General features: G+C 36.5%; 1 protein-coding gene across 1 annotated transcript; it reads left to right on the forward strand.

The window, feature by feature from the left end:
- Nucleotides 1–13,401: 13,401 nt before the first annotated feature.
- Nucleotides 13,402–74,014, forward strand: LOC111921551 (cycloartenol Synthase). Its single transcript, XM_023917127.3, has 19 exons — nucleotides 13,402–13,493; nucleotides 13,576–13,784; nucleotides 16,899–17,087; nucleotides 17,306–17,395; nucleotides 17,545–17,739; nucleotides 17,996–18,080; nucleotides 22,970–23,136; nucleotides 35,467–35,655; nucleotides 35,773–35,886; nucleotides 35,981–36,103; nucleotides 36,203–36,325; nucleotides 36,417–36,515; nucleotides 36,697–36,753; nucleotides 36,935–36,981; nucleotides 37,071–37,214; nucleotides 37,391–37,568; nucleotides 37,668–37,748; nucleotides 46,880–46,963; nucleotides 73,563–74,014. The coding sequence occupies exons 2-19, from the start codon at nucleotides 13,587–13,589 to the stop codon at nucleotides 73,677–73,679; spliced, it is 2,280 nt and encodes a 759-aa protein (XP_023772895.1). The 5' UTR covers nucleotides 13,402–13,493; nucleotides 13,576–13,586; the 3' UTR covers nucleotides 73,680–74,014.
- Nucleotides 74,015–144,179: the final 70,165 nt, after the last annotated feature.

Genomic DNA, 144,179 nt, shown 5'->3' on the forward strand with positions numbered 1-144,179 from the left:
ATCGGACCAGGTCCCACAAGGCATACCCATCGAAACTCGAACACACTTTCCCTTCCCTTACGGTGATAGACCACCGTCTCGAACCGGACACCGGCTATACCCTCTGAGAATCACACTCAACAATCAAGAATTACCCATGAAGCATCACTGCCCCAAATATCAACAATCACTCGACCCATAAGGCTAGAAAGCCATGAACCATCGGATCCCCGATCCGAATCCCACTCTATCCATTCCGTGATGACGGAAAGACCCATTCTCAATCTCAGAGCAACTACCATGAGTTCTCCTCTTGCAATCACATATGCATGTTGAACTTGCTCCAGCACCCTCAGGTTGGGAAAACCCGATACACTGATGATATCCTCCAACATCCCCTAGGATGAACCACTAGCACATATCCAATACCCTGATCAGAATCAAGCTGGGAGTCCCAGACTCCCTCTCTGCATCCATCCTGAGACTCTTGGCTCTACACCCGCAGAATCCCTTCCGCGTCCTCAGCAGACATCCCATCATGATGTCATTACATACCACTGTCACAGACACAGTGCTCAACCACCATACTCTAAATCATCCATTCTCACTACTACTTTCACTTCCATGAACCAACACTTCCCCCCCCCCCCCCCGGGGGTTACATACCTTTATCTTCCCTTACCCAGGGAAATTGCCAACCTTGCCACTACTCCATGTATCGCACATGCTCTGGATCTGCTCGCAAGGACTCTCGGGTCCATGCGCTACCTCTCCCCAGCAAATGAGGGTCCGACCCCTCCTCCCATACAACAGCTCAAAGGGTGGCATACCAATGCACTAATGATGGGTGTTGATATAGGATAACTCAACCAAGGATAAATACGTGCCGCAACTCCCTCCGAAATCTAATACACATGCCCGAAGCATGTCTTCGAGCGTCTGAATCGTTCGCTCGCTCTGAAGTGTCCTCAGACATCATCATGATAAGCTCTAGTTCATTTCTCATATCCCTCTTCGAGACTAAGCACCATGTCAGCTTTTGACTCCACAGTTGAGCCTCCAAAGGTCACCCATATCATGATCCAAATATCCCACTAACTTCTTCCCCGTGACCACTATCCCGGCCCAGTGACACGCGAGTCACGAAATTCTCTTTTCCTCATGCGATTAAAAATACAATCCAACCGAAAATCGTCTCAACTCTGATCTTTGGTTTCTGTTGCGCATATCCCTTGCGCATCTCGCTGCATCTCCCGACAAAGACGGAGACCCCAGTCTCGCCCCCGGTTCAACACCTAGGCTCCAAAACTCAATACTAGGGCTACTCAATCCCAAAACTCTTCCACATCATACACTGATCGGAGAACATTCCATCATCACATTCTCTTGCCATCTAGTGAGTACTACGGCTCCCCGCAGTATCACGACACCCTCTGACTAGTGAGTACTACGGCTCCCCGCAGTATCACAACACCCTCTGACTAGTTAGTACTACGGCTCCCCGCAGTATCACAACACCCTCTGACTAGTGAGTACTACGGCTCTCCGTAGTATCACAACACCCTCTGACTAGTGAGTACTACGGCTCCCCGCAGTATCACAACACCCTCTGACTAGTGAGTACTACGGCTCCCCGCAGTATCCCAACACCCTCTGACTAGTGAGTACTACGACTCCCCGCAGTATGGCAACACCCTCTGACTAGTGAGTACTACGGCTCCCCGCAGTATCACAACACCCTCTGACCCCACTAGCTCATGCTCCGCAGACTATCATAGGCAGCTACCCATACTCGGCTCGAATATGCATCACAGACTCTGAAGACAATCGACATATCAAATGCCCACCCTTGCGAAGATCCACTTCCTTAAATAATCTCCCTGGATGCCCATACTCGAAGGGTTCCCACTAGATCCATAGATACCTGATATACCACAAGTAACCCCAAAATAAAGATATCATACCTGGATACCTCGGAATATCCCAACAGAATCATCACAAGATCCTGCCACAACCACTGATCTCCTGCCCCCAAGCATCATATAGATACAATAATACATTTTTCCCAAAATGCAAATTCGATGTATCCAATTTCTCAATTGGAATACGAGAAAACGCTAGCGCTACGAAATACACTGATAATTCTCCGAAACCCTTTTTCCCACCGCTCAAAATCAAAGCAAGGATACACATACCGACCCGGGAGTTGGCTGCCCAATCATTCTCTAACAACACTGACCATTACCAGGTTCCTGACCATTAAACACCTGCCGTGGAGACATTCATCCTTCTCAAACAAGTACTTCCCGCAGATCTCTATACTCCACTTATAACTGCTCTTGGCAAATCTTTGCTTTCTTACATACGGTACCCGGTTCTCCCCCACTCAGGGTTCGAACCATCACCAATTAGCACACAACCAACCCACAACTATTTTCACCAGCAAAATCACACCTGCCCCTGGAAAGTGCTACACAACGCCTGATAATCCCCTTTAAGGAAATCAATCGACCTCATATACTCTGAACCTCTGATGGACTCCTCAAGAACTTCTCGACACCAATTAGCACACAACCAACCCACAACTATTTTCACCAGCAAAATCACACCTGCCCCTGGAAAGTGCTACACAACGCCTGATAATCCCCTTTAAGGAAATCAATCGACCTCATATACTCTGAACCTCTGATGGACTCCTCAAGAACTTCTCGACACGACTTCCCCTATTCGTTCCAAATCTCGTACCAATCTAGCACCAATCAACTCAACTGCTCAATAACATCCCTGGCTCATAGACTGAACCACAAAACCATCGTACCCCTCACCTCAACTCATCAACCAACGCTCCAACACCAGGTTCATCCCAAGAACAGAGACCCATTCCCATACTCAATACCCAACATAGATAAAAACTCTATGCACTGCTAAACTCGACTGAACTCCCCACTGATACCACTACAATACATCCTACTATACTCAAATAGGTGTAATGTGGTCCTTGACTATCTCAGTCCCAACTGACTATCTGATCATGATAAATCACTGCCTCGCGGCACACATGCTACCTGATACTCTGGTGGGAAATCATCAGCAATGACGACCTGCAGGGTTTTACCCCCAAACCCAAAACTTAAACATCATGCTTCTCATATTTTGCACACGAACATAATCAGTACCACCCAGATCATAGAAGGTGACATCTCCTTTATCGACTGATCGCTCAACTCAGATCGAAATTCTCCCTTCTCACTGACTCCTTACTAAAATACTCTGAGAGGCTCTCGATCTCCCTCTCAAGGGACGCCTCTTCGAACTCAAACATGACCGGATAGCCGGAGAACCACAAGCATCATTCCTTACGAACCATGGTACTCATTCCATGACATCTCTTCTCAATATGCTCCGGCGTACGGTACTCGAACCGTAACATCACTCCTTAGTCCGCTCCGATGTATGGTACCCGAACCATAGTAGCACTTATGAATCCGCTCCAATGTATGGTACTCGAACCATAACATCACTCCTCAATCCGCTCCGATGTATGGTACTCGAACCATAACATCACTCCTCAATCCGCTCCGATGTATGGTACTCGAACCATAACATCACTCCTCAATCCGTTCCGATGTATGGTACTCGAACCATAACATCACTCCTCAATCCGCTCCGATGTATGGTACTCGAACCATAACATCACTCCTCAATCCGCTCCGATGTATGGTACTCGAACCATAACATCACTCCTCAATCCGATCCGATTTATGGTACTCGAACCATAACATCAATCATCAATCCGCTCCGATGTATGGTACTCGAACCATAACATCACTCCTCAATCCGCTCCGATGTATGGTACTCTAACCATAACATCACTCCTCAATCCGCTCCGATGTATGGTACTCGAACCATAACATCAATCATCAATCCGCTCCGATGTATGGTACTCGAACCATAACACCACTCATCAATCCGCTCCTTAGAACCTTCAGAATACTCCCTGTATCAAGTATGGGTCCTCTGCTTTCAGTATTATGGGCCCATACTACCTGCCACATCTACCCATACTTTCCACACGGACCATCCCAGAGCTCCTAAGTAGCTGCTCGACCTGCTCTTTCACCAATCCCATCGCGCGTGCTCGCTCCCCTGCGAAATTCTCTACCCTACCAGCGCACTTATCTGGCTAAGGTTACTCCTTAGGCTCTTCCTTGGTCCTCCTACTTCTTTGCTATCAGCTGCTGAAGAGCTCCTAATGATGCCAGCCATTTACCTCCTGAATATCGTCATATTCACTTGATAGCTGACTCCCATCATCGAGAGTTCCACAAAGCACAAAGCAAGCAGCATTCGAGCATCGAAGAATACATAGAACTCACTCTCGATGATAACTCCACTTTCTCGGCTCATCCTCGAAAGTACCACCGAACTCTGTAACTCTACCCCTCATGGGTTCTAACTGGATACTCTCACTCATCACATACTCAAAAGCATAACACATATAACAACAAGTCCTAGGCTAAGGCATCACAAATCAGGCCACTCTAGTCCTAAGATATGAAATACCTAGCTTGTCTCTAGCATGCAATAATATCTCATAAAGTGCATCATAAATATCTCATAACACAAAAGTAAGAGTATTTTGGGAAATCACCGTTCGGGCTCTGGCTGATTGTACACACTGCTCTTTCTCGCTTTCTCTTTGAACTCTTATTCACTAATAGAAATTCATTTCTTTTGAAAACTTTTCTTACTTCCTCAGCTTGAGTCCAGATTTACCCGAAGGCGCATCCGAATCCCTCAAACCAAGGCTCTGATACCAACTTGTAACGCCGAAAATTTCAAACAATTTTTCATTTATAAATAGTCGTTTAATTCTTAGAAATACTTGTTTAAAATCTCATTCATAATCGAATTACAAAACATGACTCCATTTTCACTTGTATAGAAAACCAGGATCCTCAAAACATGACACTTTCTCTGGTGTGTACAATCGAGCCGGTGCCGTCCCGTGATCCTGAAAGAAACCTGCAACACATACATAAAACAAAACACTGTAAGCACGAAGCTTAGTGAGTTCCCCAAAATACCACACATAACACATATTAGCCACTCGAGGCTATAACTCTGTGGGTCCGTGGACCCTGCTCTGTGAACCCTCTGGTTCTAACTCTGTGAACCTTCCGGTTCTAACTCTAGGAACCCTCCGGTTCCAACTCTAAAAACATGCACAGCATAAATCACATAGAAATAATGCAGTACAACACATAACATACATAGCATACAAATACTCTATCACATAACTCTGGTTACCTACTCAAGGTAAAGTATAGTGAGAAGACTCATCTGGCAAGCAGAAAGCAGATATCCCCACACTTGAATCTCGAACTCGCCACCGCCTAACACGTAAGGCATATACTCTCATGAATATAACTCTCGAGACTAGAATCAACCCTCTCATGGCACCCTCTTAAGGGTAAAAGACTATTTTACCCCTCTCTTGGCCCAAAGGCCACATCGCTGACCAAGCCCTAAAAGTCAACGGTCAACTCATGGTCAAAGTCAAAGTCCTCAGTCAAAGTCAACCCTCCTGGTTGACCCTGCTCGCCGAGTCAACCCGTCGACTCGTCGAGTTCCCATGCTCAGAACTTCCCCAGTCTGCGACTGTCACAACTAGAAATTTTGTGTCTTGTAATCTATACACTCAAGTTAATGTGAATCAAAAACTTAAGAACATGGTTGACACCTACTATTATGACATCAAAAACTTCAATCAAATACATCATACAAGTACTACAAATAGTCATCAAACAATTGGAGACCCTAGAAGTCCTTGTTTAAGATCATTTTGGACTAGGACTTCCTTATTGGATCCAAATGGACCAATAAGCTTCCAATTAGACTATCATGGGCTTAGAACCCTAATTGGGCTCTAATTGGACCCACACTAATTTATTTCAACATTTTGGGCCATGTTGGGCCTAGAATGAAATGAATTAAAGCTTTGATCCATGAATACCCTAAACTAGTCCAACAAAAATGGAAAAATCATACTACATTCTTTTAGGTATAAAACACACCCTAACTAACTCTAATTTTGGGCTTAGGGGAAAAAGCCCAAATTTTTCCTTTTCCCTTCCAAACTCTCGGCCCAAGGCCCAAACCCAAGGAAAGATGAAGAGTTGACTTTGCCATTGCCACCTCATTATTATCTTTTGGATATCCATGCAACATATCACATATACCCATGCATACATCATCTCAAAGATCACTTCTTCCTTCCTCTCTCTCACTCTCGGCCATATGCAAACACACACACACCACAAAAATCTCTTCCAAACTCTCTAAGTCTTGAAGAACAATCCTCCCTCCTTCTTCAAAATTTTCGTGAATCAAGAAGCTTCACAAGGAGAATCCATCACCAAAAATCATCATCTAAGGTAAGTTGATGACTAATCCATGATCTAGATATTTCATTCCATCAAAAACCCCTTCTAAATCTATTCCAACTTGTGATCATGCACCTTAGAAGTCACCAAACTCGAGATCTTCATCAAGGGGTGCTAGGGCCAAAAATCACCAAACTTTCTTCCATATTTTCTTCAAAAACGAAAGCTTCAAACAAGGTGAGCTTCATACCCCCTATTTTCTGTTTTTATGAGTTTTGTGGGGGGGGGGGGAATACAAGTGAAAATGTAGATCTATATGTGTTTTGTATGCCTTGTATGATTTCCATGCTTATATGTGTGTTGTTGTGTGTTATAATGTTGGATCTAGCCATAAAACCCCTCAAAACCGAGATATACTTCATGTTAAATGATTCTAGCATAAAATATATTTCTACATACAAAGTGTTCCTAGAAAAATAGCTAAATGGCTTAGTAACATTTCCTTTGGGCTAAAAACACAATTTTTGGACCTAAAATGTGAAAAATACAAAGTTAAGGGCCCAAATTGACACATCACGAATTCTGATGGATGAGGTGTGTTAAAACAGTTTCAATAAAACAATTTCTGGAAATATACTCATTTGGAGGATTAAAAACATAAATTTCAAGCTTAATGGGCTAAAAATAACATTTTCGGCCCAATAGGGCCCATTAGGCGAAATTTTCTGTTTTGGAGGGCCAAAACTGTGTTTTTCTGTAAAACAGTGGACTATAAGTGTTCCAAGTCCTTTTCAAAGGTTTAAAATGCTTTTTAAATTTAAAAAGGACCAAAGTTGCAAAAATTTTACAATTTGGGCCAAAATTGTCAAAGTTGCGAAAAAGAAGGGCTATTACCGAGAAAACTACAATTTCAGGGACTAAAACTGTTTTCATTGAAAAATATGCTGAAAAATATCAATTTCAATAATTTTTGGTGTTAAAATGTCAAGAAAAATGATTTAAGGATCAAACCGGAAAGTTATTTAATTCAAGGGGTTGAAAAAGTAAATTTTACAAACAATGAGGGGCTGAAAACAGAAAACTTCCAAGGCTAATTCAATACACGCAATTTGCTCAAATAATGGCACCACGACTATCGACGAAATACAATACACAACAATACCAAAAGTCGTTGTTAAACGAATTGGTTCGGTCTCGAACCAATAAAATCCGAAACTACTAACATGACGACACTACGATTTATACAAGTAACGTTTGGGAATTCAATATACATGCGAGTGTACACAGACGTCTACGCACCATCTTTGGGCGCCAAAAGTGTAAAATCTTGTTTATTGGGCCTAGCTAGCCCAATGACCTGATCTTAAGGCCCGAAGACCTCTATCTTACGAAGTGTTGGGTTTTACCGATCTAACACAACGTAAAAGGACTTTCAATGGCTTGTATACTACTGGTCCCCAAGGGTCCTTTGGTATTGCTAGTAAAGTCGACATTTCATGCGAGGCGGGTCCGGGACCCCTCGTACATTTTTTTTTATCCCCAACCGGTTAATGGAGTCATCGAGGTCTTCGTGCCCTCTTTCTCTTCGGATGTGGGACTACACATAGTCAAGGCGGTTGGATAACGTGATTAGTACGGACGACGCCTACGGGATCGTTAGTATAGCTATAAACTGGTCGTTTGTGTAATGCGTGTTTGTAGCAATTAATCATGCTCAAAAATAATCCAACGTCGCTTGGGACTGACACTACACGCTATGCAATGGTTTCAATGTAACTTCATGGAATTCAAGGAATTAGGAAAACATCGGGTTTTCCTAGGGTTTTTCAATACATACAGATTCGAAATGCATACAACTTTAATGAACAATTTTTTTTACAAGTATAGAAACAAACAAGCATACCTATGGATCTTCACAAACGTTTTCAAAAGCTTTTCTTTTCAGAAAATATCGGATTTTCTGGTGGTTCTCAAACGATACGAAACATTGTTTTTTTTCAAATACCGCTTATGAACTCACCAACATTTCACATGTTGACGTTTTTCAAAATACTTGTATTCTCAGGGAACCAGTGAATCAAAGGAAATCATATTCAGTGATGGCTTGCAGTTTATTTATGTACGAATCGAACAATTTATTTTTGGGAATGTAATGTTTAAACAATGTATTTCATGTAAACTCTACTGGTTGTACTATATTAATGCATGGTGATGAATGTTGTTACGTTTCATATATATTCAATGTTATGGTATTCAATTGAGTCACGACAGCCCCCGAACGTTTCCGCCGCCTGGTTCGGGGGTGTGACAGCGACCTAACTCGCCGAGTCACCCCGCGACTCGCCGAGTCCAACAACTTTGAGTCCACTCGCACACAACTCATCGAGTCATCCTTTGACTCACCGATTCTCGACTCAACCAGAAAATATTGGGACTCTTCGACAAGACTCGCCGAGTCCAAGAACAGACTCGCCGAGTCTAAGGCTATCATCAACCTACTCGTCGAGTTGTTCATACAACTCGCCGAGTTTCAGACCATCTTCATCCGACTCGCCGAGTTGTTCTTCCAACTCGTCGAGTCCCAGCTCATCTTCAAGCAACTCGTCGAGTTCACCCATGTGACTCGCCGAGTACCATCGGTCTGAATCCACACAGAAGCATTCCAGACCATGCAATTGATCCAAAACATAGATCTAGCCTCCTACAACTCATCCATCACGTAAAGTGGCAAACTTTACGTGAATCCCAAGAGATCTATGCATTTTGCACATTGGGCTAGGGTTTGGGACATGATGGCTCCACAAAACATTCCAACACAGGGACTTTCATGCTCTCTGATCCTTCTCCATACCAGATCTGAGGTAGCAACCTCAGATCTAACCTCTAGACTCCAATTACATCCATAGACAAGCTCCCACAAACCCCAAAATGAAGAAACAACATAACACCAGCCCAAGAACAAGATATTACCTCCAAGGAACGCCCCAACTTCAATGAAACTCGAATCCAAGCAAAGCCCCTTGCTCCAAGCCTTCAAACTCCCAAAATTCTTCAACAAACACCTCCTTCAAGCTCCCAAATGAGATATGATCTCTCACACACGAAGGCTAAGGGTTTCTGGACTTGAGGATGAATAAAGAGGATGAGAGTGGGCTGTTATGTTCTTTATATAGGGCTCAACCCCGGGAATTAGGGTTTTCTTCACTCAACGCCTATTCGCTGAGTCCTCCTTACTGACTCGCCGAGTCGGCTACTTAACACGCGACCCAGTCGCGACTCTACTCGTCGAGTCCAACCATGGACTCGCCGAGTCACTCTTTCCCAACTTACTCTTTTAGCCCTTCTACTCTACTCTTGATATTTCGGGATGTTATAGACACATTAATCATTTTATCCGAATATTAGCAATCATGCATGAATGAATATATATTTGTAGTCCTATATGAAACCGGTAATAATCTTGAATTAATAGATGAATTAATTTATATTCATAAATTAATAAAACACAATTAAAGAAACATCACATAAATGAAAACATCTAAATATGAATTGCTTCAATCATTAATGAATATACATTTAATCTTATGAATACATTTAAATACACATTTATTCACTAATGAATACACATTTAGTCATACATGAATAGAAAACACTGTTAATAGACAAATAATTTCTAATATGGTATCGACTTTGGCTTCCTCGGTTAAAGAGATTGACTCGTTGTGGATCTCCGATGGGTCACAGAGGCGTTGTAGTCTGGCGATGATTTTTCTCAGACCGCCTTAATCTTTTGTGTCACCCGACTTCCCTTTTTCCATATCATTCTTTCTATGTGTATATTTTTGTCTGATCAAGCTATTGTATTTGTATCAACATAAAAACCCAATATTTATAAATGAATAAGACATGAGTGAAAAAAATAAATAATGTAATATAATAAGTCAGACTATGATATTCATTGTTCATAAATGAATAAGGTGTTAGTTAAAAAAAAAGAGCTTAACGTCTTAAGCCAATTTTACTTCTTCGTTGATGAATAGATCAATGAACAAATTCATGTCTTGTATTTTGACCCAATAAACAAACCTTGTGTTCGTAATCTGGTTTGATAGCAGCAAACGGTGTTCGTAATCTGATTGCAGGAAACTATAAAAAAAACTGAACTTTAAGGGGGACAATGAATCCAAAATCTAAAGCAAACGGTGACGATCGGAACTTACAGTGATAGTACGATGGTGGTAGTCGGAAGTTCATCAACAGCGGCGGCAGTGGAGTTGTTGGCGATGGCATTGGGCTGCTCCGGCGGCTTCTTACTACTTTGTCATTGCTTCTAACCAACGAGAATGACGATAGGAAGGGAAGGGCATCATTTATCGGCGGTGATCAAGGGTGTTTGGCCTTGCTCCGATCAACAGAAAAAGAAAAAAGAGAGAGGGTGGGGTTGTGGCGGTTTCACGGTGGCGAAGTGGTAACCTTGCCCGACAGTAAACCAGAGGTGAAAGGTGGGGGAATTGCTGCTCTCCTGGTACGCCGAAATTTCTATTTAATTAGATTAGGGTTTTTTAGTTAAGTAGAGAGAGAGAGAGAGAGAGAGAGAGAGAGAGAGAGAAATTATAGGAATTTCTATTTAATTAAATTATATGGATTTCCTATTGTACCCTTCTTGCCATTTCAAAGTTACATATTTAGCACATCAGTTTTATAAATGTTCATAAATGGTCCAATTAATAATAGCCATAGATCTAATTATTTACAAGATTGTGATCTGTTCTCGTGTTCTCAACCTTTTAAGTGTTCTCATTTCATCATACTCCTATATATATATATATATATATATATATATATATATATATATATATATATATATATATATATATATATATATATATATATATATATATATATATATATATATATATAGGGCTTGGTTATTTTGTTTCTTACATTTATTATGTGCTAAAATGCACCAATAGAAATTTAGTAAATTAAATAATTATTTAATCAAATAAATATAGATATTAAATGATTTTCATAATTATATGTATATTAAATGATATCCATAATTATGATTCTCTTTTTATGGAAACTAATTAAATCCGCAATTAATGTCATCAATAACATTTCTTTCAGAATGAATTCACGTCTAGGTTTTATATATGAGTTATATTTTGTCTCAGAGTTCATTCACTTAAAATACAATAAAATTTCATGAAATATGAAGAACAAAAGTGTATTTTACTAAAATGCACTCTCATTCTGCTGGAATACACTCTCATTCTTGTAGATATAAATTTATTCTGAAAGAATATTATTGTTGACATTAATGACAAATTTAATTTGTTTCCATAAAAATGAGTTATAAGTATGGATAACATTTAATATACATATAATTAATACTAAATTCCTATTGGTACATTTTAGCACACAATAGATGTAAGAAATATTTGAACCTATCTCTCTCTCTCTCTCTCTCTCTCTCTCTCTCTCTATATATATATATATATATATATATATATATATATATATATATATATATATATATATATATATATATATAATGTCTTTTATGTTTACGTATCTTCGTTTGGAACTTTTTACCGTTATTATTTTTTGTTAAAATATATAAGTGTATTTGTTTACATATTTTTCAACTTTGTGTTAATTTTTAATTTGAATTTTTATTATGTTTGAGATTAATATTTAGCGATAAATAATTTATGTTTCTAAAAAACCAAAGATGCTTATTAACAACTTAACTTAACAATAACCATATTTTACTTTTGCTCGTACAAAAATTAATTATATTATAGAAAATATAAAACAGTTAAAGAATAATAAATAAAATATTAAATTAATTAAACAAAACTAAAACACTAAAATTAAATATGGATATTAAAAAAAATTGATTTTTTTATTCTTTTATTTTAGAACCGGCAAATATTATTATTATTATAAAATTAAAAAACAAAGACCGCCTAGCAAGATACTAGGCGGGACAAGAAGAACTTACAATACATTGTTTATAATTTTACGGACATCGAAGTGGACATATAGTTCATTCTACCCACCTATAATGACATATAGTTCTCCTATGTATACCAAGGTCTTGACTTTGTCCACTACCAACATAGGATTGGAATGAATGTTTTTGAACACCCAATCACATCGTGATTTCCATAACAACCATATTGTGTCATAGCAAACACTGATGAGATTGTTTCTCCTTTTTGGACATCGTCCCCAGTCATCGCCAAGAAGCACCGGATCATAAGGTGTCCAACATCTTCATCGTGTTGTAAGCATTGTGGGCATAATGTATTTGGGATTTGAACTCCTCTTCTCATTAGTGCATCATTGGTCGGACGATACATTTTTTTTGAAACGACGAACTAACTAATCTACTCTTAAATAATTACCTATGTCTCCACCAAGATTTGAACCTCTGACCTCTCATATGAAATGATCACTCCATACCGTTAAGCCATTGACCATTTGGTTAATTATTTTTACCTAAAATGTAATAATTAAGGGGTATTATAAAAAATAATAAGGTATGAATAATACCACCCGTTTGTATTCGTTAGTTGAGAAATGAAAAGAGAATACGTTTATTGTATTTTCTTGTTAAAGTAAAACCCCAAGGAAATAACTTTACTTTTGTATTTCGTCAAATTGGAAAAAATAGTAAAATTTAGGGGGTTTGTTTATTTAATTATATTTGGTTCATCAAAAAAAAATGTGACGAAACAAAAGAAAAGGGTTTAGTTTAAATGTTTTTGGAAGGATTAATAAATTAAATTTAAAAACACATTCGATATTTTTTCCTGCTCCAAACCTAAAATATTGAATACCCCTAAATCAATTATCTTATTCTTCGGAGGTTTTATTAAGACTTCTTAAAGAAAAAGAATTTAAAGGCATTTTTGTAAACCATAGGGGCTAATCTTGCAGTATTTTAATTATTCAAGAACTTTTTTAAAATTAAATCTTTTATAAGGATATGCCACAGGTAGCTGCGGTTCCTATATTTTACACATTGTAACGGGGGTTTGCAGCCTTATTGCACGTAGTGGCTTTTCTAACACGTGGAATTAGTCGAATCCTGATCTTGCATTGTTATTCGAAAAGGTAATAAGTTGTGCATTTATTTTTTCTGTATTGTTCTGTTAGTGAAACTGAAATTGTGATGTTATTTTTATGATTTTGGTAGTGAAGTAAACAATGTGGAAACTGAAGATCGCAGAGGGAGGGAGTCCATGGCTGCGTACGACAAACGATCACGTTGGCCGACAATTTTGGGAGTTTGATCCTACGCTGGGGTCCCCTGAGGAGCTGGCCGATATCGAGAAAGCTCGACAGACATTTCATGAAAATCGATTCAAGAAAAAACACAGCTCAGATCTGCTTATGCGCATTCAGGTACTACACTTTTAATTAATTTACACCACGCATGTTTACAGGAGCCGGATAAACGGTTAAAACTTACAACATTTAATTTGTTGTTATAAACAAGATATTTTTCTAGTTGCTCTGCATGCAAATTTTACTGTGTTTATTGGAAATTTCAAATTCACATAGAAAATAGGGTGTTGTTGGAGACACTCCAGTCTATTAAACACCTATTTAAAGTGCCTATTTAAAATCATAATTAGTTAATCATTTGTATTAATAAAATATTTTGGTTACATTGTTTTCCGAAAAAATAATTTTCTATATTTCTTTTCTTTCTCTCTTTATATATATATATATATATATATATATATATATATATATATATATATATATATATATATATATATATATACCCTGAAATGGTTTTTTCAAACTAATGTGTTTTAAACTAATAACTTCAAGTTTTAAAAAATGATTTGTTACTTGTTATATAGATGAATTCAAAACACAACATAAAATGAAAAGCAACAGAAGTTAAGATCTAAATACCTATAAAATAATAAAATTAAATAGGAAACTTTATTTTACATATAAATAATAATAAATATAATAATATATCATTTACTAATAGATCAAACATGTGGGTTTTGATCGAGCGGGACCAGCAACAAAAAAAATTATACGTATCTATTACCGGTAAACGTTATTAAAACATATGGGTTTTGACATATTTTTAAATAGGAGAAGAAGTAATATCTTTAAAATAAATCTACAAAACTAAGTTGCCGGGTGGATTATAGAAAGAAAAAAGGAAAAGGGAAGCATGGCTTTTTTCTTCACTCATGCTTGTTTTTAATAAAAGCTAACATGCCTATAGTAAAAGTCAAAACTAGCTAGGCCTATAGTTAAAAGTAAAAACTAGTTAAAATAGGATGGAGTGAAGTAGATTGGAGTGTAAGTTAAAAGTCAAACCTAGTTAAAATAGGATGGAGTGGAGTAGATTGGAGTGTAGATATAAAAAACCAAAATAAAAGTATCTGTTTTATATAGATAAAACATATCTCCAAGTCAAGTTGGTACTTCTTTTTTTTTTTTTTTTATGTATATAATAATACAAAAAATGTCTCAAACCAAAGCATCAAAACCAATTTTTGGGAGAAAAATCGACCTGTTCCTTAAGTCTTTTATTACCAAGTATTTGGGTAATCGAGTTTTGAATGTCAAAATTATTGGCAGTGTTATTTCTTTAATCTCTTGATTTGAAAGTAAAGAAGTGGAACTGAGTTAAAAAGTTGGGAGAAGTTGAAATTTTGTAGAAGCAGCAATGCCAGCGGATCGGTAGCAATGTTTTAGGAAACAAATTTTTAGTTGAACCGGTCTACCGATTCGACTATCTCTTCAATCAAGAATTTTTTTTATGTTTGATGGTGGTGTGTGGGCCTTTGAAATTGCATATACTCCAAAAAATATTCAAGTTGCTTTAATGCTTTGGGAATGAGCTGGTTTTTAACCGATTAACTGAAATCCAACTATATAAATTCAATAAACTGGTTTAAATAGTTTTATCGGCTGTGTCACACCGGTTCAACCCGGTTCTTAAAGTAACCATTCAGTTCGATCTGGTTTAAAAATTGACATAAAACCGGCCATTATTCAACCGCTCTTGTCTACGGTTTTTGGTTTGGGCTGCCGGTTCAAACCCATTTTTAAAATATTGGTCGGTGGTCACTTATTCATGTTTAATATATAAGCTATGCTATGCATGCAAATGTATAAGTCATATGGATAGCTGAATCACAAGTCATATGAATGGCTGAATTGAATAATTTTTATTTATACACTATGCTCTATATTAAAACTACATTTCATTCTATTTTAATTTGACTTCACTAGTTTTTATTGGTTATCTTTGAAATAGAAATGTATTGTTTTCGCTACAAACTATACTCTTTTACATCTTTATTTGTTTCTTTTTGTATCTTTTTAATAATTACATAATCGTTACTTAATACTTTTAAATAATAATTAATTGTATTTTTTAATAAATTATTTAAAAATAAATTTAGTATTATATATGTTTTTTTATTTTAAAATGAGTTAAATAAGTGATTTAAAAAAAAAAATTAATTTATCAAGAACCCTATTGCATCAATTTATCCGATTTAGTAGATAAACATGTAATGAGTTGAATATCTTATTAAAAAATAAAATATAGAAACCATATAAATTAAACGTCCTTTTGATAACCCTTTCAACATAATTTATATATTAGAATAAAATTCTATGTAAACATTAAAATTTAAAATTATAACAATAAAAAGTCTATTGAAAGTAAACATCAATTTATCTTTTAAATCTCAATTATAAAAACAATATGACAAACAATAAAAATAAGGCATATATCTTAAAGAAGAGAAAAACAGAAAAATAAAAAAGAAGAATAGAAGGCATCAAACGTGGATTTGCAACAAAAAAAAAAAAGCCTTGTATTTCTTGTTTTTATAACAGTAAAAAGTAATAGAACCTAAACTATAAAATGAGATATATTTGAAAAATAGATGGGGAGATAAATACCTAAAGTCTAAATAGATGGGGAGATAAATACCTAAAGTCTTTCTCGGTAGTGTTGAATGTTCTATTGTATCCTTTGTCATCTAATAGACTAATACTATTTCCTATTTTCTTTTTGTTGTTAAATTCATAGTTTGCAAAAAAAGAACTGACCACCCTCTGTATTCCCACCAAAAGTCAACATAAAAAAATGATAAATATTTTTTTTATCGTTTTTGTAATTAAATTCGTTGTTTTAAGCCTTTTATTACTAAATATTTGGGCAATCGAAATTTGAGTGTCAAAATTATTGGCAGTCATGATTCTTTAATCCCGTGATTTGGAAAGCAAAGAAGCGGAATTGAGTTAGAAAGTTAAGAGAAGTTGGAAATGTTGTATAAGCTATATATGCTATGCATGCAAATGTACAAGTCATAGCTAGTCTGATGGCAGAACCACCGATCTTGAAATGCCTTTATCAAATCAAATGGCGAAATTACCAGGATTCCTAGCTTTCGTTTTCTGTCATTCGAATGCATCCTTTGTCATCTAATACTATTTACTATTTTGTTTTTGTTTTTAAATTCATAGTTTGCAAAGGAGAACTCAGAGTCCTCTGTATTCCCACCAAAAGTCGACATAAAAAATGATGAAGATATTACGGAGGATAAAGTTACAAATGTATTAAGAAGAGCTATTGGTTTCCATTCAACCCTCCAGGCAGATGATGGACATTGGCCAGGAGACATAGGGGGCCCTATGTTTTTATTGCCTGGTTTGGTGAGTCTTATCTTTCCCCCGCAAAAGTTTTAGTATTTCTTCTATGGTTTCTTGAGTTTTCCATCCGTCTACTAGAAATTTCTTTTATTTTAGCTTTCTAGAAAATGCAGCTCGATCTCAGAATGGGACCCTTGAGTTTTATCTGTATATATAGGTTACCTTATTTAAGAGATGAACAACCCATGTAAATGCTGACAACAAGTTAATCTATGTATCAGGTCATTACCCTAACAATTACAGGGGAATTGAATGCAGTCTTATCCAAAGAACATAAACAGGAGATCTGCCGCTACATTTACAATCATCAGGCATGCATAACATAATTCTTTTCTATATATTTCAATAACATACAACTGTAGTTCCTTCTTATTTGCAATAAACCTAGCTACCTTAAGGATTATTTATCTTGTATGTTTTCAAGAGTCATTGAGAATCTAATAGAATATCATAAATGCAGAATAGAGATGGTGGATGGGGTCTACACATCGAGGGTCATAGCACTATGTTTGGCAGTGCCTTAAACTATGTTACCTTGAGATTGTTGGGTGAAGGATGTAATGATGGAGAAGGGGCAATGGAGAAGGGACGCAAGTGGATTTTGGACCATGGTGGTGCCACTTTAATAACATCTTGGGGAAAGTTTTGGCTTTCAGTATAGCAACTTGCCCTTCATCTTGTTCATATTTCTTTGTTACCTATATATATTCGTCATGTTGCTAATAATATATGAGAAATTAAATATCCTTTTACTTTTGTTCCTACAAATCATCCTACCCAATTAAATGATGACATGTGTCATATTAATGTATTAAAATATCATTAAATGATACACATGTCACTATTCAATTGGGTAGGAAGATTTATAGGAAGAAATAGTAGGAGGATATTTAATTTCTCATAATATATAGGTACTTGGGGTATTTGAGTGGTCTGGAAATAATCCGTTACCCCCTGAGATGTGGGTCCTTCCATATTTCTTTCCCGTGCATCCAGGTGCGTGTCTCATATTTATTATGATGATGCAAATGCATGCATTACAGTTTTTAGCCAAAACTATCAGCCGAGATTATCTTATCATCACAACAATATTATATTTCCTAGTATTCTGGGATATTAGTTAGTGAATTTTTTGTACATATCCCATACCGAAAAATAGTGTATCACAGCCTGTATATATACTTGTATTATTAATGAAATACGCACATATTCATTATAATTATTAGCATGGTATCAGAGACCATAATCCTATGAAACCCTTCTCAACCGCCGATCTTCTCCTCTTTCTTTCTTCTATCAGATCTTCTTCTTCAATGGATCCCAAAAATCATCCTGCCATCACTGTTACAAACATCATAAACTTCATTCCATTCACTATCGGAATGCAAAAATGGTCAATACACTTCATGGGTTAAGTTATTCAAAATTCACTGTTGCGCCTTCCAAGTTGGAAATCACATCGACTCGCAAGTCAAACTACCGCCATCTGCTCCAACTTACTCACCAGCTACCAAGGCAGAGAAGACCAATGTAACTTCTGAATCTGAAATCTGGTCTCGTCTAGATGCTAGTGTTCTTCAATGGATCTACAATACCATCTCCAATGCTCTTCTTCACACTATCCTAAAACCTAACACTACCACCTCACAAGCTTGGTAAGCTCTCGAAAACGGATCTACAGTACCATCTCCAATGATCTTCTTCACACTATCCTAAAACCTAAAACTACCGCCTCATTGGCTATGCAAGCTCTCGAAAACATCTTTCAAGATAATCAAAGTTCAAGGGTTGTCTATCTTGACAACAAGTTCGTCTCGACCCATCTTGGTCATCATCCCAACATCTCCTCCTACTGCCAAGCTATGGAGATATTGGCGAATTAACTTGCCAACGTGGGAAACCCATTGTCAAATCAAAGACTTGTTTTACAATTGATTGTTGATCTCAATGAAAGTTACGAAGGTGTTGCCATGCTCATACAAAAAACCACTCCTCTTCTTGATTTCTATGAAGTCCGATCCAAACTAATCATGGAAGAATCTCGTAAAGCTCATCAAGCTACCACCGCTGCAACATCACCTAACATCGGAGCCCACACCACCGGTTTAACAGCCTCCACGACACCTACGGACCCCAACAACATCGACAACAACAGCAGATTCAAGCAACAACAATCTGATTTTACCACTTCTCATGGACGGGGTCGTGGTAGAGGAGCTCATGGTCGGGGTAGATCGAACAACAACATGGGGTGAGGTTTCATCAACAGTTTGCATCAACCTCAATACACTTCTGGTACACGCTCCTATCAACCATGTACTACACCACCTCCTTGGTCATTCCAAAACTACTCACTGTGGGCCTATCCACAATGTCTTTATCCTACACAACAACTTTGCAATCCTAGACCTTCATCTAATGGACCTGGTATTCTGGGAAGCTGAACCAACAGGCCTATGCTACCTCTGACTCTAGCTACATGCCAACAAATTTGGAGCAGGCTTTCAACATGATGTTGCTACACCCACCTGATACAAATCAGGATGTCGACACCGGTACTTCCAACATGACAAATAATTAAGGTAACTTCACGTCTTATCAAAATAATCACGCTTTTCGGAAGGTGATTGTCGGTAATGGTCCTACTATTCCAATCCAAGGTACCAGACATCAAATTATGCCTTACCCTTTCCCCCTTTAATTCTCAAAAATGTTATTCATACTCCTCATGTTATCAAAAGTCTTTTATCTGTTCATCGGTTTACCACTGACAGTAATCTTTCTGTGGAATTTGAACCTTTCAGTTTTGATGTGAAGGATTTTCAGACACGGACACCAATTTTTCGATGCAATAGTTCTGGCCACCTTTATCCCATCACACTTTAATCATAATCCCAAGTTACAAAACCCTCAACTATTTCTGAAATAACCAAGGATTTATGGCACCATTGGCTTGGACATCTGGGATCCGATATTTTATCTTCTTTAAAGTCTAGTTTGAATTTTAGCTCTAACTCTAAAACATCATCTCCTGTTTGTTCCTCTTGTGTGTTTGGAAAACAATCTAAATTTCCTTTTTATGCTTCAAACTCTATCACACATTTACCTTTTGATATAATTCACACTGATTTGTGGACATCACCTATGCTAAGTTCTAGTGGTCATCGATATTATCTCTTAATTTTAGATGACAAAATTAATTTCTTATGGACATACCCACTTGCATACAAACCTCAAGTCGATTCCACTTTCATTTAACTTTTCACAGCCATCAAAACCCAATTTCATTTTACAATAAAAACAATAAAGTGTGATAATGGTCGCGAGTATAACAATCATAAATTTCATCATTGTTATTCTCAAAATGACACCATGTTTTGATTCTCTTGTCCACACACCTCTCTGCAAAATGGAAAAGTGGAAAGAAAAATTTGTTCCATCAATAATGTGGTGTGGATTCTTCTCGCTCACTCCACGGTGCCATTAAATTTTTGGCACCATGCCCTTCAATATGCCACTTATCTCCTAAAAATTCTTCCAAGTAATCTCTTACATAAACTCACACATATTCACCTTCTATATAATCTTCAACCCATATATTCTCATTTACACACTTTCAGCTGTCTTTGCTATCCCCTGACTTCTTCTACTACTATACACAAATTAAATAAATGGTCATCACCTTGTGTTTTCGTGGGTCACCCACCCAACCATCGGGGTTATAAAAGCTATGACATAAAAATCCGTACCATCATCCTTTACTGCCACATAATTTTTTCTGAAACAATATTCCCATTCTCAAAATTGCCATCTTCACCATCAATCCCTTCCACTCAAACCAATACCGAATCAGACCCTCATCCTTCTTTATGGTCTACTTCTGACCCATCACGAACACTACTCACACGCCATCTCCAAAAACCTCCCATCTAGTTCACCTATGCTCGCCGTTCCAACCGGGCTCCACCTCCACCTCCTATAACGCAGGAACCAACGCCCCCTCCCTCATGTTGCAAACTACCTCAAATCGAACCATACATACCATGAGGATGTCCGACATCTCTAAACCAAAACAATCTTTCCTTTTTCATACATCATCGTCTATCTTACCTTTACCTAAAACTCGAGGCTCTCAAAAATCCGGATTAGAATACAGCCATGAACAATGAATTACAAGCCCTTGTTAACAATAACACATGGAAGTTAGTCCTAAAAACTCCAAATATGAATGTGGTACGGAGTATGTGGATTTATCACCACAAAACTAAGTCTGACGGTTCTTTAGAGCGATATAAAGCATGTTTGGTTTGTGATGGTAGGTCTCAAAAGGAAGGAGTCGTGTGTGGAGAAGCATTTAGTCCCGTGGTGAAGCCAACAACAATCCGCATCGTTTTTTCCATCGCTTTTTCAAATGCAAGGCGAATTCACCAGCTTGACGTGAAAAACACATTTTTACATGGGCACCTACACAAAACTGTGTTCATGCATCACCCCCAGGGATTTTGAGATCTCTCCTATTTGGACCATGTTTGCTTACTCAAGAAATCTTTATGGTCTCAAACAAGCTCCCTAGGCTTTGTACCAACGGTTCGTTGATTACGTATTCACCTTAGGAACCAACGGTTCGTTGATTACGTGTTCACCTTAGGAATCAAACACAACAAATATGATCATTCTCTGTTCGTCTATAAGAATGAGTCACATACGAACTTCATACTTCTAAATGTAGATGACATCTTGCTCGTTCCTTGGGATTCATGCAACTATTAGCCAAGGAATTTGCAATGAATGATCTTGGTCCTCTAAGCTACTTCCTTGGGATTTCAGTCACACAAAGCAACGATTCCATTCATCTCCCACAACAAAAATATGCCATCAAATTATTACAAAGAGCCCCCATGAGTTCCTATCATCCATCATCCACACCAGTTGACATAAAATCCAAGTTGAGCAACAATGATGGAACTCTTCTCTCCAATGGAGGCACTCACCACAATCATCTATCTGGTGCACCCGAATACCTTATGTTGTTCAAGAAATTTTCATGGATATGCATGGTCCTCGAACAACCCACTTTAGCACTCTTAAAAGGATCTTGCGCTACATAAAGGGTACAATCCATCACGAACTGCACCTTACCAGATCACCCATACGCCCCATTATCGCATACATAGATGCTGAATGGGCAAGGTGACCGGACACAAGACGATCGACGTTAGGATATGCTATCTAAATGGGAAATAATCTTGCCTCCTGGACATCAAAGTGACAACCAACTCTTTCTAGATCAAGTGTCGAGACGGAGTATCGAGGCGTTGTTAATGTGTATCCAAAACATGTTGGCTAAGGAATCTACTATTTGAACTTCATTTGCCTCAAAATAAAGCCACATTTGTCTACTATGAGAAATTTAGTGCAATATACCTATCCTGCAATCCTGTTCAACATCAAAGAACAAAACACATCGAGCTTGATATCCACTTTGTTCGGGAAAAACTTGATCATGGTCAAATCCATGTTTTTCACATTCCCTCATGCTATCAGGTCGCAAAAATCTTCACCAAAGATCTATCTACGGTGCTATTTGATGACTTCAAAAGCATTCTCAATTTCCATGCTCCTCCCAATTCGAGTGTAGGGGTATATTAATTGAGATTATCTTATCATCACAACAAGATTATCTTTCTTAGTATTATGAGATATTAGTTAGTGAAGATTTTGTATATATCCCATATAAAAAATAGTGTATGACAGCTTGTATATATACTTGTATTATCAATGAAATACACATAGATTCATTATAATTATTAGCAATAAATACTAATTTCTTCACTACCAGATGAAAATTAATCACTATGTGGCTAAAACCTACCTTGGTCTTTCAGGTAAGATGTGGTCTCATTGCCGGATGGTGTACCTTCCTATGTCATACTTATATGGGAAGAGGTTTGTTGGACCTATCACATCTACCATTCTAGCCTTGAGAGAGGAGTTATTTATTGTCCCCTATCACAATATAGATTGGAATAATGCGCGCAACCTTTGTGCCAAGGTTTGTATTCACTTTCCATTCATATATTATGTTTACATTTCACGTAGATATCATGTCTTATGAACGCTTTGATATTTGGTATATATTACCACATACCAATTTTCTCTATCTTTCTAATACTATATAATACAAATATAAAGAGCGACATGCATTCTACTCAACACAAGAAGTCTAGAAATCTAGAATCTTATCATCATTTTCTTTTATTTGTTTTTAATGGTAATGAAACATATTTATCTTTTCCCTTTTATTTGTTTTGTCTTTCCAATGAAAATTATACCGATGAAAACATGTTTTGATGATGCCTTTAAGTTTGAGAAACAAGAATATGAGTTATTCCTTTTATTAGTCTAGTTGGTTGTTTTTGAAAGAACGGGACGATGGGTAGTTGAAATAAAAAACTGGTTATTTCTTTATCCAAACAATTGAATCAGTTGATTGTCTGGAAATATCAACTGGTTGTTTATCTTTGTCAATCTTGACATCAAGCTTCTCATAAACCATATTTAGATCGGAGTATACGTCATTAAATAATAGAAACTTTGCATGTTCTCCTATATGTATGAAGGGACTTGATAAAACACGAAAATAGTCTATTTTTTTGTATTAAACAAAAGCTGAAAACCAACATTGTTGTTTTATGTACCAAATTTTCACATGACCACCTTCGTGATAACCGCTCATGACCACTTTCATGATATCTATCAACAACCACTTTTAGGACACATGTATCGACCATTTTGAAATTTTAGTTCACAACCACATTCATGAACCTCAACACATCGGTTGTAGGCTCATGGTTAGAGTTGTTCTTTGATCATCACATAAAAATACACACACACAGACACATACACACACAAACATATATATATATATATATATATATATATATATATATATATATATATATATATATGTGTGTGTGTGTGTGTGAGAGAGAGAGAGAGAGTGTGTGTGTGTGTGTGTGTGTATATATAGGGATAGGTTAATGTGTTTCTTACATTTATTATGTACTAGAGTGCACCAATAGGAATTTAGTAAAATTAAATAATTATTTAATTTAATAAAGATAGATATTAAATGATTTCCATAACTGTATGTATATTAAATGATATCCACAATTTAAATTCACCTTCTATGGAAACTAATTAAATTCGTCATTAATGTCAGTAAGAACATTCTTTTTGAATGAATTCACATCTACATTTTATATATGGGAAATGATATTTCCACTTGATAAATTGATTCATCCACTTGAAATGTATGTTTTCCAAACTTGTACGATAGTTGCAAAGGTGTTGTACCTCATGTGGATGGATCAAATTATTAAGTGGAAATAACACTTTGGATTCATGTTTTGTTTCAGGGCACACTCACTTAAATACAATAAAGTTGCATAAAATATAAAGAATGAGAGTGTATTCTACTAGAATACACTTTTATTCTGCTAGAATACAATGTCATTCTTTTAGATACGAATTAATTCTGAAAGAATATTTTTCCTGACATTAATGACGAATTTAATTAGTTTCCATGAAAAAGTAATTATAATCATGGATATCATTTAATATACATATAATTATGAAAATCATTTAGTATCCATCTTTATTTGATTAAATAATAATTTAGTTTTTACTAAATTCTTATTGGTGCATTCTAGCATACAATTGATGTGAGAAACATTTGAACCTACCTCTTTCTCTCTCTCTTTCTCTCTCTGTCTCTCTTTCTCTCTATCTCTCTCTCTCTCTCTCTCTATATATATATATATATATATATATATATATATATATATATATATATATATATATAGACGCACACACGAACACACACACACACACACACACACACATATATATATATATATATATATATATATATATATATATATATATATATACCAATAAAAAAGCAAGACTCAACTAGTCTAACCGGTCATACAATAATAACATAGCATTAGACAAGCATCCTATATATAGCAGATCCAAATAATGACACATTTTATATAGTAAGAAACCTTACTTGAATCTAGAATAATGCTCCACACTAGTCTAGGAATAAAAATGGCTAGCATGAACCACCTAATAACCAAATAGAGGCCAAACCTTTGTCTGATACTCAAATCCATAAAAGTATAATTATAAGTCAAACTAATCAAGAAGTTAACGGTCAACGGGTAAAAGTCAACGTTAATCGGACATACATGCTGGGAAGAATACTTGAACACGTCACGTCCGCAACACGAGAAAATAGTCGGGCCTCAACCATTTTGTGAGGCACCAATCTTTTCAGTCAGTGGCTAAATCTTTCTAGAAACCTTCTAAGGTGGTTATTAATGGATAAAGTTTCAAAATGTGTCCACATGCAAGCCTCTGACTTACCAAACATCAACCCTAGATCTGAATCAATTCTAAAAATGTAGAAAACTTCTTACATGGATAAAAAAGAATTAAACAAGCATTCTGCTTAGCACAATGAGCCCAGAAACCTACCATAACATCACAACAACTCGTAATTTTCGAAACTCCAAGTGAAACATACCAAAGGGATCAAATGATGCTTAAAACCTAGATCTAGAAGAATTTAACCATAAAGCTTGAGGCTTGATTACTTGCAGAGGATTTGAAGATGATAAAGAGGTAGGATACCACTTAATATTGCTTCCTCTTACACCAAACAAAGATTTCTTCTTCCAGATTGCACACCAAAATGCAAAAAATATCAACAAGGATAAAAGGAGGCTAGTCTAGGGTTTTCTTGAGAGGATGGAGGCCAATAAGAATAAAACCCTAAAAATTATAGCCCTTAAATAGTTTCGAAGTCCAAAGACCTAGGTTTAAGCTATTCGTGGCATCTTGTGTTGTATACTTCATTTAAACACGCATAGCGTCCACGTGTCACTCACATGCCCACGTCCACGTGGAACTCACGCACCCGCGTGCAACACATGCATACGTCATGTTACACAATACTTCTCATTTTCTTTTATCCATAAAATACATAAACTTTCAATTGATATTCATTTGGAAAACATGCATTACATCTTGTGTAAGATCCTAAAAATCCATGGAAAAAAATTTCATTTTCAAAACATTAATTCGTATAACATTCTACTCCCAAAATCATTCATTATGAACAATAGTATTTAAACATCAGAGTAAAAATCGCGACTAATCAAATGCAGAATAAACTCTAGGGGATTCTATGCAATCATGTCCTGCTATACCTTTTCGAACTAGAAGTACCTGAAACCATAAACATGAAATCGTAAGCTAAAGCTTAGTAAGTTCCCTAAAATACCACATACCAAACAGACAATCGGGCCAAGCCCTGGGGTATATTCCAACCCAATATTCAGTCATGGGCCTAGCCCTGGGGCCCTGCCCTGAGGTCTCTTTCAATCCATTCATACAATAATAGGCCCAACCCTGGGGACTCTTTCAACCAATTCATATAATAATGGGCCCAACCCTGATATTTATTTCAACCCATTCAAATAAACATGCAAGAGTCACAAAGACAGTTAACATCCTACATACACAATTTAGTGGGCCAACATTGGTGCCTTCGACTCATAAGCACAATGAGAAGACTCATTTATATCCAAAATAACCAAAACACATACAACGATGCTGCTACGGGGCTCCTCACACTAAACATATCCATAATCATCCCTAATCAATAATTAGGGTAATAACTCAAAATCAAAGGTCCAACTCTTATTATATCATATAAAGAGGGTGAAAGACCTTTTTACCCTTCTCATATCTGACCCAAAAATCCATGGTCCAAAACCCAACTGACCCAAGGCCCAAAAATGGCCCATAACCACTTCTTAGTGAGTACGCCCCACCTACCTCCCTAGTACGCATGACGTATTATGAGCTAAAGCACAAACCATAATATGACGTCTTAATGCCTTAAGAAAAAACGTCTAACTTCCAGATCTAATTCTAAAAGATGTCTTAAGTCATAAAGTTCATGAATTTATGGCTTTGCATGGATTAATGGTGCCTAACCAAATTCCTAGATTCACTACTGCACCAAAAGACCACAAACTCATGCATGGAAGAATTATACTCATCGAGATCCGATTTTTATGCTACATGAACCATAGATCTAACAAGAAATGACACCCTTAAGCTATGGAGTAGCTTTTACTCACAAGAATCAAAACCATGGGATCAAAACATGAAAATTATAACCTAAACAAGATCTATATAAAAGAGCCTTCAAGATTGAAGCTTTATACTTCCAAAAGAACAATCAAGGTGGAAAAGGTCTAGATCTACAAGCTCCAAGGAAACCAACACTTCTCTAATGAGATCCTCGTTCTCCAAGATTCACCAAGAACACTCCAAATCACTCAAGAACTCAAGGATCTCACAAATAGGGCTATGGTATCGAATTTAGGGTTAGAGAGGATGGAGGCTGAAGGTAAGCAGGGTTTGAAATAAAGTAAGGTCTTTAAATAGGGTCTAAGACCCAAATATTATGGCTTGCTTCTACTTTGCGTATGCCTAACGTACTCCTAGAGAATACCAGGGTGAACCTCCACGATCAACTAGACCAAGTACGATCAACGTATTGGCTAACCCCTTTCCCATCCAAAATTTTGAAGGCCATAACTTATGTGTACCAATTCTTATTTCAACGTTCTTTATATGCTAGGAAAGGTAATGAGAAAACCTATAATTCCATCTAAAATCTATCGACTCAAAACCTTCTAAACTTGAATCCTTAATTCATTAAAGGCCTAAAGCATCACTTTTACCATTATACCCTTGGGCTCCAAAATACAAACTGAAAGCTTGGCTCGCACAACTTATATAAAACCCATTCCTGAATGGGCCAAGAACCCAAACCCTTTGAAGTCCAGAACCCTATCTTATTCCATTAATTCCCATAGTTCTTAAAAAATTGGAAGCTTCTCGAAACCGGATGTTACATCTTGGCCAACGGACGGTAAAACAACATTGTTAAGGGTTAGTTGCTAAAGTAGTTCAGTTATGTTGATATCCAAAGCTGACGCGAACCTGGTGAAGAGGTTCTGCTAATATGTATAGATATAAATATCTTCAGTCTGAAGTTGTTGGTCCAATCATCCTTGATATGTCGATCATTGGTCTAAGGTTGGTCTATTGACCTTGATTAGGTGGACAACAGAAATGAGTTGAATAAAATAAACATTATTGTTTTCATTCATGAGTAGATGTATTTAGAAGCATAAGATTTCAAGCATTTGAAATTCAAAGTTAAATGTATCTTGTGTTTGTTCTTCGAATATAATCTTTGAATATTCACTCACATGAAGACAATTCATGGATATGATATTATGTTCTTCATGAAGTAAGAGATAAAAAGTTTGGGTTTGGTTAGGATAGGTTAGGTTCAGAATTGTAGAAGGGTAAGGGTGTGAGTGAAGTGAAGTCAAATGTAGGGTTGAATTCTTGGGGTAGTGAGTTAAGGGTGAAGGTTGGTTTAACGAGAAGCGAGTGGTCAAGGAGTTAATAAAGGGGTGGTCGGCGGATGAAGTGTAGGGTATGGGATTATCTGAAGCAAAGGATAGGAGGTGAGTGCTTCACATTAGATAGAAGGATAAGGGGTGGTAAGATAGAAGGTATGATAGGAGAAGGAGGGTCGAACGAAAAAATGTATTTGGTTTGATTTTATCAGGAAAAAAGGTTAAGGCCGAAGTGGGTGACATAGGTAAGTGTTGTAAGAAAACGGGTATAAAATTGGATTTTGGGGTCGTTCATATGTGATGAAGGTAAGGGGTAGGTTAAATAAATTTAGGGATTCAATTGGTGGGTGTTGTTGGCTATGGTACCGAAAGTGAATGAAATGAGAAAATTTGGATCTTGGGGGTTAAAGGATGAAAATTTGCATGGGGTAGGTCCGGTTGTGAGTGTGTGTCAACTAGAAAGCTTGTACGTGGACTTATATAAGGGATAATGCAATTACATTTAAAATTAATCTTTCCTTCTTTTAGATCAAACCTAATGAGGTGTTGACCCCTCATTGGCCTGAAAAAAAATCATGTCTTTCACTCTTATAAATTAATAGTTTTTAACAAAAACTATTGATAGCCATTTGACAATCCATACTTGTACCTTTAAGATATTTTTTACAAAAACCAACCATAGCTTAGAAAAATTATCATACGAATTTGAGTTGGGAATTTGAGAAATGTTTATCTAAAACTAAAAAAAAACATGAAGATTGTTAGCCAATCGAAATCTTTCCTCATATAAAATGAGAATAGTTATATATCAATAAGAGGAACCCATTTTGGTTGGCTAGGTGTGGAATAATAAATATCAGGAAGATAATATGTTTAAAATAAATCGATAAACAATAATGTGTCGAATGACAGTTTCATAAAAAGAACAAAATACTACATGAAAAATAATTGCTATGTAATGGAATTCATAGACACACTATTTCTAATCTAAAGACGATATTTTTGGAGTTCTCTAAATATAATGATGCTTTACCATACAATGACTAGCTTTCATCTTTATTTAAATGATGGGATATAATTTTACTTTACACTAAGGAAATACCATAACCTAGTTATCACTCATCATTGTAAAGCATTTCCTATTGCAATAAGACCTCTCTCTGGCAGCATGCGTCTGGTTTTCTGCTCCTAAATTTTAGTATGTTTTATTAAATTTTCTACACCAATTTATGCTTTTTGTTATGTGATCTTACTTTTGTATAAACAAAGTCAACCAATGATATTATTTCATAATTTCATTGTGCTTTGATCCTCGTTGGCTTTTCCAACTTAGTGTCACAAAGTAATATGTGTTTGGTAAATGGACACAAATCTTTTAATGCGAGCAATGAGAAAATTTTCGTTCTGAAAACTCATTTTATTTTGTAGCTTTCCTTTTTTAATTTGAAGTAATGATGCCCCGTTGAATACTTAGATTGCTGTTGTTTATTATTCGAAGATCTCCATTTAACTTGTTCATTGTGCTTGGAATATGTTTTATCACATTCTTGTGTAATGATCAAGGTAGAGCCAAGGAAAAAATCTTGAATGAATACTATTACTATTACTATCATTATTATTGATCATCCCTTTATCTTAAGAGGCCCTATACATTGTATTTGTATATATACCTTTGATTTAATGAAAGTATATTTATGGGAAAATATCATGTTCACATGGTATCAGACTAGGTTCCTTAACCCTGTTCGTACCCCTTCTCCTCTACTCTATCTTTTTCGTTTCTCCTCTATTCCCTCTGCTCTCGCTTCTGTCTTCTCCCTCTTCTCTTCAATCATGACTGGATAAACCCCTCTCTTCAAACATGTGGTGCCTCTTGTTTTGGATGTTGATTGAATGGATTATGACATATGGAGGGAATTGCTCGAAACTCATTGCATTGGTTTCAGTGTTGATGATCATCTCCAACCTCCAAACGAGAAGGTTTCCACCTCTACTGAATGGACTACCCATGACTCCATTGTCAAGTCATGGATTTACAACACTCTTTCTTAATCTCTCTTAACAATGGCCCTCAAGAAAAAGTGTGTTGTATATGTTCTTTGGAACACTTTTGAGAATCTCTTTTGTGATAAAAAAGAGAACAAAGCTCTTCAACTTGAAACTCAAATCAGAAACATCACGATGGACGATTCTTCGGTAACTAATTATCGCACACGGATCAAACACATTGCTGATCTACTTCAAAATATTGATGCCCCTGTACTTGAAAGAAACTTGATTGTCTACACTCTCAGCGGCTTGTCCCCCAAGTTACAATATGTCACCACCACCATCAAGTATCAAAAACCAAAACCTTCTTTTATGGAGGTTCGATCTATGCTGCTATGGAAGAAGAAGAAGAAGAGATGCTTTGTGAACAACAAAACCAAGGTTCCATTCCTCATTCTGGTCATTCTTCTTCCCCACAAGTTCTTTCTACCAAGACAAATCATCAACATTCCAATCACGGAGGAGGTTTCTCTTATGTGGCAGGGGTGGTCGGAATAATTATGGTGGCCATGGGGTTGTGACAGTGGAGGCCAAAAAAATTTTGGTGGCCATTTTCAACAATGACAATAGGTATGCCCACCTGCAGGTTAGGTTTATGGATGGTATATATCAACCAGACGCTTCAATAGTGCAGTCCAATCGTGGGTTGTTGCCCACTCCTGCAGGTCCATTCCAGCAATCTTCCAACAGCCCAACAACTCAGCCCAACAACAACATTTTTACTTTGGCCCACCAGCTTCTTCAACTCCTCAACAAGCTTTTATCTAACTAAATCAGGCCCAACAGCACCCCCAATTCACTTATTAGCAACCCACAACACTTCCTTAAATGTTCAACGCAATGATGGTTTAAGATCCGGGAAATACATAATGGTATATTGACACTGAGGCCACCTCTCACCTTCATGTAGGTATAATTCAAACTGTTTCTAATAATCATAATTTTCCTTCTTTTGTTTTAGTTGGAAAAAGATCTTCAATTCCTGTAAATAAAGTTGGTCATTCTATTCTTTCAAAACCTAATCCATCTCGCACTCTTACTCTAAAAAACATTCTTATCATGCCTGAAATCATTAAAAATCTTATTTTCGTTCATTGTTTCACATGTGATAATATTTTCTCTATTGTATTTGACCCACTTGGTTTTTCTGTAGAGGATTTACACACCAAACGAACTCTCATGCGAAGTGAGAGCACTAGGGATCTCTATCACGTCACCTCTCCTACTTGTTTCTGTTGCTCCATTTGTTTGGCATCAACGTATCGGTCACCCCAATCCTCAAGTCTTCAAGCAACTTATGACAATCGTTTTCTTTCGTGTTCTAATAATAAGTTTCATAGCTTATATGGATCATGTCAACTTGAAAAACATGTCAAGTTACCTTTTAGCTTATCAAATTCTGTTTTTAATTCTCCCTTTGATATTATTCATTCTGATGTGTAGACTTCTCGATTTACCAGTGTTAGTGAAATAAAATATTATGTCATATTTTTAGATGATTTCTCTCATTATTTGTGGGTATATCCTTTGTGTGTGAAAATTTGATGTTTACTCTAAATTTGTCCATTTCCGTGTGTTTGTGCAAAATTATTTTCAAACGGACATCAAAATCATTAAATGTGACAATGGTGGTGAGTACAAAAATCTCAAATTCCAAAAATTATGTCAGGATAATGGCATTGACATGTGTTTCTTGTGTCCACACACATCTTAACAGAACAGAAAATCAGAACACATGTTACACTCTATTAATAATGTCATTCAAACTCTTCTTTTTCACGCCCGTCTTCCTCTAGAATATTCGGTAGAAGCTCTTCACATATCTTAAATATTCTACCCTCCACCACCATTCAAAATGATACTCCATTTCACAAATTATTTCGAAAAAAATCCCAACTATGATCACCTTCGCATGTTAGGTTGTCTTTGTTTTCCAAACATTGTCGCTCCTCACAAAGTCTCTCCTAGATCAACCCTTATGTTTTTCTTGGCTACCCATCCAATCACAAAGGTTCTTGGTGTCTAAAACTTCAAAGAACGCAAATTATCATCTCTCGACACGTTGTCTTTGATGAAATTGTCTTTCCCTTCGGGTCTATGACTCCCGATGATGCTACTTCTTATTCCTTTTTAGATCATGTGAGCCCTCCTATTATTGACTCTCGTTCCTCGGCCTCTCCCATTACCGAGGACCCTATAATCAACGATCTCCATCCGGTTTCCCATGTTATGCAAACTCCTACCGTCGTGTCTTCTGCTCCCACTCTCGAGGAGGTGTCTCCTCTCGAGCCTTCCTCTCATACGACTATGTTGGTTGCTGACCTTCCGTCACGCCTGTCCCGACTACTCCTATGCATGCTAAATCTCACACTCCTTACCCCATGGTTACCCGTCTCAAACGTGGAATTAAAAAACCACCTCATGAGAAACTAAATCTTCAAGTTGATTTCACTTCTCCTATTCTTCTCATTTATTTACAGGCATTCAAAGATCCTAACTGGCTAAAGTCAATGAAAGAGGAATATTGTGCTCTTATTAAAAACAAAATGTGGGTTCTCGTACCGCGACCACAGGGTGCTAATATTACTAATTTCATTTAGTTATTTAAAAAAGAAACTTAACATGGATTGTACGTTGTCTCAATACAAAGCTCTTCTTGTTGCAAATCATTGTAGCCAGAGACCTGCCATTGATTGTGATAAGACGTTTAGTCTTGTTGTAAAACCTGCTTCTATTTGTATTGTTCCGAGAATTGATGTCACACACCATTGGCCTATCCGATAGCTTGATGTGAAGAATGCTTTTCTTCACAGCCACCTTAAATAGACAGTTTATATGCAGCAACCACCAGGTTTTCGTGATTCAAACAAACCTGATCATGTTTTTCTTCTTCAGAGATCTTTATATGGGCTCAAATAGGCACCTCAGGCATGGTTTCAACGCTTTTCTATGTTTATTACTTGCCTTGGTTTTAATAACAAGTGTGATTATTCCATGGTTTTTAGTGTAGCCCTTTTATTGATCGGCGCTTTATCTTAAGAGGCCTTATACATTGTATTTGTATATAGATATTTGATTTAATGAAAGTATCTTCATGGGAAAATATCACATTCCCAATTTTTGTATTTATACATTGTATTTGTATTATGTTTTATTTTTAGTTACATAGGAGGCTTACCAACAAAATAATATTTTTTCTAGTTTTCAGTCCAATCTGGGTGTCACAGACACTAAACGGAGGATGGACTTTTTTATTTTTTTATTTTTTTTATGAAGAGCTTTATAACTAGAATCAATTATTTTGCTTTGATGTTAGATTAACAAATTTCTCTTTTGCTTGTTTCCTATTTAAGGGTCTACAATTATGTATCGTGCTTATGTATCCTCCTAACATATGCTTGAACTAAAAACATGCAATCTATCTATATATTGCTTTTGCTAGACATTTTTCAAGTCTCAACCATCTCGTAAATCATCATTTTGAAAATATTATACTCAAAGATTTATCAATGAGTGTAACAAACACTCAAGTAGAGTTATACGTGATAGAGTCATGTGAGAAGCTCATTGTAGTCTACTGCTCCCATTATCTCAAGTTGAAGAAAAATTGTTTTATTTTTTGGATCACTAGGCTTTAAGGTACACCATTTCTAACATAAACTCAGTCTAATTCATGACAATTGGGTACAGTTTTTTTAAATGAACTTGTTTATGTCGATGCACAAATCTTCTTCCTCATATATGGTGATCGATGCTTTGTGCAAGTGTTATAAGACTTTGATCCTCTTCTACATTCTTTAGAAAGTGCATCTAATGGTTCAAGATGAGATTCTCTTACTAATACCTAATTATACATCTTAATAGGCTTGATCTGATACTTTTTATAAGAGAAGCTCATGGAATATTTTCTAGTTACTTTTGCAATACAAAAACTTGGGAGATCTTGAACGAGCATTCCATTTCCTATGCTTGTTAAAATGTTTTTATATCCCTATTGCTTGTTTTCCACCTACATCAAGTTATGTCTACTTCATAAAGGTTTATATAATCCTCTTCATATCCCAAATCATCCTTAGGAAGATCCGAGTATGGATTTCATTGTGACATTATGCAAACTTGGAGGGGGAGAGGATGCTAAATTGGTGGTTACAAGTCGTTTCCTTTAAAATATACCATTTTCCAGACCAACCTGATTCACACTATTTTTCAAGACTCATGAGGGTTCATTGTTGCAACTTATTTATAGTGTAGATAATACCCCTTGGTAGGATTCCCAAGAGCATCTAATTTGAGAGGGTTTACATTTGAAGACTTTATGAAGCTATTGGACATTAGAACCTTATATAGCATTTATCAGTAACCACAAACCAATAGGCATAAAAAGTGAGTAATAATACAAAGGGACATTCATTCCATTCCTTTGGCAAGCACTTGATGCGTGTAAGTTGAGTTCATGATAAAGTATATGATGTAGTCCTATTGTCTCAGAAGGTGTTTTGAGGTAAATCTTAGTTTTTCTTTACCTATGAAGATGTTGCTCTTTATATTGCATCAAATGTATGAAAAATTGTGTAAAAGACCAAGTGCTATCTATGTACTTATTTATCTATGTGCTCCATGTGCTCAACAACTAGATGTTTTCTAGATGAAGAAATGTTGGATTTTGTATTTTGTTGTCAATGAGATACGGTCATCATTAATTGCAACATTGTTAACATCTCTTCTTATTTCCTTTAAGACTCTAATAAGGATGATGAATTCCACAACGAATCTTACCATTAATGTATTTTAAAATAATGCATCTTATATTTTTATAGGAAGATCTTTATTACCCTCACCCATTCGTCCAAGACATATTGTGGGCAACTCTTGACAAGTTTGTGGAGCCTATACTCATGAGATGGCCTGGGAAAAAGTTGCGAGAGAAGGCTCTTCGCACTGCAATGGAACACATCCATTATGAGGATGATAGTACTCGCTATATATGCATAGGGCCTGTAAACAAGGTAAACAATACGATTATAATCTAATCTTTATATTTGGAAATAAGTTGTGCGTGGGTTCATGATTTTGATTTGATATATCGAAAGCCTTCCCATTCTAATCCAAAACCTTTTCTTCAGGTGTTAAATATGCTCTGCTGCTGGGTAGAAGATCCAAACTCAGAGGCTTTCAAGCTACACCTCCTAAGGATACATGATTATCTTTGGCTTGCTGAAGATGGCATGAAAATGCAGGTTTTACCATCTTACTTTGATTAAATTTGATTTGTTCTGTCTGCACATATTAATTAGTATCAGAGTGTAAATGAATTTTCATCATCTAATGCAGGGTTACAATGGTAGTCAACTTTGGGATACCGCATTCACCGTTCAAGCAATTATCTCTACAAACCTCATCAAAGAATTTGGTCCAACACTGAAAAAAGGACACATGTTCATAAAGAAGTCACAGGTGAAAGATACAGTTTCACTGAAATTCAACTTTTAAACCATGTGACATTGGTTATCCTTGTTTCTTCTTAACTGCTTCCTTTTGTTTCATTCATAAAAGGTGTTGGATAACTGGCCTGGTGATCTTGATTATTGGTATCGTCATATTTCAAAAGGTGGTTGGCCTTTCTCAACAGCAGATCAAGGATGGCTCATTTCAGATTGTACTGCAGAAGGGCTCAAGGCAACTAACTATTTATCATATACATGTTGACCATCCATTCTATTGATTCTGTATTGTTCACCATTAACACACCTTATTTTCTTGTTATTAGGCTGCACTCTTGCTTTCAAAATTGTCATCAGATATTGTTGACGAGCCACTGGATGCAAAGAGATTTTATGATGCTGTCAATGTTATTTTATCTTTACAGGTAATGCTTCATATTGTGAAAACCTTGTGCCCCACTGGTGTGCGCTTGTATTTGTGTTTTGTATGGTGAATATTATACTACTATTAGCATCTTTATTGTTTTATGTTGAATTATTTTGAGCATAACATGGATCTAAATCCTTCTGAATGTCTGAGAAGTTAATTTCATTATATCGATGTAGAATTCAGATGGTAGTTTTGCAACATATGAACTGACAAGATCCTACAGCTGGTTGGAGGTACCCCACCCATGCACTTCTTAATTAAAATGATTGACTGTAACCACTGACCTTCCCGTATGCACATATATACACACCTCATTTCCCAATAAAAATGTGATGTAGTTACAATAATTTTATTTTTATCAGCAGAAAACATTTAATCTGACATTTATATATGTTTTTATAACCCCATTTTCAGTTGATCAATCCTGCTGAAACTTTTGGTGACATTGTCATTGACTACCCGTAAGATATCATCCGTACCTCTTTTCTGAATCTTTTTGTTAAGTTGGGAATCTACAAGGCTTGTTTACCGATGTGATATGATCTCTCAGATATGTAGAGTGTACTTCATCTGCAATTGATGCTCTGGTGGCATTTAAGATATTGTACCCTGGGCATAGGCAAGAAGAAGTACAACGTTGTATTGATAAAGCTGCCGCCTTTATCGAAAAAATACAAGAACCAGATGGTTCATGGTTTGTTTTTCATCTTATTGTTATAGTTATAGAATCCTATGGGCATTCTTTTTTATATATTCCATGCTCTTGAGTGCTTCATTACTAATGCACAGTTTATGCTAAAGAAAAATTTATGCACATGCAACTTTGCCAATCTAGAATTTGATTGAAACGTTTTACAAAATGTTGACTAGGTACGGTTCCTGGGGAGTTTGCTTCACATATGGCACATGGTTTGGAGTGAGAGGATTAGTGGCTGCTGGAAGGAACTTCTCTAATTGCTTGAGCATTCGTAAGGCCTGTAACTTTTTATTGTCTAAGCAACTTGCTTCAGGGGGATGGGGAGAGAGCTATCTCTCTTGTCAAAACAAGGTAAAATTGAAATTCAATTAATAAGTGAATACAAGTGTTAAAACTGAATTATTTCGATTTGTCCACACTTTCATCAATATGTCAATGTTTTCTATGTAGGTGTATACCAATCTTGAGGGGAATCGATCTCACGTTGTAAATACGGGATGGGCTATGCTAGCTCTCATTGATACTGACCAGGTATACACCTAAATTCACTGCCGATCTTTATGATTTTATTTTATCTTGCTGATGTTTTTTCAAGTTGAATTAAAATGAAGAAAGCAAAAGAAAATGTTCTCAATCATGCAGAGAAAAAAGTGTATGTTAATCTAAATATTCAAATAAATTTAGAAAATGACCATGGCATTGAAGAATAAAAATTACCAAAAAGATCCTAGGTTTATGGAATGCCCTAATAGAACGAAAACTCGGTTGTATAGGCCTAATATATAAGGTATCTCATAAAATAGCTTATTAAATACTTGTTTCCTAGAGTAGCTTCTAGCATCATGTGTTCCTAAACAACCCTACAAGCTAGAGAATATATGTTTTCATTCCTAGCTTCGACACAAACTTCTTAAAGTCAGTGTTACTTAGTACCTTTGTAATAATATCAGCAACATAAACATGTAGAATAGAAATCATACCATTTCGTTGTCAACTCATCAAGGATTATTTGTGGCTCAAGTAGCTTCTTCCTTAGCCATCTACCATAAATCAGTCCCTAGCTTTTGAAATATCGACACTTCATTATGCTCATTGATCCATTGGATGTTATACCAAGAAACCACATTTTGCTTCACTTCCATCAATCACTGATTGTATGTCAAAGTATTAGACCTAAGGTTCTTTGATATATAGCGTTAGACCTACGGTTCTTTGATATATAGTATTAGACCTACGATTCTTTGATAGGAGGAAGTTATGTTAGAGATGATGTGTACTTCAATTCTAGAGTATTTGTCATTTTCAGGTACCGCTAGTACTCTACTTACTTCCTTCAAGTATTTCATACATGGATTGACAATATATTATCTTAGCTTATACAGTGAATGTGATGATAGATCACGTTCAGTTTCACACTTGAATAAAAGTGAGTTTTAATTTCCTTAATGTTTAAACGTTGAAACTTTGTCATAAGCTTCTCTAGCTAGTGGGATTGACTTCAAGATCTCATACGATATGTCATTTTCACCTTCATACCAAGAATGATATCTACTCCTAAATTTTTAATCTTCAAGTTCAAAGATATGTATTTCTTTTACTTAGAAATACCATATATGCAAGTTCTAATGATCAACATATCATAGACATAAAGTAATGATTGTGTATTGGGTCTTGCATTTGGTATAAAACTATAAATATACATGCATAATGATTTAATAAGTCTACATACTTTGTTCATGTTTGGGTATCACAAACCATTTTGGTTCCTCTAAATAAGTCTCCTCATTTAGATATCAAATTAGAAAGCACATCTCACACCTGTTTGATGAATCTATAATCCTTTCACTTATAAGATTGTTATAATATTTCCAATAGAACTAATTCTAATAGGTATCAAAGTAGTTGATACCTTCTCTTTGCACGTATCCTTTATCAATTTATCGTTCTCTATAGGAAGATATGGATCCATCTAGATGACACTTTCTTTTGAAAATCCATTTGGATTGTATTATGTGGGTTACCTTGGACATAACAAATAACTCCTAAGTTCCATTACCCATAATTAAATCTATTTCATCATTGATAGCTTCCTCATAAAAAGGATCATCCTTAGAAGACATGTTTGCAATAAAGGTCTTCGGATCCTAATCCCAGATAATGGAGAAATGACTTATGTCTTCACTTTCTTTTGAGTCCCTTAAACTAATAAAGAGATATTTTCCTCCTAGATTCTCCTATTTTCAAACCCTTGTCCTTCTCATTGGTTCTGTTATAACAGATCGGATGAGAAGTACTTAAAGTTGTTATGGAGTTTAAATTTTCATCATCTTTTGAAAACTTTTCGTCAAAGAATTCCACATCTTTGGGCTTTACAACGACGCTTGATTTAGTATCAAACAGTTGTCAGAATTTGATGTTATGATCATATCCGATGATTCTATTAATAACTCGAGCTCCCAATTTGGATCGTTTTGGATCAAGTTTACAATAGTAGTCGTTAGAGAATTTCATAGATCAACTCGTATAAGCATACATCTAGTGAGATATCCCTCATTAGCAAACTTGTTATTGGTAATAGAAAATAGGGAGCTAGAGAGTTACTCAGAATCCTTGAGGATGAAGATTTCCATATAGTGGAAGAATGATATAGAAGAGTAGTTATATTTGTTTGAGAAGAACAAGACTTGGTCTCTTGTCAAGTTACCATCAAAGAATAAGGCACTATAGAATAAGTAGGTATTCATGGTGAAAGACGAAGCGGATTGAAGCAAGAGATACAAGGACAAATTAATGGTAAAGGAATTCCAATAAGAGGAGGGGTTGATTACACCATATCTTATCTCCATTTGTAAAATGAACATAATAAGTATGGTCCTTTGTATCGTGGATTCACAAGATTTACATCTTAAGAAATTAAATGTGAAGACTACTTTTGCTTCATGGTGACCTTGACGAAGATATCTACATGGAATAGCCATAATGTTTTCAAACTGCTAAGAAGGAAAACCTAATGTGTAAACTAAACAAAATCCTATATATGATAGAGAAAAGCTCCAACGCATTGGTACTTGAAGTTTGATGACTTCATTACAAAGAATATGTATAGAGGAAGTGATAACGGTCACTATTGATATTATCATCCTCTTGCTTTATATTAATGATATGTTGGTCGTGAGATTCACCATAAAGAAAATAAATAAGTTAAAGTGGCATCTGTCTAGAGAGGTCAACATAAAGGACCTAGGGGTTGCAAAGTAAATATCAGGCATGAACATAATCAAAGACGACATTGATGGTATTTTGAAACTATCACTAGCAAAAGTATATCTAAAATGTTTTGGAAAATTTCAACGTATAAAATGTGAAGGCCATAAGAAAACCTCTTAGGAGTCACTTAAAGTTCTCACGGACTCAATACCTAAAGATCGCAAATGATAGAACTAAAATGGTGAAGGTTCCTTATGCGTTTATAGTATGTAGCTTAATATACATAATGGTGTGCACCAGAACATATATTTATCATGCAGTGGGAGTCGTCGTACAATTTATGTCCAATATAGGGATGGAGCATTAAGAAGGAGTCATATGGCTGCTTCACTATTTGAAGTTTAACTTCCCGAATTTCAAACCATATTTTTATTTTAAATTCAAAAAAATTATTCCAATTTCTTTCTCAAAGATATATAAATAATCATTTGTAATTAGTTAACAAGCCATAACCAAACCACAACAACAAAAGATTGCCGTGGGAACAACGTGAAACATTTAAACTTAAACCAGTAAGCACAAAGTTTACTGGCTTCCTCATAATACCAGATACCCATGTGAATGCTATCATACCATCATAATCTGACACTCACTTTCATTGTTGTAGTACCACTATAGTCTTTCTTACTATGATCCCACAATAGTCTTTCACTTTCATACAACTATTATGGTACAACCATAGTCTTTCATATAAGTGTTAAAGTACCACTATAGTCTTTCATACAAGAGCTATCATACCACCATGGTCTTTTAAACATGTGTTATGGTGCCACGATAGTCTTTCAAACAAGTGGTATGGTACCATCATAGTCTTTCATGCAAAAGTCACAAAGACAATCTAGCATACCGGGACACCTGGTGTTCTATATAGTATAGTAAGAAGACTTACCAGAATCAAAGAGTTGAATCGCAACACCTCGAACTCTCAAAGAACTAGCTACACGAAACTCCTAAACCAAACAGAGGTTAACATACTACAACTTACCATTATATAAGCTCAAATTGGTCAAAAGTCAACAACCAATGGGGATGGTGTTCTGTCTTTATCGAGTGACACGTCAAAGATGCCCACGCCTCCTCTCATTATAGTGTTTCGTCTTCACCATGAGACTTGAACCCTCAACCCCTTAAGTGAGAAACAAATTTTCAAATGTTTTGATACTACTAGACCAAAGACACTTAGGTAATTAAATTATAATATTATTTTATAAAAAACTAGAACATGTACTTTTTATTATAATGTTATCTAGATTTTCTTAGTTTTTATTATGATTAATTTTTTTTATTGTTAAACTTATTAAATATAATTATATCATGTATATATCAAATTTAAAGTACATATTATATAGATATATAATATAAAATACATTGATATTAAAAATCACTTTCATTCATTCTAATCTTTATATTGACATGTAGTTCCATGATTATCTTGCTTATTTCAATATATATCTTATTTATTTATGCATATGTAATGTCATTTTCCTTTTTATACTATCGCTTATTTCACTCTTTTAATTTTCTTCTTGTAGTAATTTATGCAACTAATTAGAAATAAAATCAAAACCGAAAATGATACTATTTATAAAAATCATAAATGGTTCTTTTCATCGGGGTGGAGGGAATCATTGTTGTCGTACCCTCCAACCCACTGAAATTGTTATTCCCATAGTGGAGGGAATGATGATGTTCCCAACGAACAACCTAAAACATTTAAAGTTAAACCAGTAACCACAAAACTTAGTCAGTTCCCCAAAATACCAGATATCCATGTGAATGTTATGATACCATCATAGTGTGACACTCACTTTCGTTGTTGTAGTACCGTTGCAGTCTTTCTTATTATGATCCCACAATAATCTTTCATACAACTGTTATGGTACCACCATAGTCTTTCTTGGAAGTGTTATGGTATCACTATAGTATTTCATACGAGTGATATTGTACCACCATAGTCTTTCAAACAAATGTTATTGTACCACAATAGTCCTTCAGACAAGTGTTATGGTACCATCATAGTTTTTCATGCAAAAGTCACAAAGACAAACTAGCATACCATGACACCTAGTGTCCTACATAGTATAGTTAGAAGAATTACCTGAATCAAAGATTTGAATCCCATCTACTTGAACTCTCAAAGAAGGAGCTACACGAAACTACTAAACCAATAGAGGTTAAACCTCAAACTACAACTTAATACTTCCCATTAGACAAAAACTCCAACTAGTCAAAAGTCAACACTAATGGTCAAGTCAACAGTCAACTAGTCCTCACGTTCTGACCAGCTCCCTTGGTCGCGACACGACAACTAACCACCAAAAAAGTCATGATTGTTCATCAAGACTCACAAAGTTTTTCGCTAGGTATTTGAACAAATAATATCGTCCAGTTCCTATAGAACCTATTACTAAAGTACCTCAAGAGATAGATAAATAGACACGTCCCATTGCACTGATCAGGAGCGTTCTATATACGCAATCACTACATTGCGACATAAGTCCAAAAAACTTGATCCATTAAGCTCTTAATCCTTAAAATACATAGCTTAAAATCTCAGAACTAATTCTTCTAGTGATTTCCATGAATAAAATTTCTAACTTTCTCCATTTCCCATGTCCAATCAATCTAGATCTAAAATCTTAACTCTCTAAGGGACGAATATGATCAAAATCACATTCATGGTTTAGAATGAGTACAAACACTCAACTTTCTCATACTCAAGGGTCTAGAAAACAAGCATAACTTGTTCTAGGATTCTAGAGTCACTCCAACTCCAAGATCATAAGTTTAAATGACCACAACCTCTAGGAAAATTCTAGATATACACAAAAGAAACATAAAGGTGGAAGCTTTATACTCACAAAATGTTCAAAAGAAGATTAACTTGCTGGAACTCAAAGGAATCACACACCAAACATCACTTCTAGCTTTCTTCTCCTTTGATCTTCAGAAAAAGGACACCAAAATTAGAAAACCTATCAATGGGGGCTAAGGTTTAGATGAGGGTACATTTTTAAAGTAGGATGTTGCTCAAAATGGTAAACCCTGGGTATTAGAACCTTTAAATAGGGCCCAAAACTCAAAGATTAAGGTTTTCACTTTTCAACAATGCCACGCCGCGAGCAAGATGCATGACTACGTCATTACTATCGATGTATCCCGCATCTAAAGCGACCACTATGTCTCGATCCGACGAAATCTCCAAATCCAAAAACTAAGATAAATTAACTCAATCTACAAACATACTTAGAAAACGAGTGTTACATGAAGGGAACTATGTATGTTATGTTATATTATAACAGGTGTAAGAACATTCTTGAAGGTTTCCATGATGTTGAGATGTGGGTTTTATGGATTCATGAAAGAGTAATACATGTTTAAGTATTCATATTTGGCACTGCAACCATTTGGATGTCAATACTACATAAAAGTGTTTCTCTTTCAATTACTGAAGAAGAACACATGGCTTTAGCAGAAACCTATAAGAGTTAATTTGGTTGAAGAACTTCCTATCAGAGTTAGCTTGATTACATTGTGATAATCAGAGCGCAATACATCTTGCATAATTTATGATATTCCATTTAATAACGAAGCATATCAAGATGATATATAATTTTATCAAATAACTGATCCGCAAAGGTGTACTTAACCTGATGAAAATCCTTGGTGCAAAGAATCCCATGTATATGTTCACCAAGGTTGTTACTTTGGAGAAGTTGAAGCTTTGTATGGCTTCATTTATACTTATGTAATTCAAAAGTGAAGACTTAGTGTCATAATTAGAGAGAAATATTGGGGTTATATCTTGAATGGAAGCAATATTGGTGCTCAACTCTAAGTGAGAGATTATATGGTGTAAACTTTGATTCTAATATGGAGTGTTAAGTGAATCTACAATGAGCAGTGTGGCTAAAGTCATTTAGAGGTATCGCTCAGAGCAAATAGTCATTAGCATAACGTAGTGGAAACACAATTAGCATTGTTTTAGTGGGTAGCATTGACAGTATGAAGCTGGACACATAAGTGTTGGTAGAATCTCCAAAGATGTGATATCCACGACCTTGACAAGTCCACCTCTAGTGGCATGTATTAACTTTCATGCTTTTTGTAGACAACATGTCTTGTACTATCTTAATGGTTCTTTATATGAAAATACCCATCATGTTTACCTATGTTGTTTTGGCTTTGATTCTAAGGTCAGGCACACTCTATAATTTATCAATTGTAACCCTGGAAGATATACCAAATATTGAAAATTGTACATAATTGTTTATTGAAAAAATCACTCTAATTTGCCATGTAACTTGATCCACAAATCAAGTGAATGAGTTAAATCATAGTAACTTTTTCTTTGTTCTTATTGTTTAATCTTCAACGTTCCAGTAATGTTGTATTCATATATGTTTAAAGCGTCCTTAATCCCAACAAAAAGTGTGGTCAAGTTGTTGACTAAGACCTAGAGCTCATGCATGTGCTCCAAGATGGGTCCTTCGTTTACCATTTGGTAGTATAACTACTTTTTCACAAGGTACTTGTTAGTGCTTTCCTTGTTTACGTTATACTTGGGCTCTAAAATATTCTAGAGTTCTCTAGGGTCCATGACCAGTGTACATATACCATAAAGGAGTCACAAAGAGAATTTTGTATGTGGTCAAGATATGTACACCATAAAGGAGTCACAAAGAGAATTTTGTATGTGGTCGAGATATAAGTTATTTATCATAGATTGGAAATTTCATTCTAGTTTAATTCCGTTTCCCACTTCAGGGATAGGATCAGTTGGAATAGGGGGAAATGAGTTGGAAATCTACAAAAGAGATTTTGGTGTCGTCTATTTGCTTGAAAATTAATCATATAAAAACATTTAATATTGTTGTATTTCAAACGTGACAATAGAACAATGTCACAGTTAATATTATGAGCTAATTTCGAAATGTTAGTAATATCTAAACCAAACAAGTAGGTATTTCATATTAGTGATTAATTATCTACCTTTTTTGTTTTAGTTCACAATACTAATCACTGAATTGTTTGATTTTCAAGTTTGAAATACAATAGTCTTAGAGATTTTTACAAGAATCTTTAGTTGTAATCTTCACTGCAAAACCCAAGAATTTAATTTATTATCGTTCCTTCCAACAACTATAAAAGAATCGCTAAACGAAAAACAAATACTAGGAAAATCAAAGAACATAAATTTTAAAATACGTTGTTGAATTTGCAGAGAGAGAAGAGATCTTAAATTTGGTATGTAGAATATGGCTCTAGGGAGCCTGTATGTAAGACTATCAGAAACCTGAGGAAGCTGCTAAACGAATTACATGGAGATGATGTCGAAAACCCTATCACAATTTACCACACGTTACACATTTGACTTGGTTAAAAAGTGGAAACCCTAGGAAGCTGCTAAACAAAATACATGGAGATGGCGTGCAACATGTGAAGTTTAAAGTGAGCCTACATCATGTTATGTCATGAACTTCGCATCCATGACCAAACTAGCTTGGTTTGCTTCGCACACCATTTAACCCCAATGAAAGCCTTTGATGGATAAGGGAAAGAAGAGATTTATAAACTCATTAAATGTTCTTCCCTTCCCCATATGTGGGACAAGGAAACTAGTCTAACTTGATGTTTTGTGCTTAGCATTTTCCTCGTCACCTTGTACCAAAGCTAGGCGTGAGGATAATCTAGGATCATGAAGATCACTTCCTAATATTAATCTTTAGTTTCCTTTCTATGAGAAAACATGCATAGATGCTAAGCAATATTATTTGATATAAAGAAGCATTTACAAAATACATTATAGCTTCACCTAGCAATAATCTAAATGGTGGGAGTAAATTACAAAAAACCCTTCAAAATATTTATACATGTTTTGTGCTTTATAAAGTTATTGATTGTAATAGAAAACTTTAGGTTGTTTTGGCATAAAAAAAAGAAAAAAAAGCTAGGGATGTTGCCTATATATTACAATTTTATAACATGCTACAACTGTAGGGATGTTGCCCATATATTGATTAAATATCCTCCTACTTTTGTTCCTATAGATCCTCCTACCTAATTAAATGGCATATTAGTATATTAAAATATCATTAAATGAGCATTAAATATTACACGTACCACGATTTAATTGGGTAGGAAGATTTGTGGGAGCAAAAGTAGTAGAATATTTAATTTTTGTTAAAAATTTGATAAAATGTGTTTTTATTAACGTATAATGGAACCTAGTCAAGTTGCAAAATATAATTGAAGTCATCTTATACTAATAAGCTTAACACCTAATATAATTATTATAATTGTAAATAATACCATTGTATACATGTATCAATATATAGACAGAACATGTTACCGTATACATATCTCATAAGTTGTTTAAGTTTTAAATTGTATAGGCCAAGAGAGACCAAACGCCATTGCACAACGCAGCAAGACTATTGATTAACTCTCAGATGGGAAATGGAGATTTTCCGCAACAGGTATTACCTTTCAATTTCATTTTCTTTGAGTAATAAATAATATATATATATATATATATATATATATATATATATATATATATATATATATATATATATATATATATATAAGTAATTGTGACAACTAAAAAAACATATGAACTTGTGAACTCATAATCAGTTCATTATTTTTCAGAGCAAAAAACATCAATCTTTTCCAAATTGTGCGTTTAAGCAATATCTAGACTCAAAAAAATGATTTGACAAGTTTTTATTTTCTATTTATTTTGGAAATTTACATGTATGCACAATCAACAGTTATATGGACTCAATAGTCATATAGACTGCTGATGAGGGCAATCAACAGTTATGACTGTTGATTGCGCTCATCAACAGTTATGACTGTTGATTGCGCTCATCAACAGTCTATATGACTGCTGAGTCCATATAACTGTTGCTTGTACATACATGTATATGACTATTGATTGTGATTGTGCATAAGTCCACATTTTCCAAAAAAACAAAAAAAATTCAACAAATCTTTTTTTAAACCTAGATTTAACTTAGACGCACCATTTTGAGAAGATTGATGTTTTGGTTTTGAAAAATAACGAGGTAATTATGATTTTGCAAGTTCTCACAAATCTTTTCTTAAAAGAACTTGGGTGTATGACATATCTAGTCCAAAAAAATAGATTTAATTATTAGTTCGTAATTTCTCACAAATCTTTTGGTTCTCAAAAGAACTTGAGAACAACTAACCTAAACATCATTTTTTAAAATCAAACCACAAATATTAACGAAATCTAACGTCTAAGCCATATCTAGTCTAAAAAACGATTTAACGATTTTTTTGGCTATTGATTTTTTTTACTGCTGATATATATATATATATATATATATATATATATATATATATATATATATATATATATATATATATATATATATATATATATATATATATATATATATATATATATATATATAAACTCCAAAATAGGTAGAAACCACTAGGACAAATCTTGACCGCTTATCATTGAAAATGAAAGATTGAGATTTAATCCTAAAATTTGACTAGTTCTAAAAAACAAGGGATGGGTGTGAAATTATTGGAAAATAGCTTGAAATCTAATAATAATTGAGGGTATTATAGTAACATAAATGAAGCATTTCACGCTCGTGGACTCGCACCATGCTCCCAACGTCTAACTTCCCTTTCTCCGCCATGTGTTGTCGTCTTACTGGTTAACAATAACTTTTTTATTCATTGAAAAAATATTCCTGACAAATCAAAGTTTTTAAAATTTAATTATCTACAAGATGAGCATAATCATGAAGATTTAGAAAAAAAAATATATTCTTTTAGTTTTTATTATTTATAAAAAAACCTAGAATTTTTTTTTCCAAAAATATAAAATTATAAAGAATACTTCTACTAACAATACGAATGACTTTGTAAAGAGAACTTTTAGAAAATAAAGGGTTTTAGATACCAAATTTAATTTTAAATCATTGAAAGTTTTAAAAAAATATTGAACATAAATTGATCCAAATTGAAACGATTCAAAATATTTATAATTCAAAAATATTATGATTCAACCTGTTTATGATCATTAACTTGTTATGATTTCAAAATATTTTGATTCAAATATTCTATGATCATTAGTTATTATATCTTTTATGATTCAAAATTAAAAGATTCAAAAAATACAATGATTCAAATTGTATTGAACATAAACTTCATTTAGTTCAATATATTATGATCCACAATCATATGATTCAAAATAATATGATCCAAAATTTTATGATTCGAAATGATACGATCAAAATTATATGATTCAAATTAGTATGATCAAAAATATATGATGATAATATCGTTATGATTCGAAACTCTTTATAATGGTTAAACATCACAAACTCGAACCGATATTTAATTCAAAAAATAAAAAGAAAAAAAAACAAAAAAATTGAAAAACTAAAAAACCGAGTATATATTGATCATAATTCATAAAAAGTTTTTTTCATAAAAAAACACTTTAAAGAAAACGAAAAAAAACTTAAAAACCGAATATACTATTACCTAAAAAAGTTTTTTATATAAAAAAATAAAAAATAAAAAAAAACATAAAAGAAAAGAAAAACCTATTTAAAAGACTTTCAATCAACGTTCGTCACTCATGATTTTCCCTCGAGTGCGTATTATGTTCCATGGACATGTGTGCGAACGCGCCACAACCAACTAATCGGTGTGACATTTGTGTCATTAACGAAATGACTGGTGGAGAACAATCATCGTGGTTCATACAAAATTTTGGGTTTCTATCGGATCTGGACCCTATATATGTGTATATATATATATATATATATATATATATATATATATATATATATATATATATATATATATATATATATATTGATATTGTAACATCCATAAAAATCATGATAAATTTAAACTTTTTAAAACCAACCCAAATTCACAAATTGTTTACAAACATAGTTTTCAAAACATTTTCAACATCAGAGTATCCCATAATCATAAGACAAAACATGAGAATGTGTATGGTCACGTATTCGCCTTCCTGCGGTCATCTGTAGTACCTGAAACATAACCCAAAACTGTAACCCAACGTTTAGCGAGATCCTCCAAAGTACCAACAGAACACATAATCATAATAATAAACAACATGCATACGGAGCCTTCAGCCTGAATGGTACGCCCCACCGGCCTACAGACTATCTGATATGCTCACGGAAACTTCAGCATGACTGATACGCCTCACCAGGCCTTCAACCTATCTGGAACGTTCTCTGCGCCTTCAACAAGACTGGTACGCCTCTCGGGCCTACAGTCTATCTGGGACACCCTTGGTCCCTTGGCATTCGGTCTATTGGTCTGCTTCAACCCAACCACACATAAAGCATGTCGACATATACATAACAGATAAGCATACATATGAGTAGCCAATAGACAATCATACAGATCTTATAAATCACTAAGCATAGCATCATCCTATATACATGGATACAAATCTAATAGATCACTACAACATACCAACATACGATAAACCAAGATAACAATCCAATGTCCGACCTTCGTGCCTTCGAACCGAAAGTACAGTGAAGAAAACTCACCTCACAAACTAAACAGAAGTTGATGAGGTCTCCACTCCGAATCTCAACTCTCTAACCGACACCTATTCCCACCAAACGATCAATTTCCTCAAAATCCCAAAATACCCTTAAGGAAAAACTTTGTCAAAGTCAAATTGGTCAAACCAACTAGGTCAACTAAGTCAACCCATCTTAGTCAACCCAACTATGACATCCCCAATTTCACGCCCAGAAAAGGCCGATTTAGTTTATGCTTTTTATAATAAAAGCATAGTAATCCTTTGATTAAAAGTGTTGCGGAATTTGTTCCCAAAACAAAATATGATAAAAAGTTTATCAAAGCATTTCTTAAAGAAATGTATTTTTATTATATACAAAAACCTTAGGATGTCATGTTCCGATATAGACCAAAAGCATAAACAGTACATTATAAGCCTTACAACAATTATTTACAACTACTTGCCTATAATGCCAAAATTCCTCATCATCATCCAAATTATGCTCTGGGTCCGCTACCTATAAAACAGAAAACTGTGTGGATCATGCTTGGGAGCCTGGTGAGCATATAGGTTTTCAACCCACAAATAATAATAAATTTATTAATTTTATCGACCAAAAATAAATTTATTAATTTCATCAACCAACGATAACCCTGATTACCCATTCCCGTTATCCTCACTTTACGTCCCTAAACACCTATACAAGGGACCTAGTCTAAGGAATTTATCATCGGGATGGAATTTACTGCTAAGGGGATTCCTCAGCCATATATGTCCGTAAGGCAACCATGAGGGGGATGGAGTACACCAGTGAACATCAAGTCCACAACACCTGCAAGTTGCGAGCCTGCTAGTGTTCTACAGGACCGTCTAGAAAAAGTATGTGGTCGTCATCCATACTCCGCTAGATGACTGGAACAACAACAACATTGAGGCCTCCCATCATTTTAACACACATCAACTATTTCATCTACCCATGTTTTACCCAACATATTTGTAGATAAAAATATATATACAGTTTAAAACTTGTACAAAACATCCATTCAATATCCATCTCAAATAAACAAACAATATATATACACATAACACTTATTTTATAGAAAATACTTCATATTTATGTGTTCTAAAAGTGACTATACACTCACTTGATTTAATGATAATCGGGCAGTACTTCGTTTCTTAAAAGGATCGTTTCTGATAAAACTGGGGGCTTTAATGAAAAACCGGGCTCCGCGAGGTTGGAGCTTCAAAACCGAAAAGATAAATTCTTCCGGGTCTTCGGGCACTTCGGGGCGTGTTTCGGGTGTTGGAAATGATATCGGGGCTTCGAGGGAGGTTGAAATAGTGAAAATATTAGTTTAGGGGTGAAAAATGCCAAATTTCTAAATCTAGCCAGGAGATCTCGCGTGCACTATTTATAGGGGAGGCTACGGATCCGGAGAGGGCATGTGGCAGCAGGTGCAAAGGCCACGCGGCAGCTGCGAGGCTCGGAGGTGGCTCAGATGCGAAGGGTGCGTCAGAAGCTTGTAGGCGAGACGTGGCTCGCTTTGGACACCTCCACGTATGCGACACACGTCGAACTTCTACCGGACCATGCTTCGGACGAATCAACAGAGGGTCACCACATAGGCTCGCATGCGAGGATGACGTGGCCGAACCCCAGCCATGCGAAATTCCTCGGTTTTAGCATTTTTTTCTCGAATTTTGTGTCTCAAACTTCTAAAATCCATAACTTTTGCATACGAGCTCCGTTTTTGACGTTCTTTATATGCACGCGTAGGTGAAATTATGTTCTACAAGTTTCATTTAGACTCTGTTGGCTAATTTTGAATGTATTTTTAATATTATTATTTTTAACAGACTGGGACAGGAAAATCTGTTAAAAATTCATTACTTCTTCATCCGATGTCCGTTTTCATCTGTATTTTTACTGTTGTACTACTATTGACGAGACCTTCGATTCTCATTTAGGTTGTGTCGGCTAAAAATCAATCGATCTAAAATTCAAGTTTTTAGTTGTCTACTGCTAAGCTGAAACTTAGAAAAATCATAACTTCCTCATATGAAGTCAGATTTGGGCGTTCTTTTTATATATGCTCTCGGTTTATCGAACACTACGACTTTCTTTTACATTGCTAAGGCTAAAAAGCACTTTATCGTAAATTCACTTTTTATGCTTCCCGGTGCCGTGACGGTTCCGTTGCGAAACTTCGATAGGTCATAACTTCTTCGTTATGACTCGGATTTCGGTATTCTTTATATCTCCGGAATCCTTGTCCCGGCCACTGCAACTTTCTTAAAAGATATCGGCTTTATTTAATATTTATTTTCAAAGCTTATTTTTATTATTAATTAACTAAATCATAATAATTAAGCAAATAAGCAGATAATTCACATAATATTCACATAATTCCTCTTTATTACTTCAAAATGAGTTACAAAGGTTGACCTAGACTATTACACCATTATTAATGCTTTAGCCAAAAAACACGGGCGTTACACCAATCAAGTGAACTTGACCGAGTCAACTCAGGGTGCGTATGTGGGGCGTACTCCGAAGGTACGTTGGGTGTACATGCAGCCTCGCACGTTGACCACCATCGGGGTGGTTGATGTCGTACACAGGGCGTACTGCGAGTACGTGGGGTGTACTCCTCAGAAGTCCAAAATTCATTAAGAGGTTAATGGCTTAGGCTTTTACGTCGACACTTCAGATCCATGGCTAAAGTACTCTTAGGAGTCATAAAGTCTCTAACTTTATGACTTAGCATGATCAATAAGTGCTTAACTCAAGGTCTTATTCCATTAAGACTTTCTAAATGATGCATGAAGCAAAACTAATCATTTGGAACCCATTTTATGACTTAAAACTCCTCATATGGTCTGAAAGGACAGCTCAAAGGTCATGAACATGCTATGTTCAAGACCTAACCTTTTGGGACCAAAAAGCTCCATAAAGATATCCAAAACTAGACCTATATACAAGAGGGATAAAGTTGCAAGCTTTATACCTTAGGAAGGTAGTAAATGATGTATAAATCCCAGATCCAAGTGTTCCACTCCTTCAAGATGAGTTTGGTTCCTTCCTTCTTCTTCTAAGGCACCAAAATACACACTCTAAGCTTGAAATTGCTCCTCAAGGTGAAACTAGGGTTGCAAATATGTATTAGAAGGATGGATGCAGATAAGGTGGATGAAATGAGGCCATAAGTTTGCTTAAATATGAGTCACACCCTAAAAATTAGGGTTTCTTTATCTATCAAGTATGCCCATCGTACACCACGTATGCATGGCGTACTCCTAAGGACAAAATTACAAAAATACCACTTGGGCTCCTTTTGCACACTTACTTGAACTTAGGGACCAAAATGCAACATAATTAAATTATAGGGTTTAATTTAGAAGTACCTTCTCATCAGGATGTTACAATTCTCCCCCACTTGGTTTATACTTCGTCCCCGAATTCTTTTGAAATGAATAACTCGGGATAATGCTACTGCATCTCAGCCTCTGGTTCCCTGGTCCACTCAGAGCCTCTCCGATGTTGCCATTGTACCTTTACTAAAGGTATCTTCTTGTTGCGCATAACCTTCATATTTCTCTCCGAAATAGCTATCGGCCTTTCAACATAGTTCATGCACTCATCGACTTGAATATCGCCCAACGAAACCACTGCCTCATCATTCAATATGCACTTTCGCAATTGTGAAACATGGAATGTGTTGTGAAGCTGACTGAGCTCCTCAGGTAGATCCAACCTGTAAGCTACCTTTCTAGCCTTAGCAATCACCCAGAAAAGCCTAATATACTAGGGACCAACTTCCCCCTCTTCCAGAAGCATACAACTCCTTTCCAAGGTGAGACCTTCAGTAATACCATGTCACCGACCTGAAACTCAAACTTGAATCAACGCCTATCAACATATATTTTCTGCCGACTTTTGGTTGTCTGCAATCTCTACATGGTCTGCTGGATATGCTATGTGGTTTGAAGGACAACTTCGGTCCTTCCCAAAACTTGTGACCAACCTTCCCCTAACAAACCGGAGTACGACATCTCCGACTATACAAGAGCTCAAAAGGCAGAGCACAAATGCTGGAGTGATAACTATTGTTGTAGGAGAACTCCACAAGAGGTTGGTAGGAATCCCAACTCCCACCAAAATCAATAGCACATGACCACAAAATATCCTCAAGGGCCTGTATCGTCTGCTCACTCTGGTAGTCGGTCTATGGATGGTAAGTAGTGCTGAAATGTAACCTTGTGCCCAGTTCCTCGTGGAACATCTACCTGAAAAATGGAGACTAGAACCCCATGATGTGCAACGATCTCCATAACATACACATCGGCCAACTTTTCGGCTGAAGAGATCTCCCGGATAGAAAAAAGTGGGCACTCTTGGTCAATCGATCGACGATGACCCATATAGCTGATAAGTTTCGAACAATACATCATTCCTATGTTGGACATGCAAACCCTTATAGCTTTTGGATCTAGTTTGTCTAATGAACATGCAATTGAATATCCAAAGCTATAAACCCTAGATCTAGCATACAATTAATCATATTAACATAAAATAGAGTTTAGATCTGACCTTAGATTGTTATATAGCAATAACAATCAATACTTAGCTTTAGAAAGCTTAGTGCCTCAAGTGCTGCAGCTCTAATGGAGTCACAAACATCACTAAGCAACTAGATGAAGAAGGATAAGAGAGGAGGCACCCAAAAATGTCTAGAAACCCTAAGGAATCAGTTAGCCACGTTTTTGGGGCCTAAGGGGTCCTTTACATACTTGTGTGGGCTGCTAGGGTTTCAGTCAAAACCCTAATGGACAGCTTAAACTCTAAGCAGCCCATGGAACCTTCTGGGATAAAGCCATGGACGAAAATATGATGGGCTCCCATCATAATTTCGTTCACCCCTTGTTCCTTTAGCCTTCCTTAGCCCAATAACTCAATTATCCAATAATTGCAGTCCAGTCCCCCATATTTAATTAATCTCTTTTAGCCACAAAATTAATTCTTAATTAATTCTTGACTAATATTAATTAAACAATATGATTTCTCCTTTAATATATTATTCTTATAATATATTAATAAATCATAATTAAACCTTTCTCTCCTTAATTCATTCTACATATTGCTATGGTGAAGTCAACCCAAAATCGGGTCAAGTACATACCAAAATAGTTATGTACTTAGGCACTAATCCAACAGTCTCCTACTTGGATAAGTCTAATAACTATTTCCCGTATAACTTCAGAACCTGATCAACAATTGTAGCTTTCAAAAACCGCTGTCAACTCTGATCTTATCATATTCGCATGTCCTTTAGATAAGGGATCATATATTCCTCCATTTTCAAGATATCGTATAGACATAAGACATGAATTTCAATCATTCTCTCTATACTACTTACCGACTTCCGATTTATGATGACTGACAACAGACCATAATTGAACACATCAACTTAGTCCCGGCTTGGCCAAGCACTTAGGTGTCATCATTAAATCATCGAGGGGCCCACATATATCGCTTTTATCCTACTTTGGGTAAAAGGAATGGATAAACCTCAACTCAAATGTTTGCTTGCATTTACTAATCGAATCACACACAAAAATAAGTTTTATAACACCAAGTTACTGGTGCGTTTACTTATTATCAATGTCCAACCGACCAACAAATAACAACTCACACGTCCTAGTTTCAAGAATATACAATATTATCGTCTCACTAATCACCCGTGATAAATCCATGAAGTGATCCAAGTGAGCGTGGGTTTAATCCAATACTCTAATCTTATTAAAGCACTCATGAACTCTGCAGCAAACTTGTGCTATGTCTAAACTCTTTAGACAATCTACAGACTCTTCATGACATTCTTCCTTCATACTTACTTCCAACGTATGACTGACTGTGGAGGTTCGAATAACCCAGTAATTCTGGAAGTCAAAACATGCAAACTGAAACACAAAAATAATACGTAATCCTATATGGCCCCAAACTTGTGGGACTAAATAAAACACTTTTGTTTAAACACCATATTGATTACTCATTATTCATTGTTCACTGTTTTAGAAAATCAACTTATTACTCAAATTACAACAATAGATGTCCCATGCACAAAGCATGCACACTATGTTTCCTATGGTCCTTAATTTGTGAAATAGATCAATTGAATTTTTTTTTCCAATGATGCTCATTTCATAATTCCCAATCCTTATCATTAGTGTTAGAACATAAGGTTCTTGCCACTACTAGAATATGCTAGATTCTAATATTTTATGCAACGATCCTTTCGCAAAGTCATAGCACAAAAGTCACCAAGACTTGGCCAATGAAATTATAAAGTACTCTATCGGAAATTGTTACAAGACAATTCCATAGACGTGAAGTCTCACATTCAAAGTACATTCCTTTGAACATCCTTCTTGCATAAAATTTTCTAATTTAGACATAGACTCTCAATATCCAACTCCCAATATGGAAACATTTCCATATTTGTCATATGACAAATCATTCTTAATAGAATCTTATCTATTCATAATAATGCCAATATGGTCCATCCAATACCATACTTCCAAGTACTCACAAGCGACCAATCCTCGATGAACTTTGGATCGTCCTTTGATAGTTGTTTAATTATTTTAGTCAAAACCGATTCTAGTCCTTTTGCCCTCTTAATGCGCTTGACATTTGGAAAATTTAAGAATGGTCAAATATTATAGCATTTGCAATCGATCCTATACACGAAGCGTATGGGACACAATGCATAATGTCTTACATAAAGATATGATACTTTATTAATCTTTTGCCATAATATTTTATGTGTCTCATTCTCACAATTCGAACTATGAAGAGGGATGCCGTAATCATAATCGAAATTTGAGAACACATTATGTATCCTTTAACTATATTTATTAAAATTTCTCAATCTAAGCTTTAGATTTTGAAAGGAAGTATAATATTCTCTCCCTTAATTATAGCAAAACCACTTTTCAACCCATGCAACTTTGCAAATTTAATCTTTGTTTTTCTATAATTAATATTGCTAACTTGCAATACTTGCCATAATAATCATACAAGCATAACACTTATGCTCCCACTATCATGATGATTATTATCATATAAGCATAAAACTTATGCTCCCACTAGCTTTGACATGTATTCAGAAAACAACTGAACTTCCAGAAAACAATGCCTATTGAATTTCTGAAGTTCATATTTCTAATACCAGATGCTTCGATAAGCCTTTATCTATGCTTCTTAAACTTATACACCCTTGCCTTAGATATCTCATATGTGTGTCTAAACAATTCAGAACTTATATCAATAAGTCCCAAATGTTAGACTAATTGCCAAATCTCACAATTCGAACTATGGAAAGGGATGTCGTAACCATAATCGAATTTGAGAATACAATTCTCACAATTGCTATCTTCTTAAAATCTCTCTTAGTGAAAGTATTTCCTCACAGTCATTTTCATGAAGGAGGGAATCTTATGACACTTAGATTTTTATGGTATGAGTTCCTATCCATGTGAATTTGCCAAAACCAAGTTTGCGACAAATCCAAACTCATATGGATTGAACTTTCTTGATTTCTAGCCTTATGGTAACACGAGTGCCCACCATGTCTTCCAAGTAGTTTAATAACTTATCCTTACATATCAATGTACTTTCCATCGATCAAGGCGATTTGTCTTTATACATTTAAAAGAGAACTCATAGTACTCACATGCATAATTAACTCAATTTGAATGGCACAGAAACAAAATAATGTCAACACGATAGGTTGTAAACCTCAAGTCGTGTGCTAGTGATGATTGATAAGGTTTATTCTTGATTTGTTCTTGAAACCTTTTTCAAGATCATTAAAACTCCTTTTGATCTCTTGACATATATGATTCTCTTGTCAGGATACTTTCCTAGACAAAACAAATATTCAAGAGTTAGTGTAGTTCTTATCAAGACAAAACACTTCACATAATTGGTCCTAGTTGGTCTTTGTCTTATCCAAGACATCACAACTTACCAATTTCAAATGTGCAAGAATAAGAAAACTTTTCCAAATTCCACATTTGTTGAGTGTTATAAACCTACTAAAGACTTTTTCACTCAAGTCACAATCTTGACTCTAAGACTTGATATTGGAATGAAGTATGATTGACTTCTTGATTTAACCATTTATACAATTCTTGATTTCTCTTCTTAGACATGCAATTGCACTAAGACTCACTTATAGGATCAATTGAGACATGGCTCTTAATCATTAAGACCTATCATAAACACATTAAAAGTTACTCTCCCTTCTTCTTAGAATAGAGAAACTTTTATCTTTCTGCCTACTAGATTCTTCTTATTCGTTCTGATATTTATTGAAACCTTTCCAATCCACTCAGAATTACACTTAATTTTATAAATATAACCATATTTACTAAACTTTAGTAAATCATGACGAAGATCTTTATCTCTCTTTGTGGTGGACTTGATCAACGCACAAGCTAGTGTACTCGATCTCCTAGTCCTTCACTTGACACTTTGTCAAAGAGTCAGTCTAATTTCCAAATATGAAGTTTCTTATTCATCACACAACCAAATTGTATGATTCCAAGTTTCTGTCCAATTGAAACTTGGGCGATGAGAAACTCTCTATATTTGGTAAATTCTCGACATTTCCACAAATAACATAATTAAAAATCAAATCCATTATTGCTAATTATAGAAACCTTCGAACATTTTTTTTCATACATGCCATTGGAAGGACAAGATAAAATCAAAATTCATTTTATTGCGGAAAAATTTGTCCTTACAATGCAATTCAACTGAAAAATTATGTTTTTACATATTTCTTAGCAACCTATTCTAACTCCAAGTAGTAGCTCAAGAATCCAATCTTCAAGCAATGCGACCGAAATCCATTTCTTCACGATTAGATTCAGCTCAGTTCTTCCCTTAAGCTTCCTCTCTTTTCTTCGATCCTACAAAACATCAAAATGTAATCTTATCACATCATGTATTAAGAATCTAGAATAGGAACTTAAAAGAGTTAGATAATGGATTTTCCCTGAAGAAGAGCCATACGTCTTGACTCTCCCATCTCTTAGATCTCCCAGGTAGTTTGGGAAGCTTCGTGTCCAATGCCCATTCTCTTGGCAATAAAAGCAAATGGACTCCTTTGGCACAACACATCGGACAATCACAGACTTAGTTCTTTTTGGACTTCCAATGTTGCAGTGTCCATTAAAGTTTGGGAGTTTGACTCACCAGACAAATTTGCTTGATTAGCACGCCAAATCATTGCTGATTCAACAACTATAAGCAAATAGGTGAGATTAATGAGGGTCACGTCGTGATCCATCATATAGTACTCTCTAACGAACTCACTATATGATTCAGGAAGTGATTGAAGAACCCAGTCAACAGCCAACTCACTTGAAATCTCGACACCCAACATGCTTAACCTATCAATGTATGACTTCATCTCTAAGACGTGTGTACACACAGGTTTCCCATCTTTGTGTTTACTTGCCAAAAGGGCTTGAGTGAGCTTGAACTTTTCAAGCCTTCGAACTTGTGGGTTAGAGAGAACAATTGGAGGAGGTGGAGGAAGTGAAGCATGACTTTCATTTCCATGATCGTATCTCGGAACGTCATATTCATTTGGAAATCTTGTTCCAAAGGATTTGGGAAGACCATTGTAAGATTTAGACAGCTACAAAACGGGAGAAAATTCAAGTTAATTTGATTGAGTCCTTAATAAAACACCCAAATGAGTTATTAAGGCTAGGATCCAACAAAATATTCTACAACCTAGAAGAGGGATGACGTAATCTAGTCGCAAAATATTTGAAGGTAGGTAAATGACGATTTACCAATTTCCACCATGAAAAATGAAAAGGAAGTTTAAGTTTTAAATGAATTGAAACTCGTAGATCTTTTGAGATTCATTGAACTTTTTAACGGCATGTTTAAATCTCGATTATGCCCTACTATTTGTGACTGGGATGCCGAGGATCACAAATAAGGTGTAAATAACCATACGAATCACATGGTGCACTCAATGCTACTATCACCTAATCAATGTGCCGGTTAGCCACACATGCTCCATTGACCTATGACAAACATCGAGCCACCCTTCGCCACCAATGCCAACCCCAAATTAGTGTGCCGGTTAACCACACACGCTCCACTAACATCTCGGCAAGGGTACAAAGTGTCATTCCATGGATTAGCATACAATTTCACATTTTTCCTAAAGTAACTATGATTTGGGAATTTATGAAAGTATTTAGTTACTTTGTATACTTCATTATACTTATAATGGAAGGTTTCGTCCTATCCTACCCGTTCGGCTAACGACCCTCCACTAGTCAAGAGTGCGGTGGGTAAGAGTGGATACCTATTCAATAGCCATTTTATAGGCAATTTCCTTAAACACCCCTTATAGACCAGTTTCGTGAATGAGGCCTACTAACGGTAAGACTGACTCTTTACTCATACCTATATATAATATTAGACTTTTAATGTTATATATAGTATAGGGTGTATTTTACACTTTTAAAATACTAGGTGGTTTAATTTAGTAAATTATACTTTTAATTTAATTAAATGTAATCCAAAACTTTATGGGTTTATTAAATCTCTTTTAAATATACATTTTAATTAATTAATAAAACCATAAGGGTGTGATTTGAACTTTTTCAAATTACTAGGCTTTTAGAATTTAAAATTTCAAATTAAGACTTTTAACTAATTTTAAAATCCAAAACTTGAGGGCAAGTTTTGAAACTTTTCAAAACATTGTGGTTCAACTATTAAAATTTCAAAACTAAAACTATTAAGCTCAAATTTAAACTATGAAACCTAAAGGGTTAATTTGAAACTTTTCCAAACTTGATCAAGAACAGTCTAGATCACAAAATTCAAATAAGGCAATTATCTAATTTTGACCTAGTCCAATTTCTTGCAAGGTAATTCACCAAATAATTCAAATAATTAAATTTTATCATATAAGGAAATAATTATTTAATTAATATGAAGTTCTCTTTTATTTAATTTCTTGCAAGATAATTCACCAAATAATTCAAATAACTAATTTTGACCTAGTCCAATTTGTCTCCTTAATTCATTCTACATATTGCTATGGTGAAGGCAACCTCAAAAGGACCATGCTCATAATCGGGTCAAGTACATACCAAAATAGTTATGGACATAGACACTAATCCAACAATAGCATCAGAACCCTTCACCGTCTTCGGCAACTTGGTGATAAAATCTATAGTGATTTGCTCCCATTTCCACATGGGAACCTCTAGATGTTGTAGCTTGCCATGCTGCCTCTAATGCTCGGGCTTAACCAATCTGTAGGTTAAGCACCTCTCGACATACCAGACTATCTCTCTCTCTTCATAAACAGACACCAATAGCTCAATCTCAAATCTCGGTACATCTTGATGCCCATGGGTGAATAGAAAAGTGAGACTTATGAGCCTCCTCTAACAAAATATGCCCGATCCCACCCGAAACTGGAACCCAAACCTGACCACACCGGGTCAACAGTCCTCGACAATCCATGAGAAACCAGTCGATCTCACCCTTGATCCTTTCATGTTTCCAGTTCTCCTTACGAACTCCTTCAACCCGAGCCTCTCTAGTCAAACAGATATCGTCATACACATCTCCCCGATCGAAGATCCAGGCGACTTGCGGCTCAAAGCATCTGCTACCACATTCGCTTTACCCGGATGGTAAAGGATCTCATAGTCATAATCCTTGACCATGTCCAGCCACTTGCGTTGCCTAATGTTCAGGTTCGGCTAATGCATAACACGCTACAAACTATTGTGATCCGTGTAAACCGTACAAAGGACCCCATAAAGATTAGGTCTCCAAATCTTGAGGGGAAAAACCATTGCCCCCAACTCAAGGTATCAACCACATAAGCCAGATAATCGGCACACCCATGCTAAATATACTGTCGAGCCCTGGCTGCCAAACAAAACCTTGAACCAATCCTAGTGCCCTCCCCATAGATAACTAGTTCTCCCCCACTTGGGGTTCGAACTACCACTAGTTGGCCCTCACAATCAATCATGGCACCAAACTTACTTAGCCTGTCCATACCCACTATCACGCATACATCCCCCATGGAGATGGGGATCAAATCAATCAGATAAGGCACTCTGAAGATCTCCAATACACAACCTTGATAATGCATATGCAGAAACCCCGTGTTTGTTGACGATAGAAACCCGCAACGGACACTCTAACACCCTAATAGGCATATGAAACTCCCTACTGATTGATCGAGATACAAAGGACTGACTTGTGCCTGAGTCAAATAGCACAAGAGAAAGCAAAGAGTTCATTAACAATGTACCTTTCAGGAGCATATATATATATATATATATATATATATATATATATATATATATATATATATATATATATATATATATATATATATATATATATAAAATAAGCAAACATAAAACATAATCAATAGAAAAGTAAATAGAAACATACCGGTGACGACATTTGGAGCTGCTCTGGCCTCCTCGAGAATGACCTAGAAAGCACGACCCCGAGCCCTCGTGGGCTCTGCCTTTCCCTGGCGCCCATCGGTGATCCTCAAAGTAGTGGGAACGGGGGCCTTCACCGGCTTGGCGGAAAACAATAAACCATTGACCTTCACATGGTCAACCTGATCATAGCGGCAGCAAATTCTAGAACTTGGAACTAGGGCTAGCTGGAAACAATCCCTCGCATAGTGCCCTTCCTTGCCACATTTGTGGCATACATAGCCTGATCGAGAGGCCCCCTCATGAACTGTGCCACACTTCCTACAACTGTGGCCCCTCTGACCTCTAAATCTAGTATCAGCGACCTTGAATCGCTTTCTTGTTTGGAGCTCCATCTCAATCTCACGCTGCTTGGCGGCCTCCTACAACTCCAATGAAGAATCATAATGTTGAGTGGATACAAACTGCCTGATATCCATCTTAAGCATGCTCAAGTAATGGGTCATCTGAGCTTGCTCAGAAGTAGCAAAATTAGGACAAAACATGGCCGTCTCTATGAACATCAAGGTGATCTCCGTCACCGACTCAGTCCCCTGTCTCAAACCCAATTACTCCTGGGCCAACTCTCATGCTCCACCATTGGAACATATCTAGAACGGAACATATATGAGAACTGCTCCCAAGTCACATCAGCTCTCTACTCAAAAGAATACGAGCTAGTAACAATCCTCCACCAATCCTTTGTTCCAGACCACAAAAGGTTCAGAGCGCACTTGACCCTCTGGTTAGCTAGGCAAGAGCAAGTGAAGAAACATCCCTCGATGTTAGAAAATCACCTGATGGCTATGATCAGCTCTTGATCTCCGTCAAATGTTGGGGGCTTCGTATTGTCAAAGTCCTGATATTGAAAGGTTTTCCTAGCACCAATCCATGCACTGTAACGATTGCGGTGGCTATAACAGCAGCAGTCTCAGACAAAGCAACATAACGCTCATCAAAATACTCCACCATGGCGCTCTTAATAGACCCAACCATCTTTGGCAACTGTGCTCGAAAGTGAGCAACAAACTCTTCCTGAAGGATCTCCCTAATCCTGTCCTCGGACACAGCTTACCCACTCTGGCCACATGTCCCTGATCCTGATCTGGATCCTGCTTCGAAAGTGTCGCATCATCACCATACTGAAAATAAACCAGGGAGATATCAGATAACACACATATCATATCTGGGGAACCAACTCCTAACAAAGCCCTATGGTTGTGACTTCCCTGTTACACGTACGGGTCCTATGCTTCCAGTAGAACGGGCCCATACTACCTTCTATACCTACCTGTATTTGTCTCAAGGATCATCTCATAAACCCTAAAAATACACACTAGAAAATGCATACACTCAATCGTCACTCCCGAGAGGAAGGCTAAACATCACGAAACTGGTCGATTGACCCCAGACAACTCATCCATGAAACTTCCACCAACCCTGCAACACTCATGTATGCTAATTCTACATAACATTAGACCCTATAGATAGTTGAATATATGATCCTACCCTAAGCCCTTCATCAACCAAGAACAAGAAATAAGGTCAAACCAAACATTCTCAGGCTATAGAATCTTAGTAATGTATAACTATGATGCATACACTAAGAAACTACAATAATGATGTTAGTTTCATATAAGGAAGAACCCTAGGCTATCAAGCATCATATAATTAGGCAATTATATCATGCAATTCCTGAAGATCCATAACATATCACTACCATGCTGTTCTAACATGTCACAAGATCAAATAATAGTGTGGTAATTTAGGGTCTACTTACTAGCTCCGGCTGATCGTACATATCGTATGCTTTTTTATTATTTTGAATACAATTTGAAAATCATTTTTAAAAATATTGTTCCTTAGTTTGAGACTGGATTCGCATGAGTGTTCCTCCAATTCACTCAAACCAAGGCTCTTATACCAACTTGTAACATCCATAAAAATCATGATAAATTTAAACCTTTTAAAACCAACCCAAATTCACAAATCGTTACAAACATAGTTTTCAAAACATTTTCAACATTAGGGTCTCAAAAAATCATAAGACAAAATAGAAGGATGTGTATGGTCATGCCTTCGCCATCCCTCATTCATCTAAAGTACATGAAACATAACCCAAAACTGTAACCTAACACTTAGCAAGATCCCCCAAAGTACCAACACAATATATAATCATAATAACAAACAACATGCTCATAGAGCCTTCAGGCTGACTAGTATGCCCCCACCGGACTACAGACTATATGGTACGCTCACATAACCTTCAGCAAGACTGGTATGCCTCAGCCTATCTGGAACATTCCCCGGGACTTCAGCCTGACTGGTATGCCTCTCGGGCTTGTAGTCTATCCGAGACGCCTTGGGTCTCTTGGCCTTCAGTCTACATTGGTGTAACAGCGTAAATTTTCAAACAAAATTTTCATTTCAAAATATAATATTTTCATTCAAAACAAGGCATAAACATCTCAAGTGTCATGTCAAAATACAAATTGTCTAAATCCGAAGATCACAAAACATCCTTCAGTGTGTACAGATCACGCCGGCGCCTTCCCACGGTCCTCGCTAGTACCTGAAACACATACATAACAACTGTAAGCATAAATGCTTAGTGAGTTCCCCAATATACAACTTACGCACATACGCCTTTCCAGGCCCTGACCTTCCGGTCCATGTGTCTCAGGGGACTTCCGTCCCTGCTGGGTAAACCTTCCGGTCCTACGCACGTCGACCTTCCGGTCCATAACACAACGCCTTCCGGCCCATAACATAATCGCCTTCCGGCCCATAACATAATGCCTTCCGGCCCGTAACATAATCGCCTTCCGGCCCATAACATACATAGCACATATAACAAATAACTTACCACATATAGCACATATATCACATATCATATCTGACCTTCCGGTCATACAGTCAAACCCTTCCGGGTACAGTATAGTGAGAAGACTCACCTCGTGAATATCGAAAGCTAGCAAATCCCAAAATCACTCGTGCTCGATCCGCCGAGCTACAATCTCCCTATAACATCAAATATCTCTTATTAACACTTTTATCTTCTAAGTTTGACTATCCCTAAGAAGTCAGACATAGGTCAACTCTAGTCAACGGTCAACGGTCAACTTGACCGGACTCGGCGAGTGCTAGGGCGACTCGGCGAGTATAGACGTCCTCACCAATTCTCTAAGATTCCCTTTCTACTCGTCGAGTATCCTCCTTGACTCGACGAGTTCCTCCTGGAAGAATCGCGGGGCCACCCCGACTCAACTCGCCGAGTCTGAAGAACAACTCGACGAGTCCCAATTAATCTTCAAGCTACTCGCCGAGTCTGTTCATCGGACTCGGCGAGTCCATGCCATGCAACCGCTCAAACTGCTTTCTAAGGTCAGAACTGTTTCGACCATTCATAGGTCTAGCCTTCCTAGACTGATTCATCACGTAAGGTCCTCATTTCGGTGCTCATAATACACCCCATGACTCATAATTTACATTTTGACCTAAGGCATAAGGATTCCAATCCAAAACCTCCATTGATTCCCGAAATGCTCAGGCATGGGACATTCTGGACTTCCAAAGGTCCCAATACAGGGTCCCAATCGCTTGGGGGACTAAGGTAACACTCAATCTAGCCACAAAAGGGTTCAATAAACCCTAAATCCATATACACATCAACATAGAAGAATGTAACTCGAATTATTACCTGAATAATGTGCTCTCTGTGTCCCCAATCCTCAGAACGTGACTTCTCTTGTTGTTCCCTTAACCAAGCCTTCTCTTCCTTGCACAACAACTCTTCCAAAATCAACAATGGTCTTCAACCTTGCTCCAGATGCTCACAATCGAATTAGGGTTTCTCTCAGAAGGCTAGGGTGAACAATGACGGCCATAAAGTCCCTCATATACGTCCCAAACCTGAACGGTTAGGGTTTTCGCTAAACAGCGCAGACTCGCCGAGTCCATATCCGGACTCGTCGAGTCCAGTCGCGAACCCGTGACCAGATCCGCGATCCTACTCGGCGAGTCTAGGCTCCAACTCGCCGAGTCCCCTCTAAAAATACTCAAAATCATAAATATAACAATACCTGAATTTCCGGGCTGTTACAATTGGTCCGCCTCAACCCAACCACACATAAACCATGTCGACATATGTCGACATATACATAATAGATAAGCATACATATGACCAGTCAATAGACAATCAGACAGATCCTACGGATTACTAAGCATAGCATCTTCCTATATACCCGGATACATATCTAACAGATCACTACAGCATACCAACATACGATAAACCAGGATAACAATCCAAGGGTCGACCTTGGTGCCTTCGACCGAAAGTACAGTGAGGAAAACTCACCTCACAAACTGAACATATGCTAATGAGGTCTCGACTCCTAATCTCAACTCTCTAACTAACACCTATACCCATCAAATGACGAATTTCCATCAAAATCCCACAATACCCAAAATACCCTTAAGGTCAAACTTGGTTAAAGTTAAATTGGTCAAACCAACTAGGTCAACCGAGTCAATCCAACTAAGTAAACTCGACCGATTCAACTCAGGTACGTACTCTGGGCGTACTCCAAAGGTACGTTGGGCATACATGCAGCCTTGCACTTTGACCACCATTAGGGTGGTTGACCTCATATGCAGGGCGTACTCTAAGCGCACGGGGCGTACCCCTTGGAAGTCCAAAATCCATTAAGAGCTTAATGGATTAAGCTCTTACGTCTATACTTCAGATCCATGGCTAAAATACTCTTAGGAGTCATAAAGTCTCTAACTTTATTACTTAGCATGATTAATAAGTGCTTAACTCAAGGTCTTATTCCATTAAGTCCTTCAAATTGATGCATGAATACAGACTAGCCATTTGGAACCCATTTTTATGACTTAAGACCTCTCTTAGGGTCTGAAAGGAGAACTCAAAGGTCAAGAACATGCCATGTTCAAGATCTAACCTTTTCAGACCAAAAAGCTCCATATGACATCCAAAACTATATGTATATGCTAGAGGGATAAAGTTACAGGCTTTATACCTTAGGAAGGTTGCAAATGATGTAGAAATCCCAGATCTAAGTGTTCCACTCATTCAGGATGAGCTTGGCTTCCTTCTTCTTCTAAGGCACCAAAATACACACATTTAGCTTGAAAATGCTCCGCATGGCGAAACTAGGGTTGCAAAGATGTGTGAGAGGGATGGATACAGATAAGGCGGATGAAATGAGGCCATAAATGTGCTTAAGTACGAGTCACACCGTAAAAATTAGGGTTTTCTTATATGGTAAGTACGCTGAGCGTAATAGGGCGTGCCCAAGTACACTCATCGTACACTACATACGCACTACGTACCCCAAGGCCAAAATTAGAAAATACTAGAAGGGGTCTTCTTGCACACTTTTTATTGAACTTAGGGACCAAAATGTTACATAATTAAATTATAACATTGAATCTAGAAGTATTTTTTTTAATGTATTTTTAAGGTTTCTAGGATTTTTTATATAACCCTTCCCTATATATATATATATATATATATATATATATATATATATACACATACATATATGTATATACATACATATATGTATATACATACATATATATGTATATATATATATGTATATATATATATGTGTGTGTGTATATATATATGTGTGTGTATATATATGTATATATATATATATATATATGTATATATATATATATATATATATATATATATATATATATATATATATAAGGCTAGGTTAATATGTTTCTTACAATTATTGTGTGTTAGAAGGCACCAATTAAAAATTTATAAAATTAAATAATTACTTAATTAAATAAAGATGGATATTAAATGATTTCTATATATATATATATATATATATATATATATATATATATATATATATATATATATATATATATATATATATATATATATATATAAGGCTAGGTTAATATGTTTCTTACAATTATTGTGTGTTAGAAGGCACCAATTAAAAATTTATAAAATTAAATAATTACTTAATTAAATAAAGATGGATATTAAATGATTTCCGTAATTGTATGTATACTAAAAAATATTCATAAGTATAATTCTCTTTTTATGGAAACTAATTAAATTTGTCGTTAATCTACTATATAATACACTTTCATTCTGGTAGAATACAATGTCATTCTTCTTGATACGAATTCATTCTGAAAGAATATTATTGCTGACATTAATAACGAATTTAATTAGTTTCCATAAAAAAGAATTATAATTATGGATATCTTTTAATATACATATAATTATGGAAATCATTTAATATCTATCTTTATTTGATTAAATAATAATTTGGATTTTATGAATTTCTTATTGGTGCATTGTAGCACACAATAGATGTGAGGAACATTTGAATATATATATATATATATATATATATATATATATATATATATATATATATATATATATATATAAGGAAATGTTCAAATGAGAACCACAAAAGATTAAGAACCGTAAGAATCTCATTTTATAAGTAAATATATACACAATACTTATTAAACATGTTAATATTCTAATTTTTTTGTGTTTTTGGTTCGTAAAGGGCAAAATTGTAATTTTTACAGCCTAATATTTTCATTTATACAACGATTCCTATTATAACACAAAAATTGTATAAAATACAAAATTTAATACATTCCATTCATAGTTTAGTACAACAAAATCACAAATTAATGCAATCATAACATTAGTTATTCACAGATTTTGGGGAGTTAAGCTCAAACTCTTCCACCACATCCAATTACCACACGACTGGACCAACCATGTATGTTGACGTTGCAATCATCATTCCTTTCAAACCAAATTTGTATATAGAATTACGCATTGTCATCTTAAATATTATATTCACAGTTTAATAAACATATTAATTCACTAATTTAGAGTTTATGGCAATATTTATAAAAACTAATACATTCTTACATATTTACTCCACAAAAAAACACTCACCAGAAAATTAATATAAATATTCATTTTTTAACATAAAATTTATAAAAAAACCACAACTTAGTACAATCAATTTGCAGCTTAATACACTCAATTTAGAAATAATACATAAAATTAACAACTTACTATATTAAATTCACAGTTTGTTACGTAAAACCTATACATTCACATCCATATTATATACTGAAAACTTACATTTATATCTTTAGATATGTGGGCTATTGTTTCTTTCAAACTTTAATTTACATAAGATTCACAATTTAAATTTTACATATTTATTCAAAATTAGAGAAAATAAAATCTTTGTATAATGCTTCTTTCATCTCATATTTTCGAAGCAAACATAAAATTCATAAAAAAAAAATAACGACTTAATATAGTCAATTCATAGATTAATATATTTAATTCACAATTTAATAATTATATTTACAGGTTAAAACATACATCTGATGATGTTTGGAGCCATGGATGTTGTATTAGATAGTAGCTCACACACTCATCACAATTTACAACTTAAAAAACCTGAATTCATATTATTTGAAAAAACACATATGTAATAAAAACACGTTTAAATTCACATTTAAAACTAATAAAAACCCATACATTAACAACTTAAAACTTATATAAATTCATTTAATCATAACCAAAACTTATAAAAAAATAATGTATTCACAACTTAATATTTACAAAAAAAATTGTGCCTTCACAACTTAATACTTATAAAAAAAATCATGCATTCACATGTTATAACTTTTTCTAATTGAATCAGTCAGATATGTATCAAATTTGTGCATTAATAACTTCATAATTATTGAAAAAACACTTATTCACTGCTTAATAAACTAGTATAGACATTCATTCACAACTTAATAAACTAGTTCATAAACTTATTCATGTTATTTAAGGTTTAAAAACGTACTTTGTTTTCAGTGAGACATTTCATCAAACACCTTCATTGCATCATATGTCTAGATCTGAGATTGTTTGCTTGCTTCAGATCCATGAGCACCGATGATAACCAGCAATAACATGGTGCGATTTCGATTGTAGTAGAGGTGAGGCCACATCGACGGTGGTAGCATTAGATCTGAATGTCATATCTGTTTGCGGTGATTTTTTTAAATCTATTTTTCCAGCAAGGCAAATCAGAGAAGTTTTATAGTATTCTATCGTATCTGGATATCCAAGATTTAGACTTCGGAGTAGAGTGCGACATTTTTTGGTGTTCCGATGAAGCACATTAGCTAATGTTAGGCGGTGGTCGGTGGTTATAAGGTCGACTATCAGATTTGATCAAATCGCACTAGATTTGATATGTTTTGCAATTTAGAGAGAGAAAGTGAAGTTGAAACAAATTTTTACTCCAGATTTGAGAGTAGGTGGCGATTGACAGTATATATGGAGGTATTTGCATTAGATGTTGTCAGATCTATGTTTCTGTTGGTGGTAGGGTAATGGCAAGGAAGAGGAATTTGTGGTGACAATGATAGAGGAAGGTGGTGGTTATCAACGCTCGCCAGAGCTCATAATTTGGAGGAGAAATTCAAAGATCTAAAGTCAAAAATAGTAGATCTAAAAGAAAAAATTGTAGATCTGAAGAGGAAAACCATAGATCTGAAGTTGAAGTTGTAGATCTGAAGCTGAAATTGCAGATATGGAGCCAACCAAAGCTTGTGGATCTGATGGCGGTGGTTCGTCAGTAGTAAGAGGTGGCGGCGACAGGAGGCAGCGGCAGTCAAGGTTGGTCTCTAGTTGCTAGCTGGTGGTAATGTTTATGGGTGTCATTAAGTTTTAGATGAGAGTAAAGATAACCATGTCAGAGGGTATGAACTGTATAGATCTGATATAACAAAAGATGAAAGTGGGCTCTTGTGTTATACTTTAATAAAAACGGTTTTTAAGTGGTTCTTAACCTTTAATGGATATATATAGACACACACACACACAAAAATCTGATATGTTTTGCGTTTTAGAGAGAGAAGGTGAAGCTGAAACAACTTCTTGACTCTAGATCTGAGACCAAGTGGCGATCGACGGTAGATATGGATATATTTTCATCAGATCTTGTCAGATATGTGTTTCTGTTATTGGTAGGTAACGACAAGGAACAGGAATTCGCGGTGACAGTGATGGAGGAAGATGGTGGTTATCACCGCTCGCCGGAGCTCATAATTTGGAGGAGAAATTCAAAGATCTAAATTCAAAAATAGTATATCTGAATACAAAAATTGTAGATCTGAAGAGGAAAATCGTAGATCTGAAGTTGATGTTGTAGATCTGAAGTTGAAATTATTGATCTAGAGCTAATCGAATCTTGTGGATTTGATGGTGGTGGTTCATCGGTAGGAAGAGACGATGGTGGTTTGCTGGCGGTAGGAGGCGGCGGCGGTCAAGGTTGGTCTCTGATGGCTAACTGGTGGTAATGTTTATGTGTTCTTCAACTTTGGTATGAGAGAGAAGATAACCATGTGAGAGTGTATGTATTGTATAGATATAATATAACAAAAGATGAAAGTGGGTTATTGTGTTATACTTTAATAAAAAATGTTTTTAAGTGGTTCTTAACCTTTAGTGGTTCTCATTTGATATATATATATATATATATATATATATATGTATGTATATATATATATATATATATATATATATGTATGTATATATATATATATATATATATATATATATGTATATATACACATATATATATATATATATATATACACACACACATACACAGACACACACACACACACACATAGAGAGAGAGAGAGAGAGAGAGAGAGAGCAACTTCTTTACAGAAGCAAAAAATTTGTGAGAACTTGCGAACTCATAATCAACCCAACATTTTTCAACACCAAAAATACCAATGTTCTCCAAATCGTGCGTCTAAGCCATATCTAGGCTTAAAAAAAGATTTGATGTTTTTTTTTAGTTTTTTGTATGACCGCTGATGAGCACAATCATCAGTTGTAAGGATTGCTGATGAGCACAATCAGCAGTCATATGGATTGCTGATGAGCATAATCAACAGTCCATATGGCTGCTGATTGTGCTCATCACCAATCAATATGACTGCTGATTGTGCACATCCACAATCAATATGACTGTTGATTGTGCTCATCATTAGTCCGTACAATTATTGATTGTGCATACATGCAAATTTCGAAAATAAATAAATCCATTGTCAAATCTTTTTTTATCCTAGATATGACTTAGACGTATCATTTGGACAAGATTTGTGTTTTTGGTGTTGAAAAATGATGAGTTGACTATGAGTCTAAAAATTCCATCACTGTTAAAATACTTTAATCTTTTTATTTTCTAAAAAGGTAATTTAAATCTTAATTCCTTTCTACATAAAAATTGCTTTATAATTTTTTTCTTTCAAAAACTAGCATTTCCATTCTAATATGTATCACTTATTTTTAGCTAAATATAGTTGATCTGTTTTTCGTGAATAAAAAATTAATAAACCTTAGTTTATAACGTTTTTCAATATTAATTTTTTTTTATCAAAGGGTTTCTAGCCCAACAGTATCAGATGTTGTCTTCTTTTCTTGATGTTGAGGGTTAAAGTCTCGGACACCTAAAGTAAATTTAGGAGTAGTTTAGAATTATATTATATTTGACGTTCAAAATAAATAAATAAATAAATTCTTCATGCAAATTCAATAAAATAGATTTATATTACTTGTTATTTACCTTCTGAATCATTTTGGCATATTTACAAAACCTGAATGTAAATATAAAAACTAACTGAAACTAAATTTCATTCTTTTTCTTCCAAGAAAACGTATGAAAAAAAATTATTCCTTGAAATTCCTAATTCGTTTTACATGTTCAAATTCCCAGCAAAGCATTCTTTGAACAAAATGCATTGGATTGTTATATTTTCAAATTTATGACAAGAAAAAAGTAAAGCAATCCGTGGCTGAAAAAATGTTGTAAATTGTGCAGGAGATTATCGGGGTTTTTAACAGGAACTGCATGCTTACATATGCTGCATTTAGAAACATCTTCCCAATTTGGGCCTTGGGAGAATACAAATATAGGGTACTTCAGGTGCCAAGCTAAATTTACTTTAATGGTAGTTATCTTCCATTCATTTGTATCGCCTTTTGAACATTAAAAGAGTCTTGAAATGGTCTCTTCTGAAGAAACTTACGAACTGGAATGTGTTAGAGAAACAAAATGGGGGTATTCGTCAAAATGAGATCTCTCTTTTTTTATTTTTTTGTCTTCAAGATTTATATATTCAAGTGCTATGTTATAGGGGAGGGAACAAACTTTTGTACCTTCATGTAATCCATTTTATTAGAAATTTGGCAACACTAAGATGATACATGAAGTAGAGTGCTCCAATTATCTTTAAAATAGGCGAATGCCCGTGCGTTGCACAGAAACACCTATATTTTAAGTCTTTACAAATATATGTTCCCTTTAAATATAACAATAACATTGTTGCTAAATTTAATATAATAATTCGTATACTAAATTGATATAATATATTGATTATTTTGAATTATATGATAATATATATCTATTATAACTGCATAATATCAATCGTTTGAATGACTTCTACCCGCAAGTTACATATGAATAAAATTAAATAATATGATTTAACGTTATTTATAGTTGTTATTGTTCATTAATTTTTTAAAATTTATCTGCTTAATGTTTTAATTTCTATCATTATAATTATTTAAAACATCAAACATTGTTTTTTGATTTTAAAGGTAACAATATAATCATATATATATATATATATATATATATATATATATATATATATATATATATATATATATATATATAGAGAGAGAGAGAGAGAGAGAGAGAGAGTTATTTTTAACTATTGTTATTGTAAGTTATTTTAAGGTACTTATTTGAAAACTTTTAACGATTATAAAAATATCTTGAGGAAATATTTTAGTTAAATTGAGATTACAATTTAATTTACATTTATCACTACAATTTATCACTTTTAACTAGTTATAAAATATTATTTGGGTTTTTAAATGAAACTGAAATTTTATTTAAATTGACAATGTAATGTTATATTTAAATTAACAATTTAAGTATTTTTTTTTTAAATTGTTCGAAAGTTGTTGCTTTAAACTGATAATGGTTTACATATAACAACATTTTAAATATAATAAATTAAGTATAATATATTAAAAGTTAAAGATATAACTTTATAAGTAGAGGTAAAGATATTATTTTAAAATTAAAATTTATTTTATTTATGATTACACTTTACGTTTGATATTTATTTAACCTTATTAACCAACTTATAATCATTATTAGAAAGACATTATAATTTACTACTCTTAACTATTTACAAAATATTTTTTGAGTTGTTTATGTTAAACTCAAATTTATATTTAAGTTGACCATGTAATGTTATATTTAAATTAATAATTTAAGTATTTTATACAAATTCTTTCAAAATTGTATCTTTAAAATGATAGTGATTTACATCCAAAAATATATTAAAACTAATAAATGAAGTATAATATGTTAAAAGTTAAAAAAACCACTTAATAAGTAGAAGTAAATATATTATTTTAATATTGAAATTTTGTTTATATGTCATTACACACTAGGTTTGATATTTATTTAACCTTATTAACCAACTTATCATTATTATTAGAAAGAAATTGAAAAGTCACGGGAGTTTCAAATGAATGTGGTGAAAGGAAACCTATGCTTGATCATTATATTATTCACCACTCGGTTATCCACACACATACGCTAAGTTCCATCCTTCTTAGGTACAAGTAAAACTGGAACAACACATGGACTAAGGCTCTCACGAACATAGCCCTTTTTCATTAATTCGTTAATTTGCTTTTGCATCTCCTTCGTTTCCTCCAGATTGCAACGATAGGCCGCCTTGTTTGGCAAGGAAGCCTCTCGAATGAGGTTGATTTGATGTTCAATATCACGGATTGGTGGTAAACCCGGTGGTAAGTTTGCTGGAAACACATCATGAAACTCCACAAGAAATTCTGCAATCAGACCCCCTACTTTTGAATTCATCTCCTCATTTGCTTCGTTCCCAGTCTCCAACTTTGGTCCTTCTTTCACAACAAGGATGAAAATTTCCTCTCCTTTGTTGAGAACCTGTTCCACCTCATTTTTGCTAGCCAACATAGTCAAGCTTGGTTTTTTGTTGTTCATCGATCACACTTCTGTTGAGGACATGGGTGACAACACAATTTTATTCCCATTATGTTTCAACTTATACTCATTACTCCTCCACTTATGCAACACATCCTTATCGAACTGCCAAGGACGTCCTAATAGAATATGGAAAGCATCCATTGGAATCACATCACATAAAATCTCATCCTTGTATGACCCCATTGTTAAACCAACTCGAACTTGCTTTGTCACCTTCACTTTATTTCCATCGTCTAACCAATGAAGTATGTATGGTACGGGTTGTCTTGACTAAACCCAAATTAGTAACCATCTCACTTAAATCCACATTCGTACAAGCACCACCATTGATGATCAAGCTACACAATCGGTCATTCACACGACATTTAGTATGAAAAAGTTGATCCCTCTGATCGCTATCAACATGAACCACTTGAGTTTGTAAATCCCTAAAGACCTGCATCGTCTTGAACTTTGGAGCTTTATACTTTTCTACCTCCTCTCCTCCTTCACAAACTTCCTCAAAACGAAAAGTATTATCCAAAACCGATTCTTCTTCAAATAACTCATCCCGGATTGCAACAACTTCTCTAAGCGTCACTATCCTTCCGTTTGGACATGCGTTCTGATAGTGTCCACACCTTGACACTTAAACCAACAAAGCTTTTATAGGTTCGTTTCATTGTTCGTAGTGCCTGCCTTAGGAGTCAAATGGGACTATTCACAACAGTAGGAGTAGTTGTCGCTTTCACATCCACTTTTGACTTCACCTAAGGCTTGGGTTTATCCGTTGCCCCTAGAAATTCCTACATAATTTGCCTTCCATTTCGATTCTTCCTTCAAATTGAGACTACAAAGCGCGTCAAAATCAGAACACGGATAAAATTTTACAATATCTGCTATGTTGTAATTCAAACCCCGCTAGTAAAATGTGCCATGTTTTGTTCTTTATACTCCTCAACATCCCCTAGAAATGTTAAATTCTCGAACTCATTGATGTATTTTCCACGCTTAGCTTTCCTTGCTTCAAATACGTCATCTTCTTATAGGTTGTTGATCTATGATGAGTAGGAACATATATCTTTTGAAGTTTTTGCTTCAAAGTCTCTCAATAAGTAATCTTTTCTTTTCTTTCACGATCCCTTCTACTTTTCAAACCTTCATACCGAAGCGATGCTCCTCAACTCAACTTAAGAACTACATACTTACAACACTTATCATCATCTAACAACTTAAACTCAAAGAACTGGTCATCTTTCTTTCCCAATCTAAGTAAAGTTCGGGATCAACACCACCAACGAACTCAGGAAACTCATTCACCTTGCATTCTTCAGCCACCCTAAACGGTCCAGGCCTAGGCTGCCGCCTTTCTCCACCATATTCCAAACCGCACAAGGCATTAATGAAATTTGAATCATCAACATTCATGGATTCTTCATGCAAATTCCAAACACCAACAACAAGATCTAGCAATCAAACAAAATCGAACACACATGTCAGGAAAATCGATATCTGACGCTCTAATACCACTTATGATGCGTGTATGGAGGGATTGATTTCAATAATTTAGAATGCAACAAAATATTCAAGATTAAAACCAATAACATGATTATATTAACTAACTTGTGCAACAAGAAATCAAGAAAAGATAGAAGTGATAAACAATCTTGACCTATAGATTGAGTATTGATGAAAATAAATCAAGACTTATTGATTTGAGTTTGTATCAAGCTAGAATAGATGTTCTAGAATTGACGAAAGACGAGTAAGCAACTCAAAATAAATAAAGTTCTTTATTTCGAAATAAAAAACATCATATCATCAAAAGGTTCTACTAAGGGCTATTTATAGCCTTACAAGCTATCACAAAAATAAGGCAACTTTAAAATTAAAGGAAATTTCAAAATAAAAAGAAACTGCCTTGTAAAGGATTATTCACGCTAAAAATAAACCAAACACGCCTCTAGAACCTTCCATTTAAACCGACATATCAAACCATGCAAATTCCAATCACAAGTGACTCTTTGCATTCTGAACTTTTGCATCTGAAAGCCATGAATTGTTGTTTGCATCCACCTTCCCAAGGTCCGCATTCACATCGAATCCTTCACGTTTCACATCCACTACTCAACACTTGTGATGAGTAGCGATCATTCGCATCCATTCACATCCAACAACTGACCTAGATAGCAAAAGGTTGCGATTCACATTCGCATTAACATCACCCTAAGATCTATGTTTTATTAGTTATAGAAACATACTTTAAAAATCAAACTATTAGGGATAAAATACTAACATCTTGATCTTTCGATTGTGATCTCGGAATTATCAGCTCTTGCAAATGATGAAGGACCTAAAGTAGAATCTTTATAATGTAGTCAGTCCTAAAACTCCAAAAAGCTAATAAGGATTAAACCTGGTGAATGGTTTAAGAGAAGTAATCGATGGGTAGGCTTTGATCCCTAGTAGTCTGTTTATAAGTAGTTGATAAATCCTTAAGGGATTGAAACTATTAAGGATTATCCTTACCTTATTCAAAACAAAGCTTATCCATATCCTAGGCATATCAAAACTGTTCCCTATACTTGTAACATCCTGATGATAAGGTACTTCAAATTACAACCCTATAATTTTAGTATGTCGCATTTTGGTCCCTAAGTCCAAGAAAATATGCAAAAGGAGCCATAGTGGCATTTTCGTAATTTTTCCTTGGGAGTATGCCATGTGTATGTGGTGTACACTGAGTGTACTAGGGCTCTCCCTATTATGCTTGGCGTACAATAGTATACGCTAGGCATACTTGCTACTTAGGGAAACCCTAATTTTTAGGCTTTATCTCGTATTTAAGCACTCTTATGGCCTCATTTCATTCACCACAATTGCCTCCATCCCTCTCAACCGTTTGTGCAACGCTAGTTTCACCTTGAGGAGCCTTTTCAAGTTTAGAAATGTGTTTTTGGTACCTTAAAAGAAGAAAGAAGCAATCCAAGCACATCTTGAAGGAGTAGAACACTTGGATCTGAGATTTCTACATCATTTGCAACCATTCTAAGATAAAAATCTTGCAACTTTATTCCTCTAATATATAGATCTAGTTTCTGATGTATTTATGGAGCTTTTTGGTCCCCAAATGTTAGATCTTGAATATGGCATGTTCTTGACCTTTAAGTTGTCCTTTCAGACCCTAAGAGGGGTCCGAAGTAATAAAAATGGGTACTAAATGGTTAGTTTTGCTTCATGTATCATTTAGAATGTCTTAATGGACATGTTAGGTCATAAAGTTGGAGACTTCATGAATCCTAGGAAGATTATAGCGATGGATCTGAATTATGGATGTAAGAGTTTAAACCATTAAGCTCTTAATGAATTCTTTTGGTTTTGCAAGGGTACGCCACACGTACTCAAAGTACACCACGCGTACGAGGTCAACCACCTCGATGGTAGTCAACCTGCAAGGCTTCATGTACCAAGTTCGAACAACTTTGACCTTGAGGGTATTTTGGGGTTTTGACGAAAATTAGTCATTGCTGAGGTTCAGAGTCGAGACCTCATCAACTTTTGTTCAGCTTGTGAGGTCCGTTTTCCTCACTATACTTGCAGGTCGAAGGCACCAAGGCCGACCCTTTGGATTCGATATCCTGTTATGCATAGTATTATACTATAGTGATCTGTTAGATCGGTATCCTGGTATATAGGATGACGATATGCTTAGTCTGTAGATTTTCCTAACTATCTGTAGATTGTTATATGATTATCTGTTATATGTGCACATGTTTGATTGGTGGTTGAGGCTTTACTGTTTTGTGCATGAGCCAACACACCGGGGTCATTCCAACCCGATGGTTGAATGGGCCCGAGGGTATTCTATCCTAAGGATGACAGGACCCGTTGTGTATTGAAATTCCAACCTGATAGTTGATGGGCCAGGGATATTCCAACTTGATGGTTGACTGCACTCGTGGTGTATTGGCATTCTAACCCGACGTTTAAGGAGCTTGGGGTATTACAACCCGACGGTTGATTGGACCTGACATGATGTTATTGTTGGGTTTTGAGCATTCTAACACTCCTATGGTGTACATGCAACCCTAAATACCTTGGATCTATGTTTTCTCTATTATACATGCAAATATGAATATTCCAAGGTATTACCCTAAGTAGCATACAATCTTTGATACTTGGGTAATAAAAATAGATATAATACATACCTTGTTGATGTAGCTTGACTTTATGAAGCTTGAGAGCCTAGTGCCCCAAGTGTGATACCTCAAATGTTTCACACAACATCACCAACACATCTAATAACCATGAGAAGAAGACACTTCATGCTCAAATCGGCTAGCCTCATATATGTGTCACTAGTGCCAATTTCTTAAGCTAAAGGGGTCTTTATATAGTGTGGCTATTAGGGTTACACCATGTAACTCATGACTTCATCCATTCCTTATGCTCCATGGGTTTTAACCTCCATGGAGTATCCATGGGTCACCACATGGGTTAAACCCAACATAAGGAATCCTTGATCATAAACCCACATATATAAGAATGAATGATTTACACAATCAATCCCTATATACTTAACTAGTCTCTTTTGATCACTAAATTAAGTCCAAAATTATTCTTGATCAATACTAATTAAATAACATGATTTCATATTAATATATTAGAACTTATAATATATTAATATGTCACAAATGTCCTCTTCTCACAAACAGTCTATCCAAATGTTCCAATGTCATGCAACCCAAATGGACGATGTCGAGTCGGGTCAAGTACATACCAATTATAGTTATGGACATAAACACTAATCCAACAGTCTCCCACTTGGATAAGTCTAAAACTATTATTGAGTATGACTTCAAACCTAACTGGCAATCGTAGCTCTCAAAAGCCGTTGTCGAACTCTGACATTGTCGATGAACTCTGTCCTTTGTCGATGTCTTGTCCATTAGATAAGGGATCATATATTCCTCCATTATCGATATCATATGGACTGAGACATGGATTATAAATCATTCTCTTTGTCCATTTGTTGTTTCCAGATTTCCGATTCATGATGAGTGACTGATTGAGCAAATCAAATCAGTCCTGGCTTGGCCAAGCACTCACATGTATCATCATTAAATCATCGAGGGGCCCACATATATCGCTATTATCCCGAAGGTAAAAGGAATGGATAAAGTTTGACTCATATGGCTTGTTCTACTACTTGTTGAATCATACACAAAGGCACATTTTATAACATCGAGTTACCAATGCGGTTTCGTGCAATCAATGTATAACCAACTCATAGTAACAACTCATATCCCTAGGTTTGAAGAATATAAGATATTATTGTCTCATTATCACTCGTGATAAAATCCATGAAGTGATTCAAATGAGCGTGGGTTGAATCTAATACTCAGAACTTATGAGCACTCATGAGTGTTGTAGTACCACTTTGTCCAACATCTTAGACCTCTACAAGCTAACCCATGACAGTCTTGATTCATATCTACTTCCAACATATGACCGACCGTGGATGGTTTGAATAACTTAGTCATTCATGAAAAATGACCTACTTATTCTGGAAGTCAAAACATGCAAAGTGAAACTCATGAATAATCATATCCAATATGGTCTCAGAACTTATGAATATAAATAACACATCTTTTTTTTTATCACCATATTGATTACCCATCATTCGTTGCATACTGTTTCAAACTATCAACTTTATACTTGAATTAAAAACAATAGTTGTCCCATGCTCCAAGCATGTACACTATGTTTTTCTAAACACTCGTAATTCCATACACCAAGTATGCATACTAAGTTTGTCTATGATCTTTACTTTGTGAAATAGATCGATTGAACATAGTTCCAATGATTCTTATTTCACACTCCCAATTCCTTACTGCAAATGCAAGAATTCCAAATTCCTGTCACTTACCTAAATCTATTAGATTCTAAACTTATATGCATTGGTCCTCTTGTAATGATTATGCACAAAGTCACAAAGACTTGCCAACATACATTACAGAGTATTCCAATGGAGACCAACTCCATGGAACTGAAGTCTAATATTCAAAGTTCATTGCTTTGAACATCCTTCATGCATTAAGTTTTTTAATCTCACACAGATTTAATGAATAACTTCCACCTTTGGGAACAACTCCATATTCCCATTTTGACTATCACTTTTGAACAAGAGTTGCCTCTTTTCAGAATTTGTCAATATGGTCCTTCCAAAATGAACACCATACTTCCAATTATCCTTAAGAAACCAATCTTTGGTAAACCTTAGATTGTCCTCAACAATTTCGTAATCATTTTAGTCATATATGAAATTCTAGACTTTTCCCCTCAATGCCCCATGGATTTGGAAAATATTAGAAAGGATGAATATTGTAGCACATGCACTCGATCCTATATCCGAAGCATATGGTACACGATTCATGATGTCTCACATAAAGACATGATACTAGACCAGTCCTTTTGCTAAAATATTTCTATTTTCCAAGTTCTCATAATTCAGATTATGAAAAGGGATGACGTAATCATAATCGAATTTTAGAACGCAAATAATGGACCCATATATAGAATTTCCTTATGTTGAGCCACTCCAACATGAAATTCTTATATACATCCTTGACTAAATATGATTAAAACCTCAATATATGCTTTTAGAATTGAAGTGAAGTATAATTTCCTCTCCCTTATTTATAGCAAAACAACTTTTCAACCCCTGCAACTCCACGAATTGAAACTTTTGTTTTCTATAATTAATATTTCTATCTTGCAACCTTTATCATAATTATCGTTCTCCCACTAACATGATGATTATTAGCAATACACTCATGCTCCCACTAGCTTTGACATGTAGTCAGAAATCAGCTGGACTTCTAGAAATCAATACTTTATTGACTTTCTTACCAAAGTTCAGACTTCTGATACGACATGCTTTGATAAAACTATATCAATATCATACACCTTTCCTTAGATAGCTCACATGTGTGTCTAAACAATTTTATAACTATTAAAAGGGATGTCGTAATCATAGTCTCAATTGCTTAGACCTTTTGCCATTCCTCACAAGTCCATGTTAGTGTGCCGGTTAACCCCACACGCTCCACTAACAGCTTTGAGAATGCAAATATCACACTTGCCATCTACCTAAAAGCTACTTAGTGAAAGCGTTTCCTAACCATCATTTTCATGAATCAGAGTGAAATCTTATGACACTTAGATTTTATGGTGTATGTGTTCCTATCCATGTGAATTTTTCAAATCCATAATCACAAGACATAGTTAATGACAAATCCAAACTCATATGGATGGAACTTGCGCAGTCTTAACTTCTTGCCACTTGGCAGCACACGGGTCTGCCATTGCTTCCAAGTTGTTGTGCAACCAATTGAGAACTCTCAGAACTCATATGCAAAGCCAACTTTCATTGGAATGGGCACAGAAGTAGAAATATGTCAACATGATAGGTTATAAACCTCACGTCGAGTGCTAGTGTCAAACTACAAGCTTTTATTCTTGATTAGATCTTGAAATTCTTCCAGGATCCTTAAGACTCCCACTGTCCTCTTGAGATATAAGACTATCTTTTCCAAATGTTCAAGATATAGTGCGACTTCTTTATCAAGACAAACGCTTCACACAATTTGCCTACGTTGGTCTTTGTTTTATCCAAAACATCACAACTTACCAATTTCAAATGTAAAAGAATAGGACATTTTTACTCTTACATTTGACAAGTGTTTTAAACCTTTATTTAAGATATGTCACTCAACGTACAGTCTTGGAGTATGACTCTAAGACTTGTTTTGGAACACAGTATGACTCATATTCTTAATTTAAACATTTCAACAATTCAAGATTCCTATTCTTAGTCATAATAATGCACTAAGATTTCCTTAAAGGAATAATTGTGATATGATTTCTAAATCATTAAGATGATCACAAAGCTTGATACTAAAGTACTCTCCCATCTTTTCAGATTTGAGAAACTTTTATCCTTCTGCCTAATTTGATTCTTCTCATTCGTTTTGTCATACATCGAAACTTTTCCAATGCTTCAGAATTATACTTAAACTTTTAAGTATAACCATATATACTAAACTTTAGTAAATCAAGACGAATAGTCTTATCGATCTTTTATGGTGGACTTGATTATTGCACAAGAGTGTGTACTTGATCCATTAGTCCTTCACTTGACTCACATATACATATGAATAAGGAATTAGTCTTAAATTTCTAAAGATGCAAATTCTCATTCATCATACTATACAACTTGCATGATTTCCAAGTTTCTATCCAACTGAAACCTTGGGCGATGAGAATCTTTCCTTATTTGGTAAATTTAGACACTACTACAAATGAAAGGAACAAATCCGTTTTCCAATATTGCTATCAATGGAATCATATAAGAAACAATTTTCCACAAACGCAATTGTAAGGATACTTAGAATAAATGAAATAAAAAATTTCTTTTATTTTAAAAACTTTGCAGAAAAACTTATCCATACAGTGCAAAAGTATATGGAAAACTGTGTTGTTATCTATTCCTAAGCAATATATCATAACTCCTAAGTAACATCTCAAAATTCTGATCTCCGAACCATGCGATCGAAATCCATTTTCGCGATCAGAATCAACATATACTTCTTTTAAGTTTCTTCACTTTTCTTTGATTGTTAAAACATCAACATGTGACCCAGTCACATCATGTAATAAGAATCTCATAATAGAAACTTAACAGAGTTAGATAGTGGTCTTTACCTAAAGTAGAGTAAAACTTCTTGACTTGATCAACCTTATGATCTTTCAGGTAAATAGGCAGCTTCGCAATCAATGCCCCTTCCTTTGGCAAAATATATGGACTCTTTGGGAATGGTGCACTAGACTATCTTAGACTTGCCTTTCTCTTTACCATTTGGTCTAACGAGTTGACTATGGTCAACCCCTTTCCTTGGGAAGAGAAAGTTGTTCTAGATATCCTATGTTACCATTTTTAATGTCCATGAAGGTCTGGGAAGTTGAACTTCTTAATCGAATTTGCTCTGCCAGTACTCCAAATTATTACTGATTTAGCAGCACCAAGTAAATAGATAAGATCATTAAGGGTTATGTCATAGTCTATTTCATAGTCTTCCCAGAGGTAACTCACTATGTGGCTTAGAAAGTGATTGAACAACCAACTTTCATAAGACATTGACACCCAACTCTCCCGACTTGTCAATATGTGACTTCATCTCCAAGTTGTGAGCACACATAGACCTTGCTTGCCATTAGGACTTGAGTGACCTTGTACTTGTGGGTAAGGGAGAATAATTAGAGGAGGTGGAGGAAGTGAATTTCCAAGAGATTTGGGAAGATCATAGATGTCTGAACTAGACATCTTTTGGGAGATATTCAAGATAGTTGATTTAAAGTCCTTAATAATACCCAATATGAAATATTAAGGCGAGGACCTAACACAATACTTTTATAACTTGGAAGAGGGATGCCATAATCCAAGCTATAAAATATTTGAAGGTAGGCGAATGACGATTCAACAATTTCCACCATGAAAACGAAATAATTTATTAGGTTTTAATTGGATTTGAAACTCCTAGATCTTTTGAGATTCAATGAACTGTTCAATGGCATGTTTCAATCTCGAGTGTGTCCTTCAGGTTTTGTGACTGGGATGCCTAGGATCACAAAATAAGGTGTGAAGTAACCATGCAAATTACTTGGTACCCTTATGTCACACCCCTGAAACCAGATGGCGGAAACGTCCGGGGGCTCACGTGACTTAAATTGAATACCATCACAATGAATATACATGAATCATAACATAAACATCACCATGCATCAATAAATTACAACTGATATCGTTTACATCCAGTACAATGTTTTCAAATATTACACATTCATAACACAAACTATTTCAGAGTTTTCAAAACAAAACATTCTAGCGTACTTGGTATTACCCTTCCGCTTATCTGTTACCTGAGAATACAAGTTATTTTGGAAAAACGTCAACATATGAAATGTTGGTGAGTTCATAAGCAAGGTTGTGAATAAAATGATTTGTATAGTTTGTAAAACCCAGAAAATCCGATATTTTCTTAAAAGACATTAGTTTATCAAAGTGTGAAGATCCATAAGTTGATGCATGAATGATTTCAAACCATATATATGAAGGGTGTTTTGTATTATAGTTATGGAATTTCCGAACGAATAGTATTGATTTCCCTGGAAAACCCGATGTTTTCCAATGTCGAAAGATATACGTGATTACTGACTTTCGTACCGTCATATCGAATGACTATAGATTACTGCACCTTGATTACTATTGAATAACGTCCTAATTCCGTCTACTTTGATTACTCGTAAGCCTTAGCGAACGAAGAGAAGAGGAGCACTATGTCCTGCTACTACCGTAAGTACCTTAGGCTGTCGGGGATGCGAAAGACACGATGGTCCAACTCGCATTTGATTACTTTGACCTTACTAGCAATACTAATGGGCCACTAGGGCCCAAAAGCACATAAAAGCTATTGAAAGTTCTTTTTATATGGAATTGGGTCATAGGAGGCCCAATAACATATAAGCGTTATCCCTTTGGGCCCAAAGATCATGTTAATGGACTTGCAAGGTCCAACAAGCATGATTTGAAACTTCTAAGCCCAAAGTTTGAATATCTACTCATCTTAGGTTTCACATATCTATTGGAGTGTTCGATTTTACGGTTGTTGTAATAGTATCGATTCGTTTGTAGCGATATTTGGGGTTATACGTGTATTCGTCTTTTGATTTTTCGGCAGTCGTGTTTTTTGTATTTTGACTCAATGAAATAATTTGTTTAAAAGTAGAGGTTTGACCCTTTTCACACATTTCTTTTTATAAAAATACAAGTTTAGTCCTTTATATAAAAGAAAAGACATTTTTAGCCCTTTAAACATTTTCTTGACACTTTTGTATCATAATTTGTTGAAATGATAGTTTTAACTCAAAATTTATTTTTTAACTATTTTAGCCCTTTTAGAATAGTAATTTTCGGTTAAAACCCAACTTTTCACAATTTTTACAGTTTTGGCCCGAAATCCAAAAACTTTACATTTTTAATCCTTTTTGGAAATAAAAGCATTTTTAACCGTTGAAATAGTTTTGTTACACTTTTAATCCCTTGTTTTGAAGAAAGTTTCATTTCAGCCCCTTTAATTGTCATTTTTCGCAATTTTGGGCTTATTGGGCCGAAAAGCCCAAAATTAGCCCATTAAGCTAAAAATTTACATTTTTAGTCCTTTGAAAATTTTAATATTCAGAAAAACAATTATTGAAACTGTTTTGACTCTTTTCACCCTTAAGAAACCATGACTTGGCAACTTTTAACCCAAGTTTAGTATATTTGACATTTTAAGCCCAAAAATGGGTTTTATGTTGAAGTATGTTTAACACAACCTTATAAGTTATTATTCTTGACTTGTTTGGTGCGAAATAACTTAGATCATGTTTGTTTACTTTCTCATGTCATAGATCTCGACATATCACTCCTTTTTGGTTACATGTTCATCACAAAACACACATAAAATCATACATACATGCATAAAATCACACATAACATACACATACACATTTTCTTGTATTCTCCCCCATAAAACAATTAAAAACCGAAAAGAGAGGGGTATGAAGCCCACCTTGAGCTGTGGGTTCGGTTTTTGAAGAGAGAAATGAAGAAGGTTCGATCCTAGCAAGTCTTTCTTGAAAGATTTTGACTTAGATGTGTTCTAAGATGCAAGATCACGAGTTTGATTAGATTTAGAAGAAATTTTTTCTGAAATGAAGTAGTTAGATCATGGATTAAACATCAACTTACCTTAGATGATGCGTTTTGTGGTTTGATTTCCTTGAAAAGCTGCCTAAATTTCGAGAATTTGATGAAGGATGAAGGGAGTTTCTTTGAGAGAGTTTGAGTGAAATGTGTGTGTGTGTGTGTTTGTGTTCTTTCGTCCGAGAGAAAAAGATAGAGGAAGAGAGAGATCTTGATGGAATGTTTGGATGGAGATATGAGATGAATGCATGGAGATCCAAGGGGTACATGTGAGGTGGCAATGCTAAAGTGAACCCTTTCTCTCTTGGGTTGTTGGGCCGAGAAATGAGAGGGGAAAAAGAAGAAAATTGGTTTTTTTGCCCTTAGGCCCCTCTTGTGCTTTGGTTAGATGATTTTTGGCCCAATTAAATCAAAGCATGATTTTATGACCCATTAGGACTAATTTAAATTGGTTGTGACCCAATGAGGTGTTGGGTTTTGAGCATTCTAACACTCCTATGGTGTACATGCAACCCTATAAACCTTGGATGTATTTTTTCTCTATTATACATGCAAATAAGAATTTTCCAAGGCTTTAATCCTAACTAGCATATTATAAAGTTCTTATACTACAAAGTTCTAGTTAGATGACATACCTTTTGATGTAGCTTGATGTCTTCATGCTTTAAGAGCTTAGCCCCAATAGTGTGGAAGCCTCAAGTGGAATCACAAATCACCAAAACACCTTGGAAGACTTTAGAGAATATGGATACTTGGTTCTCTCTAGTGAAATCGGCTAGCCCTTCTTAGTGTACCACACTAGTGCCAATTTCACCAACCAAGGACATCTTTATATAGTATGGAGACTAGGGTTAAACCCATGACCTTTCATTTCATATGATCCATGGGTTAAAGACTCCATGGACTATCCATGAAAGCTTAGCCCAACCTAAATGAACTTGGCCCATTCCATATATATAAGAGTCCATATTTAATTAGTTCATTTTGATCACTTAATTAATTATAAATTAATTCTTGATCAATACTAATTAAATAATATGATTAAATATTAATATATTAGAAATTATAATATATTAATATAAATCATAAATATACTATTCTCAAAAGACTATCCATATAAATTGTGTCGGTGAAGTGCAACCCAAATGGACCATGCCGGGTCGGGTCAAGTACATACTAAATATAGTTATGGACTTAGACATTAATCCAACAGTCTCCCACTTGGATAAGTCTAAAACTATTATTGAGTATGACTTCAAAACCTAACTGGCAATCGTAGCTCTTAAAGCCGCTGTCGAACTCTGATCTTGTCAACGAACTTGTCCATTAGATAAGGGATCATATATTCCTCCATTCTAGATATCATATGGACTAAGACATGGATTATAATCATTCTCTCTGTCCATTTGTTGTTTCCCGATTTCCGATTCATGACGACCGACTGATTGAACAAATCAAATCAGTCCTGGCTTGGCCAAGCACTCACATGTGTCATCATTAAATCATCGAGGGGCCCACAGATATCGCTTTTATCCCAAAGGTAAAAGGAATGGATAAACTTCGACTCATATGGCTTGTTTTACTACTTGTTGAATCATACACAAAGGCACGTTTTATAACACCGAGTTACCGAATGCGTTTTCGTGCAATCAATGTACAACCAACTCATAGTAACAAATCATATCTATAGGTTTGAAGAATATAAGATATTATCGTCTCATGATCACTCATGATAAAATCCATGAAGTGATTCCAATGAGCGCGGGTTGAATCGAATACTCAAAACTTATGAGCACTCATGAGTGTTGTAGCCCTTTGTCCAACACCTTAAACCCCTACAAACTAACCCATGACAGTCTTAATTCATATCTACTTCCTACATATGACCGACTCTGGATGGTTTGAATAACTTAGTCATTTCGGAAGAATAACCTAGTTTATTCTGGAAGTCAAAACGTGCAAAATGAAAAACAAGAATAATTGAATCCAATATGGTCTCAGAACTTATGAATATAAATAAAACACCTTTTATTTATCACCATATGATTACACATTATTCATTGTATACTGTTTCAGCTATCAACTTTATTCTTGAATTTAAAACAATAGTTGTACCATGCTCCAAGCACGTACACTATGTTTTCTAAACACTATTCATGCCACACACCAAGTATGCATACTATGTTTTTCTATGATCTTTACTTTGCGAAATAGACCAGTTGAACATAACTTCAATGATTCTCATTTCACAGTCCCAATTCCTTTCTGCAAATGCAAGAATTCCAAATTCTTGCCATTTACTAAAATTTGTTAGATTCTAAACTTATATGCATTGATCTTCTTGTAATGATTATGCACAAATTCACAAAGACTTGGCAACAATCATTACAGAGTATTCCAACGGAGATCGACTCCTTGGAAACATCCTTCTTGCATTAAGTTTCCTAATCTTACAGATTGAATACTTTCTAACTTTGAACCATTTCCATATTCCATTTTGACTATCACTTCCGAACAAGAGTTGCCTCTTTTCAGACTATGTCAATATGGTCCTTCCAAAGTCAACACTATACTTCCAACTGTCCTTGAGCAACCAATTCTTGGTAAACCTTAGATTGTCCTCAATAATTGCTTAATCATTTTAGTCATATCCAATTCTAGACGTTTTCCCTTCTTAATGCCCCGGGCATTTGGAAAATATTGGAAAGGATAAATATAGCACACATAATCGATCCAATATTCGAAGCATATGGGACACGATCCATGATGTCTCACATAAAGACTAAACCAGTCTTTTGCTATAATATTTCCGTTTTTATTTGCCAAGTTCTCATAATTCAGATTATGAAAAGGGATGCCGTAATCATAATCGAATTTTAGAACGCAAATAATGAACCTGTATATAGAATTTCCTTATGTTGAGCCATTCCAACATGAAATTCATATATATTCTTGACTAAATACGATTAAGACCTCAATCTAAGTTTTTAGATTTGAGATGAAGTATAATTTCCTCTCCCTTAATTATAGTAAAACAACTCTTTCCCAATTGAGACCTTTTTGTTTTCTATAATTAACATTGCTAACTTGCAACCTTTATCATAATTATCATGCTCCCACTAACATGATGATTAATAGCATAACACTTATGCTCCCACTAGCTTTGACATGTACCCAGAAATCAACTGGACTTCTAGAAATCAATACTTTATTGACTTTGTTACCAAAGTTCAAATTTCTGATACTAGATTGCCTTGATAAGACTTTATCAAAATCATACACCTCTCTTAGATAGCTCACAAGTGTGTCTAAACAATTTCAGAACTATGAAAAGGGATGTCGTAATCAAAGTCTAAATTGTTTAGACCTTTTTCCATTTCTCATAAGTCAATGTTATTGTGTCGGTTAACCATGCACGCTCCACTAACAACTTTGAGAACTGCAAATATCACAATTTGCTATCTACTTAAAATCTACTTAGTGAAAGAGTTTCCTTACCATCATTTTCATGAATGAAAGAGAAACCTTATGACACTTAGATTTTATGGTGTAAGTGTTCCTATCCATGTGAATTTGTCAAAACCATAATCACAGGACTAGGTTGGTGACAAATCCTAACTCATATGGATTGAACTTGTGCAATCTTAACTTCTTGCCACATGGCAGCTCAAGGGCCTGCCATTTCTTCCAAGTAGCTATACAAACAATTGAGAACATGTAGAACTCAAATGTATAGCCAACTTAACTAGAATGTGCACAGAAATGTCGGCACGATAGGTTATAAACCTCTAGATGTGTGCTAGCGATGAAATACAGGTTTTATTCTTGATTACTTCTTGAAACCCTTTCTGGATCTTTTAGACTCCCACTGTCTCCTTGACCTATAAGACTTTCTTGCCAAATATTCAAGAGATAGTGTGGATGCTAATCAGGATAGACACTTAACACAATTAGCCTTAGTTGGTCTTTGTTTTATCCAGAACATCACAACTTACCAATTTCAAATGTACAAGAGTAGAAAACTTTTACTCTTAAATTTGACGAGTGTTTTTAAACCTTCTTTAAGACATGTCACTCAAGTTACAATCTTAGAGTATAACTCTATGAATTGTTTTGGAATGAAGTATGAATCATCTTCTTGATTTAACCACTTCAACAATTCATAACTCCTCTTCTTAACTATCAGAATGTACTTAGAGGATGAATTGTGATAAGGTCTCAAAATCATTAAGATGATCTTAAAACATGATACTAAGGTACTCTCCCATCTTTTCAGATTTGAGAAGCTTTTATCCTTCTGCCTAATTTGATTCTTCTTATTCGTTCTGTCATACATTGAAAAATTTCCAATGCTTCAGAATTATACTTAAGCTTGTAAGTATAATCATATTTACTAAACCTTAGTAAATCATGACGAATAGTCTTATCCATCTTTTGTGGTGGACTTTGACAAGTGCACAAGAAAGTGTACTTGATTCCTTAGTCCTGCTCTTGACTCACACATTGATGTGAACAAGCAGTTAGTCTTAATTTTCCAATGCTCGAAAGTTCTCATTCATCATGCTATACAACTTGCATGATTCCAAGTTCCGTTTCAATTGAAACTTGGGTGATGAGAATCTTTCCTTATTTGGTAAATTTAGACATTACCATAAATGAAAGAATCAATTTCATATTTCCAATATTGCTATCAATGGAATCATATAAGCAACATCTTTTCCTTTTTCTACAAATGCCATTGTAAGGATATTTTTTTAAAATAAACAAAAATAAAAACTTTTCTTTTATTTTAAAACTTTGCGGATAAACTAATCCTTACAATGCAAATGTATATGAAAACTTGTTGTTATCGATTCCGAAGCAATCTATCATAACTCTTAAGCACGTGCTCAAAATTCTGATCACCGAACCATGCGATCGAAATCCATCTTCGCGATCATAATCAACATATACTTCCTTTAAGTTTCTTTACTTTTCTTTGATTCTTAAAACATCAACATGTGACCCAGCCACATCATGTAATAAGAATCTCCAAGTAGGAACTTAATAGAGTTAGACAATGGACTTTACCTGAAATAAAGTCAAACTTATTGACTTTATCATCCTTAGGTAAGTCTGGCAGCTTCATAACCAAAGCCCCTTCCTTTGGCAATAGAAATATATGGACCCTTAGGTAATAGTACATGGGACTATCTCAGACTTAGCCTTTCTCTTTACCATTTGGTCAACCAAGTTGACTATGGCCAATCCCTTAGTATTGGGAAGAGAATGCATTTCTGGATTTCCTGTGTCACTATTGTCCTTGTCCATAAAGTTTTGGGAAGTTGATCTCCTAATCAAATTTGCTTTACTAGTACACTAAATCATTTTTGATTTAGCAGCACCAAGCAAATAGATAAGATCATTAAGGATCTTGTCATAGTCTATTTCATAGGTGTCCCAAAGGAACTCACTATGTGACTTAGAAAGTGATTGAGCCACCAACTTTCTCAAGACTTTGACACCCAACTCTCCCGGCTTGTCAATATGTGACTACAACTCCAAGATGTGATCACACATAGACCTTGCCTTGCCAATAGGGCTTGAGTGACCTTGAACTTGTCGTTTAGGAAGAATAATTGGAGGAGGTGGAGGAAGTGAAGTTCCAAGATATTTGGGAAGATCATAGATGTCTGAACTTGACATCTCTTGGGAGATATTCAAGATAGTTGATTTAAGGTCCTTAATATAACACCCAATATGAAATATTAAGGCTAGGACCCAACAAACTATTTTATAACTTCGAAGAGGGATGCCGTAATCCAAGCTATATAATATTTGAAGGTAGGTGAATGACGATTCACCAATTTCCACCATGAAAAACGAAATAATTAATTAGGTTTTAATTGGATTTGAAATTCCTAGATCTTTGAGATTCATTGAACTTTCAATGGCATGTTTCAATCTCGAGTGTGCCCTTCAGGTTTTGTGACTGGGATGTCGAGGATCACAAAACAAGGTGTGAAGTAACCATGCAAATTACTTGGTACCCTTAAGTGTTTACCCCTCAATCGATGTGCCGGTTAACCACACACGCTCCATCGATACTATGATAAACATTAAGTTACCCTTTGCCTACCTTGTTAAATACGAGTTAATGTGTCAGTTAACCACACACGCTCCACTAACTGACTTAAACAAAGTGCAAAGTGTAATTTCATGGATTAGCACTTTATTCACATTTTCATAAGTAACTAAGATTGGGTATTATTAAGAGTTTAGTTAATTAGTATTTATCAATAATACTTTTAATGAAAGGAGAATTATAGTCCTGTCAAACCCGTTCGGCTAACAACCCTCCACCAGTCAAGGAAGCGGTGGGTGAGAGTGTTAGGTCAAAATATGGTTTATACTTTACTTTTTTGGGCAATTATATTTTTGTGTAATATTTTATGAATTTATGGCTTATTTTACGGCTGAGTTTACTGCCGTAAACTCATTTACGGCCCATTTGTTTTGTCCGGCCCATATTCAAATATAAATAGAGGTGTTAGGGTGAGGAGTAGAGATTGATGAACCATAGAGAGTTGACGGCCAGAGAGACAGAAGAACTATTGTGTGGGTGAATCTTGTGTAAGGAACTTAATTCATATTATCAATATATTCAAGATTCATATTATTCTTCTTCTCCTTCTCTTCTTTTTTATCTGACATCATTCGTTTGATTGGGATTCCGCACCATCAAACGGATCTGACTGATACACAGACAGATTATGGACTTACAATTGGTATCAAAGCCTGGTTGTATCAGTCAAAAGGATTTATTGTTTCGTCTGGAATCTGAATAATTGGTGATTCCGGTCCAAGCTTACGGCCATAAACACCGAGTTATTGGGCCGTAAACCCTATTTTGGGGCATTATTTGATTTTATTTTCGAAATATTCTTTTGTTTTTGGATAGATCTCGCAAAAATAAGGGGGGTTTGTTCTTCGTGTTTTTCATAAAAAAAGGTTTTTGATCGAGTTTTGGAGCTTCAAAGTCGAAAAATTGTTGTTTTTCACGTAATCGTTGAAGAGTTTTCGGCCGGAGCTTACTGCCGGAAACAGTTCACGGCTAGAAACTGTTCACGGCCAGCGGCTAGGGTTTCGGAGGTTGACGGCCCGGAGTTTACGGCCCGAAGTTCACGGCCCGAGGTTCACGGTCCGAGCTTGCGGCTCAGAGTTTACGGCGTCGGCTTGCGGTCTTCGGTGGTTTACGGCTCGCACGAGTTCAGACCTCGTCTTCGAGGCACATCAGATCCTCGCCTCGCCTCGTCCTCGCATCAGCGTCTTGCAGCCTTGCATCAAAAACAGATGCGGATTTAGGGGTTGCCGGGAATCGAACCCGGGACCTCTAGTTCACAGTCAGCGCCTTTTCCATCTCCACCATCAGACCTCTTGTGACTTAACTCCAAAATATTAAACTTAAACATTTCCAGTCGCATCCAACTTTCGCATTATTGTCATTTTCAGCCCAAAATTGATTTTTCTTTAATTTTAAATTTCTTTTTTATCCAAAATAATAATAAAATTAATAATAATAATAATAAATAAATTAAATTAAAATTAATAAATAAATTATATTTTAATTTTTGTTTTTATTTTTGATTTTTGACTTTGACTTTCAAGTTTGACTTTTGACTTTAAACCTTGACTTTTTCGCTCAATTTTTTTTAAAAAAAAAAAATTTTAAATTTAACTTTTCGGTTTGACTTTCAAGTTTGATTTTTTTTAGTTTGACTTTTTCAAGGTTGACTTTTTCATGTTTGACTTTTGAGTTTAATTTTTTTTTAATTTTGACTTTTAAGTTTTATTTTAGCTTCTAGCTTTTTTTAATTGATTTTAAGGTCTACAAGGGAGTTAAGAACATGAAAGAAAGTCGTCAGGATATGTTAAGACAAAATTTCAACTTTTTCGATTATGTCCCTGGAGAAACGCTCGAAACTCAGTTGCAGCGATTTACTACACTCACTACTGAGATGAATGTAGTCGGGATCTTCTTGACTAAGTCCGAGATAAACAAAAAGCTACTAAATTCACTTCCGAAATCGTGGGATATGAACGTGGCTGTCATCAAGAAGACAAAAGATCTCAATCGTCTTAGTATTGCTGAAGTAATTGAAGAGCTTGACGCTTTAAAGAGTTCTCTAAACCTTCCGGTCAATGAAGTGTCATGTTCTCATTCATGTGAAGTTTCATGTTCTCAATCATGTGAAGATATGATTAAATTTCTTTGGTAACAAATTGATATATTTAAAAGAGAAGTTGAAGACTTGAGATATGAAGGATATCAACTCAGGAAAGGACAGAAACCCCTGAAGGCTGAGTTAGAAGCAAAAACCAAGGACTTTAGGAAACTTCAGGAAGAGTATAGCAACAAGTGTGAAAATTATGATTATGTTAAGAGTCAACTTGTTGCTGTAACTGAAGAACTTGACGCTTTAAAAATCAAGTGTGGAAAAAACTGATGTCAGTTTCAAAAATTATACTGCGTCAAGTCAGACAGTCGAGTCCTTATATGAAACCCAGTTAAAATTCAAAGAAAATCAAAACAAGGGTCTAGGGTATGATAGTGTACCTCCTCCTTATAATCATAACTACACATCCATCCCTATGACACAGGACGAAACTGACAGGGAGCCACATCTTCAATATGGAAAACGAGTTGGATTTGTGTAAGGAGGAGTTATTAATATTGAAGATTCTAATGTTACTACTTCTTGTGCAGGAAAAGTAACAGAGGATGAGAACAAGGAGAGTTCTTCTGAACAAAAAAACGACCCCTTGAACTCTGAATCTGTTGCTTCTAATCAACCTCTTGTTGGTAAATACAGGCCACCATTTCAAGCTAAACAGAGTGCTTGTTGCAACTGTGCGTGTGGGAAAAGTAAGAGACAAGGCAGGGATACGCAACCAGGGGCAGGAAAAGACAACTCCCCAGTGAAGAAAAAGACATGTTTTCACTGCGGAACACCTAGACACATTGCCAGAAATTGTCCTAATCGCGCGTATGTTCCCTACTATGCACAAGGATGGCAAAACGCGCCAAGAGGGAGATACTCCAAAAGAAACCCCTCAAGGTCACGTTCAGACAATAGCGATTGGAACGTGCAGAAGGCCAAGAATCAAACTCCCAAGGCCAAGCATCCAACTCCCAAGAACAAGAAGGGAATGTCGGCCCAGATGTCTAGTTCAAGAGATGCTCCTGTGAAGCTAAGACCGGTTAGGTCAAAGTCATCTCGGCAGTCGGCTTCAAGTTCCAAATCAAGTACTGAGCCACCCATAGGATTGAAAAAGAAATGGGTAAACCCAACTACCAATGGGTACCAAAGGTTAAAACTCCCAAATTGTCTAATGAGTCTAATATTTCACCGTCTTCTGTTTGTGACAAGCAGTATATGTCATGGGAGAGGGTATCGTGCATTGATGACAAAGGTCGACCCAGTGTCAAAATGGACTAGGTTCCAAAGACCAACTAATCCTGCTCTGTGTCGGAGCAGCTATGGAGGCATATCATCAGACTTTGGTTTATTGGTAGTGGCTGCTCCTGGCATATGATTGAGGAAATCTCTCAGCTGTACAACTTTCAGACTTTTGCTTGAGAGTATGTGTCCTTTTCGGGAAGGGAAGAAAAGAAGTGATCACTCACGGGGTTTGTGCTTAATGACATGAAGAATTTTCGAATCTGTTCTGAGATTACGCGTGCTATTCTTAGACCTTCTGGATGCAAATTCAATCGGTGACTTACGGTTTGCGTTTTCTTCTCTAATACTCCTAAGTTTTTCTTAACCTGATTCGCTTTAAAGACAAATTTTTGTTTTAGGATAGTTTAAATTTGCGCATTAACTTTTGTTTCTCTCCTATGCACAAATTTAGGGGGAGAAATAAAAAAACAAAACAAAAATTAAAAATTAGAAAATTTTCAAAAATCCAAAAACATCAGAAAATAAAAAATATATGGTGTAAATGAAATGTGTTTGAGGGAGATGTTTTGGGAAGTGATATTATCAAGTGATAACAGGCAACCTGAGTCTGCGTAACGTACCCGAAGTTGAAGGGTCTATGCTCTGACTTGATGCGTCGGTAGGCACGAAATTTTTTTAATGGACTTAACTAGGCAGAGTTGAACTTAGGAAATTTATAGACTTGACAATTCTTGACCTAGTTAGATACGTTCAGCCTGACAATACGACGCTCGGATAGGTTGAGCAGGGAGATATATATGGGAATCTACTCGTTAAATTAAATGAACCCGTACTTGGTACCGTGGCTTAACTTTTCCTCGATGTGCGGATTCTGTCCTTAATTCCGGTTGGATGGGGCGACTGGTAAATTTCGATAAATTAGGTCTGTAGAATATCATTTTCTTTCTTTCCGTCTGTTATTCATATGTTGTCTCCTTTGCGTGACTTCCAATCCGACCTGGTACACAACATATGCAACTCTATTTCTCTGCAGGCTATATATAAATGTGTGAAATACTTCTTATCTGTTAACCATATGCTGTCTCCTTTGCGCAACTTCTAATCCGACCTAGTACATAACATATGTAACCTTCTTCTTCTCAACCCCTCTGAAGTAGTTAACAATAGAATTCTGAATCTCTTCTCTCTCTGAATGGTTGTCTGCTCACCTGGTGTAAGGAGTACTCTGGAAGTTCTTGATGGTTGGGGCATATCAGGAAGCGGGAAACACGTTCCAGTACACTTAAAATTGAACTCATATAGATTGTCTATAGATCTCGCTGCTCAATTTAGGTGGACAACAATATCCCTGGTCGTCGTCAGGTGAATGGTCCTTAAGATATAGTATTTAAGGAATTAGGATCAGATATAATTTTTTGGAACTTAAGTTCACCTTGTCTTGTAACAAATAGTATGTCCTAATTTGTCACAATTTTTCGTGTTTAGGTGGACCACAATACCGACGATCAACCAGACAAAAATGTGAATATGGAAGGTACCGACAAGTGGATAAAAGCTGTCTAAAAACTTTGATCCCAAATCACTCTTAAAGTTAGATATCATTTTTATTTTTGTTAAATTTGTCATAGTTTCTTCTAATTTAAATATTAGGGGAGAATTAAAAATTAAAAATAATGAAAAAAAATAAAAAAATAAAAAAATTCAAAAATCAAAGAAAAATCAAAAAAATTAAAAATCCAAAAATAGTGTTATTTCTGTTTTATTTCTTGTTCAGAAAAATAAAAAATCCAAAAATATTTTTGTTTCTATTTTAATTTGTGTGCTAAGTTTTCTTTAGTTTTGTTTTTGTCTTGAATAGTGATTTCAGGTATAGATAAGACTCATGGAGTTTGTGTTGAAGATTTCTGAGCCAAAGGCTTCGTCTGTGAGCATCGAAGAATTCGCATTCGAAGGAGCAAGAAATGAAGATCATTCTTTCAACATTCAATCCTTCAACCCCAGAAGCAAGGTGAAGCTGCAATTGAAGATTATGTGACAGATTGCATTGACGCCTCCTCAATCAGTCTGCTGCTATTGTTGTACCTGCTGAAGTGATCCAGAAAATTTGTTCTCTCTGAAGATTCTCAAGCTGAAAGCGTTATCTTTCAAGAATCAATACGTCAACCCTCCTCACCCAATGTGCGTTCAATTCCAAATTCTGAAGAAAAGCCCAACTGCTCAAGATGAAGTCATTCATTGAAAATTCATCAAGTTCATCCTGAAGTCGTGAAGAATTTGAAGATTAATGCTGAAGACAAGTTCCCAATGAAGATTATCAAGAAATCCAGCTACTTTTTAGGGGGAAATTGTTGGGTCAATTAATAAAAGAAAGCTATAAACCAAGGGGGAGATTGTTAGGTCAAAATATGGTTTATACTTTACTTTTCTGGGCAATTATATTTTTGTGTAATATTTTATGAATTTATGGCCTAGTTTACGGCTGAGTTTACGGCCGTAAACTCATTTACGGCCCATTTGTTTTGTCCGACCCATATTCAAGTATAAATAGAGGTGTTAGGGTGAGGAGTAGAGATTGATAAACCCTAGAGAGTTTACGGCCAGAGAGACAGAAGAACTATTGTGTGGGTGAATCATGTGTAAGGAACTTAATTCATATTATCAATATATTCAAGATTCATATTATTCTTCTTCTCCTTCTCTTCTTTTTTATCTGACATCATCCGTTTGATTGGGATTCCGCACCATCAAACGGATCTGACTGATACACGGGCAGATTAGGGACTTACAAAGAGTGGACATCCATTAAACTGCCATTTTATAGGCAGTAACGTTATACCCCCCTTATAGACCGGCTTCGTGAATGAGGCCTACTAACGGTAAGACTGACTTTACTCTTATACATACATATATATATATATATATATATATATATATATATATATATATTATTAACTTATAATATTATAAAGTATAAGGGTTGAATTTTAACTTTTAAAATTCTAAGGGCTAACATGGAATTAAAGTATTCATAAGTGAAAAGTTTTTCAAATTCCAAAACTTGAGGGCAAGTTTTGAAACTATTCAAAACTAATTAATTCCATAACTTATGTGTTTAAAGTAGTTTTAATCCAAAAACTCTTCAAGTTCCATAACTTGAGGACAAGTTATGGAAGACTTTAAACTAATAAAAGAATTAACTTTTCTTTATTTTATAACTTATGGAATTAATTAAGGTTACACATTTTATTTATTTATTATTTAATGAAGAGACTCTTGGTCCTCCATAACTTGAGGACAAGTTATGGATTCATAAAACCATTTAATTAGAATTAGACTCTTCATTTTGTAACCTTTGCCAACTTTTATGAGTTTTATGAAACTTAAATGTGACTTTTCATATAACTTGAGGACAAGTTACAAAAACACATTTTAGAATCAACTCTTAGATTAATTTGGATTGAAAACAACTATTTCACTCAACTTTTCTATTAATCTAACAATTCATAAGAACAAGATAATACAAAAAAACTTTTGGTGATCCATAACTTATTCTTAAGTTATGGAATCCTTTAAAACATTAACACCAAATTTTGTAACTCCATAAAAACTTTGAATCAACTTTTTTTAAAACCTTTTCATATCCATAACTTATGGAGGTTTCAAAAAATAAAACTCTTTATATCAAACTTTTAAAACTAATAAAATAATCATATCATTTTATCTTTTATTAAATTTGACCAAATTCAACTCATAAAGCAAATTATTCAAATTATATAAATAATTAGTTTTTCACAAGAACAAGTAATTATCTTAAAATTTGATAAAGTTCATGTTTTTTTCCTTTTTTTTTCAACTTTGAAAATAAAATATTTGCATTGATATAACAGAAAACAACCCGTGGCTCTGATACCACTTTTGGGTTTTGAGCATTCTAACACTCCTTTGGTGTACATGCAACCGTATAAACCTTGGATGTATGTTGTCTCTATTATACATGCAAATAAGAATTTTCCAAGGCTTTAATCCTAACTAGCATATTATGAAGTTCTTATACTACAAAGTTCTAGTTAGATGACATACCTTTTGATGTAGCTTGATGTCTTCAAGCTTTAAGAGCTTAGCCCCAATAGTGTGGAAGCCTCAAGTGGAATCACAAATCACCAAAACACCTTGGAAGACATTAGAGAATATGGATACTTGGTTCTCTCTAGTGAAATCGGCTAGCCCTTCTTAGTGTACCACACTAGTGCCAATTTCACCAACCAATGACATCTTTATATAGTCTGGAGACTACGGTTAAACCCATGACCTTTCATTTCATATGATCCATGGGTTAAAGACTCCATGGACTATCCATGAAAGCTTAGCCCAACCTAAATGAACTTGGCCCATTCCATATATATAAAAGTCCATATTTAATTAGTTCATTTTGATCACTTAATTAATTATAAATTAATTCTTGATCAATACTAATTAAATAATATGATTAAATATTAATATATTAGAACTTATAATATATTAATATAAATCATAAATATACTATTCTCAAAAGACTATCCATATAAATTGTGTCGGTGAAGTGCAACCCAAATGGACCATGCCGGGTCGGGTCAAGTACATACCAAATATAGTTATGGACTTAGACATTAATCCAACATGAGGTGCATTAAAATAATCCTAGTTTACTTTAGGCTTATAAAGCCCAAAATATTAAGCATATGGGTCCAAATTAGGGCCCATTTGAGAGTTCTAAGTTCAAGATAGTCGAATTGGAAGCTTATGGGTCCATTAGGCCCAATAAAGGAATCCTAGTCCAAAATGGACTTAAACCGGGATTTCAAGGGTTTCCCGTTCTTTATTAACTATTTTTAGTGCTTGAATGAAGTGTTTGATGAAGTTTTGTTGTTATTGAATAATCATCATACATGCTTTCACATTGTTGGTTCATAATTGATATAATTGTTGTAGTTACAAAGCATCAAAATTTCTAGTTATGACACCTTAATATTTACCCCTTAATCAATGTGCCGGTTAACCACATGCGCTCCACCGATACTATGATAAATATTAAGTTACCCTTTTCCTACCTTGTTAAATCAAGCTAGTGTGCCGGTTAACCACACGCGCTCCACTAACCGACTTTAAGCAAAGTGTAATTTCATGGATTAGCACCTTATTCACATTTTTCCTAAAGTAACTAAGATTGAGAATTATAAAAACATTTTAGTTACTTTATATTTATCATTGATACATTTAATGAAGGGAGAATTCTAGTCCTTGTCCTACCCGTTCGGCTAACGACCCTCCACCAGTCAAGGAAGCGGTGGGTGAGAGTGGACACCCATTAAACTGCCATTTTATAGGCAGTAACCTTATACCCCCTTATAGACCGGCTTCGTGAATGAGGCCTACTAACGGTAAGACTAACTTTCACTTATATATATATATATATATATATATATATATATATATATATATATATATATATTATTATTATTATTATTAACTTATAAAACTATAAAGTATAAGGGTTGAATTTTATCTTTTAAAATTCTATTGGTTTAACTTGGAATTAAAGTATTTATAAGGGAAAACTTTTCAAATTCCAAAACTTGAGGGCAAGTTTTGAAACTATTCAAAACTATTCAATTTCCATAACTTATGTGTTTAAAGTAGTTTTAATCCAAAAACTCTTCAAGTTTCATAACTTGAGGACAAGTTATGGAAGACTTTAAACTATTAAAAGAATGTGGCTTTTCTTTATTCATAACCTATGGAATATTTATGAGTTTTATGAATCTTAAATGTGAATTTTCATATAACTTGAGGACAAGTTACAAAAACACATTTTAGAATCAACTCTTAGATTAATATGGATTGAAAACAATAATTTCACATAACTTTTCTGTTAATCTAAGCAACTCATAAAAACAAGATAATTCAAATCAAAATATTTGATGTGATTAGAGGCAAGTGGGTATCCCACGATTTTCCAAAGTCTATCACACACGCGCGGAGCATATCTTCTAGCGTTTAAATGGCTCGCTCGCTTTGACCATCCGTTTGTGGGTGGTAGGCAGTGCACATGTCAAGTTGTGTTCCCATAGCTTTCTGAAGCGATTGCCAAAAGCGGGAAGTAAATCTACCATCTCTATCTGAGATGATAGATACGGGTACTCCTTGGAGTCTCATGATTTCTTTGATGTAGATTCTTGTCAGGCGCTCCATCTTGTATGATTCTTTTATTGGTAGGAAATCGGCAGATTTCGTTAATCTATCAACTATTACCCAGATCGTGTCCAATCCATCTGATGACTTGGGTAGCTTGGTCACAAAGTCCATAGTAATCCTATCTCATTTCCACTCGGGAATTACTGGTTGCTATAATAGTCCAGAGGGCTTCTGATATTCCACCTTTACTTTAGCGCAAGTAAGGCATTTGCTAACATAGGTGGCAATCTCTGCCTTCATGTTAGGCCACCAATAGTGTTGCTTAATATCCAAGTACATTTTGTCTAAACCTGGATGGATGGAGTATCGCGTCTTGTGGGCTTCATTCATGACTACCTCTCTGAATCCCCCAAGTTTAGGGACCCAAATGCGGTTCCTGAAATAATATGCCCCGTCCTCTTTCCCTTCGAGATTCTTTTCCATTCCACATAACGCTTCACTTGTTCTGTTTTCCGCCTTCATGGCATCTGACTGGGCTGCTCTGATTTGTGAGGTCAGGTGGGATTGGATGGTTATCGAGAGAGTTTTCACACGAAGATTTGAGTATTCCTTCCGACTCAAGGCATCAGCTACCACATTATCCTTGCCTGGGTGGTACTTGATTTCACACTTGTAGTCGTTTAGCAGTTCAGCCCATCTTCGTTGCCTCATGTTTAGCTCTTTTTGATTCAAGATGTGCTGGAGACTCTTGTGGTCGGTGAAGATGGTGCACTTAGTACTGTAAAGGTAGTGCCTCCAAATTTTCAGCGCGAAGACCACTGCTCCCAGTTCTAGATCTTGAGTGGTGTAATTCACCTCGTGCATCTTTAGTTGTCGGGACGCGTAAGGTATAACCTTTCCATGCTGCATGAGTACACAACCTAAACCCTGATTTGACGCATCACAGTAGAGTATAAAGTCTTCTGTTTCATCAGGTAGTGATAGCACCGACGCACTGCAGAGTGCCTGCTTTTAGGGTTCGGAATGCAACTTCTTGCTTGTTCGTCCATTCGAAGGGTACGCCCTTTTTTGTAAGCCAGGTAAGTGGCTTTGCAGTTTTGGAGAAGTTTTGAGTAAATCTTCTATAGTAGCCTGCAAGGCCTAGAAATTGGTGAATTTCCGTGGGTGTTGTTGGAATTGCCCATCCTTCGATGGCTTGGATTTTAGAAGGAACCACATGAATTCCTTCCTGACTAACAACATGTCCCAAAAAGTTCACACTTTGGAGCCAAAACTCGCACTTGGAGAGTTTTGCGTATAACTTTTTGGTTCGCAGGGTTTTCAGAACACTTACTTAGATAAGGTACTAAAACGTTTTAGTATGGAAAACTCGAAGAAGGGAGAATTACCGATACAAAGTAATGCCAAGTTGAGTAAGACTCAAAGTCTGAGTACCGAAGCTGAAATAGCAGAAATGAGCCGAGTTCCATATGCTTCCGCAGTTGGCTCAATCATGTATGCTATGACTTGTACTCGCCCTGATATAGCCTTTGCTTTGAGCATGGTTAGTAGATATCAAGGGAACCCTGGCAGAGCCCATTGGATTGCGGTCAAGAATATCCTTAAGTACCTTCGGAGGACGAAGGAATGGTTCTTAGTTCTCGGAGGGAGTGATGACTTGAAGGTGCGAGGGTATAGTGACGCCAGCTTTCAGACCAACAGGGACAACTACCGTTCGTAGTCGGGCTGGGTCTTTACCTTGAATGGAGGAGCAGTAACTTGGAAAAGTTCCAAGCAAGAAACCGTAGCTGATTCAATGTGCGAATCAGAGTACATTGTAGCGAGCGAACCGTCGAAAGAGGCAATATGGTTGAAGAACTTCATCGGTGATGTTGTAGTTGTACCTGCCATAAAGGAGCCCATGGAGATTTTCTGTGATAATGAAGGAGCGGTTGCCTTGACCAAGGAACCAAGGGATCATGGTAGATCTCGACATATCAACAGAAAATATCACTTTATTAGACATCATGTAGAAGAAGGACAACTCGTGGTGAAGTGGATATCATCAGAAGATAACCCAGTAGGTCCGCTTACGAAGGGACTGAGTAGGGTTAAGCACTTACAACATGCTAGGAGTATTGGGCTGAAGGATGATATTAGTATAGATTAGATAGTAGTAGAAACGTGTAATAGATAAATGTAATTAACATTTGATGATTAAATAAAAGAGTATTATTTATGAGTAATATTACTGTCTAATGTTAATTGTTTAAACTATTGTTTCACTTTGCATGTTTTGACTTCTAGAATAATTGAGTTTATTGAGAATAATCGAATTATTCAAATTGTCCACAATCGTTCATATGTTGGAAGTAGGTATGAATGAAGATTTTCATGAATTGGTGTGTAGATTGTCTAAATGGTATTAGACATAGCAAAAGTTTGTTGCAACATTCATGAGTGCTTATGAACTAGTTTTGAGCATTGGAACAAACCCGCGCTTGCTGGAATCACCTTATGGAATGTGATAAAAAGGGTGATCGCAAGACGATAATATCATATGGTCTTAAAACCAAGATATATGGTTTGTTATTTGTTAATTGGTTGTACATTGATAATGCGAAACCTCATCAGTAACTTGATGCTATAAAACGCATTGTTGTGTATAGTTGATTAATGAATAAGTAAATGCATATAAGTCAAAGTTTAACTATTACTTTTATCCTAAGAGGGTAGAAGCGATATCTCGGCCGCTCGATGATTTGATTTGACTTCTGTGTCGGGCCCGGTCAGAACTGAATTGATGTGTTCGATTAAGTTCTATGTCGAATAAATCTGAAATCGAGAAACCAAATGCTAGACAAATTGGTTCCATAGAATTGTCAGCATGATATCTAAACAGAGGACTGTACGATCCCTTATCTGAAGGACAATATTGATTAGATCAGAGTTTGACAGCGTCTTTGAGAGCTACGATTGCTAATCGGATTATACTTGTGTATATATTTACTAGACTTATCCAACTGGGAGACTATTGGAATAGTGTCTAAGGCTGCAACTATATTAGGCAAGTATTTGACCCGGTTATGCATGGTACTTTTGGGTTGCCTTCACCATAGCAACTTGACAGGATGATTTATTATGAGAGAATAAATATTATTAATATATTATGAGAATAATATAAGGAATAATAATATTATTATTTGATTAATATAAGTCATAAATTAATTAGGAATTAATTTGGTGACTTAAAGAGATTAATTGAATAAAGGGGTATAAGCTGTCAATTGTGTGATAGTTATATTTTGGGCTATAAATCCCTTAATGATAAAGGGGGACGGTTTTGGGGGCTATGGATAGGCCTTGAAATCGTCCAAGGCTTATCAATTAGGGTATTGGATTGCTTAGGGCCTAAGTTATCCAATTAAGGTTTTAAGGGTGAAACCCTAGGAGCCTTACAAGTATAAATAGACCCTAAGGGTTAAGGAAATCGGCACCTATGCTTTAGAAGAAACCCTGGCCGATTTCTAGATCCCTCTCCTCTCTCTCAAATCATCCTCTTGCTACTTGGTGTTTGTAAGCCATTAGAGGAGTGACAATTGTGACTCTAAAGCTCCAAGGACAAGAAGATCAAGCAAGTGATTCAAGGTAAACTTCTAATTCTGATTTCTTATTGTTATTATACTCTATTAGCCATTAGAAGTCTTGGATTCAATGTATGTTCAATTAGAGAAACCTATATCCAAGCATTAGGGTTTGCATGTGCACATAGGAATGTTCATATGGATAAAACCCATCAGTGGTATCACAGCCTAGATTGATTTCTATTGAATTGATGCATTGGTTGCTTGTTTGATGCCTTCAAAATTCGAATTTTGTGTTTCTGCCTGATGGACTCGGTGAGTCCATTGTGGTACTCGGCGAGTCCGAGCGTCAGAAAGAGCTAACTTCGGGATTTCTTGTTGTTTATCTGTTAGATACTTTCCTTAATCATATTAGGTCAATATAAATCTGATTTTGTGATATATATGAGTACATTCTTGACCTAATTGAACATATTTATCAATTAATAAAATATTTATTTCCTTATGTGATAATTGATTAATTATTTTAATTAATTTGGTAAATTGTTTTGCAAGAAATTATTAAATAAATCAAATATGGATAATTATGTGATTAAATGTTAATTTAGATTATTTGTTATTTGATCCCCTATGCTTTGAAAAGTTTAAAACTTGCCCTCAAGTTTTGAAATTTATGTTTTGTGATTAAAAGTTTAATTTAGACAATTTAAATTTCAAACCTTAGAATTTTACAAGTTTAAAATTCAACCCTCTACTAATATAATATTACAAGATTAATATATATATATATATATATATATATATATATATATATATATATATATATATATAATTAAAATGCTAGTCTTACCGTTAGTAGGCCTCATTCACGAAGTCGGTCTATAAGGTGGGTATAAGGTTGCTGCCTATAAAATTGCTCTTAATGGGTGTACACTCACACCCACCGCTTGCTTGATCGGTGGAGGGTCGTTAGCCGAACGGGTAGGATAGGGGAACCTCATCTCCTCATTAAAAGTATAATATGAAATAGAAAGTAACTACATGTTTTTCAAACAATTCCCAATCCTAGTTACTTTAGGAAAAGTGAATTGATGCAATCCCATGAAATTACACTTTGCACCCTTGCTAAGAAGTTAGTGGAGCGTGTGTGGTTTACCGGCACACTAATTGGTTCTAAGCAAAGGTGGCAAAGGGTGATTCATTGTTTATCATAGTTCGATGGAGCGTGTGTGGTTTACCGACACATCGAATAGGTGATTGTTACAATGAAGGCACCATGTGAATTTGCATGGTAATTCACACCCACTTTGTGATCCTCGGTATCCCAGTCACAAACGAGAGGGGCATATCGAGATTTAAACATGCCATTGAAAAGTTTCAATGAATCTCATCCAAACCTAGGAATTCTCAATACATTTAGAACATAAAGTTATGTTTTCATGGTGGAGAATTAGTGAATCGTCATTCACTTACCTTCAAATTGTTTGCATGTTAGATTACGGCATCCCTTTTCTAATATGTAAATATTGTTGTTGGATCCTAGCCCTAATTTTCGTATTGGGTGATTATTAAGGATTCAAATTCTAATCTATCTTTGTCCTTTCTATTTGTAGATGTCGAACGTGAACAACGCTGCTGCTAGCTCGTTCACATTGATGAGCCTTTGCCAAAAGGTGACTTTCGATGGGACGAACTTTAGCGAATGGATAAGATACATTCGCACTATTGCTCGCTACGAGGACAAGGAGTATGTCCTCGATGAGAAGCTTGAGAAGATCAACCCAGAAATCGCTACTCCGGCTGAAATGACTGCTTTTGAGACTCATGAACGTGATGCAATGAAGGTTCATTGCATCATGATAGCCACAATGAACGCTGAATTCCAAAAGTCCTATGAGGACATGTATTCGTACGAAATGCACTAAGACTTGTTGGAGAGATACCACCAGAACACGAGGCAGGAGCGTTATGAGATTTTCACTAACATGATTTCCGCGAAAATGGGTCATGTAGAATCTCTAACCGTGCACCTGCAAAAGATGCAAAGGTATGTCGATCGTCTTTGCAAGTTGAATGTTGACTTTGGGGAAGACTTGGCAATCGACATGGTGCTTCACTCTTTGCCTCCGTGTTACAATCAATTTAGGATGACCTACCACATGAACAAAGAAGAGGTCACCCTAAGCAAGCTCCAAGGTCTCCTTAGGGTTGCTGAAAGCAACCTCAAGGACAAGTCTGTTGCACCCACTCCCAATCCACCCGCTGCTCCTGTTTTGGCCATTGGGGAAGGAAGATGCAAGAAGAGGAAGGCTCCGTCTAAGAGCCACCGCAAGGGAAAGTCCTGAGATGGTTCCTCCTCTAGTGGAACCAAAGTTGATCCCGCTAAGCCTAATCCTAACCCAAAGGAGGCAGAGTGCCATCATTGCCATAAAATAGGGCATTGGAAGAGAAGCTGCCCAGACTACCTGCAAGCCATAAGGGAAGGAAATATCAAGCCATCTTTCGCAGGTATATACACAATTAAATCTAATGATTCATCTCAAGCTATTTCTTGGGTCCTTGATACTGGTTGTGGTTACCACATTTGTTCTGAATTGCATGGACTAAGAAGAAATAGGGATGTGGAGCATGGAAGAATAAATCTAATCATGGGGAACAGAAGATCATCGCCTATGACCAAGATTGGAGTGTATTCTTTAGTGCTTAGGAATGGTTTATGTATAGATTTGAACAATTATTGCTATTCGCCAGAAATGGCAAGAAACATCATTTCATTTCATGGTTTGTTTAGACAAGGTTTTAGATTTTCTTTTAATAATGAGAATGGTTCTATTCTTGCTTATCTAAATGGTGTCTTATATTTTGAAGCAATACCATGTAATGGTATTTATGAAACTGTTATGATTGTAGATAACCTAGGAAATGATGTTTTATGCATGGATTCTTCCAATGGTATGGATAGAGCATCCTTGTGGCATTGTCGTCTTGGACATGTCAACAAGAATTGCATAGCCCAACTCCAAAAGGATGGAGTGTTGGAGTCATTCGACCTTAGGGAAGATGACACATGCGAATCTTGTTTGCTTGGAAAGATGACTAAGTCACCCTTCACTAGTACATGTGAAAGGGGTGAGGGTCTATTGGACCTCATACATACCGATGTATGTGGACCATTTAGATCAACCACAAAGGATGGGAACCGCTTCTATGTGACTTTTACCGATGACTATAGTAGATATGGGTATATCTACTTAATCAAGCAAAAGTCAGAAACATTTGAAAAGTTCAAAGAGTTCAAGAATGAAGTGGAGAATCAATTGGGCAGGAAAATCAAGATGCTTCGATCCGATCGAGGAGGAGAGTACCTAAGTCTTGAATTCCACAACTATCTCAAGGAGTGTGGAATAGTTTCACAATTGACGCCACCTGGGACACTGCAGTTGAATGGTGTGGCAGAAAGGCGTAATCGAACCTTGTTAGACATGGTTCGCTCTATGATAAGTCGTGCTTCACTACCTATCTCATTCTGGGGGTATGCCTTAGAGACTGCCGCCCATATCCTTAACCATGTCCCTACTAAGAAGGTTGCCAAAACACCTCACGAGATGTGGACAGGGAAAGCTCCCTCGTTAGCACATATCAAGGTTTGGGGTTGTGAGGCTTTCGTAAGACGAGATACTCACAACAAGCTTGAACCTCGTAGTGAGCAATGTATTTTCATCGGCTACCCGCAGAAATCCTTTGGATATCTCTTCTATAGACCGAAGGACAATGTAGTCTTCGTTGCGAGGAGAGGAGTTTTCCGAGAGCGAAAACTCATAAGCCAAGGAGACAGTGGGAGGCAAAGCAAGCTTGAAGAGATTCAAGAGTCGATAGATGAAGGAACCTCTACCGCTGGCACTCAACCCGAGGAGGAAACTCCGGTTGAACCGATTGACGAGTCATTACCTCTTAGACGTTCCGAAAGAGTTAGAGTTCAACCCCAGTTTTATGGTTTTCATATTACTACCGAAGGGGATACGTATATTAGTGATGGTACACTAATAAATCTAGATGAACCTAATAGCTATAAGGAAGCCATGGCAGGCCCAGAATCTGTAAAATGGAAAGAGGCAATGGACAGCAAGATCCAGTCCATGTATGACAACCAAGTTTGGAATTTGGTTGATAATGTGCCCGGACATAAGACCGTTGGGTGCAAGTGGATCTTCAAGAAGAAGACCGACGTGGATGGAAACGTACACACATATAAGGTGCGATTGGTTGCAAAGGGTTTTACTCAAACTCCCGAAGTTGACTATGATGAGACCTTCTCACCAGTTGCGAATATAAAATCTATTAGAGTGATGCTAGCCATTGCCGCATTTCATGATTATGAGATTTGGCAAATGGATGTCAAAACCGCTTTCCTTAATGGGAAGTTGGCTGAGGAAGTTTGCATGGCTCAGTGGGAGGGTTTTGTCGATCTGAAGCATCCAAATAGAGTGTGTAAGCTTGAGAAGTCCATTTATGGACTTAAGCAAGTGTCTCGCAGATGGAATCTTTGCTTCGATGAGAAAGTCAAAGAGTTTGGATTTGTACGAAGCGAAGATGAATCATGTGTATATGTCAAAGCCAGTGGGAATATAGTAAGCTTCCTCGTTCTATATGCCGATGACATACTACTCATAGGAAACGACGTCCCAACTCTGCAGGAGGTTAAGTCCTGGCTCGGGAAGTGCTTCGCTATGAAGGACCTCGGAGAGGCTTCCTATATTTTGGGAATAAGGATAGTGAGAGAACGAAGTAAGAGACTAATAGGACTTAGTCAGAACACTTACTTAGATAAGGTACTAAAACGTTTTAGTATGGAAAACTCGAAGAAGGGAGAATTACCGATACAAAGTAATGCCAAGTTGAGTAAGACTCAAAGTCTGAGTACCGAAGCTGAAATAGCAGAAATGAGCCGAGTTCCATATGCTTCCGCAGTTGGCTCAATCATGTATGCTATGACTTGTACTCGCCCTGATATAGCCTTTGCTTTGAGCATGGTTAGTAGATATCAAGGGAACCCTGGCAGAGCCCATTGGATTGCGGTCAAGAATATCCTCAAGTACCTTCGGAGGACGAAGGAATGGTTCTTAGTTCTCGGAGGGAGTGATGACTTGAAGGTGAGAGGGTATAGTGACGCCAGCTTTCAGACCAACAGGGACAACTACCGTTCGTAGTCGGGCTGGGTCTTTACCTTGAATGGAGGAGCAGTAACTTGGAAAAGTTCCAAGCAAGAAACCGTAGCTGATTCAATGTGAGAATCAGAGTACATTGTAGCGAGCGAACCGTCGAAAGAGGCAATATGGTTGAAGAACTTCATCGGTGATGTTGTAGTTGTACCTGCCATAAAGGAGCCCATGGAGATTTTCTGTGATAATGAAGGAGCGGTTGCCTTGACCAAGGAACCAAGGGATCATGGTAGATCTCGACATATCAACAGAAAATATCACTTTATTAGACATCATGTAGAAGAAGGACAACTCAGTGGTGAAGTGGATATCATCAGAAGATAACCCAGTAGGTCCGCTTACGAAGGGACTGAGTAGGGTTAAGCACTTACAAAATGCTAGGAGTATTGGGCTGAAGGATGATATTAGTATAGATTAGATAGTAGTAGAAACGTGTAATAGATAAATGTAATTAACATTTGATGATTAAATAAAAGAGTATTATTTATGAGTAATATTACTGTCTAATGTTAATTGTTTAAACTATTGTTTCACTTTGCATGTTTTGACTTCTAGAATAATTGAGTTTATTGAGAATAATCGAATTATTCAAATTGTCCACAATCGTTCATATGTTGGAAGTAGGTATGAATGAAGATTTTCATGAATTGGTGTGTAGATTGTCTAAATGGTATTAGACATAGCAAAAGTTTGTTGCAACATTCATGAGTGCTTATGAACTAGTTTTGAGCATTGGAACAAACCCGCGCTTGCTGGAATCACCTTATGGAATGTGATAAAAAGGGTGATCGCAAGACGATAATATCATATGGTCTTAAAACCAAGATATATGGTTTGTTATTTGTTAATTGGTTGTACATTGATAATGCGAAACCTCATCAGTAACTTGATGCTATAAAACGCATTGTTGTGTATAGTTGATTAATGAATAAGTAAATGCATATAAGTCAAAGTTTAACTATTACTTTTATCCTAAGAGGGTAGAAGCGATATCTCGGCCGCTCGATGATTTGATTTGACTTCTGTGTCGGGCCCGGTCAGAACTGAATTGATGTGTTCGATTAAGTTCTATGTCGAATAAATCTGAAATCGAGAAACCAAATGCTAGACAAATTGGTTCCATAGAATTGTCAGCATGATATCTAAACAGAGGACTGTACGATCCCTTATCTGAAGGACAATATTGATTAGATCAGAGTTTGACAGCGTCTTTGAGAGCTACGATTGCTAATCGGATTATACTTGTGTATATATTTACTAGACTTATCCAACTGGGAGACTCTTGGAATAGTGTCTAAGGCTGCAACTATATTAGGCAAGTATTTGACCCGGTTATGCATGGTACTTTTGGGTTGCCTTCACCATAGCAACTTGACAGGATGATTTATTATGAGAGAATAAATATTATTAATATATTATGAGAATAATATAAGGAATAATAATATTATTATTTGATTAATATAAGTCATAAATTAATTAGGAATTAATTTGGTGACTTAAAGAGATTAATTGAATAAAGGGGTATAAGCTGTCAATTGTGTGATAGTTATATTTTGGGCTATAAATCCCTTAATGATAAAGGGGGACGGTTTTGGGGGCTATGGATAGGCCTTGAAATCGTCCAAGGCTTATCAATTAGGGTATTGGATTGCTTAGGGCCTAAGTTATCCAATTAAGGTTTTAAGGGTGAAACCCTAGGAGCCTTACAAGTATAAATAGACCCTAAGGGTTAAGGAAATCGGCACCTATGCTTTAGAAGAAACCCTGGCCGATTTCTAGATCCCTCTCCTCTCTCTCAAATCATCCTCTTGCTACTTGGTGTTTGTAAGCCATTAGAGGAGTGACAATTGTGACTCTAAAGCTCCAAGGACAAGAAGATCAAGCAAGTGATTCAAGGTAAACTTCTAATTCTGATTTCTTATTGTTATTATACTCTATTAGCCATTAGAAGTCTTGGATTCAATGTATGTTCAATTAGAGAAACCTATATCCAAGCATTAGGGTTTGCATGTGCACATAGGAATGTTCATATGGATAAAACCCATCAGTGGTATCACAGCCTAGATTGATTTCTATTGAATTGATGCATTGGTTGCTTGTTTGATGCCTTCAAAATTCGAATTTTGTGTTTCTGCCTGATGGACTCGGTGAGTCCATTGTGGTACTCGGCGAGTCCGAGCGTCAGAAAGAGCTAACTTCGGGATTTCTTGTTGTTTATCTGTTAGATACTTTCCTTAATCATATTAGGTCAATATAAATCTGATTTTGTGATATATATGAGTACATTCTTGACCTAATTGAACATATTTATCAATTAATAAAATATTTATTTCCTTATGTGATAATTGATTAATTATTTTAATTAATTTGGTAAATTGTTTTGCAAGAAATTATTAAATAAATCAAATATGGATAATTATGTGATTAAATGTTAATTTAGATTATTTGTTATTTGATCCCCTATGCTTTGAAAAGTTTAAAACTTGCCCTCAAGTTTTGAAATTTATGTTTTGTGATTAAAAGTTTAATTTAGACAATTTAAATTTCAAACCTTAGAATTTTACAAGTTTAAAATTCAACCCTCTACTAATATAATATTACAAGATTAATATATATATATATATATATATATATATATATATATATATATATATATATAATTAAAATGCTAGTCTTACCGTTAGTAGGCCTCATTCACGAAGTCGGTCTATAAGGTGGGTATAAGGTTGCTGCCTATAAAATTGCTCTTAATGGGTGTACACTCACACCCACCGCTTGCTTGATCGGTGGAGGGTCGTTAGCCGAACGGGTAGGATAGGGGAACCTCATCTCCTCATTAAAAGTATAATATGAAATAGAAAGTAACTACATGTTTTTCAAACAATTCCCAATCCTAGTTACTTTAGGAAAAGTGAATTGATGCAATCCCATGAAATTACACTTTGCACCCTTGCTAAGAAGTTAGTGGAGCGTGTGTGGTTTACCGGCACACTAATTGGTTCTAAGCAAAGGTGGCAAAGGGTGATTCATTGTTTATCATAGTTCGATGGAGCGTGTGTGGTTTACCGACACATCGAATAGGTGATTGTTACAATGAAGGCACCATGTGAATTTGCATGGTAATTCACACCCACTTTGTGATCCTCGGTATCCCAGTCACAAACGAGAGGGGCATATCGAGATTTAAACATGCCATTGAAAAGTTTCAATGAATCTCATCCAAACCTAGGAATTCTCAATACATTTAGAACATAAAGTTATGTTTTCATGGTGGAGAATTAGTGAATCGTCATTCACTTACCTTCAAATTGTTTGCATGTTAGATTACGGCATCCCTTTTCTAATATGTAAATATTGTTGTTGGATCCTAGCCCTAATTTTCGTATTGGGTGATTATTAAGGATTCAAATTCTAATCTATCTTTGTCCTTTCTATTTGTAGATGTCGAACGTGAACAACGCTGCTGCTAGCTCGTTCACATTGATGAGCCTTTGCCAAAAGGTGACTTTCGATGGGACGAACTTTAGCGAATGGATAAGATACATTCGCACTATTGCTCGCTACGAGGACAAGGAGTATGTCCTCGATGAGAAGCTTGAGAAGATCAACCCAGAAATCGCTACTCCGGCTGAAATGACTGCTTTTGAGACTCATGAACGTGATGCAATGAAGGTTCATTGCATCATGATAGCCACAATGAACGCTGAATTCCAAAAGTCCTATGAGGACATGTATTCGTACGAAATGCACTAAGACTTGTTGGAGAGATACCACCAGAACACGAGGCAGGAGCGTTATGAGATTTTCACTAACATGATTTCCGCGAAAATGGGTCATGTAGAATCTCTAACCGTGCACCTGCAAAAGATGCAAAGGTATGTCGATCGTCTTTGCAAGTTGAATGTTGACTTTGGGGAAGACTTGGCAATCGACATGGTGCTTCACTCTTTGCCTCCGTGTTACAATCAATTTAGGATGACCTACCACATGAACAAAGAAGAGGTCACCCTAAGCAAGCTCCAAGGTCTCCTTAGGGTTGCTGAAAGCAACCTCAAGGACAAGTCTGTTGCACCCACTCCCAATCCACCCGCTGCTCCTGTTTTGGCCATTGGGGAAGGAAGATGCAAGAAGAGGAAGGCTCCGTCTAAGAGCCACCGCAAGGGAAAGTCCTGAGATGGTTCCTCCTCTAGTGGAACCAAAGTTGATCCCGCTAAGCCTAATCCTAACCCAAAGGAGGCAGAGTGCCATCATTGCCATAAAATAGGGCATTGGAAGAGAAGCTGCCCAGACTACCTGCAAGCCATAAGGGAAGGAAATATCAAGCCATCTTTCGCAGGTATATACACAATTAAATCTAATGATTCATCTCAAGCTATTTCTTGGGTCCTTGATACTGGTTGTGGTTACCACATTTGTTCTGAATTGCATGGACTAAGAAGAAATAGGGATGTGGAGCATGGAAGAATAAATCTAATCATGGGGAACAGAAGATCATCGCCTATGACCAAGATTGGAGTGTATTCTTTAGTGCTTAGGAATGGTTTATGTATAGATTTGAACAATTATTGCTATTCGCCAGAAATGGCAAGAAACATCATTTCATTTCATGGTTTGTTTAGACAAGGTTTTAGATTTTCTTTTAATAATGAGAATGGTTCTATTCTTGCTTATCTAAATGGTGTCTTATATTTTGAAGCAATACCATGTAATGGTATTTATGAAACTGTTATGATTGTAGATAACCTAGGAAATGATGTTTTATGCATGGATTCTTCCAATGGTATGGATAGAGCATCCTTGTGGCATTGTCGTCTTGGACATGTCAACAAGAATTGCATAGCCCAACTCCAAAAGGATGGAGTGTTGGAGTCATTCGACCTTAGGGAAGATGACACATGCGAATCTTGTTTGCTTGGAAAGATGACTAAGTCACCCTTCACTAGTACATGTGAAAGGGGTGAGGGTCTATTGGACCTCATACATACCGATGTATGTGGACCATTTAGATCAACCACAAAGGATGGGAACCGCTTCTATGTGACTTTTACCGATGACTATAGTAGATATGGGTATATCTACTTAATCAAGCAAAAGTCAGAAACATTTGAAAAGTTCAAAGAGTTCAAGAATGAAGTGGAGAATCAATTGGGCAGGAAAATCAAGATGCTTCGATCCGATCGAGGAGGAGAGTACCTAAGTCTTGAATTCCACAACTATCTCAAGGAGTGTGGAATAGTTTCACAATTGACGCCACCTGGGACACTGCAGTTGAATGGTGTGGCAGAAAGGCGTAATCGAACCTTGTTAGACATGGTTCGCTCTATGATAAGTCGTGCTTCACTACCTATCTCATTCTGGGGGTATGCCTTAGAGACTGCCGCCCATATCCTTAACCATGTCCCTACTAAGAAGGTTGCCAAAACACCTCACGAGATGTGGACAGGGAAAGCTCCCTCGTTAGCACATATCAAGGTTTGGGGTTGTGAGGCTTTCGTAAGACGAGATACTCACAACAAGCTTGAACCTCGTAGTGAGCAATGTATTTTCATCGGCTACCCGCAGAAATCCTTTGGATATCTCTTCTATAGACCGAAGGACAATGTAGTCTTCGTTGCGAGGAGAGGAGTTTTCCGAGAGCGAAAACTCATAAGCCAAGGAGACAGTGGGAGGCAAAGCAAGCTTGAAGAGATTCAAGAGTCGATAGATGAAGGAACCTCTACCGCTGGCACTCAACCCGAGGAGGAAACTCCGGTTGAACCGATTGACGAGTCATTACCTCTTAGACGTTCCGAAAGAGTTAGAGTTCAACCCCAGTTTTATGGTTTTCATATTACTACCGAAGGGGATACGTATATTAGTGATGGTACACTAATAAATCTAGATGAACCTAATAGCTATAAGGAAGCCATGGCAGGCCCAGAATCTGTAAAATGGAAAGAGGCAATGGACAGCAAGATCCAGTCCATGTATGACAACCAAGTTTGGAATTTGGTTGATAATGTGCCCGGACATAAGACCGTTGGGTGCAAGTGGATCTTCAAGAAGAAGACCGACGTGGATGGAAACGTACACACATATAAGGTGCGATTGGTTGCAAAGGGTTTTACTCAAACTCCCGAAGTTGACTATGATGAGACCTTCTCACCAGTTGCGAATATAAAATCTATTAGAGTGATGCTAGCCATTGCCGCATTTCATGATTATGAGATTTGGCAAATGGATGTCAAAACCGCTTTCCTTAATGGGAAGTTGGCTGAGGAAGTTTGCATGGCTCAGTGGGAGGGTTTTGTCGATCTGAAGCATCCAAATAGAGTGTGTAAGCTTGAGAAGTCCATTTATGGACTTAAGCAAGTGTCTCGCAGATGGAATCTTTGCTTCGATGAGAAAGTCAAAGAGTTTGGATTTGTACGAAGCGAAGATGAATCATGTGTATATGTCAAAGCCAGTGGGAATATAGTAAGCTTCCTCGTTCTATATGCCGATGACATACTACTCATAGGAAACGACGTCCCAACTCTGCAGGAGGTTAAGTCCTGGCTCGGGAAGTGCTTCGCTATGAAGGACCTCGGAGAGGCTTCCTATATTTTGGGAATAAGGATAGTGAGAGAACGAAGTAAGAGACTAATAGGACTTAGTCAGAACACTTACTTAGATAAGGTACTAAAACGTTTTAGTATGGAAAACTCGAAGAAGGGAGAATTACCGATACAAAGTAATGCCAAGTTGAGTAAGACTCAAAGTCTGAGTACCGAAGCTGAAATAGCAGAAATGAGCCGAGTTCCATATGCTTCCGCAGTTGGCTCAATCATGTATGCTATGACTTGTACTCGCCCTGATATAGCCTTTGCTTTGAGCATGGTTAGTAGATATCAAGGGAACCCTGGCAGAGCCCATTGGATTGCGGTCAAGAATATCCTCAAGTACCTTCGGAGGACGAAGGAATGGTTCTTAGTTCTCGGAGGGAGTGATGACTTGAAGGTGAGAGGGTATAGTGACGCCAGCTTTCAGACCAACAGGGACAACTACCGTTCGTAGTCGGGCTGGGTCTTTACCTTGAATGGAGGAGCAGTAACTTGGAAAAGTTCCAAGCAAGAAACCGTAGCTGATTCAATGTGAGAATCAGAGTACATTGTAGCGAGCGAACCGTCGAAAGAGGCAATATGGTTGAAGAACTTCATCGGTGATGTTGTAGTTGTACCTGCCATAAAGGAGCCCATGGAGATTTTCTGTGATAATGAAGGAGCGGTTGCCTTGACCAAGGAACCAAGGGATCATGGTAGATCTCGACATATCAACAGAAAATATCACTTTATTAGACATCATGTAGAAGAAGGACAACTCAGTGGTGAAGTGGATATCATCAGAAGATAACCCAGTAGGTCCGCTTACGAAGGGACTGAGTAGGGTTAAGCACTTACAAAATGCTAGGAGTATTGGGCTGAAGGATGATATTAGTATAGATTAGATAGTAGTAGAAACGTGTAATAGATAAATGTAATTAACATTTGATGATTAAATAAAAGAGTATTATTTATGAGTAATATTACTGTCTAATGTTAATTGTTTAAACTATTGTTTCACTTTGCATGTTTTGACTTCTAGAATAATTGAGTTTATTGAGAATAATCGAATTATTCAAATTGTCCACAATCGTTCATATGTTGGAAGTAGGTATGAATGAAGATTTTCATGAATTAGTGTGTAGATTGTCTAAATGGTATTAGACATAGCAAAAGTTTGCTGCAACATTCATGAGTGCTTATGAACTAGTTTTGAGCATTGGAACAAACCCGCGCTTGCTGGAATCACCTTATGGAATGTGATAAAAAGGGTGATCACAAGACGATAATATCATATGGTCTTAAAACCAAGATATATGGTTTGTTATTTGTTAATTGGTTGTACATTGATAATGCGAAACCGCATCAGTAACTTGATGCTATAAAACGCATTGTTGTGTATAGTTGATTAATGAATAAGTAAATGCATATAAGTCAAAGTTTAACTATTACTTTTATCCTAAGAGGGTAGAAGCGATATCTCGGCCGCTCGATGATTTGATTTGACTTATGTGTCGGGCCCGGTCAGAACTGAATTGATGTGTTCGATTAAGTTCTATGTCGAATAAATCTGAAATCGAGAAACCAAATGCTAGACAAATTGGTTCCATAGAATTGTCAGCATGATATCTAAACAGAGGACTGTACGATCCCTTATCTGAAGGACAATATTGATTAGATCAGAGTTTGACAGCGTCTTTGAGAGCTACGATTGCTAATCGGATTATACTTGTGTATATATTTACTAGACTTATCCAACTGGGAGACTGTTGGAATAGTGTCTAAGGCTGCAACTATATTAGGCAAGTATTTGACCGGGTTATGCATGGTACTTTTGGGTTGCCTTCACCATAGCAACTTGACAGGATGATTTATTATGAGAGAATAAATATTATTAATATATTATGAGAATAATATAAGGAATAATAATATTATTATTTGATTAATATAAGTCATAAATTAATTAGGAATTAATTTGGTGACTTAAAGAGATTAATTGAACAAAGGGGTATAAGCTGTCAATTGTGTGATAGTTATATTTTGGGCTATAAATCCCTTAATGATAAAGGGGGACGGTTTTGGGGGCTATGGATAGGCCTTGAAATCGTCCAAAGCTTATCAATTAGGGTATTGGATTGCTTAGGGCCTAAGTTATCCAATTAGGGTTTTAAGGGTGAAACCCTAGGAGCCTTACAAGTATAAATAGACCCTAAGGGTTAAGGAAATCGGCACCTATGCTTTAGAAGAAACCCTGGCCGATTTCTAGATCCCTCTCCTCTCTCTCAAATCATCCTCTTGCTAGTTGGTGTTTGTAAGCCATTAGAGGAGTGACAATTGTGACTCTAAAGCTCCAAGGACAAGAAGATCAAGCAAGTGATTCAAGGTAAACTTCTAATTCTGATTTCTTATTGTTATTATACTCTATTAGCCATTAGAAGTCTTGGATTCAATGTATGTTCAATTAGAGAAACCTATATCCAAGCATTAGGGTTTGCATGTGCACATAGGAATGTTCATATGGATAAAACCCATCAGTTTTGGTAGGTCCTTGATTGATCCCGTTGTTCGAAATTCCAGCCCCTTTTCCGTTAACTCCTTCATTCTTCCCTTGGTGAATTTGTGCCATTGCTGCGGTGACCGCAACAGATACAGCCGCTTGGATTGCAACTGAGTCGACTTCGGGTGGGGTTGGCCCAGGGTTACCACGTGTTGGTCCTTGAGGCATCTTTCTGTCATGGAACAGAAAGATGCTGAGTGCCTATGGTTTTTGTGAGATTGTGATCCTATAAACTAGATGTGTGGCACGAACTTAAGCAATTTCACAAATTAGCATACAATCATGGATATATAACACATAGCAGATTACAACATCACAGTAGAACACATAAAATTTTCCATTAATATTATCCGCACTTTGATACATGAAAGCTTTGCTCGAAAGAGCATACATAAGTGGTGTAAGTTTGGCAGCATAATGGCTCTATGAGTAGTGTAATCACTTAAACATAGAGTCGGTGGTACATAGCATAGATCCTAGTAACATAATACTAAAGACAGATACGACTAGTCCTAGTCATGGTGGGATGCGCCAGGGGTGTGCTGAGGAAGTGGACGCTCCCTGAAGACGAGCCACCTGTCATTCCGCATCCCGAAGTCGAGCCTCCCACCTCGCCTGCCTCATGTGGAACTCTCGGATAACCTCTCGCGTTTCCTGCTCTGCACGCTCGACCCTAGTTCGCATCCGGTGCATCTGATCGACGGTGCTCTGAGCTAGGTCGCCAGTGTTCCGCAATCATCTCACCATAACCGGGAGTGCGTGATCAGCCGGTCCTCCTTCCCTCAAGTCATAGAACTCGCGTGACATGCCAAACGTGGGTTGTTGTCCCTGCTGCCTGCTCCACCTCCAAAGGTTAATACCCCAGGGGGTGTAGGACTAGTGGGGCCCACCCGATAAGCGGGCATCCTAACCGGATAAGGGGGGTTGATGACTTCGGACTCTGCGTCCGAATCACCATCTTCGTTATCGTTGGGTTACTCCTCGAGACCTCCTTCGGCTTCCTCTTCTTGCTGGTCCACCACTGGCTCGGCAGGTCCGCCATCGGCTTCCGCCTCAGGTTCCCCTTCGGATTCCTCCTCGAGGTCTTCCTCGGGTTCCTCTTTAGACTCCTCCTCGGGGTCCTCTTCAAGTTCCTCTTCGGATTCTTTCAACCATCCGTTATTTCCCTGATTGGGGAAATAAGGATCTCCGGGGTGATGGAAACCAGCCATGCTGTCTACGAGGATGTATAAATATACTAGCATTATTGCTAAGATGCTTCAATTTTTGTATAGATTGAGTTGATGTTCTCTTCTTGGTAAACGAGGGTATTTTTTTAGGTTTACTGACCATCGAGGCTTCCTCAGAGCATGTGATAGTTGCACTTTGGAGAAAATGTAGTTGATCAGGCTACACTCACCCCTTACTACAACCATGAACAGTCCCGACTTAATCGAGAGGTCAATGTTTATTTGTTTGATTTAGTATTATGTTCTGTTTTGTCACACCCCGAAAACTGAAGGCGGAAACATTTCCGGGGTTGACTCCATGTTGAGTATCAAATCCAATGCACATAGTAAGTAAAGTAAACAACCATTACATTACATATATAAAAGTTTACATTTGTTTCAAAAGTAAAGTTGTACATTGTTATACATATGTATATATAAAAAAAAGCAAGACGTGTCTTGAACGCGCTCCATCTTCGCCAAAAGGAGTCATTGGGTACCTCTTTAATACGAACCTGAGAATACAAGCAGTTTGAAAATCACCATAACGCTGGTGAGCTCATAAGCGGTTTTGTTTTGTGAAAAATGTACAAGTTCCTTTCCGTTTCTGAAAAAGTTACACACCAAGAAAATCCCATATTTTCTTAAAAGTTGGTCATTGAATCCCAACATGTAATGTAAAGATGTACACTGAAAACATGTTTACCCTTGTGAAATGTAAAGTTTAGTTATCGGATTTGTTACACGTTTATGGTTATGTACAAATGTTTCCCCAGGAAAATCCCATATTTTCCTGAATGTTGGTTACCAAATGTGAAAGATGTATACTAAAAACATGTTTACCCTTGTAAAATGTAAAGTTTAGTTATCTGGTTTGTTACACGTTTCTGGTTATGTACAAATGTTTTCCCAGGAAAATCCCATATTTTCCTAAATGTTGGTTACCAAATGTGAAAGATGTATACTGAAAACCCGGTTGTTCTTGCGAAATGTATTAGTTTTAACACATATATAAAACTAATATTTACAAAGTAAATTAATTACTTTATTCATTATTACTATTAAGTAAATCTCTGTTATCCTTATTGCGAGTTCCATAACCATACAATAGACTAGATATGGCAATAAGTAGTCCACATCACCTTATGACTTTCATCACCCTTGAACCATTTCGGTTCGGCTGTAGCTAGCAGCCAGGTGTGGGGTAGTCAGCCCCGTATAGATCTATACACTCAAGTCACGCTCCCTATCTAAGATATTCTGGTTACGGTTGCGGTCCTCCACTCGTGTATCTCTGTGGAGTGTTCGCCGAGGACGTGTCTCCAATTATATAGGACTAACAAATTTACTAGTAATAATACGATAATCCTCCACTCGCGTATCTCTGTGGAGTGTTACCGAGGACAAAACAGTGTACAAAGTTTTATGTTCAAAGGTTCTAATGTCATGCTTTTAACTGATAATAATGTGGAAAACCATTTGTGAAATATATAAAACATAACAGTTTATAACCCATTTCACAAACATATGATTACGTGTTTTGTAGGTTCAATCAGTTATCAGTTATAACAATCAGTGTTAAAAGCATATGAAATATAAAACACACACATGAAAAAAAAAGTTTTGAGTACAAGTAATCCCTTGTACTTTGCTTGTATTCCCCCTGAAAACAGTGAAAAACAGTGAAAAATGGTAGGGGTATGAACTCACCAGACGATAAGGCGCAACTGTTTCGGACACTAAACGTTGGTTCGAGGCTTGATTACATGCGAGGTTCCTATGTAATATGAAATAATATCCAAATATATCTAATTAGATTTAAGAATACTAATTAGATGAGATACTACACTCCAATGAACTAAGACACTTCGAAACTAGTGTTTAGAGCGACCCGGGTGACATCTACGGACGTGTAATGATGCGTGGGACTTGGGAATTGAGTTTAATCTTCAAGAGTAAACTCCTTAGGGAGTTTTCGGCCACATACCCCATACATACATGAGTTCACGGCCGTGAATTCATGATTGGGTGTTTTGGGGTGCTAAATGGCATAAATGCACATGGTAAATGTTGGAATGGATTTTTCTAAAGCCTTGGAATGGATTGTACTAGCATATATGTTATTTATGGGAGTTCATGGTAGTAAACTTGGAGTTTACGGCCGTAAACTCCCCCAAGCTCAAACCATAATTATTTTGGAAGGCTAGGACAATCACATGTGATTCTAACTAATTTTCTAAGCCTTGGTATGAATTTAGGGCACCTTTTAACATGTTTTTATGAGTTTACGGCCCTGGAACTATTTCTTGGGAAGCTTTGGCCGTAAACTCCTAAATGAAGGGTGTTTGACATGTTTAAGGTCCCCAAACTATTTTTAGATGATTCTAGGATTTATTCCAAGGCTATTGGTGGAGTTATATGGCTTTTAAACATGTTTAAATGAGTTTACTCCCCATGTTTGAGGGGTTTACGGCCCAAGCATATTCCTTGGCCGCAAACTCTTATTTTCTCCTCAGAATTCATGTTTAGGGTGATCTAAGTCTGGATTTGTAGGCCATAAGGTCGTATCTAAGTCCCAATGTTGGTTTGGAGGGGTTAAATTGCTCAAAAACCCATTTATTAAGTGTTTACGGCCCAAGCATGCTCCTTGGCCATAAACACATGTTCCAGGTCCAAAATCACATTTTAAACATATTTGAAGGCCTAAGAGGTTAAACAACAAGTTAGGGATGTTACCTCAAAGATTTGGTGCCTTAAATCAATGTTTTGGACCTTGAATCTTTGGTTGAGGAGAGAGGTTAGAGAGAGAGTAGTGATAGAAAGCAAAAGCTTCAAATGGAAGCTTAGGTCACTTTAAATAGTGTCTAAGTTTTGGACACAGTGGAATTCTACCCGATACCGGCATTATACAGTGCTTTTGGTCGCACCCGATCGAGTTACCGTAACCCGATATGGTCGATTCTGAAATGTTTCCGATTATTAATGTGAAGTGTTAATGTGAGTTCTAAACATGTTTAGACACTCATTAAGTCATAATAGAAGTCCCACAAATATGACCTAATTAAATGACGTAACGGAAACGAATCGAAAATGACGAATATATTAACGAAAAGGGTTACAATTGATGAAACAAACTTCGGGTTGTCACATGTTTCCTAATTCACACAAGCAAAGATGTTTTATCGTTGTGTTTTATTTGTTTTGTTCAGAGTTGTGTTAGTCCCTCTTTGGATTATAGTTTCATATCAATGTGTGGTTAGATATGCTAGTTCACTATAAACAGAGCTTTGATACCAACCTGTCACACCCCCGAAACCAGACGACGGAAACGTCCGAGGGCTCACGTGACTTAAATTGAATACCATCACAATGAATATACATGAATCATAACATAAACATCACCATGCATCAATACATTACAACTGAAATCGTTTACATCCAGTAAAATGTTTTCAAATATTACACATTCATAACACAAACTATTTCAGAGTTTTCAAAACAAAACATTCTAGCGTACTTGGTATTACCCTTCCGCTTATCTGTTACCTGAGAATACAAGTTATTTTGAAAAAACGTCAACATATGAAATGTTGGTGAGTTCATAAGCAAGGTTGTGAATAAAATGATTTGTATAGTTTGTAAAACCTAGAAAATCCGATATTTTCTGAAAAGACATTAGTTTATCAAAGTGTGAAGATCCATAAGTTGATGCATGAATGATTTTAAACCATATATATGAAGGGTGTTTTGTATTATAGTTATGGAATTTCCGAACGAATAGTATTGATTTCCCCGGAAAACCCGATGTTTTCCAATGTCGAAAGATATACGTGATTACTGACTTTCGTACCGTCATATCGAATGACTATAGATTACTGCACCTTGATTACTATTGAATAACGTCCTAATTCCGTCTACTTTGATTACTCGTAAGCCTTAGCGAACGAAGAGAAGAGGAGCACTATGTCCTGCTACTACCGTAAGTACCTTAGGCTGTCGGGGATGCGAAAGACACGATGGTCCAACTTGCATTTGATTACTTTGACCTTACTAGCAATACTAATGGGCCACTAGGGCCTAAAAGCACATAAAAGCTATTGAAAGTCATTTTATATGGAATTGGGTCATAGGAGGCCCAATAACATATAAGCGTTATCCCTTTGGGCCCAAAGATCATGCTAATGGACTTGCAAGGTCCAACAAGCATGATTAGAAACTTCTAAGCCCAAAGTTTGAATATCTACTCATCTTAGGTTTTGCATATGTATTGGAGGGTTCGATTTTACGGTTGTTGTAATAGTATCGATTCGTTTGTAGCGATATTTGGGGTTATACGTGTATTCGTCTTTTGATTTTTCGGCAGTCGTGTTTTTTGTATTTTGACTCAATGAAATAATTTGTTTAAAAGTAGAGGTTTGACCCTTTTCACACATTTCTTTTTATAAAAATACAAGTTTAGTCCTTTATATAAAAGAAAAGACATTTTTAGCCCTTTAAACATTTTCTTGACACTTTTGTATCATAATTTGTTGAAATGAGGGTTTTAACTCAAAATTTATTTGTTAACTGTTTTAGCCCTTTTAGAATAGTAATTTTCGGTTAAAAACCAACTTTTCACAATTTTTACAGTTTTGGCCCGAAATCCAAAAACTTTACATTTTTAATCCTTTTTGGAAATAAAAGCATTTTTAACCCTTGAAATAGTTTTGTTACACTTTTTATCCCCTATTTTGAAGAAAGTTTCATTTCAGCCCCTTTAATTGTCATTTTTCGCAATTTTGGGCTTATTCCAAAATTAGCCCATTAAGCTAAAAATTTACATTTTTAGTCCTTTGAAAATTTTAATATTCAGAAAAACAATTATTGAAACTGTTTTGACTCTTTTGACCCTTAAGAAACCTTGACTTGGCAACATTTAACCTAAGTTTAGTATATTTGACATTTTAAGCCCAAAAATGGGTTTTATGTTGAAGTATGTTTAACACAACCTTATAAGTTATTATTCTTGACTTGTTTGGTGCGAAATAACTTAGATCATGTTTGTTTACTTTCTCATGTCATAGATCTCGACATATCACTCCTTTTTGGTTACATGTTCATCACAAAACACACATAAAAATCAAACATACATACATAAAATCACACATAACATACACGTACACATTTTCTTGTATTCCCCCCCCCCCCATAAAACAATTAAAAACTGAAAAGAGAGGGGCATGAAGCCCACCTTGAGTTGTGGGTTCGGTTTTTGAAGAGAGAAATGACGAAGATTCGATCCTAGCAAGTCTTTCTTGAAAGATTTTGACTTAGATGTGTTCTAAGATGCAAGATCACGAGTTTGATTAGATTTAGAAGAGACTTTTGCTGAAATGAAGAAGTTAGATCATGGATTAAACATCAACTTAACTTAGATGATGCGTTTTGTGGTTTGATTTCCTTGAAAAGCCGCCTAAATTTCGAGAATTTGATGAAGGATAAAGGAGTTTCTTTGAGAGAGTTTGAGTGAAATGTGTGTGAGTTTGTGTTCTTTCGTCCGAGAGATAAAGAGAGAGGAAGAGAGAGATCTTGATGGGATGTTTGGATGGAGATATGAGATGAATACATGGAGATCCAAGGGGTAAATGTGAGGTGGCAATGCTAAAGTGAACCCTTTCTCTCTTAGGTTGTTGGGCCGAGAAATGAGAGGGGAAAAGGAAGAAAATTGGGTTTTTTGCCCTTAGGCCCTTCTTGTGCTTTACTTAGATGATTTTTGGCCCAATTAAATCAAAGCATGATTTTTATGACCCATTAGGACTAATTTAAATTGGTTGTGACCCAGTAAGGTCCATTAAAATAATCCTAGTTTATTTTAGGCTTATAAAGCCCAAAATATTAAGCATATGGGTCCAAATTAGGGCCCATTTGAGAGTTCTATGTTCAAGATAGTCGAATTGGAAGCTTAGGGGTCCATTTGGCCCAATAAGGGAATCCTAGTCCAAAATGGACTTAAACCGGGATTTCAAGGGTTTCCCATTCTTTATTAACTATGTGTAGTGCTTGAATGAAGTGTTTGATGAAGTTTTGTTGTTATTGAATAAGCATCATACATGCTTTCACATTGTTGGTTCATAATTGATATAATTGTTGTAGTTACAAAGCATCAAAATTTCTAGTTATGACACCTTAATATTTACCCCTTAATCGATGTGCCGTTTAACCACACGCGCTCCACCGATACTATGATAAATATTAAGTTACCATTTTCCTACCTTGTTAAATTAAGCTACTGTGCCGGTTAACCACACGCGCTCCACTAACCGACTTTAAGCAAAGTGTAATTTCATGGATTAGCACCTTATTCACATTTTTCCTAAAGTAACTAAGATTGAGAATTATAAAAACATTTTAATTACTTTATATTTATCATTGATACATTTAATGAAGGGAGAATTCTAGTCCTTGTGCTAACCGTTCGGCTAATGACCCTCCACCAGTCAAGGAAGCGGTGGGTGAGAGTGGGCACCCAGTAAACTGCCATTTTATAGGCAGTAACCTTATACCCCGTTATAGACCGGCTTCGTAAATGAGGCCTACTAACGGTAAGACTGACTTGCACTTATATATATATATATATATATATATATATATATATATATATATATATATATATATATATATATATATTATTAACTTATAAAAGTATAAATTATAAGGGTTAAATTTTAACTTTTAAAAGTCTATGGGCTTAACTTGGAATTAAAATATTCATAAGGGAAAACTTTTCAAATTCCAAAACTCGAGGGCAAGTTTTGGAACTATTCAAAACTCAATTTCCATAACTTATGTGTTTAAAGTAGTTTTAATCCAAACACCCTTCAAGTTTCATAACTTGAGGACAAGTTATGGAAGACTTTAAACTATTAAAAGAATGTGACTTTTCTTTATTCATAACCTATGGAAATATTTATGAGTTTTATGAATCTTAAATGTGAATTTTCATATAACTTGAGGACAAGTTAAAAAAACACATTTAAGAATCAACACTTAGATTAATTTGGATTGAAAATAACAATTTCACATAACTTTTCTATTAATCTAAGCAACTCATAAAAACATGATAATTCAAAAAACTTTTTTTGATGTAATTAGCCTAGCTATTATACTAATACAAAACATGATTCTATTGACAATTATCTTTGAAATTGGATTAGAATGAACATTACCACGTCAAAAACATGTTTATAGGTTCAAAAACAGCTTAGGGTAATGATTCTTGTCCAATTCCAGCCTTAAAATTCAAAAATATGTTGTCTCGGGGTCCTACTCGTCGAGTGTATGAACCTACTCGACGAGTAGGATGAGTTTCTTCATGGACTCGGCTAGTCCATCAGTGGACTCGGCGAGTCCAATGCCCAGACAACCCGAAAATCAATTTTGTCATCATTTTTCAGCACTTTGCATCAAGTATAAATGAAAACAAGCGTAGGCTCTGATACCACTGTTGGGTTTTGAGCATTCTAACACTCTTATGGTGTACATCCAACCCAAAATACCTCAGATCTATGTTTTCTCTATTATACATGCAAATATGAATATTCTAAGGTATTACCCTAACTAGCATACAATCTTTGATACTTGGGTAATAAAAATAGATAGAATACATACCTTTTTTTATGTAGCTTGACTCTGTGAAGCTTGAGAGCCTAGTGCCCCAAGTGTGACATCTCAAATGGTTCACACAACATCACCAGCACATGGAATAACCATGAGAAGAAGACACTTCATGCTCAAATTGGCTAGCCCTTATATATATGGCACTAGTTCCAATTTCATGAGCTACAGGGGTCTTTATATAGTGTGGCTATTAGGGTTACACCATTTAACTCATGACTTTACCCATTCCTTATGCTCCATGGGTTTTAACCTCCATGGTGTATCCATGGGTCACCACATAGGTTAAACCCAACATAAGGAATCTTGGATCATAAGCCCACATATATAAGAATTAAATATTTACACAATCAATCCCCATATATTTAATTAGTCTCTTTTGATCACTAAATTAAGTCCAACTTTATTCGTGATCAATACTAATTAAATAACATGATTTCATATTAATATATTAAAACTTATAATATATTAATATGCCACAAATGTCCTCTTCTCACAAACTGTCTATCCAAATGTTCCGATGCCATGCAACACAAATGAACCATACTGAGTCGGGTCAAGTACATACTAATTATAGTTATGGACTTAGACACTAATCCAACATTTATCGTATATGTTATTTGTTTGTGTGTTGGTACCATGGGGGATTTCACTAAGCGTTGCTTTATAATTTTAGGTTATTTTTCAGGTACTTCAGATGATTGTGGGAAGGCACAGGCATGACCGTAAACATCCTCATATTTTGAGCTATGATTTCGGGAGACTCTGATGTTGAAAATGTTTTGAAAACTATGTTTGTAAACGATTTGTGAATTTTGGGTTGGTGTTAAAAAGTTTAAATTTCTTGTGATTTTGTTGGGTGTTACAAGTTGGTATTAGAGCCTTGGTTTGAGTGAATTGGAGGAACACTCATGCGAACCCAGTCTCAAACTAAGGAAAAATATTTTAAAAATGAATTTCAAATTGTTTTCAAAATAATCAAAGAGGATGTGATGTGTACGATCAGCCGGAGCCAGTACGTAGAGCCCAAATTACCACACTGTTATTTGATCTTGTGATATATTAAAACAACATGCTATTAGGAATTACATGATAGAATTGTCTGATTTTATGATGCTTGATAGCCTAGGGTTCTTACTTATATGAAATTGACATCATTACTATAGTTGCTTAGTGTATGCATCGTAGTTATACATAACTAAGATGCTATAACCTGAGAATGTTTGGTTTAGCCTTATTTCCTGTTCTTGTTTGATGAAGAGCTTAGGGTAGGATCAGATATTCGTCTGTCTATAGGGTTCACTGTTATGTAATTATCGTACACGAGTGCAACAAGGTTAGTGGAAGTTTCATGTATGAGTTGTGTGAGGTCAGGTGTGCTCAAAACCTTCTTAGGTCTGGAGCGAAGTATTAGTGGAGGCTTGTTACCAACTCGTATTGTCCTAAGTAGAGGACTGTAGTGACTTGGGAGCGGTTCTCGGAGATGTTCCATTCTAGATATGTTCCGCTGGTGGAGCGTGAGTGATTGGCCTAGTTGTATTTAGAATTAAGGTAGGGGACGGAGTCGGTGACATAGATCACCAAGATGTTCACGGAGAGGGCCATGTTTTGTCCTGATTTTGCTGCTTCTAAGAAAGCTCAGCTGACCCGTTACTTTAGCATGCTCAAGACAGATACCAGACGGTTTGTATCCACTCAAAGTTATGGTTCATTGTCAGCGTTGCGCAAGGTCGTTAGGTGGCTTGAGAATGAGTTGGAGCTCGAGACGAAAGAGCAGAGACCGGCCTCGACATAGTCGCAGCCTGCACTAAAATGGTCCAGGGCCGCTTATTTTAGGTTTGGGAGTCAGAGGGCCCGTACTTGTGGTAAGTGTGGCAAGGTTCATGATGGAGCTTGTCGATATTCTTCAGGATGCGACACATGTGGTAAGCATGGTCACATTGCGAGGGACTGTCGGTAGCAGGCTCCAGATACTAGCATCAAACATTGTTATCATTGTGATCATGTGGGCCATATGAAGGACCATTGCCCCTAACTTGCTACCAAGCCAGTACAGGATCTAGCACCGACTACTCTAAGGATAACAGATGGGATTCAGGGCAGGGCGTAGCCCCCCAGGGCTCGAGGGTATGGTTAACAGCTCACTACTAAGGAGGCCAAAGTAGCTATAGATGTCATCATTGGTATGTTTTTATTTATTGTTTTGTTGATTATGTTTTATGTTATGCTTATGTTTATGCTCCCAATTGGTATGTTCTTAGTGAACTCTTTGCCTGCCCTTGTATTATTTTAGTCGGGTACGATTTGGTCCTTTGTATATCGATCATTTAGTTGGGAGTGTGATATACCAATTGGGGAGTTAGAGTGTCCTTTGCAGGTTTCTATCACGAGCACGACGATTTTGCATATGCGGTATATTAGGGTTGTGTATTGGAGATCTTTGGGGTGCCCTATCCGATTGATTTGATCCCTATTCCCATGGGGCATGTATGTGTGATAGTGGGTATGGTCTGGCTGAGTAAGTTTGGTGCCATGATTGATTGTGAGGGCCAGGGAGTGGTAGTTCGAACCCCAAGTGAGGGAGAACTAGTTATCTATGGGGAGGGCAGCAAGATTGGTTCAAGGTTTTGTTCGACAGCTAGGGATCGACAGTATATTCAGTACATGAGTTCCGATTATCTGGCTTATGTGGTTGACACCAGGGTTAAGGAGCACACTTCAGTTTCAAAGGTCCCAATTGTCAGGGAGTTTGGTGATGTATTTTCAGAGGAGCTACTCGGAATGCGTCCTAAGAGGTAGGTCGAGTTCAAGATTAAACTTGTGTCTGGTGCGGCCCCGATTGTGAAGGCGTTGTTCGTCATGAAGAAGTATGGTTCACACCAAATGTGCAATTATTAGTGGGAGTTGAACAAGTTAATGGTGAACAAGGATGGTTCACACCAGATCTCCAAGATAGATTAGAGGTCTAGGTATCATCAGGTGAGAGTGATAGAGCAGGACGTAGAGAAGAACGTGTTCCAGGCTTGTTATGGGCATTACGAGTTCATGGTGATACCATTTGGCTTCACCAATGCCCCTGCTGTCTTTATGGATTTGATGAATCGGGTCTACACGCCGATGCTCGATTGATCTGTCATTGTGTTTATTGATAATATCTTGGTGTATTCTAAGACCGAAGAGCAGCATGAGGAGCACCTTTGAGAGCTTCTTGGGGTTTTGAGGCGAGAGCGACTTTATGCCAAGTTCTCTAAGTGCGAGATTTGGTTACGAGAGGTCCAATTCCTAAGGCACCTCGTAAACTAGGATGATATTTTGGTCGATCCGGCCAAGATCGAGGTTGTGATATAGTGGGAGGTTCTGAAATCTCCCTTAGAGATCTAGAGTTTCTTGGGTTTGGCATGGCACTATCAGAGATTTATTTAGGACTTCTCCAAGATTGCGGTACTCCGCCGTCACTCGTCTGATGGGCCCTAAGCAGTAGTTAACGTTTGATACTGTTAGACAGAGGTTATGTGAGGCCTCGGTACTGACCCTCCCGGAGGGAGTTGAGGATTTTGTGGTATTCTATCATGCATCCATCACTGGTTTAGGGGAAGTCCTCATGCAGAGAACATGACTGATTGCTTATGCTACACAACAGCTAAAACTACATGAGATGCGATATTCCACTCATGACCTGGAGTTGGGGCCAGTGGTTTTTGTCATCAAGATTTGGAGACATTATCCATATGGGGTATGTTGTACAGTTTACATGGATCATAAGAGTTTTAGGCATCTTATGGATCAGATGAACCTGAACACGAGGTAGCGCAGGTGGCTGGATGTGGTTAAGGATTATTACTGCGAGATCCTTTACCATCCGGGTAAAGCGAATGTGGTAGCGGATGCTTTGAGCTGCAAGTTGGTTGGGTCTTTGATTGATCACAGAGGCTCATGTCGAGGGAGTTCAGAAGGGGAACTGGAAATAGGAGAGGATCCAAGGTGAGATCGATAGGTTCGTCACGAATAGGCGAGGACTATTGACCTTGTGTGGTCAGGTTTGGATTCTAGTTTTAGGCGGGATCAGACAAATAGTACTAGAGAAGGCTTATAAGTCTTGCTTTTCTATTCACCTTGGAGCCACCAAGATGTACCAGGATTTGAGATTGAGTTATTAGTGGTCATGTATGAAGAGGAAGATCGCTTGGTATGTCTAGAGATGCTTGACCTGCAGGTTGGTCAAGGTTGAGCATTAGATGCCGCATGTCAAGCTGCAGCCTCTGGAGGTTCCAATCTGGAAATGGGAACATATAACCATGGACTTTATCACCTAGTTACCAAAGACAACAAAGGGTTTCAATGCTATATGGGTCATGGTGGATCGATTGACCAAGATTATCCACTTTTTGGCTAATCAAGAGAGCTCTTCGGCCAAAAATTTGGTGAATGTTTATGTTCGAGAGATTGTCGCTCGCCATGGGGTTCCGGTTTCCATTGTTTCTAACCAAGATGTTCAGCTCACATCCCGTTTCTGGCAGAAGATCCATAAGGAACTAGGTACGAGGTTGCATTGCGACACTACATATCATCCACAAACTGACGGCCAGACCCAACAAACGATACAGACCCTTGAGCATATATTGTGGGCCTATGTTATTGATTTTGGTGGGAGTTAGGATTCTTACCTACCTCTTGCGGAGTTCTCTTAAAACAACAATTATCACTCCAGGATTGGTGCTCCTCCATTTGAGCTCTTGTATGGGAGGAGATTTTGTATCCTGGTTTTTTTTGGTGAGGTTGGTCATAGGGTTATGGCAAGGACCGAAGATGTCCTTCAGACCTCAGATCTTATTCGGCAGATCGAGCAGAGACTTCAAACAACTTAGAGTTGACACAAGAGCTATGTCGATCGACACTGATCCTAGTTGGAATTTCAGGTCGGTGATATGGTATTACTGAAGGTATCACCTTGTAAAGGTGTGATACACTTCAGGAAGAGGGGGAAGTTGGGTCCCTAGTATATTAGACCTTTTCGAGTGATTTCTAGGGTTGGGAAGGTTGCTTACAGGTTGGATCTACCTGAGTAGCTCATTCAGATTCACAGCACTTTCCATGTTTTACAACTGCAAAAGTGCGTATTGGATGAGGATGCAATGGTTTCCTTGGATGATATTCAGGTCAAAGAGCATGTGACCTATATTGAGAGGTCAGTAGCTATTTTGGAGAGAAAGATGAAGGTCATGCGCAACAAGGAGGTACCATTGGTAAATGTACAATGGCTACATCAGAGAGGCTCCGAGTGGACCTAGGTGTCACACCCCGCAAAAGCGGAAACACGGGGCGTGGCAGTACACAGGGTCTCATAGCAAAAGTTAAAAGACAACACCAACAATAATATTCACAATCATTACAAATTTACAATGAGTATAGATGAACAACTCTTTAAAAGAAATTACAATGTAGTTAAAAGTCAACGCATGCAAATACCCCTACAAGTGTTGTGTCTCTACATACCTCTTACTAGATTATTCCTGAAAAAGCATGTAAAACGAGCGTCAACTATAACAATAGTTGGTGAGTACTCACAGGTTAAAAATAAAATTGGTTCCAAGAATTGTAATCAAAGTTGTAAAAAAAGTTTCTATAAATAAAAATATTGATGAGATAATTATTCTCTACGATCAATATATTCAAAAATATATCAATAAGATAATAACAAGTAATAGAAAAAGATAAACACCATGAAGAATCAAACGAGTGTCGAGTGATTAATCTGCTCCACCTCAGACGAATTCAATGAGAATTGCTACTGTAGACGTGTGCTAGGGTTACAGTACAAGATGTGTAAAACGATAATAAAGAAGCGTAATTAATATAATGCATGCATGAACTATCTATATACTAAACCCTAAAAACAAAACACGGCTGGACAGGCCCAGACCGAGTATACAAATGGACCTAAGAGCTAAGCCCAAAGATGCAACCTCTTAGACTCAAAAAATCTCCCCCTTTACGTCAATTGGGGCGAGAAATCAAGTTGGTTTAGCAAGAGTGCTTGTCTTCAACATCTTGAATAACATCGGTATGATGGCAAGAAGTGTTTGGCGAAAAGAAATGTACCACCGAAGCATATCTGTAAAGTTCTTCTTATCATCACTGTTCTATTTACACCTGTGTATAATGTCAATAATGTGCTCCAAACATGCAGTGGAGAACAGGTGTTTATCGTCGAAAGCGAACACAAATCTTTGACCTTCGCCTCTTGTGAACATCACAGTGTTATATTTTGAATCAATTTTTCCCATCCACATTCTGTTCACATCGCCAGTCTTCTCAATCAGTTTAATAGTTGGCTTCTTCCTTAAAACGATTGCAATCTCTTGATCCATCTTTGCAACCTCCATGATGTAAGAGGCTAACATTCTCTTGATTTGATCAATAATCGGCTCATACTGCTGTTGATCAGTCAGCAAAATGTTGTTGAGAAGGATCCAATCAAGTGGATTCAGATTCGGTAGATCGGCCAATGAGATCATATGGAACGAATTGTCTGATCCCCGAGTCACTTTGAATTTGACATTTAAAAACAAACCCGCAGGAGTCGGTTTCAATATTTTGACTGATGTAATCTTTTGAGCGTCCACGTCAGGTATTGTGGTTGAGAGAATTCAAGATAGTAATTGATTAGTTCTCGATCAACCTTCGGATCAGGAGAAGGAATGTTGGCAATTGAATCGAAAAAGTGAAATAAAAAGGCTTTTCGGGTGATAGGCATGTCCAATTGAGAATCCCTTGTATTCTCACAGTTAAAAGAAACGACTGGTTCAAGCCAGTGAGTGCTAGGGGATTTAATCGCTTCGTTGATCAATTTCTCCAATGACCACAGTGGAAAGAGAGCTTATCTACAAACCAAGGTGTCATGAGCATCTTTCTCTCTTTTCTCCCTTTCTTATTCAGTTTCCTCTTCTTCATTACTCTAACCCATAATACCCTTCGCTTAGTCCTTCACACTAGAACATGAAGCTTCATTACCCTTCGGTTTAGCGGTGACTTTCAGAATTGTAGAAGCTTGTTTGGGAGGGTTTTGCAGATCTTCTCCCCCTTGTTGCGGAGTAACAATCGGCTCCGTAACACCCTCAATTCGGCTTAAAATTTCAAGAGCAGGAAGTAACTCCTCAGTGAAGTGATTTCGAACTAAGAGAGTTAGAACCGAATCATAGGCATTGAACAGATTGGAGAGAATCGCGAAGACATAAGAAAAACTGCTTTTGAAGACAACTCGCTCCGACTTTAGTGAATCAATCTCCTTATGCGCATGGGTTAGATGAACGGACTAAACTTACCATGTTCATCCATAATTTTGTTCTCCATGGCAAGGTCAGCTTGAAGTTTGTCAAGGCGAGTGGTTTGGTCAGCTTGAACACTGGTTCTCACCGAATCAAATTTATCTTTCTCATCCTGAAGAGCTTTGGACAGCGACTCAATGGCAGTGTTAAAGTTGGGCTGTAGATAGTTTTGTTGTTGCGTCTTTTGGGCTCGTTAGTTTAGCCTTGTATTCTCTGGTTTGGGCCTGTCCAACCGAGAGCCTTTTATGTATTGTATATAAGTTATATGCTTGCATGCATATTAGGTTAAGATTAAGATTGCTGAAATTATCGATATAGCGATTGATACAGAGTATAATATTTTCTTTGATCGTTCTTGTAATCTTCTAATCCTCTACAGTTGATGTTCTTAATCGAGCTCTTCTGAGGATTTTATTTAATCATTCGACACGTTTGATTCAAGCTGTTTTGTTCTTATTATTGCGTTCTTGTTATTTTACATTCATATACTTGTTCAAGATCTAATCGATCTTCATAGATTAAAAGTTGTTTTAATCCCATCAATTGGTATCAGAGCAGGAGGCTGTGTAATCGATACACATCTTTTCTGTGAAAAAGATTTCCATTAGGGTTTTCCACAATCATCGATATTTATTGAGCCGTCATCTTAATTGACGTATCTTAATATTTATTGTTTTGCCCTAATCTGCTTTATTAAAAGTTATTTTATTACAAGTCTGATCTTTGAACAGGTTTTTACGATCATAATGGACGCAACGCAATCAAATCCTATTAATATTTCCAACAGCATCGGTTCGACGACAAAGATTCCAATCTTATACACCCATGACTATGAAGTATGGGCGCATCATTTTGAAGATTACGTGATTGGATCGGAGGACAATGGTTATCTCATCTGGGAAGCCATCGTCAATGGACCGTTTTCTCATTCTGCGACATCCAGAATCATTAAGACACAAAAAGAGTACAACGATCTGCTTAAGGACGTGAAGGATATTGCACAAGACGAGAAAGACAAATTCCAGTGTAATATTAAGGCGTTAAGGTTGATCAGATTCACCCTTCAGTCAGACACATTCAGACTGGTCAGCTCATGTACTACGGCGAAGGAAGTATGGGATAGACTTCGCGAACTGTATTCCACAGACGAAGATCTTGAACATTCTATCCAAACCTTGCTTCTATCTGAGTTTGGAGAATTCAGGCAAGGGTCCGAAGAAACGGTGACCCAGACGTTCGATCGCTTCAATCATCTTCTGAGCAAGATGATCAAACACGACATTGAAAGGAAGCTCATCGAACAGAAGGTTACTTTCTTGAACGGACTGAGATCTGAATGGAGAGCAGTGGTTTCCACAGTCAAAGCCCATGAGCAGTTTAAATCATACTCTTTGGCGAAACTGGTGGGTATTCTAAAGTCCCAAGAGAAGATTGTGGTTCAAGAGAAGAACGTTGTTTCTAGTCTTGGTTCGTTGGCCCTCCTATCTAAAAGTAAAGCTGTGATGGAGGATGAAGAGCTCAACTTGGAGGAATATGACCTCACATCTGAGGATTACGCCATGATGGTATCCAATCCTAAGAGGTTCATAAAGAAGAGATTCCCCAACAATAAAAACCAAAACTGGCAGGGGAGTTACAGCTCTGAAAAGGTGAACAATGAACCGAAGGCTGAGGAGCCCAAGAAGGAACCGAAGGCAGATGGCGATTCCGGAGTAAGCTGTTTCTACTGTGGTGGCAAGAACCACTATGCTAAGGACTGTGTTCTTAAGAAGATGGCTGAAAAGGACGATGGAAATGATGAGGAAGCCGTGCTACAGAAGAGATTGGATGAGTTGAGAAAGAAGAAGTCTACCGCTAACCCTTCTATTAATGCTCTTATTGTGCAGGGTTCGGTTAATAACGATGAGCTCGGTAGCACAGAAGTTTGGTCTACTGACTCAGAAGACGAAGAAGTGAGGAAGCCTACTCATGGAAAGGCTTATGTGGCTAAGGAGGAAAGCAGTGGTGGAAAATGCTTCATGGTGACTGACGTATCTCAAATGAGGGGATACAATACCGATGGAGGAAGCGATGGACCGAAGGTACAGGAGGATATGTGCTTTACGGCCAAACCACTCAGCCAGCAGTTCAATGAGCTCGATGAACTGATAAAGAAGGTACAATCTGTTTTTATTTCATCTAAAGTACCATCATCCTCATATGAGAAAGAACTAAAAAATGTTAATACAAGAATTTCTCATTTAGATAGTAGCTTAACTCAAACTCGAGTCACCAATTCTAACCTGACTGATCAATTAAGCAGGGCGGCGTCGAAGAGTGAGGAGCGGCGGATGTGAATTGAGTTAAAAGAGTCGGAATTAGTTAAAGTTAAAGACGAAAACATTTATTTGCAAAGAGACAATTTGAAATTGTTAAAACAACGAAATGTTTTTTGTTTAATAGCTAAACGTTTATATTCCAATATTACTCAACTTCACTTGGATTGTGAGATAGGTCAAAAGATCCATCGCATGATTTTGCCCTTCCTAGAATTTAAGGAGGATGAAATCGATGCCGAAGCCTACAATTGTGAGAGTGTGATATCATCTAATGATGTCAATCCGACCTACATGTATGGACTGGACAAAATTGAGTCCTTCATTAAATCCAAAGACCACAAGGACATGCTCAAAAATCTTTTGGACGAAAATGACAGACTTAAACTGAGAACCGAAACCATGCAAAAATTTGACTCTCTAAACGCCAACGTAAGCTCAGAAAACAAAATCGATGTTGAAAATGCATCTGAGCTTAACGAGGACGAAAACATGAGTGAAATTTCTGTAGAGGATACGGTTGACTGCTCAGAATTTGTTAAAAGTGAAACTGAAAACCACAAAAACCTAATTTCTGAAAACTCTGTGGAGTTCGCTCGATTGTCCCAACAAAAGTCCCCGAAATTAATAGAAAAAGCTGTTGTATATCAAAAGGTCAGGACCACTCCGAATCAAGTATACAAAGTGACTGGAGTAACCGAACATCAAACAGCTGAGCTCACAGACATTGTAAACGAAGACAATGCAGATGGCTGTGATGAGTACTTCTGTGAAGCTCCAATAGATAATGGAAACGAAACCGTTGGTCTATCTGAAAGAACCTCCTGGATGCGAAAAGGGAGATACATACCTGAACCATTGAATAAGCCCGATAACTTCAGTGAGCCAAGCACCAGTGGTACAAAAGATATTCCTCAGGAGGATGGGAGAACAGCAAAAGAAGACATTCCTTCCACTTCCTCAGCTCAAAGTGAAACCTCTTCTGACATTCCTTCTACTCCCTCAGTGCAAACTGAATCTTCTTCGGATATTCCCTCTGCTCCCTCGGCTCAAAGTAAAACTCCTGAAGTTCAAAAGGAACCAGCCAAGGAGACAACAAAAACGAAAGCGAACGTTCATCATCAACCTAAGCAGATGAGGGATAAGAAGATAGAAAGGAACCAAAGATACAGGAAAAACCTTTCTGAAAGGAAACAATTCTGGCACTCCCAGAATGCATACTATTCACACAAAGACAAGAATCTGAAGTATGAAAACAATCCTGTAAGAAAGCCTGAAAGTTCCAACAACCGAAAGCCAAGGTTCGGTTCACAAGAAAACATCAACCGAAAGCCAAGGTTCGGTTCATAAGAAGATACCAACCGAAGGCAAAGGTTCGGTTCTGAAAAGGATTTCAACCGAAACCAAAGGTTCGGTTCCAAGAACAACTCCAACCGAACACAGAGGTTCGTTTCTGAAGTCAAAAGAGAACAAGACTCGAAGGTCAGCCCTTCCAATGATCAAAAGCAAAAGGGTCACCTAGAGTCATCAGTCAGGAAGTCCTCCCCATCCAAATCCTCTCTTTCTAATTCATCTCGTTCTTCTAATTCCACCAATTCATCTCCATCTTGCTCTAAAGCTAATCCCGCTTGTTCTCAAAATCCTCATTCATCAGCTGAACAGAAGGGAAAGCAGAAGGTCGATGAATCCAAACCAGAGTCCAAAACGAACACATCCAATCCTAACAAAATAAAAGTCTTTACCATTAAAAAGAAAGATGAAACAACTCTAATAAAACGAACATATCTAGTTGACATCTCTCTTACTATTCCCGTTTCCATGAAAAGCTCACATGGACCCAAGAAACTTTGGGTTCCTAAATCTGCTTATTTTTTGCAGGTTATACGTGACGAGCAGTTTGACGAAGAATGGTACATCGATAGTGGCTGCTCGCGTCACATGACAGGGAGGAAAGAGGAGCTCAGGGAATACAGATCTCTTGCAAATAGTGGCAACGTTAAGTTTGGAAATAACTCTTTCGGCACCATAAAGGGATACGGGATGATAACGAATGGTGACTTTACAATAAGGAAGGTGGCTTATGTGGAAGGACTCCAACACAACCTCATCAGTGTATCTCAGCTTGTTGGAGGTACAGGTCTCAAAGTTTCATTCGATGATGAAGGTTCTGAAATCATAGAGAAAAGAACAAAGAAAGTGATTCTGAAGTCAGAGCGAAAGGGTGAAATGTTTCCTCTGAACATGAAACCCATCAAAGGAAACCCAGCCATATGTCTGTTATCAAAAGCTCAATCCGACGAAAGCTGGTTGTGGCACCGAAGACTCTCTCATCTCAATTTCAAAGATATCAACCGACTTGTCACTGGAGGGCATGTCAGGGGTCTTCCATTGCTCAAGTTCGACAGAGAACATTTGTGTGCTGCATGCGAAATGGGAAAGCAGAGTCGTCAAAGTCACCCATCCGTAATCAACACAAAAGTTGTTGAACCACTCGAATTGCTTCATATCGATTTGTGTGGTCCTTCATCTATCGAAAGCATTGGTGGTAGCAAGTATATTCTTGTTATCGTTGATGACTTTTCACGATTTACATGGGTATTCTTTCTAAAGCTCAAATCTGAAGCGACTCAAAAGCTGAAAGTGTTTATCAAGCAAATTGAAGTCCAGCTCAAGAAGGTCGTTCGCAACATCCAGAGCGACAATGGTCTCGAATTCAAGAACAAGGAGTTTGAAGAGTTTCTTGCAGAAAAGGGAATTAGTCACAATTTCTCAGCTCCCTACACACCACAACAGAACGGTATAGTCGAAAGACGAAACTGATCCTTGTGTGAAGCTGCCCGAACTATGCTAAGTTTCGCTTCCTTACCTCTTTATTTTTGGGCTGACGCTATTTCTGCTGCTTGTTATACACAGAATAGGTCCTATCTCAATAAGCGATTCACGCTCACACCATATGAGATAATAAACAACAGAAAGCCCAATGTGAAATTTTTCCATGTGTTTGGCTCAAGGTGTTTCATCTTTAATTCTAAAGAACACCGCAACAAGTTTGATGTCAAAGCCGACGAGGGAATCTTTCTGGGTTACTCGCTCACATCCAAGGCGTACAGGGTCCTAAACAAGCGTTCAAGAAGGATTGAAGAGACATACTATGTGACCTTCGACGATAGCTATGTCAAGAAGCTACAGGCCATAGATGACACTGCCGGGGAAATCTTTCCTCAAACCGGCCAAGTCACAGTCTCAATCGCCAATTTATACGAGAAATTTATGGAACTCTTTGACGAACCGGAAAAAGCTTCTCTCTCAGAAGCGGGTGCAACTGACAACAAAGTCGATCATATGAAGCAAATTGTCGAAGATGCTGCAAGAAGAATGCATGAAGGAGAATCGCCCACTGATGAATCTCCATCCAACAATGCTTCATTCGAGAGGGAGCCAAATTCTCATGTCGAGGGGGAGCCAAGCTCACAAGTCCAGGGGGAGCCTAGCTCTACAACTTCAACCGAAGGTGCCTCTCCAACCGAAGATAGTCCTCCAAACGAAGGTGCTTCAACGCCTGAAAGTCCAGCACCACAAGAAACCCCTGAACCTCATGTTTCTCAAGACTCATCAATTGAGGGGGAGCATGATGATATGACGCTTGATTTCGATAGCCAATCTGAGCCAGAAGAGATGATCAACGCTGAACTAGATCCAACCTTCGATCCGAATTACCCTCCTCTTACCAAATGGACCAGAGATCATCCTATCTCTCAAGTAGTTGGTGATGTATCTGAAAATGTTCTAACCCGATCTCAACTGAAGGCAAAACAGACATCCTTATTTTCAAAGGTTGAGTTTTGTATGTTTAACTCATTCGTTTCAAAAGTAGAACCGAAGACAGTGAACACTGCCCTCGATCACTCTGAGTGGGTTCAAGCAATGCAAGACGAACTGAATGAGTTTGAAAGGAACAAAGTCTGGCGCCTCATTCCAACTCCTCCAGATGCTTCGGTTGTTGGTCTTAAATGGGTTTTTAGGAACAAAATGGACAAGGAAGGTAATGTCATAAGGAACAAGGCTCGTCTGGTGGTCAAAGGATACTGTCAGGAGGAAGGAATAGATTACGAAGAGACGTTTGCTCCAGTAGCTAGGCTAGAATCTGTTAGAATATTTCTGGCTTATGCTGCTCACAAAAACTTTGAGGTTTTCCAAATGGACGTCAAGTGTGCATTTCTCAATGGCGAACTCGAAGAAACTGTGTATATGGAGCAAACTCCTGGTTTCGTGAACGAAAAATATCCAAATCATTGCTATATTCTGGATAAAGCTGTGTACGGCCTCAAACAAGCTCCGAGAGCCTGGTATGAAACGCTTACAAAATTTTTAAAGATGTCTAAATTCAAACAAGGTTCGGTTGACCCAACCTTCTTTCGCAAAAAGGAAGGTAACCACCTTATGATAGTTCAATTTTATGTCGATGACATCATGTTTGGCTCCACGAATCCCAGCTTAACAGCTGAATTCAGAAAGTTGATGGAGACTAAGTTTGAAATGAGCTCAATGGGTCCTATTAACTTTTTCCTTGGTTTAAACATAAGACAGGG

Source organism: Lactuca sativa, chromosome 4 (genome assembly GCF_002870075.4).
Source record: "Lactuca sativa cultivar Salinas chromosome 4, Lsat_Salinas_v11, whole genome shotgun sequence".
NCBI classification, from domain to species: domain Eukaryota; kingdom Viridiplantae; phylum Streptophyta; class Magnoliopsida; order Asterales; family Asteraceae; genus Lactuca; species Lactuca sativa.

What these genes read in the sequence shown, in the direction of transcription:
- LOC111921551 (XM_023917127.3), top strand. Translation starts at nt 13,587, where the DNA reads ATGTGGAAACTGAAGATCGCAGAGGGAGGGAGTCCATGGCTGCGTACG. An exon ending in GCTACATTTACAATCATCAG is followed by an intron (nt 17,396 to 17,544) that starts GCATGCATAACA and finishes TCATAAATGCAG; the next exon opens with AATAGAGATGGTGGATGGGG. An exon ending in CGCGCAACCTTTGTGCCAAG is followed by an intron (nt 23,137 to 35,466) that starts GTTTGTATTCAC and finishes ATATTTTTATAG; the next exon opens with GAAGATCTTTATTACCCTCA.